Source organism: Rhinoderma darwinii, chromosome 9 (assembly GCF_050947455.1).
Source record: "Rhinoderma darwinii isolate aRhiDar2 chromosome 9, aRhiDar2.hap1, whole genome shotgun sequence".
Taxonomy (NCBI): domain Eukaryota; kingdom Metazoa; phylum Chordata; class Amphibia; order Anura; family Rhinodermatidae; genus Rhinoderma; species Rhinoderma darwinii.
In genome coordinates, this window is record NC_134695.1 from 48,557,511 (window position 1) to 48,701,689 (window position 144,179).

Below are 144,179 nucleotides of genomic sequence, written 5' to 3' on the forward strand. Positions count from 1 at the left end.
GTGTGACCCTGTCTGCTGGACCCTGTATCTAAGCCTACCACATGGTAGGCTTAGATACAGGGCCCCAGCAGACATAATCTTACACTTACCCTCCTCTTCGACTACGAGCGCAGTGCAGGTCCTGACACCATTCAGCGTCACAACATTGTGCGCGGAGCACATATCATTGCGATGTCATGACGCTGAAAGACTTCTGGAGCAACGGTGCGCTTCGGAACAAAGAGGGTAAGTATACTGTTACTATAGTAACAGGGGCCCGTGTAGTTGATTACATAGGTCCCAGTTATTATAGCATACCTCCCAACTTTTGAATCTGGAAAAGAGGGACACCACTGCCAAATTTTAAGCCAAGAGCGTATTCTCACTGCGGATCTCTAGACTTACAAAAAAAGTCTACAAACTACAAGCCAGGAGGGGGTGTCTTCAAATTGTCTAGCACTGTACAGCGCCAATTTGTGAGTGACTGTACAATGGTAGGACATGGTCAAGGCAGCAGAAGATACAGGTCACACCAAAAGGTTGAGAATGATGAAAGTCAAGGGAGAGACCCTCTTTTATTTTTCATACTACAAAGTGTTTTTGTTTTGTTTTGCATGTTCCGCTGAACCATTTGGAATACGTCGTAGATTCGGTGGACTCCTGCGATGATGTACATTTTTTTAAAATAAAATGGTCAAAGGAATTTGTGGGGAATCTTTATTTCATAAAAAAAATATTTTCTTACGTGTCTGTTTTTTTAAATACTTTATTAGTGCCTTAGTAATGGCAGTTGTCTGTTTGACGACGTCCATTACTAAGGCAAGGCTTAATGTTAGCCAGTAAAAAGGCTGCAACTAACCCCCCATTATTACCTTGGGGTATCGGGAGGAGCCGGGTACGATCCAGTACCCGACCATCTGCAGCCACGGTCGGGTATTGATTTTTGTAAAATAAGAAACGACATGGCCCCCCCCCCATTTTTATAATCAGTCAGATACAATAAAGCCGCAGCAGCCTAGCACTACAAGGGTGGAAAGGGCCAAAAACTACCATCCAGCTACAGTATGTCGAGGTCGCCGTGCAGTCACTTTGGCTGCATGCACCAGACATTGTTAGTGGATATTCTTATAATGCAAAAAAGGCAACACAACATCAGGTACATGGTATAGCGTATAATATGGAGAAACATTTTCTAATGGCATATTGCTTTAAAGCATGCCTAACTTTACAGGTGACTTTCAAAATAAGCTGCCAGGTATGTGTACATGAAGAATTACATTATTCTTATTTTTTTTTAGCAGTTTTCCCTTCTTCAGGCAATATCTCTATTTCTCAGTTTTCTCTGAGCTAGTGGGTAGAGCTTAACCGCTATCATGTCTTCTATACACTGCACACATAGAAGAGGAGAGTCCTGGTCTCCTATCTCTATCTATTACACATGAAGAAGCTGCAGCAGCATGGAGGAGCTTATACAGCAGTAATGAGTAGTGTTGCTTAAAATCCAGCACTGGGGTAAGATATAACGCTTACCAGGAAGCTGCAGCAGCATGGTTGAGATTATACAGCAGTAAGGAGCAGTGTAGCTGAGAATCCAACACTGGGTTGACACATAAATCTTTTTTCATCTGTTCACTGGTTGTGGTGCTGTGTGTTGGTATCTGTTTCTGTGGCGCTGCGCCTGTGGGGTGTTTCATGGTCACCCACCAGGTATTGTAAATGGTTGCGTGTTTTACTCTCTCCCCCTTTTGTGTGTCCCTGTTGACTGTCTTCGTTGTTTGTATCGTCCGGTTTCTGTGTGTCTTCCCAGTGGGTAGGGTGAGACTTGGTTTTCCTAGCAACCAAGGTAATACATTAGTCCTGCACTACGGGGGTGTTCCCATTGAGCCTTGATTTGTGTGGCTCCTGTATAGGAAGAGGTGAGATAGAGAAGGGGGGAGTTCGAAAAAGGCGGGAAAGTGTGAGGTAATAACAGTGGAGGGAGTTAGAGTGACAATAGGGAGAGAGAAACTGCAAATATGAGTGTCTGGCCGAGTGTCTGGGAATCCAACACCACAACGTGTCATCAAGTCAGAGGTACCTGAGAATAAGGTCTGAATATTGGTTGAATAAATTATATCCAGAATATAATTATCAAGTAAAGTATGGTCGACCCTCCGCTCCTTGTGGTAATTTGAGTGAACAGTCATCTTTGAAGTAATATTTCCTGGCTATAAATATACAAATTACAAGCAAGGTATGTTTATGTTATAGCCGGAGCAAAAGCGGTCTTAAAGGGGCAGTAATCATCTTATTCAAGTGACTGATTTGCATGGACTTTAGACTATCTACTTACTTTACAATACCCCCTTAATTAGTTGTGTCTAAGGTACTCGGGCCATTGCCAGTTTACCACCAAGGGTGTCCGTGTGCGAAAGGTAGCGGTGACTCCGCAACAACCGATGTAAGTGTAGCAGGATTAGAAGGGCATCCTCTACAAAGGAATCGGGTGCAACCCGGTGACATAGGTGAATAAAGAGATCGGGATTAGCTGCGTGGTAGAGTGGCTTCTCTGTGACTCATGGCAGCACTATAGAAGGTGGGACCTGTGTGTCCACAGATTCCTATGACACAAACGGGCATGGTGTGAACTCCCGCAGAGGTAGAGTTCCCCGACCTCGGTTATTGACCGCTTTGTTGAAACTTATACGCTGCTGTTTAACCCCTTCCCGACATTTGACGTACATGTACGTCATGGAAAGCATTGACTTCCCGCAAAATGCCGTACATGTACGTCAAATGTTTGGCACCGGCTCAGAAGCTGAGTCGGTGCCATCATCGTCGGATCTCAGCTGTATCTTACAGCTGACATCCGGCTGTAACGGCGGGGACCGAAATTAGCTTCGATCCCCGCCATTAACCCCTTAAGTGCAGCGCTCAAACGCGATCGCTGCACTTAAGGTGTTTGCAACTCATCGGAGCCCCAGCAATGAAATTGCCGGGGTTCCGGTGGCTGCAATGGCCACCGGAGGCCTAATACTGGCCTCCCGGTCTGCCTAGCACCGAAGCTGGTCAAGATCCGTCCGGCGGCTGAGCCTGATCGGCTTCCGTAGCTGCCGGCAAGATGGCGCCGGGTCAGGAGCTGATCCGGCGTCATCAGCGGTGGAAGTCAGCTGTACTGTACAGCTGACATCCACCTGTAACGGCAGGAACCGGAGCTAGCTCCGATCCCTGCCATTAACCCCTTCGATGCAGCAATTGAAAGCGATTGCTGCATCGTAGCGGTTACTAGCAGATCGCCAGCCCTGAGAGGCAATCGGGACTGGCGACTGCTGTTATGGCAACAGGAGACACAATGGTCTCCTGCTCTGCCATTACGGAAGCCGATTTAGGCCCCGCCAGGAGGCGAAGCCTAATCGGCTTGCTGTCAGTGAATGACTGACAGATCTAATACATTGCACTACATAGGTAGTGCAATGTATTAGAAAAAAAAAATATCTGACCGTTGGACCTTCAAGTCCCCTAGTGGGTCTTGAAGAAAAGTGTAAAAAAAGTATAAAAAAGTGCAAAAAATAAAAGTTTGAAAACAATAAAAGTTTCAAGTAATCAAATAAAACACAATCCCCCTTTTACTCTTATCAAGTCCTTTATTATTGAAAAATAATAATAAACGATATGTATTTGGTATCGCCACGACCGTAACGACCGGAGGTATCAAAATATTATATCATTTATTGCACGCGGTGAACAGGGTAAAAAAAAAACTTAAAAAACTTTACCAGAGTTTCTGTTTTTTGGTCACTTTGCCCTAAAAATATTAGAATAAAAAGTGATCAAAAAGTCGCACGTATCCAAAATGGTACCTATAAAAACTATAGCTCGTCCCACAAAAAACAAGCCCTCATACACCTCCGTCGACAAAAAAATTAAAAAGTTATGGTTCTCACAACTTGGCGACAGACAGAAAAAATACATTCTTTTTACAAAAGTAATTTTATTGTGCAAAAAGTTGTAAAACATAAAAAAGTGCTATAAATTAGGTATCGCCAGAATCGTACTGACCCACAGAATAAAGTTAACATGTAATTTATAACGCATGGTGAACGCTGTATAAAAAAAACGAAAAAAGCTGTGCCAGAATTGCGTTTTTTTGTTTACCTGGCATCCCAAAAAATAGGATAAAAGGTGATCAAAAAGTCACATGTACCCCAAAATGGTACCAATAATAACTACAGCTCGTCCCGCAACAAACCAGCCCTCATACCGCTACGTCTATGAAAAATAAAATTAGTTATGGCTCCAATAAGTCAGGAAATAAAAAAATATGCAGTTGTGCCCGAGGGGAACATTTCTTCTGTTTCAAGAGGCGATTTATCAAGGACCTAAAATTAGGGAACCAGGAAGGGGAGGGCCCAAACATATCCGCTGGAAGCGACGGTGCCCGTATTATACCAGGACAACACTTTCCCAGCAAAATTCTCCAAACTACAAAAGGTGCGGAGTGTGGACCAAAAGGGGGATAAGAAATGACACCATTTATCAGTGCGACACTGGCCTGTGCGGAAAGGATTGCTTCACAGCGTAACACACATCTATGGATTATTATTATTTTTTTATACCACCTGACTATGCCCCTTATACACTCCGCCCCGCTTACATGTACCCCTACATTATAAAACACCAGCAATACTCAAACAAATATAGTACCAAGCAAAATCCGTTCTCCAAAAGCCAAATGGTGCTCCCTCGGCTCTGAACCCTACAGCGTGCCCAAACAGCAGTTTCCTTTAACATATATGGCATCGTCATACCCGGGAGAACCCTTTTAACAATTTTTGGGGTGTGTGTCTCCAGCGTCATAAGTTTGGCATGACATATTTGCCCCTGAATGGCATAGCTAGGGAAAAATATAAATTTTTAATTTGCACCATCCGCAGTGCATTCATTTATGGAAAAGACCTGTGGGGTTAAAATGCTCACTACACCCCTTAATAAATGCCTTGAGGGGTGCAGTTTCCATAATGGGGTCACTTCTCAGGGGTTTCTTTTTATTATTTCACATCTGAGCCTCTGCCGTTGTGAACCAATACTTTGTAAATCGCCAAATTAGGCCTCCACTCCGCATGGTACTCTTCACTCCTGAGCCCTGTCATATGTCCAGGCAAAAAATTAGGGTCACATGTAGGGTGTTTCTAAAACCGGGAAACACTGCATAATAATTAGAGGGCTGTCTTGTTATGGTGGCACAAGCCGGGCACCACATATTGGCATATCTATGGAAAAAAATCCCATTTTCACTCTGCAACATCGAGTGAACACTAATTTGTACAAAACACCTGCAGGGTTAAAATGCTTACTACACCCCTTGGTAAATGCATTGAGGGGTGTAGTTTCCAAAATGGGGTCACTTCTGGGGGGGGTTTCCACTGTTTTGGGCCCACAGGCGCCCAGAAACCAATCCAGCAACATCTGCACTCCAAATGGCGGTCCTTCCCTTCTGAGCCCTGCCGTTTGCCCAAACAGCAGTTTATGACCACATATGGGGTATTGCCGTACTCGGGAGAAATTGCTTTACAAATGTTGGGTTCTTTTTTTCCTTTATTTGTTGAGAAAATGAAAAATTTGCGCTAAAGCTACGTCTTATTGAAGAAAAAGGACTGTTTTTATTTTCACTGTCTAATTCTAATAAATTCTATGAAACATCTGTGGGGTCAAAATGCTCACTACACCCCTAGATGAATTCCTCAAGAGGTGTAGTTTCCTAAATGGAGTCCCTTTTTCGGCGTTTTCATTGTTTTGTCCCCTCAGGGGCTTTGCAAATGTGACATGGCCGCCGCAAACCATTCCTGCTCAATGTGATCTCAAAAAGCCAAATAGTGCTCTTTCCCTTCTAAGCCCTGCCGTGTGTCTAAACAGTCGTTTATTACCACATGTGGGGCATTGTTTTACTCGGGAGAAATTGCTTTACAAATTTTGTGGTGCTTTTCTCCTTCAGTCCTTGTGGAAATGAGAAAAAATTAGCTAAACCTAGATTTTTTTTGAAAAAATGTAGATTATTATTTTCAGGGCCTACTTCCAATAATTTCTGCAAGAAAACTGTGTGGTCAAATCGCTCACTATACTCCTAGATAATTTCCTCAATGGGTGTAGTCTCCAAAATGGGGTCACTTGTGGGGGGTTTCCACTGTTTTGTCCCCTCAGGGGCTTTGTAAATGTGACATGGCCTCTCAAACCATTCCTGCTAAATTTGAGCTCCAAAAGCCAAATGGCGCTCTTTCCCTTCTAAGCCCTGCCGTGTGTCCAAATATCCATTTATTACCACATGTGGGGTATTGTTTTACTCGGGAGAAATTGCTTTACAAATTTTGTGGTGCTTTTTCTCCTTTAGTCCTTGTGGAAATGAGAAAAAAAATCGCTAAACCTACATTTTCTTTGAAGAAATGTTGATTTTAATTTTCACGGCCTACTTCCAATAATTTCTGTAAAAAACCTGTGCAGTCAAAATGCTCACTACACCCCTAGATAATTTCCTTGAGGTGTCTAGTTTCCCAGATGGGGTCACTTTTGGGGGATTTTTACTGTTTTGTCACTGCAAGAGCCCTTCAAACCTGACATGGTGCCTAAAATATATTCTAACAAAAATAAGGCCCCAAAATCCACTAGGTGTTCCTTTGCTTCTGAGGCCGGTGCTTCAGTCCAGTAGCACGCTACGACCACATGTGGGATATTTCCTAAAACTGCAGAAACTGGGCAACAAATATTGAGTTGCATTTCTCTGGTAAAACCTTCTGTGTTATAAAAAAAATTGTACTAAAAATTTATTTCTGCAAAAAAATATGAAATTTGTAAATTTCACCTCTACATTGCTTTAATTCCTGTGACATGTGTAAAGGGTTAAGACATTTTCTAAATGCTGTTTTGAATACTTTGAAGGGTGAAGTTTTTAAAATGGGGTGACTTTTTGGGGGTTTCTAATATATAAGGCCCTCAAAGCCACTTCACAACTGAACTGGCCCCTGTAAAAATGGCCTTTTGAAATTTTCTTGAAAATGTGAGAAATTGCTGCTAAAGTTCTAAGCCTTGTAACGTCATAGAAAAATAAAAGGATGTTCAAAAAACGATGCCAATCTAAAGTAGACATATGGGGGATGTTAATTAGCAACATTTTTGTGTGGTATAACTGCCTGTCTTACAAGCAGATACATTTAAATTGAGAAAAATTCTAATTTTTGCAATTTTTCGCTAATTTTTGGTGTTTTTCACAATTAAATACTGAACATATCGAGCAAATTTTGCCAGTATCTTAAAGTGCAATGTGTCACGAGAAAACATTCTCAGAATCGCTTGGATAGGTGAAAGCATTCCGGAGTTATTACCACATAAAGTGACACATGTCAGATTTGAAAAATGAGGCTCTGTCAGGAAGGTCAAAAGTGGCTAAAGAGGGAAGGGGTTAACAAAGAAGTTGTTTGGTTGTTAGTCTGCCTACAGTGTAAATAAATAAATAAAACCATGTTACAACTGGGGTAACATATAAATCTTTTTTGATCTGTTCACTGGTTGTGGTGCTGTGTGGTGGTTTTTGTTTCTGTGGTGCTGCGCCTGTGGGGAAGATGTGGCCCAGAGCCAAGGTGGCTTGGCCTGGCAGCAGGGTTGTTGTTAGGCCTCTGGGTTGCCCCCTCTGCAGGTACAGTGTCGCAGTGGAAGTAGAAGCCATGTGGCACTGCATTTAATGGAGTAGGGACCCAATTTCCAGAGGTCGCCGTGAAGTGGCAACTGGGCTTATACAATTTGATCAAAATGTTAACAAAGAACTTCATGTTAATGTTTATAAATTTTGCTGATAAGTTATAGGTCAATGTGTATATATATAGTGGACATGCAGTCCGTCTTTTTCTACAGTAATGACACATTACAGGCAGGGAGACGCCTAGGGGCCGTAACTTCACACAGATTTTGCATGAATTGTAACTAAATTTTAACAGTAAGCCCCCTGCACACGACCGTGCCCATAATCACTGTCTGTGACTACGGGAAGTGACGGCCGCAGCAGCCATCCGCATTTGCGGACCGTGCTCTCATATAAAATATAGGAGCACGGTCCGTAAAAAGATACAAATAGAACATGTTCTATCTTTTGCGGAGCCTTTCTACGGCACGGACACCTTCCCGAAAATATACGGGAAGGTGTCCGTGGGCAATAGAAGTGAATGTGTCCGTAATTACAATCCGTAATTACGGACAAAATCTACGGTCGTGTGCATGGGGCCTAAGTAAATTAGAAAGTTGATATATCCAGTATATTATTAGATTAGCAGACATTGTTTCAAATGTTAGGCCCCATGCACACGACCGTGCCCGCAATCGCGGCCCGCAATTGCGGGCACGGCCGGCCGCTGACTGACAGCCGCATTTTCATTTCCACGGCACTGACACCCTTCCGTGGGTTATTTCTTTGTCACATGGACCACGTGGATCGCAGGCTCACCACACCAATGGGTAAGATCTGAGACATTAACTTCTGGTTGATTCCAGATTGGAAGTGCCTTTCACCTTTGGGTACATTCAGGCCATATTCCCTCTGGATATATGGCACCGGGGTTCTCTCTCGGAATACACGTGTTTGCAGATCGCTAATTAAGATGCTTAGCATATGCGGTACATGATATTTTGGTTATGTTACATATTGGACAGCAGTTGATATGGATTATGCACTATTAGTATTTACTTGCTGACCTCATGACCTTGCATTTGTTATCTTGGTTTACCGCAGCTATGTCCCTGTGTTAAGGTGTATGTGTATACTATACCCTGTGATTTGGTGGTGCATTTGTACCATTCCTGCGATTCTACAGCAGTTTTGGAGTGGTCCATATATAACTTTCTTCTTTTTAGAAACCTCGCTTTGTTTTATTACGTATGTTATATGTTTATATATTTATCTCTAATAAAATTTATTTTCTACAATATGTGTAGCCCTGTGACTCTTGGTTCTCAATTTCTTTATCTGGAAAGGTGTCAGTGTTCAATGAAAGTGAATGGCTCCGTTTTTGCAGACCGCAATTGCGGTCCGCAAAAACGGAGGTTTTTTGCTGTCGTGTGCATGGGGCCTTAGTGTCCATTTAAAGAGGCTCTGTCACCACATTATAAGTGGCCTATCTTGTACATAATAATAATAATAATAATCTTTATTTATATAGCGCCAACATATTACGCAGCACTTTACAATTTAGAGGGGACATGAAACAAACAATATCAGACATTACATAGTGACAAAGTTCATTTACAATTCAAACCTGGGGAGTGAGGACCCTGCTCGCAAGAGCTTACAATCTATGAGGACATAAGGGAGACACAAAGTGCAATAGTGTTTGTTCTGTACAATGGTCCGGCCATTTTTATACACATGCGGTGGTAACATAAAGCTGCATGAGCCGGTCACCAGCCAGTATCCGTGTATGACGGTCATGAAGAGAAGGAGTGTGAGGGAATCTTATTCTGATGACTAATCTAAAAGGAGGGCCATGGAAAGGAGTCCGATTAGGGAATGTTATAGGCCTGTCTAAATAGATGTGTTTTCAGGGCACGTTTAAAACTGTGGATATTGGGAATTAATCGGATTGTCTGGGGTAGCGCATTCCACATAATGTGATCGGCGCTGTAATGTAGGTAACAGCAGTGTTTTTTATTTAGAAAAACTATCTCTTTTCACCAAGTTATGACCTATTTTAGCTTTATGCTAATAACCTTCTTAATAGACCACTGGGCGTGTTTTACTTTTGACCAAGTGGGCGTTGTGGAGAGAAGTGTATGACGCTGACCAATCAGCATAATACACTTCTCCCCATTCATTTACTCTGCACATAGTGATCCTGTGTTGTTCACTATGTGCAGCCACATACACACACATAAACGTTACTGAAGTGTCTTGACAGTAAATAGACATCGCGTCCAACCAGGACGGGATGTCTATTCACAATCCCGACACTCGGTAACGTTTGTGTGTGACTTACTCAGACAGCACATCGAGATCAAGCTGTGCTGTCATTTACAGTGAGATCTCGCGAGATTACGCTTGCTGTGCTGTAAGTCACACACAAACGTTACCGAAGTGTCGGGATTGTGAATAGACATCCCGTCCATCGTTAATGTGTGTGTGTATGTGACTGCACATAGTGAACAACGCAGGATCAGTATGTGCAGAGAAAATGAGTGGAGAGAAGTGTGTGACGCTGATTGGTCAGCGTCATACACTTCTCTCCACAACGCCCACTTGCTCAAAAATTAAAAACGTGCCCAGTTGTCTATTAAGACTGTCATTAGCATAAATCTAAAATAGGTCATAACTTGGTGAAAATAGATTGTTTTTCTAAATAAAAAACACTGCTGTAATCTACACTACAGCGCCGATCACATCATGTACAAGATAGGCCACTTATAATGTGGTGACAGAGCCTCTTTAAGCATTATCAGTAGTGTGGCCTGCATTCACTAGAATTAAGATTTATTTTAAATAACTTGTGTATTTGTTAAGGAATGTTTATTGAATAACCTTTACTTTTACAATTCTAGGAAGCTGAAAGGAAAGAAGCATTGTCTACATTTCTACGCTACCATAGTTTTATTGCAATCTGAAGTGTAAATTTGGTCTAAATGAACTTTTGGTATCTCCGTTTCAGATTTTTTTTAATTATACTCATTATAACATTATCAAACAAAGACTTTGCTCTCCAGTACATAGTAGAAGTCTGATGTTTATTGTTCATGTCCTGTCCATGATGGAGATCATCAGATTAGCGGTATTTAACTACAGATGGCCATACACATTAGATTAAAGCCAAAACCCAACAATCTAGCATCTAGTCTGTAAAAAACAAGGATCGGCATGTTAGATTTCAACATGTCTAATCTTTTGTTTGCCCAGGAGATAAGCCGCTGCCAGATATTACCAAAATAGGTTGTAAAGTTGTTCTCTTAAATAGCAATATTAACCCCTTCCTGACATTTGTCGTAAGTATATGTCATGGAAAGCCAGTGCTTCCCGCAAAATGTCATATACTTACGACAAATGGATGGCACCGGAACAGCAGCTGAGTCAGTGCCATCATCCCCGGATATCAGCTGTATCTTACAGCTGACACCCTGCTGTAATGGCGGGGACCGGAGTTAGCTTCGATCCCCGCCATTAACCCCTTAATATAAAACACAATCGCCCTTTTTGCCCTTATCAAGTCCTTTATTATTTTAAAAAAAAATAAACCATACATATTTGGTATCGCCGTGACCGTAACGGTCTAAACTATAAAAATATTATGTTTTTTATTCCACGCGGTGAACAGTGTAAAAAACAATGCCAGAATTTCAGTTTTCTGGTCACTTTGCCCAACAAATATTGGAATAAAAAGTGATCAAAAAGTCACATGTATCTAAAAATGGTACCTATAAAAACTATAGCTCGTCTCGCAAAAAACAAGCCCTCATACAGCTCCGTCGACGGAAAAAATTAAAAAGTTATTACAACATCGCGACAGAAAAAATACATTATTTTTACAAAAGTAATTTTATTGTGCAAAAAGTTGTAAAAAAAAAAGTGCTATCAATTAGGTATCGCCGGAATTGTGCTGTCCCGCAGAATAAAGTTAACATGTAATTCATAACGCATGGTGAACGCTGTATAAAAAAAACCTAAAAAAAAAACTATGCCAGAATTGCTGTTTTTTGGTCACCTTGCCTCCCAAAAAATAGGATAGAAAGTGATCAACAAGTCGCATGTACACCAAAACGGTACCAATAATAACTACAGCTCGTCCCACAAAAAAACAGCCCTCATACCACTACGTCTATGAAAAAATAAAACTAGTTAAGGCTCCAATAAGTCAGGAAATAAAAATATGCGGTTGTGCAGGCCCGAGGGGAACATTTCTTTTGTTTCAAAAGGCGATTTATCGGGGCCCTAAAATTAGGGAACCAGGAAGGAGAGGCCCAAACATATCTGCTGGAAGCGAGGGTGCCCATATTATACCAGGACAACAATTCCCAGCAAAATTCCCCAAAATGCAAAGGTGCGGAGTGTGGACCAAAAGGGGGATAAGAAAGAACCATTTATCAGTGCGACACCGGCCTGTGCAGAAAGGATTGCTTCACAGCGTAACACACATCTATGGATTTTTTAATTGTTTTTTTTACCCCATTGTTATACCACCTGACTATGCCCCTGATATACTCTGCCCAGCTTATATATGCCCCCACATTATAAACTGAAATACCATAATTATTGTGCTGTCTGTGTTTGCGGTGGAGAGAGGAGAGGGGGGCCGTTAAATTACAAACCCCTCCTCCTCTCTCCACCGCAAACTGCAAAATACAATGCATTACAAACTGTGGGTCACTCACCGAGGTCCCAGTTCCATTCAATGCTGAAGCACGGAGTCGGCTTCTTGCTCCAATATTCACTGTGCGCTGAGCCATGAGCGGCTCAACGCAGACAGGCGCGATGAAGTGAGGTCATCAGTCTGCGTCGATTCACTCATAGCACAGACCAAAGGAGGAGAAGGATCTCTTCCACCCGGCGTGGGAATAGAGATAGGTAAGAATTTTAATATTTTTCTATTATGCACCATACGGAGGCATTATACTGTATGGGGGGCTGATATGGCGGGGGGGGGGTATTAAACTGTATGGGGAGGCTGATATTCGGGGGGCATTATACTGTATGGGGGGCTGATATGGGGGGACATTATACTGTATGGGTTGCTGATATGGGGGGCATTATACTGTATGGTCAGCTGATATGGGGGGAATTATAATGTATGTGGAGCTGATATGGGGAGCATTATACTGTATGGGGGCATTATACTGTATGGGGTGTTGATATGGGGGGGGCATTATATTGTATTTGGAGCTGATATGGGGAGGTATTATACTGTATGGGGCAGCTATGGCAGAGGCGTAGCTAGGTTCTCCAGCACCCGGGGCAAAGATTCAGTTTGGTGCCCCCCCAACCTCTTTCCCGACATCTCCTTCCCCCTCGCCATGTTTTTCTTTCTCTACCAATCAATGACATGTTATTTTTTTTTCCATATTTTTTTTTATGTAACTCAAGCATAAAAACATTTGTACATTTTACAAGCAATATAGTTCTATATACAGCACCAGAACAAAGCTCAGTACATAAATACAGCATCAGAACCAAGCTCAGTACATAAATACAGCTCCAGTACCAAGCTCTGTACATATATACAGCACCAGAACAAAGCTCATTACATATATACAGCACCAGAACCCAGCTCATTACATATATACAGTGCCAGAACAAAGCTCAGTACATATATATATATATAGTACCAGAACCAAGCTCAGTACATATATACAACACCAGCACAAATACAGATAAATTTAGTGCAACCCCTGCCGTATAGTTTTGCACTAAATTGTTTCCAGCTCCCAGATCATACAGTGACTACAGTACTGATTAGAGGCAGAATAAACATTTACATTAAGTCACTCACCGGTGACGTCTCAGATTCTAGTTCTTTTTCTCCATCCGGTCCAGACCTCTATGATGACTTCTACCGGTCACAGCCCATTTCTGCAGTTTGCTGCCCAGATGTCTTCAGCTTCTCACTTTTCAAACATTTCTACACCTATAAACAAAGGTAAAGTTCTCATTATACCACACACTACTCCCCTAAATATAAAAGCACCATACACTGCACCTCTAATTATAATAGCACCATACACTGTGTCCCACACACACACCGTGCCCCCTGCAGATAGTGCCTGCCATAGAGCCCCCTGTAGATAGTGCCCTACATATATCTCACCTTATAAATAGTGCTCCACATATAGCCCACCCCTGTATATAGGGCCTCACATATAGCTCCCCCTATAGTGCTCCATATATAGCCCACCCCTGTATATAGTGCCTCACATATAGTTCCCCCTATAGTGCTCCACAGATAGCCCACCCCTGTATATAGCCCCACTGTATATATAGCCCACCCCTGTATATAGTGCTCCACATATAGCCCACCCCTGTATATAGTGCTCCACAGATAGCCCACCCCTGTATATAGCCACCCTGTAGATATAGCCCACCCCTGTATATAGTGCTCCACATATAGCCCACCCCCGTATATAGTGCTCCACATATAGCCCACCCCAGTATACAGGCCCCCTGTAGATAGAGCCCCCCATAGATAAAGTCCCCCCTGTAGATAAAGCCTCCCCCCGTAGATAAAGCCCCCTCCTGTAGATAATGCCACAACTTTTTTATTAGGATAAAAAACAAACTATGCAAACTCACCTTAATCTTGTTCCCGCGCCTTCCGGCGGGTTGAACGACGCAAGCAGCGCGATGACGTGATCGCGCCACTTGCGTCTATGAAAGGCGCTGATTGGCAGCGCAGAATGACTTTCCCTGTCAATCAGCGTCTTTCAAAGACGCAAGCGGCGCAAAGTATCGCGCCGCAAAGTATCGCACTGCTTCTCTCGTAGAAATGCGCTGAATAGCCAGGCACGGAACGTACCTGGCCATTCATTGCTTCTAATTGCACCTATGTCCTATAGACGCAGGTACAATTATAGTGAAGGAGGGGGTGGCGGCGGCTGGTTTCAGTGGCGCCGCCGACCCCTCAGAGAAGCAGCAGGCCGTGGTCATGGACGGTGTGACCCTGGCGCCACCCTCTAATTTGCGCCCGGGGCACATACCCCGTCTGCTTCCCCCTAGGTACGCCCCTGGCTATAGGGAGCATTAACTGTGTGCGGGGGCAACTATGGGAGCATTATACTGTGGGGGTCAGCTATGGGGAGCATTATCCTATGGGGGGAAGCTATGGGGAGCATTATACTGTGGGGGCAGCTATGGGGAGCATTATACCGTGAGGTGCAGCTATGGGGAGCATTATACTGTGTGTGGGCAGCTATGGGGAGCATTATACTGTATGGGGCAGCTATGGGGGGCATTATACTGTGTGGGGGCCATTATGCCGTGGAGGCAGCTATGGGGGCATTATACTGTGTGGGGCAGCTATGGGGGGCATTATACTGTATGGGGGGCCATTATACTGTGGAGGCAGCTATGGGGGCATTATACTGTGGGGGCAACCGGGGGGGCTGTTGAGCTAGGTGGCTGGGCATAGGCGCGCGCAGAGGTCTGGTGGTGTTGTGTATAGGTAGGGGGCCCCAAGCTGAATTCATGCACGAGGGCACATGAAACTTTAGCTACACCCCTGGCTACAGATGGTAAAATTGATTCACCATGATCAAAATAAGTTTGCATTTTGGAGAATCAATTGAGAATAATATAAAATTGTTCTGCAGGAAAAGGCTGTAAGTCCTTTTGTTCCCCAGCAGATGGAGATCTACTTCCAAGAATGAACATTTTTATTTAATAGCATCAGTGTAATCAAAAATAATGTCATTGTTTCTAGACTGTAAAAGTCCTCTTACACGGGCCAGGGGCAACGGGCGCCGAACATCAGGACAGCTCATTGAACGGCGCTCGTTTGCTCCTGTCATAAGGAGCTATGTATGGGGACGAGCGGTTGTTACTCTGATAGCTCGTCCCTATACATTATTATTATGTCAGCAGTGCGTCTCCCTGTTTACAGAGCAATTATAGGGAATGAGCGTTCTAGGAACGCTTGTTTGCCTGATAATTGGCCCGTGTAAACGGGCCTTAAGTTGTATACTGTTTGTAATCTGGAGGATTCTGTGATATACATTATAATAGGTTCAATGACTCATATAAAACATATATAACTTTTATTACATATATAGACATAGTAGAAAAAATCTGCCTCAAAATTCCTTCAGGAATTTGACGGGTTTTTTTTTTAGTTACTTTTTAAGCCGTTGAAGCTAATGCAAAAGCCACATGCAAGAAAAAAACTCTCCAAACGAGCGCCACAGGTATTTTCTGCCTCCTATTTATTTCAATTGGAAGTCAGAGGTGGACACCACTTGAAGACCATCAGCCCCCACTCACAGTAAAATAACCATCAGTCCACCACTCACAGTAAAATGACCATCAGCCTGCTACTCACAGATTCCCCCTGTAGATAGTGCCACACAGCCCCTTATAGGTAGTGCCACACAGCCCCTTGTTGGTAGTGCTACAAAAACCCCTGTAGGCAGTGCCACACAGCCCATTTGTAGGTAGTGCCACACAGCCCCCTTGTAGGTAGTGCCACCCAGTCCCCTTGTAGGTAGTGCCACGCAGCCCCCTTGTAGGTAATGCCACACAGCCTCCGTGTAGGTAGTGCCAGACAACCCTTGTAGGTAGTGCCACACAGCTCCCTTGTAGATAGCCTCTCCCTTCCTATATATAGCGCCACTGTAGCTCCCTGAAGGAGCGAAATCCCCCTTGTGGACAGTGATCCCCAATTATGGACAGTGACGTCAGGGGCTTCTCCTGGAGTGTAATCCCCGGTCATAGCGTCGGGGATTCCAATCCAGGAGAAGCCCCTGACGTCTCTGTCCATTTATGGACAGTGACGTCAAGGGCTTCTCATCGGGTGGAATCCACGGTCACATTGTCGGCAACGAGGTGGACAAGGATTCCATTTCAGGAGTTGCCCCGGATATCACAATCCATATATAAACAGAGACATCAAGCGCTCCGTCCATGAGCGGAATCCACTACGCCACTGAGAGAAGAAGCGCCCGGTCGGAGAGGCAGCTCCTGAGTCGCCGGGCACGGGCGCTTCTGAAACAAGCAGGGGAAGGGAGTCAGCGCAGCGCCCCCTTCCACCTGCTGTAGTGATGCGCCCTAAACTATCACATCTAACTTAGATGCGCAACCGAAGTGGCGTTATGAATATCGGGCAATAAGTATATAATGCATATTTAGAGACAGTCTCTATGAGGAAGACTCAGATGAGACCCTCCCAAACTATTCCAAATCCGGTGCCACTGGACCCGGATTCCAAGTTGACCCTACTTCAGAACCTCAAGCATCAAGATCAAGAGGGTGCAAGCTTGGCCGTGGAGATGAGGACACCAGGGTCATGATTGACACCCAGGTGCTGGCCCATCTAACAAGTCGTCAAGAGGAGAGCCTGGAGGACACATTCGCTCTCACAGTGGCCACACATTTGAACCATAGAGTCCCTAACTAATAACTAAAACCAGGAACAACTAACTAGCTATGAAAAGAAACAGTCCAGAACCAACACAGGAAAGCCAACTGTACACATGAAACTGTCTCCTGCCGTGGATTGAATCCATATGCCAAGGAACTACCCCAGCAGAGGACAGGAAGTAGTCTGCATAGAATTCCCGGATCGACAGTCAAACTGCTCCAGGTCTTCCATGCAGGGTGTTGTCCAGAGTGATGGTGGAAGTCTCAACAAACCGCTTCAGGTCACTGTCAAGCGCAGACTCATGATTCCGGCAGAAGTTATGTATAATGACAATGGCTTGGATAACTTGGATCGTGTGAAGAAAAAAAAATAGTACTGCAAGCAGTAACAGGGTGGCAGGACGGCAATAGACACAGGGACAAGTACGGTTATACTATCTGTAGCAGGGTGACATGGCGGCAATGGGTAAAGGGGACATTATGTGTTATTACCTGAGGGTGACGATGAGCCATTCCTCCGCAGAGATGCACCGCTGCATGTTGGAGTCCTGGAAGGTGATTCCGGGAAAGAGGTCCGACAGCAGACGGTCAAAGCCGGAGATCGACATGCAGCAGAAGTTCTGAAAATTGTCCATGTGCTACCACAGGTCAGCGTAGAGAATGTACAAATGCCCCTTCCTGGGCCGTTAGGAGATAATGGGGTGAACCCAGTACCACCTCTTCCTCTTTGGTTCTTCTTCCAGGCATAGTTTGCTGTCCAAATCGAGAGGCGAGCCAGTCCAGAAGAGCATGATACACACGTGTGTAGGGCATCCTTGCAGCGAAAGAAACTCCAGAAACCAAAGGTAGATCAGCCGAGGAATCCAACAGAGCTCTCACAAAGCACCAATGCCAGAGAAAATGACCCCAGAGTGATCATCTGACCTTTTCAAAGGGTTGGGACATATTGGTGACATTATTTGTAGCCTCTTTTTTTTTTAGTGGATCTGTAAATGCGGATGCACTACGGACCGTAATTACGGATACCATCCCGTATATGCAGATGACTTGCGGATGACTACAGATCCGTATTTGCAGACAGTAAAAATCATTACGGTCGTGTGTAAGGGGACTTAAAGGTTAAAAAAAAATGCAGTACCCACTATGACCACCAGAGGGTGATTCGAAGGCTGTAGAAATGACAAGAGGATTGTTCAACCTATAGTTCAGCCACATGTGACAGCCACCGGAGTGCCATATGTTAGTTGTTTTATATGGATACTATATATGTATGGAAAAAGGGAATGCAGCATCATACTATACTGTATGCAGTAGTAATTCTCGTACTTGTACCTGACTATGTCACAAACATCCTGGTCTGGGATCTAGTAAATAACGTAAGATAGAAAGATAGAAAGAAACATTAAAATGTTCACCATGTTCCATATCTGCACAGTGTTTCTTCACTCTGGGACTGTTTCAGGATATACAAAAAATGTTGTGATCTGGCATCCAAGATTGACATCCTTGTATATAGGACAGAGAGGGTAGATTAATTGTTCTATGCATTATGTCCAGGGCTGGACTGGGACTTGAAATCCGCCATGGCATTTTTAAGCATACAGGCCCACCGTGGGCCATACGTAGCCACCAGTGTTGGGCTGGAGTACACGGGACCACCTTTCAGCTATACAAGACTTCGGGAGACTTATTAAAACAGTTTAAATGAAAAGAGGAACAGTCCTGATAGCTCCAAATCCAGCAAATCCACTGCTTTTCCATGAGAATAATGAGCATACTCATTATTCTAGAGGATTTTTTTTTTGCGGAGCGGAAAAAAATTCAAGTACACTTATTTCCGTTGCATGTGAATGGGGTTTAAAATAGCCCATTCACTTGTAATGGATTGAGAATGTTAGAGGATTTGAAAAGGATTTAGGTGTTGAATCAGGGACTTTGTTCTAATCAAATCATGATTGCGTGATCATGGCCTAATACTGACATATAAAGATTGCAAATTACACCAGTATACAATGCTAAAATATCACCATACTGTAACTAAATAGTATGATTTCAATTTTATATTCAGCCATATACACACACACTCACATACCGGACACATGACACAGATGCAACCCACAAGCTGGACACATGCGCACGCACACCACTCTAACCTAGGACAGATGAGCACGCACACCACTCACACCTAGGACACATGAGCACGCACACCACTCACACCTAAGGACACATGTGCAGGCACGCCACTAGAAATCATCCCCCACTCACACCTAGGACATATGCCGCACATGCACCACTCACACATAGAACACATGTGCACGCACACCACTTACACCTAGGATATATCCTCCACTCTCGCCACTCACACCTAAGACATATGCCGCACGTTGTCTATTCACACCAAGGAAACATGTTGAACACGCAATACACACACCTGGCACAGATGCTGCACACACCACTCACATACTAGACACATACCACTCACCCACTAGGCACGTACCACAAGCTAGACACATACCACACACACTACTTACACTAGACACATACCGCACACACCACACAAATGCTAAACACATACCTCACATAACACTTACACACTAGACCTATACCACACATACCACTCACACTCACATTGAAAACAACACACACACAAATGCCACTAATACATTAGAGGAAGACACAAAACTCACACAAATTGCATATTTCACTCAGACAATTGACATACAGGCTGGGTTCACACGACCTATTTTCAGACGTAAACAAGGCATATTATGCCTCGTTTTACGTCTGAAAATAGGGCTACAATACGTCGGCAAACATCTGCCCATTCATTTGAATGGGTTTGCCGACGTACTGTGCAGGCGACCTGTCATTTATGCGTCGTCGTTTGACAGCTGTCAAACGACGACGCGTAAAATGACTGCCACGGCAAAGAAGTGCAGGGCACTTCTTTGCAACGTAATTTGAGCCGTTCTTCATTGAAGTCAATGAAGAGCAGCTCAAGATTTACGAGCGTCAAAGACGCCTCGCATAATGCGAGGAGGAGCTTTTACATCTGAAACGACGCAGCTGTTTTCTCCTGAAAACAGTCTGTCTTTTCAGACGTAAAAGACAGTTCTCGTGTGCACATACCCACACTGTTAACACTACATCAACCAGTCACACTCCAAAAATCAATCCAACACTTCACTCACATTGATATATTTACCTGCTTTCTTTTGTAAACAAATCAGGAGGCGGCTTGATACTCAAGAACTTAAACAGGGTACTTGCACTTGCTCCTTGAACTTGTAGGTAGAACTAGTCACTGGTTCCCTGTGTGCCCCAACACTCCACTCACTCTACATGTCTGGAGGATTAGGCCCCTTAGCAGGTCTCAAGTCAGCAAGTATCTCTCTTTCTTCTGTTGTTGTAGAATAAGCGCAGCAGGTCCCTGTAACACTACACACAGTCTCTGACCCACTCTGGCTCTCTTCCATGTGCCACCTCCAACTAGGGACCTCTCCTAGGGTTTTGCTTCATATTTCTGGGATTAACTAATACTCAGGCTAGGAGCAGGCTCCCATGGCACTACACGTGGCTTCCATGCCACACACTGCCCTCCCCTTCACTCTCTCAGGCTATATATGGGGGTGGCCCCCTCCTCCACGTCCCCGTTTAGTTTGTACTATACTCCTCTCCTACAAGTCAGGGAAATGTCTTGCTTCCCCCTCCATTCATCAACCCTATGGCACACGGCACTAGCATATGACGATGCTAACGCAGTGCTCCCTGCCTGCTTGGGAGCTATACTCCCTCATCGCCACTCTAACCAACGCTCTCTATACTGTGGCGCTACAGACAGTGAAGGCACAGCCACAGAACACACGGGAACTGCACAGACGGACAGGGAAGGTGAAGAGGCAGACAGACAACAAGAGGAGCACTAGACAGGTAAATTGGAAACACACACAATGTGAGAAAAACTTATACAAAAAGGCACTGCACAAATTAAAGCAACAATACTATTTAAAGGGGCAAGATAAAGTTAAAAGTAAAAAAGTTTTTTTTAATAAACAGAAAATATATATGTATTAAAAGGTTTTTTGTTTTTTTTTTAAACTTTGCCCTTTTTCCCTTAAGCACAATGCAAAAAAATAAAACATTTACATAACTGGTATCGACGCATCCGTAAAAGTCTGAACTATTACAATATATCATTATTTAGTCCGCATGGTGAACGCTGTAAAAAATAAAAAACACCAGATTCGCTGTTTTTTGGTTACTTCATCTCCCACAAAAAAATGAAATAAAAAGTCATCAAAAAGTTCCATGTACCCCAAAATGGTACCAATAGAAACTACAACTCGCCTCGCAAAAAATAAGCCCTCATACCGCTCAAACAACAGAAAAATAAAAAAGTTATGGCTCTCAGAATATGGGGACAAAACTCAAATTTTATTTTTAACAATCAGCTTTCTCCTTGTAAAAGTAGTAAAACATAAAAAAAACTATATCAATTTGGTATCGCTGTAATCGCATTGACCCGCAAAATAAAGTTAACATGCCGTTTTTACCACACAGTGAACGCAGTAAATACAAAGCCCCCCAAAAGATTGAGGAATCCCTGTTTTTTTCCTATCCCACAAATATTTTTTTTGTCCAGTTTCCCACTACATTATATGGTACAATAAATAGTGCCGTGAAAATAGGCAATTTTACTATGTCGCCCAGGAGCCAGCCCTGATCTTGTGCCTATCACTTTGGCTACTCTTTACCCTATGTGAGCTCCATGTAAAGATAAAACATTGCCCTTATTTACTGCTATGCAGAGACAAACCAATTCACAGGAAGACAAGACGATCCTCTAGTGGTTTTTAGGCCCTGACACACAAAAAAAAAAAAAGGCTTAGCCACAACGGAGCCCACGAGGTTTATCATAGACAACCTCATTTGCAGAAAACTTGCTACCAGGGTTTAACACTTTTTTCTATTTCAGAAATTAATCTGATATTTATTTATGTTGCGTATGTAGTGCCAACATATTTCATGGCACTGTACAAAATGTGTCATCAGTCCCTGTCCCTAGTAGTTGTTGAGAAAAAAAACACCAGAGCTTACCATGCAATGGATATAGTGGAGTACAAAAAAAAATTAAATAAAAAAAAAATATATATATATGTGTATATATATATATATATATATATACACACACACAAACTCCTCAACATTGGAATTGCAACACCAAGAAGGACAAGCCGCAAGGATATGCAAATCGAGGAAGTAGCAGGCGTCGCTAAGATCCGCAAATGATCAAATTTTCGAGCACCTAGCTCCAATCTGTGGCATCTGGGAGGAGCATAAAAGACAGATTAAAAGCCACATGAAACCTCAGAAGTCAGATCAAGTGGTGCGGGATGATTGTGCGATGCCTCCTGTTCGTCGACGTCCCAGTTATCACCACTTGTTGCAAACTGAGAGGGACAGAATCCTTGTTCTGGGAGACCTTGGTTTATCACTCCAGCAGATCACTGCGCGCCTAGGCTGAGATGTCAGCACTGTTCAACGTTGTGTGTCCCGGAGGTTGGGAGAACAACAACAAACGGGAATGACAGCAAAAGGTGCACGGAGGCGACCCTCTGCACGGATGGATCGTCTGATTGGAAGAATAACACGTAGTGAGTCATTCTGTACTGCAAGTGAAATTGGACATCACATCCCAAGCCTAGGGCGGCAACTAGTGTAGACACAAACCATCATAAGGCGTTTGCCCGATATTGGGCTACAAGCCAGACATCCAGCTACAGGCGTTCCATTGACCACACGCCACTGCTTTCAAAGGCTATCATGGTGCACAGCAAGACGACAATGGAGGCTGGAATGGAGGTCTATCCTCTTCTGAAATGAGTCCCGCTTAAGTCTCGGAAAGCAATGATAGCCAGGGATTGGTCTGGAGACCACGTGGGCAATGCCATGAAGCGTCCTTCACAAGGGATCGGTCCTACTCCCAGGATTATGGTGTTGGGTGGCATATTTTACGGTAGCCTCTAGTCTTCATTTCAGGTACACTAAAAGCTCGGCGTTACATTGATTTGGTCGTGGAACCAGTGGTACAACAATTTCTCCAAAATATCCCAGAAGCCGTTTTGCAACAGGACAAGGCCAGGCTGCATGTTGCTCATGCTACTGTGAGCAGCCTGCGTGACCTAAATGTACTACCATGGCCTGCAGCGTCTTCTGACTTTTCTCCCAGGCACATCTGGGACGTCATTGGTCGGCAATTACTCAGGGAGCTGCCAGCAGCCAATCTTGATGATTTGCATACCCGAGTGCATTCAGCGTGGCAAAACATTCTTCAGATAACCATTAATAACCTCATTGATAGCATGCCAAGATGTGTAAGTGCTTGTATTTCTGTGCGTGGTGCTCATACTCGACACTGAATAAGGGCCTGTTCACATCAGCGTTCGGGTTCTGTTTATCTGTTACGTTCAACCTTTCCATTAGAGGAACAGATGAACGGAAAAAACTAACAAAAATTATCGCTTCTGTTTGCATTATAAAAGAGTATCCGGCACACCAATTTTGAAACAAAGGTATTTTTATTTTGTTTTTAATGCCAGTGGCAGAGTGCGACGTATCAGTCTTACCGACCTTCATCAGGCACTAAGCCGTGCTGGAAAACTGCATGGACGAGCACTAGTGGTGCTGATGGCAGCTGGCCGCTGAGTCTGTTTGCATTATGTCACGACTGTGGGATATGTGAACCAACTAGGCCTCTCGGGAGTAGCAGCCGGTCAAACAGAGAGTCTATGACAGACACTAGGGCGAGAGTACCTGGGCAGCTGGCTTGTACCGGACTAGCGGAAGCAGGCTTGTGCCGGACTATCGGAAGCTGGCTTGTACTGAACTATCGGCTCGTGCAGGATAATCGTACTTGAACACTGAAGTCATCTCAGACACTTGACTTGACATGGACACTTGAGATTTGAACACTGAAGTCGTCTCGGACCCTTGACTTGACATGGACATGGATAGTGCAGTCGTCTTAGACACTGGAGTTGGCTCGGACACTGGACATGTATAGTGCAGTCGTCCCGGACACTGGGAATGGCAAGGACACCAGAGACGGATAGTGTAGTCGTCTCAGACACTTGACTTGGCTCGGACACCGGACACATATAGTGCCGTCATCTCAGACACTTGACTTGGCTTGGACACCGGAAACGGATACTGGATATGGGATGCAGAATATAGCTGGGGAACCTTTGCAGACAAACACTGGGTTAGGCACAACATTGCTCAGGCAATGACGGAGTGTGCAGAGTTCCTTTTAAAGTCCAGGGTGTGCTGGGATAGGTTGGGGGTCAATAGTCCTGGTGTGCGCACTGGCCCTTTAAGAACGGGGTGAGCGCCCACACACCCTAATAGCACAGAGTAGTGGAGTGAGCAGAGTGACAACGAGGCTGGTGGCTTCTGGGGTGAGTGAGACCAGCGGCTGCTGGTGCTACACATTACCATTGATTGTAACATACAGCTGATGCTTGCTGGGTAAGAAGCAGGCACAGCCTGTGAGCCAGCTCCATACTCCCCCTTCCTAGCCATGATGCACAATTACAACAATTGCTGAGAGCGGGTTAAATATCATAACTCACCCAATAATTTTATCTCTGAGTTTTATTTTTAATTTCCAAATTACAATCTTATATGTGTCAGGAACATCAACGGTTCAGCTAGTCATTAGCGGGATCCTCTGATAATCTGTGTATGGGGCCTGCTGAATTGTTGGTTTTCAATATGCCTGATCCTTTGTTCACCCTGTTGATAAGTGATACCAGAGGTGTTAGACAGCCTCTCATCTCCTGATATTTATGGGGAATCAGGGGGGCAGCAGTTATAGCTGTCTCCAGCTATCCTATGCGTATGACCTACTATTGTAAATTGACACACTTGGGAATATTGGATCAGTCTCAAAATAACTGCAGCACGCACGCCTTATTGTCTTGAACTGTCTTTGCACCAGTGAACTAATTCCAGGTTAATCTGAAAGGATGTGGGTTTTTTTAATCCTCTCCTGGTTTACCAAATATTCTGCATGATTTGGACACAGCTGATTCTGCAGGTACCTGCTTTATCTCCAATTCATTGATAGAAGAAAGAGAATAATACTATGCTTCCCTTTATTAGGTTACTCTTCCGGGAACATCTCCAATATTTATAACACACACATCATAGGGGCATACTGAGGCGATAATAGGCTTTCTGCTACCTGAGGAGAAAAGTGAATTACCTTCCTGAATTAGAGATGGGAAACAGGTACATGTGGGGTGCGCAGCTTGCCATGCCAAAGTGTTTTCAGCCCTACCTTGAATATACTTGTTAAACTTTTAAAACCATATCTGGCCATACCTTAAAGTGAGTGTCCACTTTTCATTACTACGTTGTTATTTGGGTTTAACATTCTGTGCCGATTAATTTCATAATGTATCTTTGTAGCAGTCAGTTTTTCCTGATACAAACTCCAAATACCCTGCATAGACAAAGAACTAAGTTACAACATTCTAGCAGCATGCAGACTCCACTAGGGGGAGCTTAGCAGCTAACTGCACACTGATATGGAATTTGACGTATAAACAATAAGCACCTAAGCTCCCCCTCGTGGTGGCTGCAAGCAGTCAGAATTGTATAATTTAAGACTATGTCTATGACAGGTTATCTAGTGCTCTGCATTACAAAAATTGAGCTCTGACTGCTATTCACATATATTGAGAAATTCATCAGCACAGAATTTTGCATCTATTTAGAGGAAGAAGAAAAAATTGTTGTCAAGGGTGAACTTCCACTTTAAGACATTGCACAGTATAAGTCAGTATTTATAGGAGAGCCCACAGTGGTAGACACAATCTAGTGCCCATAGTGTAGTGCCCTAGTTTCACACTAAATCACAAAATACTTGTCCCACGCGCACCTTGCTCCCTCCTCTGCTATCTGCAGGAACATGGCACGTTCCAAATGCAGGAAAGATGCTTCTGTAAATGCTTGAGAAATAAGGTACAAAACCCATTATATAAGGGGGTTCAGTTTTATGTAAAAAAAAAAAAAAGTAAATAATGAAGTGTTTTCTATTTTTCTACAAACACAACTTTGTAATATACCTTGTGTCTCAACTGGTCACCAAAATTTCAGCCAAATGTCAATCAAAGTCAGCCTCCCGCTGGTGATCATACAGGAATAGCTGCATCTAACTGTATGGCATGGTGCATGAAAGCATTGCAGACCATGATGAACAGTCAGGTTTAGTACTACCCCCCCCCCCCCCCCCCACCAGCACCACCGTGACTCCCAGATTTCTTCTAGATTGTCCGTGATATCATATACCACTGTGCACGTATGTCATAAGAAATTAAAGTTATTGTAGATTTATTATTGGAGTTGGGGTCGCCGCCTAATGTTTTTGCCCTTGGGCCCCCACCAACAATGACCCAGTTCTGCATGAAAACTGAAAATGGCCCTTTAAATTGTTTTTTGTTTTTTTTTTTAAAAAAAAAATAATTTTTATAGAAATACAAACTAGACTATAAATGAATACTTTTTTTTTTTTTCGGCAACTATGATATGAACAGAAACATAGCGTGTTATAAAATGTTTAGTTCCCTTGGTATAAAGAAGTAGCTGAGCTGATAAATATTGAATGAAACACTGGTTGCTGTATGTGTGCAGCTCATGTAAATGATGTAGAGTACAAGGCAACAGATTCTAAATATGAGTCCAGCAGTGTGAAAGTACAAACTTTTCAAGATCTACAACTCCACTTCTGCACCTCGAATCTCAGGGAAAGCTGAAGATGTAAATAGAGCCAAGATCCATGAAATGTATATCCTCGAGGGATGGAAACTAGCTTTATTTGAAACCCTCCAGTAAGCAGAGAGTTAAAATTAAAGTTGCAGAGAAGGATCAGTGTTGCTTTTCAAGTCCAAAGAATTCAGAAGAAATAAGGCTCCAGGCAGTGACACCTTCAACAGCTAGGGGTTGTCTTGTTTAAAGAACTAATTTTTAATCCCTTGAGGCCCCATGCACACGACCGTAGAATACATCCGTAATTACGGACCCATTCACTTCTATTGCCCACGGACACCTTCCCGTGTATTTACAGGAAGGTGTCCATGCCGTATGAAAGGCTCCGCAAAAGAGCTTTTTGCTTTTTACGGACCATGCTCCCATACTTTACGGACAGTGATTACGGGCGCGGTCATGTGCAGGGGGCCTTATTCAAGAATTCAGAGATAATAGAGGGGAAGTTCCCCCATTCGGGACCCTCATTTATTAGCTAGAACAGAGAATAGCTACAAAGTCCATTGATTTCAATGGGCACTGTGTGGGAATGTGGGAATGTGCACTCCATTTTACCTGTGGTGGCCCAAGGTCACTATCAGTATAGTACAGGTGGTACTGCTGTCAAGGGCCCAGACTAAAAATGGGCCCATCCTCTTCTGCTACTTAGTAGTCACCCCACAGGACCAGCACAAAAAGCCCTGCATTAAACAGCCAAACCCTATTCCATAGGCAATAATGTTCATACCAAAAGTACTCAATGAAGAGTAGTGTAATGGTCAAATATTTTTTGGTACTAGTGTTGAGGCTCTACTTTGAGCTTTAGGCACATTACTTTTAGTACATGTTGGTAAAATGGGCAGTAATTGGTATAATCTAGAATTGTATTTCTGCATATGATTGGCCCTTTGCATATACATCATTTTTGCCCATACTGCTTCATGGTATAATTGGTTTCAGAATGTGCCCCAGAAATGACAGAGGGACAAAATTCCTGAGCACCAACATACACTATATGGACAAAAGCATTGGGACACACTTCTGAAGAATTGAATTCAGGTGTTTCATTCAGTCTCATTGCCACAGGTGTATTTAATTCAGCACCTAGCCATGCAGTTGCCTTTACACACATTTGTGAAAGAATTAATCATTCTAAAGAGGCCACTGAATTCCAGCGCGGTACTGTAATAGGATGCCACCCTTGAAACAAGTCAGTTTGTGAAATATCTTCCCTCCTAGATATTCCATGATCAACTGTGAGTGGTATTATTGCAAAGTAGAAGCATTTAAGAACCACAGCAACTCAGCCACAAAGTGTCAGACCACAAAAGAGTTCCAAACCTCCTCTTGCATTAACATCAGCACAAAAACTGTGCGCCAGGAGCTTTATGGCATGGGTTTCCATGGCCGAGCAGCTGCATTCAAGCATTATATCACCAAGAACAATGCCAAATGTCAGGTGGAGTGGTGTAACGCACACCACCACTGGACTGGAGAAGTGGAAACGTGTTCTGTGGAGTGATGAATCACGCTTCTCTATATGAGAGTCTGGGCTTGGCGAATGCCAGAAGAACGTTACCTGCCTGACTGCATTGTGCCAACGGTAAACTTCGATGAAGAAGGGATAATACTATGGGGTTCTTTTTAAGGGGTTGGCCAAGGACCTTAGTCCCAGTGAAGAGAAATCTTAATGCTTCAGCATATGAAGACATTTTGGACAATTGTAGCTTCCAACTTTGTGGGAATAGTTTGGGGTTCGGCCCTTTTCTGTTCCAGCATGACTGCCCCCCAGTGCACAAAACAAGGTCCATAAAGGCATTGTTGGGTAAATTTGGTGTGATAGAACTTGTCTTGCCCGTATGGAGTCCTGACCTCAACCCCATCCAACGCCTTTGGGATGAACTAGAACAGAGATTGTGAGCCAGGCCCTCTCCTCCAACATCAGTATCTGACCTCACAAATGCTCTTCTGGATGAATGGGCAAAAATTCCCACTGATACATTTTCAAAATCTTGTAGAAACCGTCACAGAAGAGTGGAAGATGTTTAAACTGCGAAGGGAAGGACCGACTATTATATTAATGACTATGGCTCTAGAATGGGATGTCATAAAATCTCCTGTAGGTGTAATGTGAAGGTTTCCCAATACTTTTGTCCATATAATGTAATTTGTTGTGTATTCTATAGACTGATAATGAATGCTAATATTTGCTCTAACATGTTCTGCATATCATGATCTAATAAAAATGAGTTCCTTCCATCCTTGCATATTCTATATATGGTTTTACTTAGTAGCAGTTGGCTGTTAACCTCTCGGCTTTAATGGTACTTGATCAGTTAATCGTCGGATGGTTTGAGCACATTTCCTATATGCACACCAACTACTGAGTGACCCTGTCTGAGTTTTACACCATTACTGAAATCTATTTATCGTTCCTTTTGTAAGGTTCTGAAAATCATTCATTATCTCCATTATCTAAAGGTACTATTACACAGCCCCACGTGGGCCGTGTAAACGAGCGCCGATCAGCGAGACAGCTCGTTGATTGGCGCTCATTTGCTCCTTTCACAAGGAGCTAGTATGGGGACGAGCGGTCGTTATTCCGATCTCTCGTCCTCATGCATTTCTATCATGTCGGCAGCACGTCTCCATGTTTACACAGGGAGATGTGCTGACGACAATAGTTTTGGCATTTAACCCCTTCCCACTTTGGGCATTTTTGACCATCCTGACAGCCTAATTTTTCAAATCTGACATGTTTCCCTTTATTTGGTAATAACTTCGGAATGCTTTCACGTATCCAAGTGATTCTGAGACTGTTTTCTCGTGACACATTGGACTTTATGTTACTGGCAATATTTGCTCGATACATTCAGTATTTAATTGTGAAAAACACCCAAATTTTGTGAAAAATTGTAAAAATTAGCATTTTTCTAAATTTAAATGTATCTGCTTGTAAGACAGGCAGTTATACCACACAAAATAGTTGCTAATTAACATCCCCCATATGTCTACTTTAGATCGGCATTGTTTTTTGAATTTCGTTTTATTTTTGTAGGACGTTACAAGGCTTAGAACTTTAGCTGATATTTCTCACATTTTCAAGAAAATTTCAAAAGGCTATTTTTACAGGGGAAAGTTCAGTTGTGAATTGGCTTTGAGGGCCTTATATATTAGAAACCCCCAATAAGTCACCCCATTTTAAAAACTTCATCCCTCAGAGTATTAAAAACAACATTTAGAAAGTTTCTTAACCATTTAGACGTTTCACAAGAATTAAAGCAAAATAGAGGTGAAATTTACAAATTTAACTTTTTTTTGCAGAAATTCATTTTTAATCAATTTTTTTGTAACACAGTAGGTTTTACCAGAGAAATCCAACTCAATATTTATTGCCCAGAGTCTGAAGTTTTTAGAAATATCCCACATGTGGCCCTAGTGTGCTAATGGACTGAAGCACCGGCCTCAGAAACAAAGGTGCACCTAATGGATTTTGGGCTCTCCTGTTTATTAGAAAATATTTTAGGCACCATGTCAGATTTGAAGGGCTCTTGCAGTGCCAAAACGGTAGAAAACCTCCAAAGGTGACACCATTTTGGAAACTAGACCCCTCAAGGAAATTATCTGGGGGTATATGGAGCATTTTGACCCCACAGGTTTATTGCAGAAATTATTGGGAGTAGGCCATGGAAATTAAAATCTACATTCTTTAAAATAAAATGTAGGTTTAGCTATTTTTTTCTCATTTCCACAAGGACTAAAGGAGAAAAAGCACCAACACATTTGTAAAGCAATTTCTCCCGATTAAAACAATACCCCACATGTAGTCCTAAATGGCTGTTTGGACACAAAGCAGGCCTTAGAAGGGAAAGAGCGCCATTTGGCTTTTGGAGCTCAAATTTAGCAGGAATGGTTTGTGGAGGCCATGTAGCATTTGCCAAGCTCTCGAAGGGACAAAACAGTGGAAACCTCACACAAGTGACCCCATTTTGGAAACTACACCCCTTGAGGAATTCATCTACGGGTGTAGTGAGCATTTTGACCCCACAGGGGTTTTATAGATTTTATTAGAATTGGGCAGTAAAAATAAAAACAATCCTTTTTCTTAGTGAGCATTTTCACACCACAAGTCTTTTCCATAAATGATTGCGCTGCGGATGGTGCAAAGTAAAAATTTAAATTTTTCCTCAGATATGCTATTTCAGTGGCAAATATGTCGTGCCACGCTTATGCTACTGGAGACACACACCCAAAAAATTGTTAAAAGGATTCTCCCGGGTATGGCGATGCCATATATATGGAAGTAAACTGCTGTTTGGGAACACTGTAGGGCTCAGAGGGGAGGGAGCACCATTTGGCTTTTGGAGAGTGGATTTTGCTTGGTAGTAGTTTTGTTTGGAATTTTACTGTTATTTCAGTTTATAATGTGAGACATATGTGAGCTGGGCAGAGTACATCAGGGGCATAGTCAGGTGGTATAATAATGGGGTAAACAATAAAATAATTCATAAATATTTGTTACGCTGTGAAGCAATCCTTTATGCGCAGGCCAGTGTCGCACTGATAAATGTCCTTTCTTATCCCCATTTTGGTCCACACTCTGCACCTTTGCAGTTTGGGGAAATTAGCTGGGAAGTGTTGTCCTGGTATAATATGGGCGCCCTCGCTTCCAGCAGATATATTTGGCCCCTACCCTTCCTGGTTCCCTAATTTTAGGGCCTTGATAAATCTCCACTTGAAACAGAAGAAATGTTCCCCTCGGGGCTGCACAACCGCATATTTTTCTTTCCTGACTTATTGGAACCTTAACTTTTTTTTTTTTTCATAGACATAGTGGTATGAGGGCTGTTTTTTTGCAGGACGAGATGTAGTTTTTATTGGTAGCATTTTGGGGTACATGCGACTTTTTGATCCTTTGTTATCCTTTTTTTACGGAGGCAAGATGATCAAAAAACAGCAATTCTGGCAAAGTTTCTTTTATACAGCGTTCACCACACATCATAAATTACATGTTACCTTTATTCTGCGGGTCAGTCCGATTCTGGTGATACCTAATTTATAGCACTTTTTTCTGTTTTCCAACTTTTTGCACAATAAAATTACTTTTGTACAAAGAATGTATTTTTTCATAACTTTTAAAAAAAATTCGGCGATGGAGCTGTATGAGGGCTTGTATTTTGCGAGACGAGTTATAGTTTTTATAAATACCATTTTTGGATACATGCGACTTTTTGATCACTTTATTTCAGTTTTTGGAAGACAAAGTGACCAAAAAAACAGCAATTCTGGCATTATTTTTTAGTTTTTTTTTTACGGCGTTCACTGTGCAGGACAAATAGCATCATATTTTTATAGTTCAGGACGTTACGGACGCGGAGATACCAAATATGTATGGTTTTTATTATTTTTTTCAATATTAAATGACTTGATAAGGGAAAAAGGGCGATCATGTTTTATGATATTACTTGAAACTTTTTTTTTTTTACAACTTTTATTGTTACTTTTTTTACACTTTTCACTAGGGGACTTGAAGGTGCAACTGTTTGATTGATGTTCTAATACTACCTATGTAGTGCAATGTATTAGAACTGTCAGTTGTTCACTGATAGCAAGCCGATCAGGCTCCGGCTTCGGTTGGGGCCTAATCGGCTTCCGTAATGGCAGACAGGAGGCCATTGTTAGGCCTCCTGTTGCCATAGTAGCAGTCAGCAGCCTTGCCATCTTATGGCAGGCTGTCGATTTGCTACAAACAACTAAGATGCAGCGATCGCATTGGATCACTACAGCGAAGGGGTTAATGGCAGGAATCGGAGCCAGCTCCGGTTCCTGCCGATACGGCGGGGTGTCCGCTGTAACATACAGCGGACACCCACTGCTGATGACACCGGCGCCATCTTGCCAATGGTACCGGAAGCCTTTTAGGTCCCGCCGGCGAGCAGGGCATAGGAGGCTTCCGTTGCTGGCTGACCGGGAGGGCAGTATTAGGCCTCCGGTTGACGCCGCAGCCACCGGCAACCCAGCGATCACGTTGCTGGGGTGCCGGTGGGTAAGAACTCCTCACATGCTGCGATTTCTATTTAACACAGCATCTGAGGGGTTAATCGGCCGGATCGGATGCTAGCTCGGGTCCTAGCCGTTACCTCAGGGTGCCAGCTGATACAGCTCGCACCCGGCGATAATGGTGCGGGCTCAGCTCCTGAGCCCGCACTATCACCACGACGTAATAGTACTGTGCTTTGCGGGAAGTCCTGCCCAACAGCGCCGTATATATACGGCGGATGTTGGGAATTAGTTAAAGCTATACAATCAGCCGATGAACGAGCGTTGTTTTACAAAGCTCTACTATGTTTTACATGCTGGTGATTTATGCAATTCCATTCCTTAGTCATAGCTAAGAGACGACTATCGAGGGCTATTAGGTTCCATGTTTCACAGAGCACTTACCAGCACTTCACATCACTTATACAGGCAGTTTAATGAGTTATAACATTAAGAAGAACCTTTCATGACTATGTTGTGACCTATATTTATGGAGTAATAATTAGGTCATATATTATGTGAGTTTTTATTTGGGTAATTTCAATACATCAGCAAAAGAGTTGATATAACAGTAATTGTTCTGCTGCTGAAGCCTTTAACCCCTTAAGGACAAGGCCTAGTGTTTTTGCTTTACGTTTTTTTATCACCGTATTACGAAAGGCATAACTATTCTTATTTTACTATCGATGTGGTCGTATGAGGGCTTGTTTTTTTTTTATTTCATTTAGTTTTACGTAAGACATTTTCTAAGAGAAAAAATTGGGTTTTTGGTTTTTTACATAGATTTTTTTTCTGTAATGTAGCTTTTTTTTAAAAAAATTTTTTAGTTCCACTATAGAACTTGTAAATGCAATTAGGCTCATGTACATGGCAGACCTTCGCTCTTTTTTTAGGCCACCAGCTATCGGCTCTCAGAAACCATTGGGGCAGATTTATTATTGTCTTTTCGCGTTGGTTCAGATGTTTCATACGCCTATTTTCTTGGTGCATATATAGTTGGCCAAATGTATCAATCGGTGCGCCAGAAAGTGCCAGGTTGGACCTGTTTGCGCTAGTTTTGTGGTTTCAAAATACTGGTCTAAAGTATACCACCCAATAGGTGGTGCAAAGAAGGGAAATTAGTTTAAAATGCGCCAAGATACACCAAATCTATTAAACAACGTGTGCGTCAGTGAAAAATTTGGCACATCTTCAGCCTAACACCTTTAGCTTTAGGCTGCCTATTTTATGCAACCCATTGGCACCCTGCGATCGCGTTGTAGGGGCACCAGTTTTCTTACAGAGTTGAATGGCCAGAATCAGAGCTAGTTCTGACACTGGACGTTGCAGCTATATATTACAGCTGACACCCAACGTGAATGGCGCAGGCACAGGTCCTGAAACCGGGTCATCCCCACACTGTACATTTACAGCGCTGTGTGGGAAGGGGTTAAAGCGGTTGTCCCACAAATATTACATTTCTCTGTTAGATCAGACATAACAATTTTTTAATTGGAATAATTTTAACCTTTCACTGTCAAGGACGTATGTAATACGTCATGCCTATAAATGTGACTTTAATATAAGGACTAGAGGTGAGATCTTGGTACCATATTAAAGCCCAGAAACTTAGCTTTCATATGATACCTATCTGAAGGCGACATATAGTGACAGAGACCCTGGTTCTATTCTAGATATGCGAGGCATATAGAGGTACAGTAGGGTCCCATAGATTTTATTTTATGACTGTATTACATACTTTTCAATGATGAGTAATTTTTGTAAGATTGACTTTATGTCCTGCAACCTGTATTGATAATCTGCATCTAGCCCTGCCCACCCGCTGATGATTGACAGCTTTCTCCCGATACTGGGCATTAAACGACTGTTTACGGAAAAGTAAGTAATACAGCGATGGAATCAGGGTCTCTATCACTACTTCATGTTACCTTCAGATAGGGCAGCAAAGACCTGATGACAGATTCCCTTTAGACCACCTTCACACGGCAGTATTTAGGTCAGTATTTTTTATCAGAAGCCAAAACCAGAAGTGGATCCAAAACACAGAAGACTTGCAAGCCTTTCCATTATAATTTTTCTCAAAACTCCTGATTTTGGCTTCCAAATACTAATGCAAAATGCTGACCAAAATATGAAATATATAAAATGTGAAAGTGGCCTAAAAAAGGAAAATAATTTTGGAAAATATCTTAAATATAAAATGATAGTCACATTTTAACCACTTTAGATCACCAGGGATGTATCCATTAACCTCTTTCCTGCCTTAGACCACCACAGATAATACCACAGATAATACCACACTCTGCTGGCAGAGCGCTCAGTTGCTTCCGTCACTCCCATAGTGTTTAAATGAAGCCGGATCGTGCATGCTCGATCGCTGCTCCATTCAAACACCTCCTTCATACAGAATATGACAGAAACCTCCATGCACCTCGTATGAAAGGCATGCGAGGCATATAGAGGTACAGTAGGGTCCCATAGAAGCTTATGGATGCCATATTAAGTCTCTATACGAGGTTGTACGGCCATGTGAATTAAGCATTAATATGTCTATAATTTGTAATACAATTTGGGGAAAAAATATTCTATCATCCTGAAAGCTCAGCATCGCAATTCACAAGAAAAATAGTCCAAGAAAAGATCTGCGGTGCCTTTATTACACTGTGTGGATTGCTGTTTGTACTTGTCTATTAGCTAATGCTCAGAACATCTGATAGATATCTAGATATTTGTGATTTACTATTGTTCTGAGATACATCTGCCCACTCATTTCTTTCTATCCAAGCAGCTGACAGAGATGGCTCGAAATGACTGCGCAGTATATCTTCTTCTAAGGTTTCGAGAAGGAAATGTGGTTAGTAATTACTGAAAAAGCGAAACCATCACTAAAATACATTTTCAGACATCAGTAAGGAAAAGTAATGGTAAGCAAAAACAATAAAAAATGTTATGGGGCACCATAACAAAACACAAAAAAGTCACAAAAAAAACGATTTACAAGCTTGCTCTTTATTTCTTCAATTTAAAGTGGATCTGTATGCTCAATATACTGCCCTATATATTACAGCTACAAGTCTATACTCCTGGTAGCCAAAACAGCACAAAAAATGTTTGTGCCGTTTGGCTAATAGAAGCACCGAAAAAATACAGAAGACTGCGGTAATGGGGGGAGAACTTTCTTCGTCTCTCTCCACCTCCCCCGACCTTCGGGCGTTTTTTTGACAGGCTTCTATGTATACACTACAGAGAGGAACGGGGAGAGGTTAAATAATGTTTCAAATTTATAGTACGGATCGTGACACCAATTACGTGTCGTTTTTAAATTTGTATTTTTCCTGTAATAAAACATTTTGTAAGGGTAAAAAAAGACTTGCCCGCACCATCACTATGCCGTAATAGTACAGTGGTTCACAGGAATAGCGGGAACGACCCGCTTAGCGCAGTATACTATTACTCCGCAGGATGGGAAGGGTTTAAGTTGGCACTGCGCACGCACTCATTTATGACATGGACAGTGCAAACAAGAGGTCTCCGACCCAGCTGCATCATGTAGAGGGCGGAGGACGCAAGGAAGACAGAGAGGGCAGAGATTATTTAATCTTCCAGTCATCTCTCCCACAGCCTTAGCCAATCAGTGTGCTCCCTACACAGCCTTTCCTGCTACCAGCCTGTAAGTAAACAGTATGAGGGTCTGAGCCCCTGTTCCTCCACACTGCACGACTGCAGTTAAGAGAAGCGCCAATGGAGTAGCGGTCGAGCATGCACCATGCCGCTCCATTCAATGTTTTATGGAGCTGATGGAAACAGCCAAATACTGTACTCAGCTGTCTTTGTCTACCCCATAAACATTAAATGGAACGGCACTGTGCATGTTCGACCGCCGCTCCATTCAAACTCCTCCTCACTGCAGTCGTGCACTTTAACCCCTTCCCGCTTTGGCCATTTTTGACCTTCCGGACAGAGCCTCATTTTTCAAATCAAATCGGAATGCTTTTACCTATACAAGCGATTCTGAAATTGTTTTCTTGTGACACATTGGACTTTATGTTACTGCCAAAATTTGCTCGATACATTCAGTATTTAATTGTGAAAAACACCAAAATTTTGTGAAAGATTGCAAAAATTTGCATTTTTCTAAACTTAAATGTATCTGCTTATAAGACAGGCAGTTATACCACACTAAATTGTTAATTATGTTTAACATCCCCATATGTTTACTTTAGACTGGCATAGTTTTTTTAACATCCTTTTGTTTTTCTAGGACATTACAAGGCTTAGAACTTTAGCAGCAATTTCTCACAAAAAAAATCGAAAGGCTATTTTTTCAGGGGCCAGTTCAGTTGTGAAGTGGCTTTTAGGGCCTTATATATTAGAAACCACCAATAAGTCACCCCATTTTAAAAACTTCACCCCTCAAAGTATTCAAAACAGCACTTAGAAAGTTTCTTAACCCTTTAGATGTTTCAGAGGAATTCAAGCAAAGTAGAGGTGGAATTTACAAATTTCTTTTTTTTTTTTTTTGCAGAAATGCATTTTTAATACTTTTATTTTTTTTTTTTGCAACAAAGAAAGTTTTACCAGAGAAACGCATCTCAATATTTATTGCCCAGGTTCTGCAGTTTTAGGAAATATCCCACATGTGGCCCTTCTGTGGTAATGTACTGAAGCACAGGCCTCATAAGCAAAGAAGCATCTAGAGAATTTTGGGGCCTTCTTTTTATTAGATTATATTGTAGGCACCATGTCAGGTTTGAAGGGCTCTTGCTGTGCCAAAATAGTGGAAATCCCCCAAAAGTGACCCCATTTGGGAAACTACACCCCTCAAGGAAATTATCTAGGGATATATAGTGAGCATTTTAACAGACACAGGTTTATTGAAGAAATTATTGGAAGAAGGATGTGAATATTAAAATCAACATTTTTTCAAAGAAAATGTAGGTTTAGCTAATTTTTTCTCATTTCCACAAGGACTAATGGAGAAAAAGCACCGCCACATTTGTAAAGCAATTTCTCCGGAGTAAAACAATCCCCCACATGTGGTAATAAATGGCTGTTTGGACACACAGCAGGGCTTCGAAGGGAAAGAGCGCCATTTGGCTTTTGGAGCTCAAACTTAGCAGGAATGGTTTGCGGAGGCCATGTCGCATTTGCAAAGACCTTGAGGGGACAAAACATTGGAAACCCCACCACAAGTGACCCTATTTTGGATACAACACCCCTTGATGAAATTATCTAGGGGTCTGCTGAGCATTTTGACACGTGTTTCATAGATTTAATTATAATTGGGCAGTGAAAAGAAAAACAATCCCTTTTCTTCAATAAGACGTAGCTTTAGCTAAACATTTTTATTCTCTCAACAAATAAAGGAAAAAAAGAACCCAACATTTCTAAAGCAATTTTTTCAGAGTACGGCAACACCCCATAAAAACAGCCGGATGCAGGACTTAATAGGAGCACAAAGATGGCAGACCTGGGGGCCTTCATTAGGCCCCAGGCTGCCATAGCAACCATCGCCACCCTGCTATTGCATTGCGGGGGGCGCAATGAGCTGATAGAGGGGGTCGCCCCACTCTTTCTAACTATTTAAGACCACAGCATTTAATGGGTTAAACTAGCGAGATTGCACTCGAGCGCTATCCTGCTAGTTGCTGTGAAGTGTCGGCCAGGGGCGTAACTAGGAAAGACTGGGCCCCATAGCAAACTTTTGACTGGGGCCCCCCCTCCCCTGGGTATCACTCAACCCCCCCTTGTAGATAGTGCCTCCCTATAGATTCCGCCACACAGCACCCCCTATAGATAGCACCATACAGCCCCCTGTAGATAACATCATACAGCCCCCCTGTAGATAACGTCATACAGCCCCCCCATGTAGATAACGCCATACAGCCCTCCCCCTGTAGATAACGCCATACAGCCCCCTGTAGAGAACGCCATACAGCCCCCCTGTAGATAACGCCATACATCCCCCTGCAGAGAACGCCATACAGCCCCCTCTGTAGATAACGCCATACAGCCCCCCTGTAGATAACGCCATACACCCCCCTGTAGATAACGCCAGACAGCCCCCTGTAGATAACGCCATACAGCCCTCCCCCTGTAGATAACGCCAGACAGCCCCCCCTGTACATAACGCCAGACAGCCCCCCCTGTAGATAATAGCCAGACAGCTCCCCCTGTAGATAATGCCAGACAGCCCCCCTGTAGATAACGCCAGACAGCCTTCCCTGTAGATAACGCCATACACCCCCTGTAGATAACGCCAGACATCCCTAAACCCCCCCTGTAGGTAACGCCATGCAGCCCCCAACAAAAAACGGCCTATAGTTTGTCCTACAAAAGACACGCATCCCCTATCCACAGGATAGGGGATTCATGTGTGAGATCACTGGCAGCGATAAGGAGAACAGGAACCGAAAGTCCCCCGAAGTTCTCCATGACAAACCTTGGACTTCCGGCGTCTGTGCAGTTCAATAAAAATGAAAGGCGCGCTGGTCACGCATGTGCACAAGCACGATCTGTGCGCAAGTCATTTCTACAGAGCTGCTGACACAGACCCCGGAAGTCCGAGGTTTGTCATGGAGAACTTCGGGGGACTTTCGGTCCCCCCTTCTCCTTATCGCTGTCAGCGATTACACATTTATCCCCTATCCTGTGGATAGGGGATGCATGTCTTTTGTAGGAACAACCCCTTCAGTGGAATCGCGCTGTAGCAGTCATAGCCGCTGCTAGCGGAGCCTCTGGCCATAGGAGGGGGGGCTGTGCCGGCGGGCGAATCTGGCCCCCTCATGCTGCGGGCCCCAGTAGCAGCCGCTACGGCTGCTACTGCGGTAGTTACGCCACTGGTTTCGGCTGTAATAGCCAACACCCGCATTGTATGGAGCAGGCTCAGCCCGTAAGCCTGCTCCATACTGCCCCTATCTGGCTATGACGTATGGATATGTCAAATGTCGGGAAGGGGTTAAACTAGTTAGAGGCTATAAAGTTCTTCCACCGTACATTCTCTGAACTGCTATAATGATTGATGACATCAGTTATGAATAATTTCTAACTTTTGGTTGCCGCAGGTTAGATTTAAAGAGACACTACACTGTTGGTATACTTTGATATTAGTCAACGGCAGTCCTGATGCATGCAACAGGTGACGGTGCTGCGACTGCCAGGGAAGCTGTACGCTAGTTTGGGTTGTCCAATTTACAGACAGTTGTAACGCACTATAAGGAATCCTTCAGATGGCGCATTGTACCGGTGTTTAACAATCTGTATTTGGCATGTCACATCCGGACTCTACATGGTTCTACTGAATCGAACTATACAGCCCTATTGAAGTCTAAGGAATAGAGACATTTATATGTGGGTACAATCTGCCCATCAGAACAAGATCTGAGGCCTATTTCAAATGCCTGGAACATTGACTCTGAAAAGCTGCCGTATTATTCCCATATGAAATGAGCCTAAGGCTAAGTTTCCATCTTGCATTGCGCTATGGGTAACATGTGGTTTTGTCAGTTGCAACCGTTTTTTGTCATAGCAGCCATTTTTTAAAAGATTTCTATTGAAAGCCTTTTTACAATAATTTTTATGAAATATTATTCTGCAACATCTGTATTCTGCAGTTTTTCCAAAAACCCAACAGGAAGACAGTGTAGGGCTTAATAGCATAATAGGCATATGTGGCATAGAGAAGTGGCAAGTTATTACCAGTGGCATCCGTTTAATGTCAAAAAAGGTTCATTTCGTACTCGCAAAACGGATGCCATAATAGCCTATGAGTGACGGATGACACTTCAAGGCATCTGTCATAGCCTCCGTTTAACGTGTACGTTGGGAGCTTTTCCCGGCATATACACTAAAATGTGATATGCATGGGCCGTATCCATCAATGTGTCATAAGAGGGTATTGAAAGCTGTATGTTACTAGTGCTATACTTATCAAACAGCTGTGAGACTGCTAAAGCTGGCCATGGACATAAGACTTGATCAAACTTGTAACTATGATAATCAGCAGATCGTCCCCCAAATCTGTCATTGGATTTATTCCAAACATATCAGATTATTTCCCTCCAAGAGGTGCCGGAGGTGTCTAGTGTTTCTGGATTGTCCGGGGATTGTCAGACAACAGTTTTCTCATGTATATGGCCAGTTTAAGACACTTTGGCGTGACCAAAATGTTACGGGAGTGTAGCTTGTTTGTCACAGCCGTGCAACATAGTTATCAATGTCTAAAGGCAGAGTTTTGTCTAGTTTAGCACGTGTGCGCCTTAGATGAAGCTACGGGAACATGCTTTATACATACTTAATAATACAATGTCACAATACAAAAAACTAGAAATTGCACAGTGTTGTCTAATTTGATAATCCATGTCCAAATGCACTATTAGAACTCCCTCTATTAGCCGGAGTGAAGAGTCGCTCATTAAAGTGGAACTCACTTTGGAGGACTCAGCATGACCATGTATTAAGTTTATACCTATTCATTTGAATGCAAGGGCTTCGTCATAACTCCTTTAACCCTTTCACGACCAGACTAATTTTCATTTTTATGCTTTTGTTTTTTCATCCCCTCATTAAAAAAATAAAAACTTTTTTATTTTTTCATTGACACAGCCATATGAGGGCGTCATTTGTATGAGACAAATTGTACTTTCTGATGGTGCTATTTAATATTATGTGCGATGTACTGGGAAGCTGGAAAAAAAATTCACAATGGGGTGGAATTGGAAAAAAACAGCAGTTCCACCATTTTCTTATGGGTTTCGTTTTATCGTATTCACTGTACGGTGAAAATGACACATTACCTTTATTCTGCGGGTCAGTACGATCATGGTGATACCAAATTTATATAGTTTTTTGTTATGTTTTAGTACCTTTAAAAAATTGTACAAGTTTGAAAGAAACAAAAAATGTTTTTGCATCGCCATATTGTGACCCCCGTAACGTTCTTGTATTTCTGTGTACAGAGCTGTGTAAAGCATCTTTTTGTACATGGAAATATGCAGTTTTTATTAATAGCATCCTGGGAAATGTCTGGCATTTTGATCACTTTTTATTACATTTTTGAGGGACGAAGTTGCAGGAAAACTGCAATTCAGCCCTTTTGACCTTTTTCCCCGCTATGGCGTTCAGCGTATTGGAAAAATATTTTTATAGATCAGGCATTTCGGACGCAGGAGTACCTAATGTGTTTATGTTTATTGTTGTTTATTTTTAAATGTGATCTAGGAAAAGAGGGTGATTTTAATTTCTATATATTTTTATATTTTTTAAAACTTTTTACATTTTTTTAACCCCCTTAGAGGGCTTGAACCTGCGATTATAAGGGTATGTTCACACGAGGTCATTACGTCCGTAATTGACGGACGTATTTCGGCCGCAAGTCCCGGACCGAACACACTGCAGGGAGCCGGGCTCCTAGCATCATAGTTATGTACGACGCTAGGAGTCCCTGCCCCGCTGCCGGACAAATGTCCCGTACTGAAAACATGATTACAGTACAGGACAGTAGTTCCACGGAGAGGCAAGGACTCCTAGCGTTGTACATAACTTTGATGCTAGGAGCCCGGCTCCCTGCACTGTGTTCGGTCCGGGACTTGCAGCCGAAATACGTCCGTCAATTACGGACGTAATGACCTCGTGTGAACATACCCTTAGATCGCTTATGCCATAGAATGCAATATCACAATATTGCAGTCTATGGCAAAATTAGTGCATTGTAATTGAGACCTGTCACAGGCAGGTCTCAGGAGCAATCTTCCTATTGCAGGGCTGGGAGCGTTCACAAGGCTGGAAAGGGCAGTAAAAATCCCTGAGGTGCCGATGGTCACATTGGACACTGGCAGCTGATGGGTTAAATGCTTGCGATCAGACATGTTTCTGATCGCAAGCATTGCCGCTGCGTCCCTGCTGTGTAACAAACGCAGCAGAGACTCTGCGGCTTTGGCGTTAATCTACAGATTACCGAGGGGAAAGGGTTAAGATAAAAGCATAATGCCTTTGTATATAGAAAAAATAGGGTCAAAAAGAACCTGTTCTCCTGGAATAGAGAAATATGTTCAAAGCAGATTGCTGCCTCCCGGGAATGCTGCTTGCTCCTCTTCAGAGACACACTGAGAAGTTTCTGCCTAGGATTGCACATAATGGATTGTCCACTATATATGTAGAAAGGAAGACCTGTGGCATTTTTCTATATATACAGTACAAATCAAACTAAATAGGGTAGGAAGCTTCTGACAGGTCTCCTTGGAAGCAGCAATAAAGATTTATGCCCTTGCTAAAAGAGAACACCTACACATTAGAAGCATAATCTGAAGGTCACAATAGATCTCATTAGTGTCTTACTATAAGACCACATACGTAGCTATTCAATATCTCGAGAAGTGCACGTCTGCTTTACAAGCCAGCAAGATTCCTTGTAATCTCATTGGAACATATTTCACTGCTTTTTGTGAATATAAATTCTGTTTAGAACAATTTATTAGTATATATATTTTATGTTTTTCATATATATACTGTATATATATATATATATATATATATATATATATATATATATATATATATATATATACACAGTCCAATGGTAGATGAACACAGCACTCCAATGGTTTCCAAAAAATCAGGCCATGTGCTCGTTACCTGGGGGTGAATCAATTCCCCAAGAGAATAGAGAGAAACAAAGACCACAGCAACGGCACCAGGACTTCAGAGTAGATGAAAGCAAAAAGTGGATTTATTCACCTCAATAAAGCAACGTTTCGGTTCAACAGGAACCTTTCTCAAGCCATGGCTTGAGAAAGGTTCCTGTTGAACCGAAACGTTGCTTTATTGAGGTGAATAAATCCACTTTTTGCTTTCATCTACTCTGAAGTCCTGGTGCCGTTGCTGTGGTCTTTGTTTCTCTCTATATATATATATATATATATATATATATATATATATACTAATAAATTGTTATAAACATAAACATAATTTATATACCCTTGTGAGTTCTTGATAAGTCCTGGATAGTTTTTCGTTTTATAGTCTTTTCTGCCAGGATGGCACCGTGTGGCATTTTTTTTGCTGCATTTTTCTGGGTCATTGAATATGTAATTATCCTTTTTCTTCTTTTTGTGAATAAGCTTCAGTCTGGAAAACATGTAATGTATACATGTTTGTAAAATAGGTTTTATTCACTTATAAAAAAACAGTAAAAGATTTTCTTCATCATCCTCATATCATGCGAAAAAACGTGACCAAAAATTGTCATGATTGAAAACACTAATGAATGAAATTTACAGTATATATTTGAGTCATAATCTCCCAGATGTTCCAAAAATACAACGCCAGCAAGGCCTAGGCAAGGGGTAGGTAAAGTAGACTTCCTAGGGTGCCATTTGGGGGAGTGCAGTTTATGGATTTATAGTGATGACCAAGGACCTAGGGTGATGGGCCACATTTTGAAACCTCTCTGCATATTTTCCAAATCTGTTTCTGTAACTACCATTCATTTCTATGGGAGTTATGAAAATAGTGCAGCTCAGCGAGCTACGCAGTTTTCAGTATTTCTGACTATGCAATCAGGAAGTGGCCCAGGAGGCAGCGGGAATGAGAAAGGTAGAACGGGGTTTAGAGAGCCCCGTTCTAGAGATAGGTGCAGGTCTCAGAGATGGGACCCGCATTTATCTGACATTTATGGCATATCCTGTGGATGGGCAAACCCCTTTAAGAGTCCCTGGTTTCAGATTGAGGGTGTCGTGTTGGCTATAGTACTTGTTATGTGAGCATCAGATTGTGTGTTTCAGTCTAGTGTTGCCTTCCAGCTTTGTCTAAGTATTTTCTTAGTTCATGTTTGTGATAGATAGAGCAGGTAAGGGTTAGGTTGTTATCATCTATCATCATTTGTTTGGTATCAACCGTCTGACTGTGGTCATCATCGTTCATCCGTGGTTACCATTACCCGACGTCATCCATTTGTTCCCATTATCCGCCTGAAATCTTCATCTTGTTCCATCCCTGTCTTTAATTGGTGGTTCCCTGTTTCTTATATTTTTGTTGCCTGTCAGTATTGTGATACTTGTTCCATAAATCCCTTCACTTTGACTGTCTGTTTGGTTCAAAACTTGGCTCTACTTTAGTCCTGGCATCTTGTAGTAAACCATAGTATTTACATTAGTTATATTTCTATTTGACAGGTCCCTGTCCATAAATCCTATTAGGGCATTTGGACGTCAGAAGGGGCTCCCCCATTCAGGACCCCCTCTATGAGTCAGAACCGGTATACTCAACCTTTTCATGTATTACTGTCACGGTGCGAGCTGTGGACCCACTGAGCCGTACCGCGTAGCGGGATTTCAGCTGGCCAAACAGGTATATATGCAATGTCTATAGTTCTGAAAGTGTACCTGAGGCAATGTAGACAGTAGCGATGGTTTCAGGCTATGAGGCTCCGGCAGTAGACAGACACCCGACGGGGTGTGGCACAGTAGAGGGCACCACATGACTCTAACTCTTGAAGGCACGGTAGCACAGGATACAGGGTACAGGCGGCAGGAACAATGCTCAGGCAATGATTGAGAGGGCAGAGCTCCTTTTATAGTCCAGAGGAATTCTGGGCTAATTGCTACTATTCTGCAAATGTGCGCGTACTGGACCTTTAAGGCCGAGCACGCGCGGGCGTGCTCACCCTGCGGGAGACAGTGTCTGAACCAGGAAGGGAGTGCCGACGTCTCCCCAGAGGGAGAGATGCCGCCGGGAACTCGCTCGTCATGGCTGCGGCCGTCAGAGGGTGTCAGGACGATGTTCCGCGGCCATAGACGTTACAATTACATAGACAGCCATTCGTTTGAATAGCCACTATGTAATGCTACATTTCCCCAGCCATATGGGGCTTTCCTGGCAATAACCGCTGATGACCAGGGGTTAGAGAAGCCGCTCATCTATCATGTTTAGTGTGTACATCGGGAGCATTCCTGCTGCTCAACGTAGCAAAAAAAAAAAAAACATGATGTGAATAAGAACTAGGCCCAAAAGTTTGTCAGTTATTCCATTTGTCAGCATTAAAATGCAGTACTAAAGCCTAATCTGTGGCAAAAATAAAAACTTCCCAATTTTTCTAATTATCATATCCAGAGTCAATGAACTGCTAAATTGGGACACCACCAGGGGCGTAACTAGGAAAGACTGGGCCCCATAGAAAACCCTTGACTGGGCCCCCCAGGTGCCACAACCAGCCCCCCTTATATATAGTGCTCCTCGTAGAATGTGCCATACAGCCCCCTATAGACAGTGCTATACAGCCTGCCTATAGACAGTGTCACACCCCACTTGTAGATAGCGCCCCCGACCTCCCCCTTGTAGATAGTGCTATACAGCCCCCTGTAGATATCGCCATAAAGCCACCCCTGTATATAGCGCTATACAGCTCCCACTGTATATACTGCCACACAGCCCCCCTCCCTTTTATATAGTGCCACACAGCCACCCCCCATTAGTAGATAATGCCACACACAGACACCTGTAGATTGCTCCACACACAGCCCTCTGTAGATAGAGCCACAGCCCTCCCCCTTGTAAATAGTGCCATACAGCCGCCATAGTAGATAGTGCCACACAGCCCCCCCTTAGTAGTGCCATACAGCCCCCTGTAGATATCGCCATAAAGCCACCCCTGTTTATAGCGCTATACAGCTCCCACTGTGTATAGTGCCACACAGCCCCCTCCCTTTTATATAGTGTCACACAGCCCCCTTAGTAGATAGTGCCACACAGCCCCACCCTTAGTAGATAGTGCCACACACAGACCCCTGTAGATTGTGCCACACAGCCCCCTGTAGATAGAGCCACAGCCCTCCCCCTTGTAAATAGTGCCATACAGCCCCCCTAGTAGATAGTGCCACACAACCCCCCCCCTAGCAGTGCCACACAGCCCCTTGTATATAGTGCCACACAGCTCCCCCTTATGTATAGTAACACACAGCTCCCCCTTGTGTATAGTGCCACACAGCTCCCCCTTGTGTATAGTGCCACACAGCCCACCTTCTGTATAGTGCCACAAGGCAATGGCATATCCGAGAAAGTTGTGTCAGCCAGGGGACGTCAATGAAACATGGAAAGTTGGGTTTGGAGGCAGGACTGTGTGACTTTTCAGTATAGCGGCACCGCCCCTGACCCTTTAATGAGTAATTAGCATATAGTGAGTGCCGTTTTTAACAGTGGATTTTAAAGATTTTGCTGCATCTGAAAAAAACATACATTTGGAAATAATGTCAGGTCATGTATTACCACATGGTGGCGGTTCAAGGGGTTAAAACTACCAGACAGGTTCCCATGAAATATACAATGAATTGACAACAATTCCATCTGCCCTGCAATTTTGTTATTTTAAATATATTCTATATAATTACATCTCCAGAACCAAACTCTGACATATACGGCTCCCGAACCAAGCTCAATACAATTATACATCCCCAGAACCAAGCTCAGTACATATATACAATACTAGAACCAACCTCAGTACATAAATGCAGCACTAGAACCAAGCTTAATATATAAATGCAGCCCCAAAACATAGCTCATTATATAAATACAGCCCCAGAACCAAGCTCAGTACATAAATACAGCACCAGAACAAAGCTCAGTACATATATACATCCCCAGAACAAAGCTCAGTACATAAATACAGCACTAGAACCAAGCTCAGTACATATATACAATAGCAGAAGAAAGATCAGTACATAAATAAAGCCCGAGAACCAAGCTCAGTACATAAATACAGCAACAGAACAAAGCTTAGTACATATATACATCCCCAGAACCAAGCTCAGTACATATATACAGAGCCAGAACAAAGCTCAGTACATATATACATCCCCAGAACAAAGCTCAGTACATATATACAGCACCAGAACAAAGCTCATACATATATGCAGCACCAGAACAAAGCTCAGTACTTAAATACAGCATCAGAACCAAGCTCAGTACATATATAAAGCCCCAGAATCAAGCTCAGTACATATATACAACACCAGAACAAATACAGCTCAATTTAGTGCAACCCTTGCTATATACGTTTATACGGCATAAAACTACAGCTCCCAGCATGGCCCGAACAATAGTAAGGATATGCTGGGAGATGCACAAAAAAAGTCATACCACCCATCATCTCGCTGCAGATCATACAGTGACTACAGTGCTGATTAGAGGCAGAATAAACATTTACATTAAGTGACTCACCGGTGACATCTCAGATTCTAGTTCTTTTCTTGTCCCCCCGGTTCAGACCTCTATGATGGATTTCTTCCGGCCACGACCCATTTCTGCGGTTTTCTGCTTAGATGTCTTCACTTCTCACTTTTAAAACATTTCTGAACCTATAAACGACGTTAAAATTCTGAATACCTCTAAATATAATAAAGCACCATACACTGCACCATCAACTATAATAGCGCTATACACTGTGTCCCTGATTATAATAGTACCATACACTGCACCTCTAATTATAGCGCCATACAGTGTCCCTGATTATAATAGTACCATACAATGTGTCCCACACACACACCGTGTCCCCTGTAGATAGTGCCCCCATAGCCCCCTGTAGATAGTGACCCCCATAGCCTCTGTAGATAGTGCCGTACATAGAAGCCCCAGTAGAAAGTGCCCCACATACAGCCCTCTGTAGATAGTGCCCACATATGGACTCCAGAGCTGTAAAGCAATAGTGCTAACCACTGAGCCACCGTGCTGCCCTACATATAGCTTCCCCTATAAATAGTTCTCCACATATAGCCCACCCCTGTAGATAGTGCCTCACATATAGCCCACCCCTTTAGACTGTGCCCCACATATAGCCCCCTGTAAATAGTGCCCCACAGGTAACTTACCTCTGTATATAGTGTCCCACATATGGCCCACACCTGTAGATAGTGTCCTACAAATAGCTCCCCCTATAGATAGTGCTCTACATATAGCCAACCTCTATAGATAGTACCTCACATATAGCTCCCCCGTATATAGTGTCCCATATATAGCCCACCCCTATAGACAGTGCCCTACATATAGCCCCCAGTAGCTAGTGCCCCACAGGTAGCCCACCCCTGTATATAGTGTCCCACCTATAGCCCACCCGTATAGATAGTGCCCTACAAATAGCTCCCCTATAGATAGTGCTCTACATATAGCCTAACCCTGTATATAGTGTCCCACACATAGCTCCCCCTGTATATAGTGCCCCACATCCCCACATATAGACCCCCCTGTAGATAGTGCCCCACATCCACACTTATAGAACCCCCTGTATATAGTGCCCCACATATAGAACACCTGTATATAGTGCCCTACATCCCCACATATAGACCCTCCCTGTATATAGTGCCCCACATATAGACACCCCCGTATATAGTGCCCCACATCCTCACATATAGACCCCCCTGTAGATAGTGCCCCACATCCCCACATATAGACCCCCAGTTTTATTAGAAAAAAACAAGAAACGTTGCATACTCACATGATCCCGTTCCCGCGCCGTCCGGTGGCAATGCAGATCTGCTCTCTTCTGAGCAGGTCTGCCGGAGCTGAACGACGCGTCTTTGAAAGGAGCTGATTGGCGGTGCAAGTCATTTTTCCCCACCAATCAGCGTCATTGTAAAGCGTTGAATGGTCGGGCATTCAGCGCTAATGCATGTATTTGTACCTGGGTGCTGTAGACGAAGGTACAATTACTGCAAGAGGGGCTGGCTGTCACTAGCACTGGGGCCCCCTCCGGTACTAGCGGTGCCCCCGGGCATGAGGGGGCATGAGGGGGCCCGTGTCGCCCGGCCCATAAATGTTAGAGGCTCGGCGGCGTGTGCCCCGTAATAGCGTTGCTACAGCTCTAGCAGCCATAACGGCTGTTAGCGGCGCCACCGGACATATGGGGGGCCTGTCGGTTAGCGGCACGGGCCCCCTCAAGCTGCGGGCCCCGTTGCTGCCACTAAGGTTGCTTCCGCAGTAGTTACGCCACTGGCTTTATAAAGTAATGGATCACAGGTCACGAAACAGCTTTAATCACTTTTAGTATACACCCTGAGTCACATATCCTCATATTATAGTCACTGGAATTCTGCTTTAATGTTATAATAAACATATACAGTGAAACCTCTTTGAGCCGACCACCCAAAATTGCACAGAAAATTGTTCTTTTATGAGGGTGTTCCTCTTAATGAAAAAAGTACACAGAATGCAGGTTAAAGTGTGTAATGCAGTCAGCAAACATGTACAGCACACAAATAAGCAGCCCTTTCATTCCTAGTGCCCAGCAGCATGGCTCCCCTTTTAATCCTGCTCCCCAGCATAGCTCCCCCTCTCATTTCTGGTCCCCAGCATGGCTCCCCCTCTAATTCTTAGTCCCCAGCATGGCTTCTTCTCTCATTCTTAGTCCCCTCTGAATATTGTTTCCCTCTTGGTCCCCGGCATGGCTCCCCTCATTCTTAGCCCTCAGTCAGGCTCTGTTCTCCATATCCTCCTTTACTGCTAACCTTGACACCAGTGGCAGTCTTAAGGTTTCCCTGCTCAGCAATGCCCCTTTTTTCACAGTCTCCGTCCTCCTTCTCCCTCCTCTATGATGCTATGGGTTGCTGAAAATGCTCCTCCTCCTGCTCTTTCTGCCCCAATGATGCGGTACAATGCTGGCAGCCTCTCTCCCCTGATGCGTCATGCAAGTCTCCTCTTTCTGCTCTTGCTAGTCCAGTGATGTGGCGTGGCGAGGACCCGCCTTTAGGTGATGGTCTGCATATAGAGGGGCAACTTCCATGGACTATAATGGTGGGGAAAATCGGTCTAAGAAAAATTCCATCTGGATGGGGGGTCTTCTCAAAGAGCTGTTCTTCTGGGGAGGTTTCACTGTAGTTGACCTTTGAAATGGGACACAAATGTAACAGCGTTAGGCTTTGTTCACATCTGCGCTAGGGCTCCGTTCCGTCTGAGCTTTCTGTCACAACGGAGCCCTGACAGACACAAACGGAAACCATATGTTTCCGTTTCCATCACCATTGATTTCAATGGTGACGGATCCGGTGCTAATGGTTTCCGTTTGTCTCCGTTGTGCAAGGGTTCCGTCATTTTGATGGTCGACTACACTATTCATTTCGTCCAAACGACGGAACTCTTGCGCAACGGAGAGAAATGGAAACCATTGCCACCGGATCCATCACCATTGAAATCAATGGTGATGGAAACGGAAACTTATGGTTTCCGTTTGTGTCTGCCAGGGCTTCATTCCAACGGAAAGCTCAGATGGAAAGTCGGAACGGAGCCCTAGCGCAGATGTGAACGAAGCCGTACAGGTACAATATCAAAATAAAAGTTTTGAAATGAAGTGTCCTACTTAGCAGCTCAATTATTTCTGCTAATGAAATGTAGTAGTCCCAAGTCTACAGTATTTCTTTTATCTCTAGTGCTAATCACATTATTCTAGTCAACGCCTGAATAATTGAAAGCACACATAATTAAAACATGCCCCTGTGTTGCCAACTTTCCATTTGTATAAGTACAGTAGCTCATTCCCCCCCCCCCCTCCCCCCATTGCAGATAATTTGTGCTTTCTGGTAGTTTGTGACAATGTATCCCTTGTCAATTGTTTTATTCCTGGAATCTGACATACTGTATGTGTACTTTTTGTTTAGATCTCTTCTAAGCTAAGCAGTAGGGATTTACCAGAAATAATGAATATTGTGGAGAGTTATATCATCACAAAGTGCAAATAAGTATTGGATCCATAGTAACAATCGACAATGAGTTTAACTATAAAAGCAGAAGGCTAAACTGGAATCATTTTAGTCTAAACCGGTTTATAGGCATTAGATGGAAACAGTCCTTCAGATGGACGATGGATGAGAGGTCCGTCATTGCTCTTAGCCGATAACATTACAAACGTATACAAATCATGCACAAAGATTGTCAGATGCAACTAAGAAAGAAGTTGTCACTTTTGCATAACCCTCCTCCTATGAAAAGCTGATCACACTGCAGGATCAAAACCTCAAGAATGAATTAAAACTAATTCTGTCTTAAAAAAAAATAAGGAAGCTGTGTCATAATAGGGCATATAAACGTCATAAACGGGGATTCCCGCTCGGAATACTTCTCTGAGTCAGCGGGATAAGCTGCTAACAAAGAATGTATGGTCAGATGTCGCTTTTCCAGCAATAGTAGCCGATTGCCAGGGGTTTCTAAAGCCAGACCGCAAATCAGGTGATTGTCTTCATGAGCCAACCCCTTTAAAGGAGTATGCCCATCTTACCCACTTATGGCATTTCCACAGAATAATAAATGGAAATCAATGAGATGGCCGTGCTAGGCTCTTCCTGCACCTCTAATAGACTTCCCCTGACTGCCAGATTGAATTGGCCAACGCGTCACGGTACCCCCTTTCACCCAGTAGGTGAAGGTCCTGAAGGTGGGACCTGCACCTATAGGACATTTATGCCATAAATAAGTAAGATGGGAATACCCCTTTAATGGGTAAGTAAATGTTCAACAAACTTCTGGGGGTCCAAGCACTGAAACCCCCACCAATCACTAAATCGAAGCGGCAAAAGAGCTTGTGTGAGCGCTCAGCCGCTTAGTTTCTGTACGGCTTTTTCCGGAAATCAATGTAGCGGAGTACGGGCTCAATAGAAAGTCTATGAACCTGTACTCCGATACATCGGTTTTTGGGAAAAAGCCGAACAGAAACTAAGTGGCTGGGAGCTCACACGAGCACTTCTGCCGCTTCCTTTTAGCGATTGGTGGGAGTCTCAGTGACCCCCACCAATTAAAACTTCTGACATGTCACTATGACATGTCAGAAGTTTTTTTAATGTTTAGCTACACTTTAAGTCTCAACCAATCACAGTGCAGCTCTCATTTTTCAAGAGCAGTTTAAGAAATAAAAGTTGAGCGCTGATTGGTTGTTATGCGCAGCAAAGACATTTCTTCTTTTGTTACCTTTGATAAATGTGTCCCTTTGTGTTCCTTTGTTTTAGCCACATCTGGTGCCGTTTTTTATTACTATGTAGTTTATATCAGCCTCATTAGGTAGTCCTGGAGAATACCTATAATGAGCCAGAGTTTGAGATTAGGACCAGATGACAGATGGGATCTACACCAATAATTAACTAAATAAGATCAATATTAAAAAAGTGAATTACATTTTCCCTGAGAAACAGTGTGATTAAAAGTTTGGATATACAGTAGGGAGATTCACAATCACCAGCAATAACATTTCTTTTATATGTGTCTGTGAGGGGATCTGGCGCTCTGCTACGCTGTTTCCTTAGTTTGCGTTTATTTACACGCTTGGCTGTTTATGGAAAACCCAGCTATCCTGTCAGCCATTTGCTGGAGGCCAGCGACAGAATATAGGAAGGGGGGTTAGAGGGTCCCATTCTGGAGATAGGTGAGGGTCTGAGATCTCATTTTTATTTTGTTTTTATGCTTTTGAATTCAGACAGCCATATATTTTTTTTCATAGCTGAATAGGGCATGTGTTTTTGCAGGACATGTAGAGTTTTTAGTCATCATTTTGTGGTACATATAACTTAGCATTTAATTTATATTCGTTTTTTCAATGAATAATGCATAGAAAAGCAATTTATCCCTTTTTTTTTACCCTTTTATTAATAACTAGCTTTTATACCCGGCGTTGCTCGGGAGGTTGATTTACGGTATAGATAGGGTAAAAGCTCACTATTTAAATACCCAATTATCTGCTGTAAGGCCCCATGCAAACGACCGTAGAATTCACTTCTATTGCCCATGGACACCTTCCTGTATATTTACAGGAAGGTGTCCATGCCGTAGAAAGGCTCCGCAAAAGATAGGACAAGTCTATAGGACTTTATATGGGAGCACGACCCGCATAATAATTAGAGAGTATTAAAAGTTAACTGACCTGCTTCTTCCTCCAGTCCGGCCTCCCGGGATGACGTTTCATCCCATGTGACCTTTTCAGCCAATCACAGACCAATCACAGGCTGCAGCGGTCACATAGACTGCCGCGTCATCCAGGGAGGTCGGACTGGATGTCAAGAGGGACGCGTCACCAAGACAACGGTACGTATGAACTTCTTTTACTTTCAACGGTAGATATGAACTTCTTTTACTTACTCATTGCTTCTCCATGCATTTTAGTCCCTCGATTATACGAGACAGGACAACTGTCCTGCCTCTGTGTAAACCCGCTGTGGCCAACATCGCAGTGCTGCTGTGTTAGGCAATGCAGCGAGGAATTATGTACGTTGCAGCCAATTATGGGCTGCCACGTCATCAATAGGGGCGGAGCCTATTCCATGATTTTAAACCAATGAAAAATCAGGCTTCAAACAAACTTTCGAAAATATATATAAGATAAGACATAATATTTATAGTATGGATTGCTATGGTTACAAGGAGGTAATAAATGGGTATATCTTTCAATTTCTTTGATTGAATCCTTGAAAAAAACAGGGACGGGAGAGGGGAAGTAAAGGGGATGGGTAAAAAAAAAACAGAACAGGCGCTGCTCTAAGGTGATATTGTTTGGACAGTTTGTAATACAATTGTTAAAAAACAGTTCATCCCCGTGAGTGAGTACAACTAGTGAATTGTTTACTCACCCTTTGAGTTTGTGCGGACTCATCGGCAGAACTCAACATTTGAACTTCGTATCGTACGGTGTGTTAGCCCTTGGAGTCAGCACTGACGGCAGGGAAACACCAAATCCTCCGGTGAAAGGTGATATCTAATGGATTATGCAAAACAAATACTCCTTCTCGTGGCGCTCCTGTATCTGCTTTATGTGGTTCTTGGTTCCCCATCCGTTCGGTAAGGAACGATCCACTCTCTTTTCCATTTAGGTAAAACTTGAAATTGATTACATGTTAGAATAAAAACGAATAAAACAGTACTGGCATGCAATTTGTTTGATTGTGATGTTTATTTAATAAAAAGTATTCATTACAAAATTTGTTTGTGTTGTCTTTAACATTTGCAGCCTTGTTTTTATATTTCTGTTATTTTTATTTAACTTTTCTTAGTCTCCCTATGGGACTTGGCTTGATCATTTATTTTGAACTGTAATGTATTGGAATATCTGTATCTTCAAATACATTACTGCCTATGCATATAAAATACACAGGTATACACCTAAGGTATGTGTTACTATCTATGCTCTATAATGCTGTTAATAGCTGTGCTAAAGTAATTTGCAGTGTTTCTCACATATAAAAGTACTTTTCTCATCTTTTTTTGCTTCCCTGTGTCTCCATGGTGCTGCTGCTAATCTGTGGTGCTGGGGGCGGTCTCTGAGCAGAATCAGTCTCTATAGTCCCTTCTTAGGGCATGGCCACACGTGGCGGATTTCCTCTGCAACTGTCCGCATCAATGCCGCACCTAATCCGGGTTGCGGATTACGGCTGCGGATCTGCCCAAAATGTGCAGAAAATTGATGCGGACTAGCTGCTGCGGACTGCGGGAAAAGTGCTTCCCTTCTCCCTATCAGTGCAGGATAGAGAGAAGGGACAGCACTTTCCCTAGTGAAAGTAAACGAATTTCATACTTACCGGCCGTTGTCTTGGTGACGCGTCCCTCTTTCGGCATCCAGCCCGACCTCCCTGGATGACGCGCCAGTCCATGTGACCGCTGCAGCCTGTGCTTGGCCTGTGATTGGCTGCAGCCGTCACTTAGACTGAAACGTCATCCTGGGAGGCCGGGCTGGAGACAGAAGCAGGGAGTTCTCGGTAAGTATGAACTTCTATTTTTTTACAGGTTGCTGTATATTGGGATCGGTAGTCACTGTCCCGGGTGCAGAAACAGTTACTGCCGATCGCTTAACTCTTTCAGCACCCTGGACAGTGACTATTTACGGACGTCTCCTAGCAACGCTCCCGTCATTACGGGAGCCCCATTGACTTCCTCAGTCTGGCTGTAGACCTAGAAATACATAGGTCCAGCCAGAATGAAGAAATGTCAAGTTAAAAAAGCAAGACGCATCCGCAGCACACATAACATGTGCATGACAGCTGCGGACTTCATTGCGGAAATTAGAATCTCCATTGAAGTCAATGGAGAAATTCCGCCATGAGTCCGCCACTGCTCCGCAACAGACAGAGCATGCTGCGGACACCAAATTCCGCTCCGCAGCGGAATTTTACACATCGTCTAAACGAACACTGCTAAATTAAAGTGGGAGTCAATGGACAAACGGCTCCGCTGCGGATTAACGCTGCGGAGTGTCCGCAGCGGAATTTAAGTGAAATTCCGCCACGTGTGAACCCAGCCTTACTCTTCCTGCAGAGCAGTAACCTGGGATCCAGAAAAGTGAAGATATATATTGTGCACTGTGTGACATCTACAGTATGCACTCCATAAGAAACCAACGAAAATATAATGAAAGAAAAAAAATGAATGACCATGTTCATATCAGCTTCATATCAGCTGTCAGGATGTAGAGCTTTAGGGTATGTGCACACGGCAGCGTCCGATACGGCTGAAATTACGGAGCTGTTTTCAGGAGAAAACAGCTCCGTAATTTCAGACGTAATTGCTCGTCCTCGCATTTTGCGAGGCGTCATTGACGGCCATAATTTAGAGCTGTTCTTCATTGAATTCAATGAAAAACGGTTCAAATTACGTCCAAAAAAGTGTCCTGCACCTCTTTGACGAGGCAGTCATTTTACGCGTCGTCGTTTGACAGCTGTCAAACGACGACGCGTAAGTTACAGGTCGTTGGCACAGTACGTCGGTAAACCCATTCAAATGAATGAGCAGATGTTTGCCGACGTATTGGAGCCGTATTTTCAGGCGTAAATCGAGCCATAATACACCTCGTTTACGCCTGAAAATAGGTCGTGTGAACCCAGCCTTACAGTCCTAACCAGCTAAGAAGTAGGTAGCATCCTCAGCTATACTGCAATGCTACTGCAAGGGCTCTGCTCCTTCCCTGACAAGCAGGGAAGAAAGTTATTTCTATTGGCTACTATGCATTGAACAGAGGATCACTATGCAGAAACCTGGCTGTGGGGAGAATGACTGAGCATGCGTCTCCACCACCACTCTCCTCATTGGGTGGATATGCACTGGATATAAATGGCAAAGATTGTTAATTTTTTTATCATTTATACAATGAATATGATATTTAATGCTGGAACAACCACTTTAACGCATCCCCACCTCTAATTTGTAATAAACTTACTAATGTCTATGTCCACTCCATATTTTCCTTGCTACTTCTACCTCAGTCAAGCCACGTTCCACTGCAGTTCCTCCGCTGCTCTAAGGCTGGATTCACACAAGCACATTACGCCCGTAATGGACGGAACGTATTTCGGCTGCATGTCCCGGACCGAACACACTGCAGGGAGCTGGGCTCCTAGCATCATAGTTATGTACGATGCTAGGAGTCCGTGCCTCGCTGCAGGACAACTGTCCCGTACTGTAATCATGTTTTCAGTACGGGACAGTAGTTCCACGCAGAGGCAGGGACTCCTAGCGTCGTACATAACTATGATGCTAGGAGCCCGGCTCCCTGCAGTGTGTTCGGTCCAGGACTTGCGGCCGAAATATGTTCCGTCCATTACGGACGTAACATGCTCGTGTGAATCCAGCCTAATTCCCTGCAGCCAAGTATATCAGTGTGCAAAAATGTCACCTGACCTCTGCAACAGACTTCAACCCTAGGTTTTTTTGAGAAGTTTAGCCTAGCCATTATTCCTTAACTTGGAAATTTTTGAATGAATTATTTTGAAAACTACTTGTCAGGGATAAGACAAGCTCTCTTTGTGCCCAAGGCAGGGGTTTCAGAATGTGAGCCTCCCCCCATCCTCATTCTCTGAAGTTCAGATTAGATGTCAGATAGTTATTAATTTATTGCCTGTGTGTCCCCACCCCTCCCCACCAAACACTAGCATTTTAATTTATCATTTTAATTATTCCTCATTTGCCTCCACTCCGCTCATTCACACTTCCTTATATAGTAACCATAATAATTCTGTTTTTCATTGAAAAAAACTGAGCCAATACATTTAAATGGTTTTAGTCACATTTCCATTTTCATTAAGGCTATGTAAACATTTGAAAGGCAAACATTTTTTTTTTTATATATAAAAAAGTGTATCAGTGTGTTTTGTGTAACTTTATAAATACTTTTTGTTAAAAATAATTTTTACTTTTTTAGACACAGCTGCTCTGTATTCTCTATACAGAGCAGCTGTATCTAGCGCTAAGACCTGAATACGTCAGGTCCGCGGGACTGACGGCTTCAGTGACAGAGGGTCGACACATGAATTATGAACTTAGATGTGATAGATTACAGGTGGATCCTGCATGTCAGAGACACGCAGGACCAGCCGACACTGTCAAAATACGGCCCGTAAAATGATGGCTTGTCAAAAGAAGTGCAGGACACTTCTTGGGACGTTTTTGGAGGCGTTTTCTCATAGACTCTATTGAAAAAAGCTCCAAAAACGGCCGTAAAAAACGCTGCGAAAAACGTACCCTTAGGGTATGTTCACACGATTAACAAAATACGTCTGAAAATACGGGAAAACAGCTCCTGATTTTCAGAAGTTTTTTGAGCAACTCGCGTTTTTCGCTGCATTTTTTACGGCCGTTTTTGGAGCTGTTTTCAATAGAGTCTATGAGAAAACGGCTCAAAAAACGTCCTAAGAAGTGACCTGCACTTCTTTTGACGAGCCATATTTTGACAGCGCCGCGTAAAATGACAGCTCGTCTGCACAGAACATCGTAAGACCCATTGCAAGTAATGGGCAGATGTTTGCTGACGTATTGGAGCCGTCTTTTCAGGCGTAATTCGAGGCGTAAAACGCCTCCATTATGTCTGAAAAGAGGTCGTGTGCACATACCCTTACTAAGAAAATATAGCATAGATATAGCAGCCATTCAGGTCATTTCAGAACCTGGAAAACAAATACTACAATCTGCTTTTTCTGTGCACTAGTTCTCATAAATATGCCAAATGTATTACGTGTTTAAGGCTGGATTCACACACAGCGTTTTGCTGCGTTTTTCATGGTGCTTTTAATGGCATTTTTTGTGGCATTTTTTTCATGCAGCTTTAAGCGCGGCCAGATGTTAGATTAAAGTCTATAGTAAAATATCAAATGCACTACACACAACTGCGTTTTGGTTTGTGGCGTTTTTTTAGGCAATTTTGTGGTCATAGACGTTTTTTCCAAACGTAGCATGCTCTGGGTATGGCGTTTTTTCAGGCGTTTTTCCCATAGTCCTCTTTTTAGGACTTTAAAAACGCCAGAAAATAAGCATCTACAAAATGACACCAAATGAAAAACGACGATTTGTAAAGTGCCATAAATTTTTTTAAGACATTCTCTATTGTTTGACGCAAAATATTGGTGTAAACATATATGTCAGCCAACAGGTGGCATAAAGAAATATTTTTAACACGTCCAGCCATTTGCACCAAATATATTATGCAGCACGCGCAATTTGGGAAAGTGCAATTTGCGTCATTTTCACAGACAACCAATTATCTGGCACAAGGCCTGAAGCTAACCAAGGACCACCCATAGTATGCCGTCTGCTGTCCTCCAGGCTACAGTAGAGCCTGAAATAACTGGCGACACAGCTGGATCTCATGTGATACGTAGTCATATGGGGTGAGCAAAATTCATCTTTCTGCCTGACTCTCAGGTGGAGAAGAAGTTCTGGATGGCCCTGTTAACCCTTTTTAGTCTTTTAGGAAGAGCAGGATAAAGAGAAAAAATTAAAAAATAGTATGGGGATCCAGCTTTTGGCTGTGCAATATAAGGATGAACTTGTGAATTTGTCTCTATTAAAATGGGTTGTCCAGGATTGGATAAGAGGGTTTGTTTTCTTTTGTTTTAAGAAAAAAAAACAAAAAACAGCGCCACTCTTGTGTGTAGGCTGTGTCTGGTATTGCAGCGCTTTTCTGTTCAAGTGAATAAAGGTGAGCTGCAATACCAGACACAACCATTGGACAAGAGTAGCGCTGTATTTGGAAGAAGAAAAGAGTTAAACCATTTTTCTTATCCTGGACAACCCCTCTAACTATGGATCGTTGTTTCTCTGGCAGAATGGCATTGTAAGCATCAGGGCTGGGGCACACATGGCACTACCAGTTCTTGCTTTTTGCACTAGTTTGTATAAATCTCCCATATTTTCTGATTTTGCGATCAACCACATATAAATGCAATGCCACTGTTTTATTAACCCTTCTCAATCACATGTAGATCCATTCAGATTCTACACATCATTATTATTTTACATCATCCCTCATTCTCCATGCACACTCCATATAAATGATGGTTTTATGTCCAAAGTACACAATACTGCATCCTGCTTCAGCTCTTAGCATCACTGCAAACCACAAAGGCTCTTCTCATCCACTCAGAACCTACCATCTAATCAAATGGGGGAATATTTTGTCATGTCATTTAAACTTAAACTCAATTAAGCCCTTTATTAATTTTAACCCCCAGCACTTAAGTTGGAATCAATTTTTAAATTTCAGAGTTCACCGCTTTCAATAATACTGCACAGATTACAACCTATTTAAAAAGGCAACATATTCTGGTCCACCCCGTTTACGGAATGGTTTATCCCGCAAGGTGTGCGCGCGTTGGCGTGGAGATGGACGCCGGGTGCAACCTACCCCTATGCGGTCCCGTTAACCTGGGCATCTGATTGGGCGGCATCCACATCGCAGACGTTTCATTGGATAGAGCGTGCCAGTGTTTAGAGTGGTCCCGTTTCATGCTTGGTTGCTCTGCAGCGGTGATGCTCTGTAGAGGAGACAGAGAAAGAAGGAGAGAGACAGCAGGAGAGCAAAGAGACAGCCTGGGGCTGAGGCTTGAAGGGAAATCTACTTGACAGGCGTGAGACGAGAAGAGCTCAGGACGAGTCAATTCAGTTATCTGACAAGAAGCTACCCTGACGGGAATAAAGAGACAGCTGCCAATGAGTGAAGAGAGAATGCAAAGAAAAATAGACAGTCGGTAGTAGGAATAAAGAGACTTCCCGGTATTAAGAAGACCTGTGGAATGAGAAGGACTCCTGCAGTGCAAAGTAATCATGTGAACAGCGCAAAAAGACGCGTGAAGGACACCCAGACAGTGATTGACCATCCCCGGGAGATCTCGGTGAGAGGAGGGGGTGACCTTAGACTGGGCCTGGTGAGCAGAGTAATAATGCATCACATGAGTGACAGTGAGGATGATAGAGAAGCATGTGAGTGCTGGGATCACAGGTCTATTTGCCTCTGAGCATAGACTGGCACTGGAGGGTGTCAGTGCCGCGGCATGTCTCCTGCTAGGAGGAGGAGGAGGAGAGCGGCACCTCACTGGTGTCTGGATAGTGTCACAGACAGACTGATGACTGGCTGGGTGTAGATGGGGGCTTATTGTTACTATATATGACTGTGTTTGCATTTGCTGCCCAATATAATTTTGTATTTTATTTTTTAGAAAAATGATACAATATATTTTCTGATGAGCCCAGGATTCTTGCAAATACAAATGTTTCATTGTAACTACGACTGTGCCTTCTCACAATTCGGCCAATAAACTTTTCCTAATGGCTGATCACATCCAGTTGTTTTGGTGGCACTCATTACCGATCACATTGTATGATCTCTCAATGCCAGCTCTATAATGATACTAGTATTTTCTAAAATCCTGTGGATATAATATTGATTGAAGATTAGCACTTAAGAGTCTCGCTATAGTGGGACCCACATAGGTCTCGATGCCATGCTTGCCCGAAGACAGACCTCTAGCTTGGTCATCGAGCTTGTAGAAATGAGTGCAACAAGTGCCATGGAAAGAAGGGATGTGTCGTGTGGGTGCCACATGTAGGTCTATGTATTCTTTCTTTATGCTGTGTGGATTACGTTGTTTGTTTATGTATTTTATGTTGTATTTTATGTTGGGTAAATATTTGTATAGAAATGATACATGTTCTTGTGATGCCACCTGACTATTTCTCCACTAATATTGACAGACTGCCCCCTTTGGCTTGATGTGCTCAGTAAGTGTGTGAGGGAGGCCAGCCCGCGGCCCCTCCGCTGCGCCTGGTGATGGTGCCGTCAGGATGCCTTGGTTGCCAGTGAAGAAGATCCGTAGGCAATTTAAACTGCTGCTCTTGTTGGTGCTACTAACCTCCGCTGTCTGGGTCACCTACCTACATATCAGTCTCGCAAGGCAGGGCAAAACCCTTCGGCTGCCCTTCGTGTACAGTAGAGGTAAATGTCTTTGAATATTCTTATTTGTCACTCTTTACCTAAATTATAACTTCGTGCTACTCAGATAATATATTTTGCAACAAAGGAGCAGTTGCTTGTTATAAACATGCATGTATGTGCAGATGTAGCTGAGCCGAATGTGTTATTTATAAGGACCTCATATGCTGCCCTTTGTAAACCGCACAGCTAACACTCAGCTCTGCTACATCTGTAATATGTATTCCTTTTTTATTTGTATAGTGCCGACATACTTTCCAGCACTACAGACAGTTTGAATGATCCCGTACATAGCAGGCATCTGTTTCTTGAGAAAATCTTCACTCACAAAAATGAAAGATTGGGATTTCTGTTCCTTTTGGCAGAGGTCTTGATGGGAGGAGCCCTGTAATTAGGGATCTCAGTGGCTTGTTATTACATTAACTCTCGGGATTGACTTGGCGAGCCCCTTCGTTCCCCTCCCTTAGCTGTTACTATGACTCAAGCATGATACTTCCAGCTGGCAGGAGAAAAGGGGCAGGGAGGAGGTGAAGTTGTGGGATCCCCTCACTGACATGGGTGTGAGCGTGCCCAGGAGAGACCCGCGGCACTGTACACATATCTGGCTGAGAGACTATTGTGGCACTGGGAGTCGTGATCTGGTCCTTCATTAAAGTGATGATGATTTTGTAGATCCCATTAGTTACAGGAGACCTAATCCTTATGACCTGTACACCGTGCTCTTCATCCAGAGATAAGCGTAGTCATCGTGTTCTGTATATGTTCATCAGCTTCTATATGATTCCCATCTTGACCTGCTGCGACTTGTATTTTAACAAACATGAAATTCCCTGTGTGCTCTTGTGTGCAGTCTTTTAATATTCTTTCCAGCTATTTCTGAGACATGTTGGTCTCCTTTACAAGTAAAATGCTGCCACTAATGTCAGCCATTCCAATGCCCATACAGGTTGTCACCCACCTTTCCACAGCCCTTGGCACATATGTCACCCACCTGTCCACAGCCCATGGCACATATGTCACCCACCTGTCCACAGCCCTTGGCACATATGTCACCCACCTGTCCACAGCCCTTGGCACATATGTCACCCACCTGTCCACAGCCCATGGCACATATGTCACCCACCTGTCCACAGCAATGGCGCATACATTTTCTTAGCTATGCAGAATTTTATTCCCCCTACTCCATGTCTCCTTTAAGGGACATTTTCACTTTAGTGCTGACGTTCTGTTCGTGAACTGGGAAGATCAGGATGAACAGTGCTAAAGGGTCTGCTCAGATAGGGGTTTCTGTTCTGCAGTACATGTATTTGTAGGCAATAAAATAGTTTGTAGCAAATGTGTGACTATCATCAGCAAGCGCTACTGCATCCATGCCTGCGGTGTATGGGGGCACCAGGGTTAACTCTTTAAAGGAGTTTTTCCCCTTTAAGGAGTTTTTTTTCTTTTGGCGCTATTGCTTACAAAGGCAGCAGCCACGGGGAACTAAATCAGGACTTGGAGGTATCATTGGAAGATTAAATGATTTCATTGTATAACTGGTGAATATTCCAGACCAAGATACTTCTTGATGAACGGCTCCAGCGCAAAGCTTTAATTTCCTAATATAGACTGTTGTTATTGAGGGAACATGTACGTAGAAGAACCCTGTGAACAAGATCATTACTTGTGGACTTTTTGAAAAGTAGAATAAAAGGCCAACTCTATAAAGAAGCAAAACATTCAATTTTACAGCACTGCAGAAGGATGTGAGTTACACTCCGGGCAGATTAGACTTCGAGGTGTTAAATTTGGATTTACTCTGCAAGTAGTAACTTGTTTTACTTTAGAACAAAGGAAAAAGATCTAGGTCTATGTATACTTGGTGTTGGGAGACGTTCAGTGACTTGTTACTCCTCTTTTAGAAGTCATTGGTTTCATGGTTTCTGGTTTAGGTTTTCAAACTGGGACTGGAGGAGTTTTCGATGAAAGACTTCCATTCAGAGCAGTCTCTATTTAGTCTGGGCACGCTCACAGTCTCTCAGAGTGCCAGGAAGAGCCCGCCTATGTGTTTAGGATGCTTCATTAACTACCTCTTTGCTGAACTATTTTGTATACTGTGTATTTTGTTTGAAGTATATAATGTGTCCTACCTAACATGTAACTTAGTAGCCAGTCATAAAACCTACAGGTACCCTACAAATGGTTCTCCCACTGTGTGAGACACATATTGTTAATGAATAACCCAGAATTGGACAACTTTATTTGTAGTTTGAGTCATTTTAGATATTTAATGGGTCTTCTTGATGAACGGCTCCAGCGCAAAGCTTTAATTTCCTAATATAGACTGTTGTAATTACGTTATTGAGGGAACATGTACGTAGAAGAACCCTGTGAACAAGATCTTTCCTTGTGGGCTAATATTGTATTCTAGGAAATTAGACAAAGACCAGGGATGATTGTTTTCAGTGCAGGATAGAATTTCTTTTCAGAATAAATTTCTTCTTACATAACTAATGTTATTTAACCCTTTAAGGAGAGCCCACTGTCTTTTTGACAGCCAGCGGCGCAGTTCTTCAGTCTGCAGCGATGTGTTTTGGCGTACCTGCTTTAAAGGGTGCCCATGGGTCAGAGACAATCGGGGACCCCGAGGAGAAACTAGAAGCTGTTTATAATGTCAACTGTCTTCTGTTTTCCAGCCTACATAGCTCTCAAAAGACCCAGCATGGACCAGATCAGCGCTTCCCATGATTAGTGTTAAGGCAGGGGGGTTCCTATGGTTGCCCCAGTTACAGTAGAAAACAAGAAAAATGATAGTGTGAATGTCCCCCAGAGGTCTTTTGACCTCGCGGGGGTCATATTATGTAACAAAAATCGATACATAAAAAAAAAATTAATATAAAATAAAGTACAAATAAAGGAAGAAAAAACATACACATTGCCCAGGCCAACTCAAACCGGTGTTATAGCCGCCCCCGTTCACCAGGGAACATATTTTAATACAACGGTCCTGCCCAAAAGTTTTGACACTGACACAAATTTTGTTTTTCACAAAGTTTGCTGCTTTAGTATTTTTAGATCTTTTAGTTAGAGGTTTCTGTGGTTACTGAAGTACAATTCTAAGCATTTCATAAGTTTTTAAACTTTTATTAACAAACACATCAAGTTTATTCAAAGACTAAATATTTACAGTGTTGACCCTTCTTTTTCATGACTTCTGCACTTCGCCCTGGCATGCTGGATATCAGCTTCGGGGCCAAATCCTGACTTATGGCAGCCCATTCTTACCTAATCAGTGCTAGGAGGTTATCACAATTTCTGTGTTTTTGTTTGTCCACCTGCTTTTTGAGGAATGACCACAGGTTCTCAATGGGATTGAGATCTGGGGAGTTTCCCAGCCATGATCCAAAATATCAATGTTTTGTTCACCGAGCCACTTAGGGCCTGTTCAGTTGACTGCGCTATTGATGCCGTCAAAAACAACGGAACCCTGTCACAACGGTGACAAATGGAAACCTTTAGCAAAGTTTCAGTCACCATTGAGATCAATGGTGAAGCAAACGGAAGCTAAGGTTTTCGTTGGCCTTTCCGTTGAGGGGTTAACCCGACGGAAACCTCAGACGGAACCCCTCAATGTAAGGGCAACGTTGATGTGAACACAGCCTTAGTTATCACTTTTGCCTTGTGACATGGTGCTTCATCGTGCTGGAAAATCCGAATTACTCCTGGATCGTTGGAAGAAGTTGCTCTTGGAGGATTTTCTTTATTCATGGAAGTGTTCTTAGCAAAATTGTGAGTGAGCCCACTCCCTTGGATAAAAAGCAACTCCACACAAGGATGTTTTACTGTTGGAATGACACAGGACTCATGGTAACGCTCAGCTTTTCTTCTCCAGACAATCATTCTTCCAGATGTCCCAAACAGTCTGTAGGGGGCTTCATCAGAGAAAAGAACTTTACCCCTGTCCTCTGCAGTCAAATCCCTGTACTTTCTGCAAAATGTCAGTCGGTCCTTGATGTTTTTCTTGGAGAGAAGTGGCTTCTTTGCTGTCCTTCATAACACCAGACCTTTTCCTCACTGTACGTGCAGATACACTGACACCTGCTGCCATTCCTGAGCATGCTCTGTACTGCTGTTGAACCGATCCCGTAGCTATATCCCCTTTAGGAGACGGTCCTGGAACTTTCTGGAGTTTCTTGGGCACCCTAAAGCCTTCTTTACAGCAATTGAACCTTCTTGAAGTTCTTAATGATCCGATAAATGGTTGATTTAGGGGCAATTTTACAAGCAGCAATGTCCTTGCCAGTAAAGCCCTTTTGATGCAAAGCAATGACTGCACGTGTCTCCTTGGAGGTAACCATGGTTAACAGAGGACTATGATTTCAAGCACCATCCCCCATTTAAAGCAACCAGTTTGCTCTTCTAATTCAATCTGCATGACAGAGTAATATCAGCCGCCTTGTCCTCGTTAACGCTTTCTCCTGAGTTATCAAGAAGATCACAGAAATGATGTTAGAAGGTCATTATGTGGCAGGGCTGAAATGCAGTGGAAATGGGGTTTTGGTGATTCCGTTAATTTTGATGCCAAGTAATGACTTTGCAACTCTTTTACCATTCATCTCATCACTCTTCATAACAATCTAGAGGTAATGCAAATTGCCAGTAAAAAAAATGAAACTGAAAACCCAAATTTGTGTCAGTCTCAAAACTTTTTGCCAGGACTGTTTTAATGCTAATTTGCAAATGTAAAGAATAAAGAACTAGAAATTGGGAAAAAAAAAAAAGTTGTTTTTTACTTTTTGTACACTTTACCCCTAATAAAAAAAATATTTATCTAAAAAACGATATTAATAAACGCCCTATTGGTAGTACTGTAATAATAGGACATTTGAAGTAATAAAATACTGTATTGACCCCTGCTTTGACGTCTGTAATATTTACAATGTAAGGAGCTGAATGTGGACTGTATTTCAGCATGGTGATTGACAGCTCTGGTCTTAGGTGCTGCTGCATAATCCTGTGCTGGCAGATCAGTGAATACTATACTTTCACCATCTTGCGCTGCTATGTTTGCATATATCTCTAAACTTAGTAACACAAGATACTCACAAGTAAGGAGTTAAAGTAGGATCAAGCTTATCCCCCTCTGTCAACGGACAGCATACCTCCCAACTTTCTAGTATCCCAAAGAGGGACAACCGATGACGGCGATTTTTATTTTAAGACACACCAATAATCCCACCCGATCCCCGCCCATACTCACCCAGTTCAGCCCACAAAGTATCATGCTATGATAGTGCCTCCCACACAGTATAATGCCCCCTTAGGTGCCACCATACATAGATGCACCCATACATCATAAAGCTCACACAGATACCCCATACAGTATAATGATCACACCGATTCCCCCATGCAGTATAAATAAGGTGCTGTGCCTGGGGAGTCCTCAGCCTGCGGAGGAGCTCACTCTGCCCCTCCGCTCTGAACTAATGCTGAAGCAGGGAGCTGACTGTTCCCTGCTTCAGCATTGGATTCAACTGTATCTGCGTCCTGAGGACGCAAATACAGTTGATAGCGGGACGCCATCCAGAATCCGGTATTGTCCTGCTGAATCCGGGACGGTTGGGAGGTATGGGACAGCCATGGACATTTCATATGGTTACTAAACATAAATAACATTTGCATTTCCTGAAGCGGCTCTAGAGTGTGGAAACCATGCAGATTTGAAACACATTGGCGCATATTTACTAATAGCGGCGCACCACCAAGCAATATGCATTGCCATATTCCTAAATGCCCCATGCACACGGACGTGCTTTTGCAGCCGCAATTCCCCCGAAAATCCATGGGAGAACTGCGGTCACATTCATTCCTATGGGGCCATGCACACGACCGTGGTTTCCACGGTCCGTGCATGGCCCAGGAGCCCGGACCGCAGAAAGAACGGGGCATGTCTTTATTACGGCCGTGTTCTGCGGTCCAGGCTCATAGGAAATAATGGACGCGGCCATATGCACGACCCGTGATTTGCGGGCGGCTTGCGGGTGACACTCCGCTGCCGGCACACCCGAAAATCACGGCCATGCACATGGCTACGGTCGTGTGCATGAGGCGACACACGGAGCATGCCAATCAAATAATATGCAACAGCTACTGAGCTTACATGTAGAAAAGTGATGTAAATGGTAGTAAATAACTTACATAGTTTGAGATATTCCCCCATTTTCTAGACCCTTACAGAAAATTCATACGTATCAGAAAAAGCGTCATTGGAGGGTTTGATAAATATGGCGCTTACCAGGAGTCTTTAGAAAGTTTTTGTTTTTAACTCTAGGATTGCTAATGTTCATGGTACTAACAATTTGCAATATATATTTTTTTCTGTCTGGTTTCCATGAGAGATTTCCATGGACAGAGAGAGCAGTCTATAGATCGCTTGCTTTACCCTTTCTGACTCTTCATTGTCTGCTTGTGCTGTGTGTATTTAGGTTTGTGTCTTTATGATGCTGTGTTAGATGACTGCATACAGCCTTTTCAGACGCACATGTCCATCTATATGTGTATGTCTGTGAAAATGGTGTGTTAGCCAGGATCACACACAGATTCTGCTGCAGTTTTTGGATGTGTTTTTAGTCAAAGTCAGAAGTGAATCCAAAAAGAGAGGAAGGTATAAAGAAAAGACTTTATGCATCTCCTTTCTTTTGTGTCCACTCCTGTGTTAGGCAAAAAAAAAAATAGAGGCAAAAACTGTGTGTGTGATTTCTGGCCTTTTATGCAGAATTGTGGCATAACCAGACTTATGTTGTATTCACACGTGTCGGTTTATATTTTGAGTGTTTTTTTTTTTTTTTTTAGCAAAACTCAACTTGAATTACAGTCCCACTGGCATTGAGTTGCTCAGTAATGTAAGGCTAGTAGAGCATGAATATGAAAAAATAAATAAAAAAATATAGATATATATATTAATAATATATATATATTTTTTTAAAGTGCAGAAATAGTTAAAGTAACTGTCCAGTCCCTCTTAGTAATGCTGCGATTGTGCTGGTTTTTAGGCTCCAATTTTACTGAAAAATAAAAACAAAGGCCAGGGCCTAAAAGTACTTTTAAGCCGCTGACATTTTATGTAATGTCACCCTCTGCCCAGATTGTCTGTCTATAATTGTTTAGTTTTTTTTAAAGGACGCTTCGGCCAAAACTGAACTTTCCCATGTGCTCCATTATGGTATTCCATGTGTCAGTCTCTCACCTGTTATTTTTTTTGCTGTTTCTATCTCTATGTATCAGACAGGGATGTTGCTTAGCAGCAGTGTAAATCGGGCTCGGTGACACGCTTTCTCTACTTAAGTCTATGGAGATCTACGGGTCACCCATCACAGGCTTCAGCAGTTCCTGTACCACACTAGTTTTGTACAGGGGGGGGGGGGGGGGGTGGCAGAAACTTCTATCATCAGCCAACACTGATACTTAGACGGATTCCTGTCACACAGGTATAATGTAGAAGAATATAGTGCAGCCTCCCTGTCTGTGTACTTATGGTTTCTTAGCTTATTTAAGAGAATATAGAGAGGATGCTAACCTCAGCATGCAGAAATAGTGTGGACTTTAGCTGGTCATGTGATTCTGTGCTGAAACATCATGGGATTGATAGCAAAGCAGAGAGGAAGAGAAAGCTGGGGAAATCTAATAATCAAAATGGAGGCTTTTTTAAAGCACAGACAAGGCTTCAGTTCAAAAAGTAAGTACAGTATACATAAAAGAAGTGTAAAGTGTGGTATACAGACAGGTGGGGAATGCAGGCATGGAAAATTGTGTGTCCACTGGTGGTCTTCTTTAAGCTGTACACCTATTAGACAATCTGCAATCTTCTACTTTGCATTACATACTTTTTTTTTGTAGAGAGTTGTTTTGTTGCATTAGGTTAACCTTGCTCTAACCTTTTATTGTATGGCCAGATGGCGAAAGACTTGAAGGAACCGATCCTGCCCGAAAGACAGGGAAAGTTCAGTCCTCTCCTCCTCGCTCACAAGCAGGGGATTCTAGTGAGGAACTTCCTACGGTAAGAAATAGTGTTGGTTTCTTTCAGGGGAATGTGATGTTTGTGAGTGGTCAAGATGTCTTCAGCATTTTCATTCATCTATACAGATGGATGCCCTCGGATGGAAGAGAAGCCACCGATTGCACCCTAACCTAGAACAGGTGAACCTTACTGACACTGCTGTGCCCTGGGATGAGAAGGTAAGTGGTTTCATGTAATTCTCTTGAGTTGATATGATCAGTGCCGTAAAATGAAGCTGCAATCTCTGTGTGACCTAGTTTAATTCCCTGTATCCTTCCTTATTAAGACGGTAGGGCACCTTAGTGCAGTCAGACAAGTAGAGCGTTATGCTTTCAAGAACATTCCACCTAAATTACAAGTAAATATTCTGTCAAATTGTTTTAGTCCAATCTGTATCTGGGAAAGCCGGCTGACAGCCAATATGCATGCCATCAAAGGTGTTTTCGCTCAGTTTTCCTAAACTCCTGCCAAGCTATGCCTTAAAGGATTGTCTCCGCATATACATTGGGTGGCATATCAACTGGATATGAAACCAATGTCCGATTAGCGTGAGTCCGATCGCTGAAACCCCACCCGATTGCAAAACTCAAGGAAGCAGCATCGCTAGGAGCACGTCGTGCCTTCTCATGTAACTGTACGTGATGGTGATAGAGCGTGCTCAGAGACTGAGCCCGCGCCATCACCAGCAGGTGTCAGCTGTATATTACAGTTGACATCCCGCTGTAACGGCCAGGACCGGAGCTAGGCTACTATCCTGCCGATTAACCCCTCAAATGCAGCGATCAAGTGATCGCTGCATCTAGGTGGTTTCTAGCCTTTTGGCATCCCTGCGTCACTGTCACGGGATGCCGGTGCTTGCAACGGCAACCGAGGCCTAGCAATGGCCTCTTGTATGCCAAGCACGGAAGTATTTTAGGCCCTGCCCGGAGGCTTACATGGCTTAAAAGGCTTTCTATCAGGGCCAAAAAGATGGCGCAGGCTCAGAAGCTGAGCCTGCGCCATCATCCCCGGATGTCAGCTGTTCGTTACATATGGGGTCACTTATTTGGGGTTTCTACTGTACTCTGGTTCCCTTAGGGGCTTTGCAAACGCGGCATGGCACCTGTACACCAATACAGCAAAATCTGCACTCTAAAAGCCAAATGGCGCTCCTTCTATTTTAAGCTCTGCCATGTGCCAAACAGCAGTTTAGGGCCACACATGGGGTATTGCCGTACTGGGGAGAAATTGAGTAACAAATTGTGTGGTGTTTTTTTTCCTTTTACCTCTCGTGAAATTAAAAAAAATTGGGAGCTAATTCTACAAATTTTTGCCTAATTCTAATAAAATGTATGAAACACCTGTGGTGTCAAAATGCTCACTACACCCCTAGAAGAATGCCCTGAGAGGTGTAGTTTCCAAAATAGAGTCCCTTCTCAGGGGTTTTTACTGTACTGTTACCTCAGGGGCTCTGCAAAAGCGACATTGCGGCTAAAAACCAATCAAGCAAAGTTTGCATGCCAAGTAGCACTCCTGCCATTCTGAGCTCTGCCGTGTGTCCAAACAGAAGTTTATGACAACATATGAGGTATTGCCGTACTCGGAAGAAATTGCTTTAGAAATGTTGGGATGCTTTTTCTCCTTTATTCCTTGTGAAAATTGTACGTTTTTAAGACAAAAAGTAGATTTTCATCCTCACAGACTAATTACAATAAATTCAACAAAAAACCTGTGGGGTAAAAATGCTAACTATACCCCTAGAAAAATTTCCTGAGGGGCGTCGTTTCCAAAATGGGGTCACTTTTGGGGGTTTCCTGTGTTTTGGCACTACAAGACCTCTTCAAACCTGACATGGTGCCTAAAATATATTCTAAAAAAAGGAGGCCCCAAAATTCACTAGGTGCTCCTTTGCTTCTGAGGCCTGTGTTTCAGTCCATTACCACACTAGAGCCACATGTGAGATATTTCCAAAAACTGTAGAATCTGGGCAATAAATATTGAGTTGCATTTCTCTGGTAAATCTCTCTGTGTTACAGATTTTTTTTTTTATTACAAATAAATTTCAGCGAAAAAAATGAAATTTGTAAATTTCACCTCTACTTTGCTGTAATTCCTGTGAAACATCTGAAGGGTTAAAACACTTTCGGAATACTGTTTTGAACTGAACTGGTCCCTGAAAAAAAAAAACTTTGAAAATGTGAGAAATTGCTGCTAAAGTTCTAAGCCTTGTAACATCCTAGAAAAATAAAAGGACGTTCAAAAGACGATGCAAACATAAAGTGGACATATGGGAAATGTTAACTAGTAACTATTTTGGATGGTATTATTTTTGCAAATTCTCTCAAATTTTGGCGTTTTTCACAAATAAATACAGAATTTATCGACCACATTTTTTCACTAACATAAATTACAATATGTCACGAGAAAAAAATCTTGGAATCGCTTGGATTGGTAAAAGCATTCCAAAGTTATTACCACATAAAGTGACACATCACATCCTGGGGACTGTAACAATGGATAGAGAAATAGACTAAGGGCCCTTTTACACCGGCCGGCACGAGGCCAGTGCACCGAGCGCCGATCAACGAGACATCGTTGATCGGCGCTCCCTTGCTCCTGTCACACGGAGCTATGGATAGGGACGAGCGGTTGTTACTACGATCGCTCGTCCCCTACATTATTATCATATCGGCAGCGCGTCTCCTTGTTTACACGATAATCTTTTACTTTTTTTAAAACGATACGACCAGCAGATGATCGAGCGTTTCCTCATTCATCTTCTGATCGCTGCCCTTTTTACACACGGCAATTATCGGCAATGAGCGTTCTATTAACGCTCGTCTGCCCGTTAACCGTCATGTGTAAAACCCCCTTAACTCCCATTCCTTTCAGCTGCCATAAAGCGAGCACAGACAGTACAGGAAGGAAGTGTGTGCTTCCAATATAGCCACCCCAGGAAAGTTTTTAAAAATAAAAAATGAATAGCTACATTTCAAAAATTGAAAAAAAACGACACACTTTAATTCTAATCTACAGACTAAAATCTAACAATGTAAGCTAAAATTAACTACATGAGACATCTCTTTAACGAAATTCTTTTTCTCTTTAAGTACAAGGGCAAAGTCAATCTTCATGTATTTGAGGACTGGTGTGGTGGATCAGTGCTGCACCTCAAAACAAACCTACATTTTCCCCTGTATCCGCACGTAAGTATTTTCACTTTTATTTTTTTAAACATTACTTCTCTTCTCACCTTCCTTTCTTTTAGCACTTGGTGTTTTTTCTCTCTTCTAGACTCGCACCACAGTCACTAAACTAGCTGTGTCACCCAAGTGGAAGAATTACGGACTAAGGATATTTGGGTACATACACCCTTATAAGGATGGTGGGTGTACCCTATGATATATTTCCATTAGCCTTCACAGTTATATCACCTCTTCTCTTACACATTGCACAATGGTATTGTTTTCTGGGATCTTTACTTTGGTGCTGTATTTGACACAATTGACATAACCTGCCTCTTATCTATATGCCTCTGACACTGTCCTATCAGCATGAAGCTGCTTCACACCGTGTGAGAGACTGAGCCTGGAGGGAAGGGGATCACTTCAAACAGCCATATCTCTGGCTGTGGACCATCTAGAGCAGCGATTCTGATGGCATTTGAAAGTTGAGATTCTAATCTTTCATATAACATCATGATTGCAGTTCTAGAAGCTGTACACTATATGATCACGCTGTGTTGCTGGGCAGGGAAGGGGAATAAACTATGCTGATTGGACAGCGTCATACAGAAAACATTACACCGCCCAGAGTAAAAAGAAAGAGTCACCTCCTATTTGGCTATTATAGCCACATTAGCATATTTAGAAAAATTCTCATAACTTTGCAAATAATAAACGTTTTTGAAAACAAATCACACTGTAGCATAGCGCCTATTAGATTAGTTAGGAGATAGGGAGTTAATAAACTGGTGACAGATCCTCTTTAAAGGAGACCCTCCAAAAGGACAATATTGAAAGCCCGATCAGAGTGTTCTCCACATAGGATACCGGAATCCTGATATATCCTTAGTACTTCGGTCATTTTCTACAAATCTAGGCCACAATAGTCCTGTGGGTCTCATGACAGCAATTTCAGTTTTCAGCTCTTAGTTGGCTGAATTTGCATGGATTAAAATTTTGATCTATTTTATTATCCACAGTCTAACCGCCCCGACAGCAGTAATATTATGGACATTGATGGATTGGGATTTTGATCTACATCATTAAACCCTATAATAGTGCAGCCCGTCAGCCCCTGGGGGATCCAAAAGTTTTGACAGATGGCAGTGGTAATTGTATAGCAGGATCTTCTTGGGGCACAAATTGATTAAAAGGAGAAAAACTGCAGTTAGTGAACACTATGGGCTTCATATAGCCCCTTTAGAAGGTTTTCTGGGAATATAGAGCATGTGCAGTGCTGCAAATAATAGATTTTCTGTCCAGTCAATCAGGACCATGACGCAAGAGAGGCATTGTTTCCTTAGGCCGGGTTCATACGTAGCGTAAACACTGCAGATTTTACGCAACGGATTTCATTGTGAAAAATCGACAGCGTAATACAGTAGCAGCAAATCTCATCTACACACTACGTAAAAAAATGCAGAAAATACGTTCATAAATTGACCTGCGGTGTGTGGTGTTTTTTTTTAGTCCGCAGCATGTCAATTTATGTAGTGGAATCGCTGTTATTTTGTTGCGGGTTTTCAATGAGGAGGTGAAACCCACAACAAAGAGCAGACGCTGCGATTTTTGCAGCAGAACAGCTGCGATCCACGTCGAAAATCGCAATTCATAGAAAATTGCATCCAGCCTGACCTCCATGGATGATGTTTCGTCCCACGTGACTTCTGCAGCCAATCACGGGCTACAGCGGTCACATGGGAGGAAACTTCATCCCCAGGAGACCAGGCTGCAGGACGTCAGAGGGACACGTCGACATGATTACCAGTAAGAATTTATTTATTTTTTTCTACCTGCTTTTTTCCCCAACGGACATTCCGGCAGAAAAACTGCACCACAATTTGGTGCGTTTTTCGGACGGAATTCCTTGTGGCGTCCGGGGCGGATACGCGGTGTACTTTTACGCAGTGTATCCGCCCTGTGTGAACATACCATACTGTGTGAATGTCCCTGCATTGCCTATGTCTGTTCTACACAGATGGGATTTGTTAAGGACTCTAAAATGATTCATCCAGGCTTTCCATGTGATTCTGCTGTAAGCACATGTAAGCATTGCCTCCCCTCAGCAGGGGAGCTGAATATATACAGAAGGTTTTATCGGTAAGTTGCAGGATATTCTCCGTAATATAATCCTGGGTTGGACTCTCATACAGACACGGTCATATTCCACTTTGTACACATCCGTTGTTCTTGTCTCAGTTACTTCTTTTGTCTTCTGCAGGAGACTTTCAGTTTGCTGTAGCCTCAGAAGATAACTCTGAGTTTTGGCTGGGCACAGAGGAGAGCCCGTCCAGTGCCCAATTGATCGCTTATGTAGGGAGGGTGAGTGCTATATTCTATATTATCAAACCCCAAGCAAATATTTATTTAACAAATGTTCCTTACAAGTAAGCTGCCCAGTAAAGAATATTGCATTTATAACCCATTTAGGCCTCATGCACACGACCGTGCAGTATTTTCTGTCAGTAATTCCTGCACGGACGGGTCGGGGGGTGTCACCCGCATTTGCAGACCGTGCTCACATTAAAAAGTATAGGCGCGCGGTCCGTAAATGCAAAAAGAGAACATGTCATTTTTTGCGGGTTATTTCTACGTCCCAGACACGCCTTCCCCCTGTAAATATATGGTAAGGTGTCTGTTGCTGATAGAAATCAGTATTTTATCAGTAATTTCAGATAAAAATTACGGTTGTGTGCATGAGGCCTTATACAATTCTAAAACATCTAGTCAGATAAAATGGCTGCTCCTTTTACTTAATCTTCTGCTTTTCTACCTAACAATACTGTACTGTATGTAGATTTGCTATCGGTGGTTGGAAAAGTAGCAGCGATTCTTTAAAGGAACACTCCAGACAAAACGTACACTGTGAAGTTCTCCCACCGTGCGGCAGTAAAAGTAAATCTCCTCCACTGTGTTATACCTAGTGGGTGGGGCATGACACAGTGATCAGGTCGTCGCTCATGCACTGCCCTCTCTGGGCTCTAACTGGACATAGCCCAGGGTATATATTTTGAGTGTTCTATATGTTGCCTTTTAACGTTATGTTAGTTGCTGCAAAATATGTTGTACTTATACAGTATATACCCTGATGTAAAAGTCTCATGTTATATTTTCCACCAGTTTAGAAAGGGGTATATCTGATTAAAGTTTCTATTTAAGCTGTAACCCCTTCCTGCACAATGTTGTAAATGTATGGCTCTATGAGTAGCATGTGTCAGCTGTAATATACCATGGCAGCCTGGCCTTCATGCATGCCATTGGCTACGCCTAGTAGGTCCTGCCTAAGGGAGGACTTAATAGGCTGCATGTCAGTGTAAGGCCAGGATCACACACGCAGTTTTTGGTGCTTTTTTTTTAACCAAACACAGGAGTGGACACAAAATAAAGAAGATGCATTTTTTCTTTATACCTTTCCTTCTATCTGGATCCAGTTCTGAAGTTGGTTTGGAAAAAAACACCAAAAAACTGCATCAAAATTGCATGTGTAATCCTGGCCTAACCCTGACAGGCATAATTTACTGCGATTCAGGAGTATTTCAATGTATTATAGTAGGGATAGGAAATAGTAAAATTGATGTCCCCTAGTGCGTAGCGACCCGTACAATAAAATAAGCAGGTTATTTATACTGCAGGGTGAATAATGTAACGTAAAAAAAACTCAAATTGCTGGTTTATGTTTATTCCCCCTTTCCCAGGGATAAAATTGATAAAAGCTAATAAGTTCTATGTACCCTAAAATGATGCCAATGAAAACTACAGCTTATTCAGCCCTCGTAAAGCTACGCTGACGGAAAAATGTGGCGAAATACAATCAAATTATTAAAAGGAAATGCTTTTTGTGAGCAATAAAACGATACAAATTTGACATTGCTGTAATTGTAATGACCTGTAAAATAAAGTAACACGTCCGTTATAGCACACGGCAAACAGCATAAAAAAATAGATTAAATGGAATTTGTTTTTTTTCCATCACCACCCCAAAAAAAAAAGTTATTCAATACATACAAAAGGTGCCATTAAAAATTGCTTGACTGAGAAAAAAAGTATGTTAAAAATGTTCTTCCCCCTCCCCTATATCACCCTGTCACCAGTTGTGAGGCTAAAAACTGCTGACAGGTTCCCTTTAACACTGGAGTAATCCGTCATTGTATATGTAGCTGTAATTGGTGTAGGACATGGCAGGGATTTATCCAGAGAGTTCATATGATTGCATTTCATAGAGTAAGCCAATGAATATCTTATGAAATGGGATTCCTCACAACAGGCTTGCTGTGCTTTTTGCTATAGCCTTTCGCTGGAACAACACAATTAATTTTAATGAAGAAATGCATTTTGTAAACCTGTGACTTCACAGCCGGCCTTGCTCATGCTAATAATGTTGCCACGTGATTAAGCATAGTATGCCTTCGCATTGCACTTGTAGACAAAGAACAGTTTGTCTGCCGTCTCCGAGAATCTTAATGTGACTCTTTCTTGCATACCTCAGGTTGGCTCTGAATGGACAGCTCCGGGGGAATTTACAAAATTTAGCTCTCAGGTTTCTAAACCTTTCAGGTAAGGGATAATCCCACATCTATTCACATTGTTCTACTCGAATGATCCAGCTGTATAACAAATTGATATAAATGAGAATGTTTGTTGTATTTGCCTTTGCTGAACCTTATCTATTGCATTTTATAAAATTGTATTGCCTTAATGTTTGAATTTATGACCATGGAAGGTTTCTATAAATCAGAATTATGTCACAAACGTTGAATGTGTATCGGGCTTTTAGGATCAGACCTATACAAGGCCAAGACTAAAAATGTATTCGCCAGCAGCAACACATTTTAGGGCGGGGAAATACAACCTGTCCATGCATCTGAATGGCCATCATGTAATGCTGCATTTACCATGCAGTGGCCTCTGAAAGGGAAAAGAGCAGCCAGATCCTTCAGTGGTAAAGTCAGCTGTTTGCCAGGGTCTCGGGTTCACAGGAGGCCTCCTCCCCGCACAATACTCACAGCAGGCCTCCTCCCCCCACACTGGTCACAGCAGGCCCCCTCCGCGCACACTGGTCACAGCAGGCCCCCTCCGCGCACACTGGTCACAGCAGGCCCCCTCCGCGCACACTGGTCACAGCAGGCCCCCTCCGCGCACACTGGTCACAGCAGGCCCCCTCCCCGCACACTGGTCACAGCAGGCCCCCTCCGCGCACACTGGTCACAGCAGGCCCCCTCCGCGCACACTGGTCACAGCAGGCCCCCTCCGCGCACACTGGTCACAGCAGGCCCCCTCCGCGCACACTGGTCACAGCAGGCCCCCTCCGCGCACACTGGTCACAGCAGTCCTCCTCCCCGCACACTGGTCACAGCAGGCCCCCTCCGCGCACACTGGTCACAGCAGGCCCCCTCCGCGCACACTGGTCACAGCAGGCCCCCTCCGCGCACACTGGTCACAGCAGGCCCCCTCCGCGCACACTGGTCACAGCAGTCCTCCTCCCCACACAAGTCCGTTTCCCTCTCCCTTCAGTAGTAGATATAGCAGCCCTAACCCCCTCTCTTCAGTAGCCGTCACAGCAAAAGTAAGTCGTCCCCCCTGCAGTAGTAGTCAAAAGAGAATCTCCTCTCCTTTTTTATTTTATTTTGTATTTTTTCTAAAATACTAAAGTCACAGTAGATATTTCCCAACCCCATTGACTCCCCTCCAGCACGCTCTTGTGCTTTGATCTGCAGGAGCCAGTGCTGACTTCTGCAGGGAAGGATGGAGCTGAATGCTGTTGATACCCATTCAGCCCAGATTTATTATACTGTTCTGACATCTTTAACTCTGTGTCCCCTGATGAGTTCTGCAAAAAACACTTGGATGGAAGCGTAGAAGAGACATTCCAGGGTATCATTAGGGTAAGGGCAGGTTCCGGATCGGGTCACCCTTATAGGGGTGGTAGCTCGTTATAGACATCTGGGACACCATCATCACCTCATTAGGGCATAGCAGGGACAGTGGATGCATCCTCACACCACGTGGATTACCATTAGGAGTTACCTGAGCCCTTTGCTGGATTACCAGTAGGAGTCACCTGAGCCCTTTGCTGGATTACCAGTAGGAGTTATTTTAGCCCTTGCTGGGTTGTACATAGTGGGAGAACGTTTGGTAGGGCCATACCATTTTTTATATACCTGCATGTTACGGGTCTGATGTCACATTATGGGTCCAGTATTATTATTGACTTGAGATATATTATTGGTTTTGTTCTTCTCTTTTGAAAGAGATTCTTTGTGGATTATTATATCTACTCTTTTGTTCTTTCACATGTGCCACATATTAGAAAAGGATTAGTAAAAGTTATGTTTTAATATTGGTCACCTTTGCTGTTAGAAATTAGATTTTTTGGGTTATTGCAGTTAATTTATACCTCATTATTTGGGATATACTGCATCATTTGCTGCTATCTCGGGCTGTCAACCGGGTTTTTGCCAGCTTTGTTTATGAATTATAGCATCTAACACTGTACAATCTAGTCAAGGATCTTGTCCAATTCCATGTATTAGTTTCCATCTCCTAACTATTAGACTAAGGCCAGACATAGAGTTTTCTGCTGCAGATTTCACCCTTTCCATTGCGATGAAAATCTGCAGCATTTCTGCAACAGAATGGACATGCTGCAGATCTGAAGATCTTCTACATATCCGCGATGTCTGAGCATACCCTTAACATCCAGGCTTTTTCCTGAAATGTCATGAAATGAGTGTCTTGAAAGTGTATGTACTGGGTCTATAGTCTGTACTGGGATTATGTATGAACATTGTTATTTCTTGGTATCTATAACGTAGTTTTTAAAATGTTATAATAAACTAGAGGAAAAACTATAAAAAAGGTCCAGGCTTATATACGTATACCTGGGAGCAAGTGAATTGTGTAGTAGTGTCTTGATACATATGTTGCAATAAAGCAACTGGCTAGTCATGTCCTTTTATAGGGGTTTTCCCATAATCCATATTTATCACCTATCTACAGAATAGGTGATAAATATATGATCGGTGCGGTATGACCGCTGTGACCCCCACTGATCAGTAGCGGTAGTGTGCATGCACGGCCACCTCTTCATTCATTTCTATGGGGCTGCAGAAGATGGCGCTCGGCAGCCCCATATAAATAAATTGAAGTGATGGTCGAGCATGCGCACTAACGCTCTATTCCTATGGGGCTCCCAGGAACAGCAAGGTAAGCTTGTGATCGGTGGAGGTCCCAGTGGTCATACCCCACCGTTCAGATATTTATCACCTATCCTGTGGATAGGTGGTAAATATTGAACATGGGAAAACCCTTTTAAGGGTAGGAACACACAACATAAACACTGCGGATTTTCCGCAACTGATTAATTGCGGAAAATCTGCAGCGTATTACAGTAGCAGCAGTGTGGTTGAGATTTCAACAAATTTCGTACCCACACTGTGGTAAATATCCGCCGAAATGTCCGCACATAAATTGACCTGTGGTGCGGTTACTCCAACAGCAGCATGTCAATTAATTCTGCGGATACGCAACTCTTCTACTGCAGGTTTACCCATTGAATTCAATGGGGTGCCTAAACCCGCAACAAAGCAGTGTGTGTCGCGATATTTGTGACGGAATCACAGCGATTGTTCCGCAAAAATCGCAAGTACATTAAAAAAAATATATACTTACCCAGAGTTCCCTCCTTCTTCTACAGTCCGGCCTCCCTGGATGATGTTGCGGGCTATGTGACCCCCACGACCAGATATATCCTGAGGATAGGCCATCAATTTTACATTACCGAATAACCTGGTAAATGGGAAACTCTGTCACAATTTTCAGTTATTGTTGTGCCGTTCTGTATACTTTGATGTATACGTTGATGCACATTAAAGCAGAGCTAGACAAATTGGCTTCCTTGGTGGCCAGGCAAGTAAAACTTAGACCTTAGGGGTGCACAACCTGTTCTCAGTCAACTCTGCAGTAGAGGTGCCGCAAAAGGTCCACACCTTGAATAATCTTTCATCAATCTATCTCTATTACAATTATATGGTACTGTTATTAGATTACTTGATGTAATCACTGTATTTTGGTATTATTTCAGCACGGTATGATGGTATTCGCTTGTGTGGCACTGCTACCTAGTCACTGTAAAGTATATTATTTTTGCACTGTACAGCATTGTTAAACAACTATATTGAAGTGTCATTTGGCCAACATAGGGCACTGTTATTTGGGCACCATCCTTTATAGCACTTACAATTAGACATTTGTTAATCTGGTTTATTGTACACTGTATGATACACCAATAGAAGGTAACGAACAGGGCACCGTCCAACCTAAGGCCGCCCCATGGCTCCACATTTCTAAGGTTAAATGGCTACCTAGCGAGATAGCTGGTTGGCTCTGGAGAAATCGGCGGCGATGTGTCTTTGATAATAAAGGAGGACTTTGTCTTTTATAGCCACAGACACACATACTAAACAAGAATATAGTTGTTTTAACTACTCCTCATTTCTAAATAGGCGACACATTAGAAAATAAGGGCATCTCTTGTCAATTGAATTTATTGCTGCTAATATATGTCATAACAATTATTGAATTTATATATATTTTATGTTGTCAGTTCCGCAATAAGAATCTATTCAGCAAATGTTTGTGCATTCTCAATATCTGTTTAACCAGCTAAGTGTAATTCTATGATAATCTGCATTGGCATAATACTGTTCAGTCCTGTGTAGACCAGCTGCCAGTGTTTAGGTTTCCTCTTCGGTTTTCTTCGCCCAGATATGCTGTTGTTGCCCCTCTCTGCCCAGGCGCTCCTCTAGCAGCAGGACGCGCTCTGCTAAGGCATAATGTCGGAGATGTGAATGGCATGCCGACTGAATGACATTTCCACATCATTGAGCAGCATTTCTGCCTCTTGACTGCGTGGTGTAAACTTTTCGAGTTTCTTGTCTAGTGCTGTCAGGGCTTCCCCCAGGGCATATAGCCGGTCCTCTAATGGATGCCAGCGTTCTCTAACCCCTTCCGGGGTTATGGAATCAACATTCACATATTCTGCAGATGTTGTAGTAAGCGACATGGAATTCATGCTCCATGTCTCAAAATCGCTGGGCTGTATTGGCACCATTCGTGTGAAAGGGTTTATATCTATTGTGCCAAATGACACCATGGGGATTACACTAATGCCGACTGTACCTAGTGTTAGAGAAGCAACATTCACTGCCCCCGTTTCCAGGCATTTGACTGGCAGAGACGCCACGTGCCAGTCAAATCCTGTGATACTAAAGTTTATTGAATGGAAAGCTGTAGATCCTGCGCCAATTTCATTCAGCGTCTGTGAGTTGCTCCTTACCGAAGAGACACGTAGCAATTCCATGGGCACCAGACCAAAGTCTTCTGTCCCTATATCATTTGTTCTCATGAACTCTATGTCTGAAGAGGGAGCATCGCGTGACAGCGGGTATTTTCCATCCGTGTCCACCTCAGGCTCTATCCCCTCTGCATCCAATATGAAAGAATCGCTGTTTCTCAAGCTGTGGCTAGAAGTTTCCGTATCTGTAGACGCTGCTCTTAATGTGGATAAATCACTGTAATTTCTTTTACTGCTGATCTTGACGTAATCTTCCTCTGTATTGCTGTCATATGTCATTTGCTCCCATGATTCTTCACTCTGTGTTAAATCACTTAGTTCCCGGTCAATGCTGTCAGTGTCTTCCTCTCTGGAGGACTGTTGAGATTTGGCAGCTTGATTTAAAAAGTCACTAGAAACTAATGTTGCACCAGAATCATCCTGCGTTCCGCACTCTGCATCCAGTATGAAGGTCTTACAAGTTTCTTGGTTAAAAACAGCTGCAGCCCTTTGTTCAGTGTCAATGTGATCACTGTTCACTATTAGGGAGTCATTTTGTTCCAAAATATTTCTTGCTATGCCCAGCTCAATCCGGTTTTCTTCACGTTTCCAAAATTCATGGTCCACACCAATCTTCTTGTTGATGTCGTCTTCTATAATATCCATCTCTTTTTCCCCACATCCTTCACGTAGAACTAGCGAGTTGCTGCAGAGGTTTAACACTTCCATTGCCTTGTCCGTCCCGGTGTATGCAGCGGTGGTCAGGCCATCCAACTCCATAAATGATGAGACAATAGCCTCGATGCCAATCGCCAAGCAGTCTGCGCCCTCTGCCACAGAAAGGCAAGCTATGCAGTACCTCTGTGATGCCTGGCCCCCTCCCTGCACTTCTTAATATCCCCATGACTCTTCCAGACGGTCTCCATTGTCCTTGTCCAGGTATTACTTTCAATCAGAAAATCCTCTTAGCTTTATGTGAGTCATACAGATAGTGTCTGAGGGTGACACATGTATAAACGTATTCTTAAGTCCTGTAAGACACTATCCGGGCTTCCCTAAATGATGTACGTACTAAATTATGAACATATGTTTTTATCCATGTTTGTGATTTTATACAGAATACCCAAACTATTTTGAGCTTTTTATAAGCTGTGTTGTGGTGAAGTCTTTTATTAGGATCCAAAGTCATTATATTGCAAATTCTTTTGTAAAACTTCGTAACGTCTTCACAAGGCAGATGGAGGATGAAGTTAGTGTAAGGAGTTATCTTCAGATCCGAGGGCCTTTTTCAGGCTTCTGAAATAAGAATTTAAAGGGGTTTTCCATCTGATAAAAATTGATGGCCTATCCTCAGGAGGTCATCAATAGCTGATGGGTCGGGGCACGACTCCCGGGACCCACACCGATCAGCTGTTTTGAAGGGGCCAAAGCGCTCGGAGCGAGTGCTGCTTCCCCTTCATTTGTTCTTGCTCACTGTGAATGTTTGACATATATTTAGTGGCGATTCACAGGGTTTTAGTGAATATCTCAATTCCACGTAAAACAACACATCTGGAGCAATGTAGTAATACATTTATAACTGGGTGTTACTATTCCCCTTGTCAATGGGGTGTGTCCCTGCGCACCCGGACACTGTTTAATCAGCAATGACCGTGTGAGGCGGTAATGACACACCCTATTGAGAAGTGGATTGGTGACACACAGTTGTCTATTTATTCATACATTTACAGGAGGAATAACAAAGGAACGGCACAATGCAAAACAGATATTTCTGTAAAGCTGACAGGTTCAAGCTTTCTATTATTTCTTTAAAGGCTGTGTAAACTTTTGAAGTAAATCTTCTATGTATCCTGTATACATAGAAGCTGTATCTCAAAAAGTAAAAAAGCTTTTTCCAATAAAAACCAATGCAAAAGTAATCTAAAATGAAATATAACTGTAATGGCCGGAAGGAGGTGAAGGGAAGTGAGCCCTAATCTACCCACCGCCCTGTCCCTGCCTACTTGCAACGACTCGCCCTAGGCGACGAAGTACAACTGGGCGGCGGTCCCTACGCTGTCTAAGTGCACAGGAAAACAAACAGGGAACATGCAAGGGAAGGGGCAGTAGCCACGGAACGCCACGAGGAAACGGAGCGGCGAACGGACAGTCAGGACCAGGACGAAGAGAGTACACCCAAGCGGGCAAGGAGACAGAAGCAAGCCAGGGGCAAAGCAAAGCAGGTCAAGCAGAACTGCAGCAAGGCAGAAGCACGGCAGAAGCAGGCTGGAGCAAGCAGCAGTGGGACCAGGAATCCAAAAGAATTACAAGCACTGAGGGAGAGAACAGGGCAGGTAATAAAGGACAGGGGGCGGAGCTAACTCCGACAGACCAGGCCGCGATAGGCTCTCCCACTCCTGAGCCTGCCACCCTGGTTGGTGGGAGATGGTGTCAGTCGAACAGGTCTGGCCTCAGGTGTGGATTGATTAATCCCAGGAGTATACCTAGATGAAGTACCTGGCAGATCCCTAACAATAACATTGATTTATTTTAAAAGAAATTGCCTTCAAAAGTGTACATAGCCTTTAAAGTAAACCCCCCCCCCCCCCCAAAAAAAACAAACTACTGGTTATAACTAGTAATTGCAGTTAATTAAACCATTAAACCTAGAAATGTATGATAAAGGTAAACAATAGATGTATCCCCCCCACACACACACTGTTTGCCAGTCTGCAGGATTTTATGCATATTCCTGAAACAAATAATCTTGTTACTCCGGGGTTAATCTCTTGCTGATCTGTTTCATTTTCGACTTCGGATCGGCTGGGGGGGGGCTTAACGATTTATTTGTCCTACTGCAGACTGGGCACGGAGGGAGGCTCCTACTGCAGCCAGTTGTCTTACAACCAGACACAGGGTTGTGAGGTGGGGGAGGGAGGACATATTTTGAGCTTCTGGGACACAAAGCGATTTCTTTATATATTTACCAGTTTTAATTGCAATATGAGACACAATAGGATCAATAAAAAGAGGAGATTAAGGCTATGTTCACACGGAGTATTTTGGGGGAGGAATATCTGCCTCAAAGCTCCAAACGGAATTTTGAGGCAGATATTCCTCCCCCAAAATACTCCGTGTGAATAGCAATTATCGCGCCGTTTTTTGCCCGCGGCCATTGAGCGCCGCGGGCATAAAACACGCTTTCTCCTGCCTCCCATTGAAGTCAATGGGAGGTCGGACGCGGAAGCGCCCGAAGATAGGGCATGTCGCTTCTTTTTCCCGCGAGGCAGTTTTACTGCTCGCGGGAAAAAGACGCCGACGCCTCCCATTGAAATCAATGGGAGGCGTTCTCGGGCCGTTTCTGCCGAGTTTTGCGACGCGGTTTCCGCGTCAAAAAACTCGGCAAAAGACCCCGTGTGAACATAGCCTAAGAGAGGAGTTACTGGGATATTGTTTTGTGTGTGAATTTTCTATGTTTAGTATTCCTTTACTAACAAATTGTTATTTATAAATCGGATTTGTTATCATACTTTGCTCTCCTGTAAGGACGGTACTGTATGGGGAAAGGTCCGCTGCACTATTACCTCAAAAGACACAAAAAAACATTTCTGCCGTTTTGCACATAGCAGCTAACCAAGAATACTGCAGACTCAAAGTTATAAGTCCGCTGTGTTCATGAGGGGAGCGCTCTTCACCAGGGTTATTGATGGCTACCATCGTATGATGACAGATCCACATTATGGACAAAAATGTGTTATTATCAGTACCTTTTCTTCACTTTAAGGAAATTCATCGTTCATCGGCCAATTTTATAGTTTACGCTGCAAGAAATATTATTGTTGGCAGGACATCTCCCTGTGTAAACCGGGAGACGTGCTTCCGACATGATGGTAATGCATGGGGACAAGTGATGGTAGTAACAAATTCTCATGCCCATACATAGCTCCTTGTGGAAGGATCAAATGAGCGCCGATCAACAAACTATCTCGTTGATCGGTGCTCGTTTACACGGCCCATGTCGGGCCATGTAAGAGGTCCTTAATGTGTATGGTCAGCTTTAAGATCCAGCAGGGTCTGGAAATACTGTTTTGGCACAATTTGATACAAAATGACATAATTTAAATGCTTTCTGTAGTAGCAGCGACCAGTCAAAATAAATAATGTCGCGTTGTCCCGGGAGATAAGACCTTATTCGTTAAATTCCAATCCCACCCTTATCTCTACCACTCCATTCCATTGTCAGATGGTGTTTGGAATGGAGATGGATTGGTTTTCTAATAGACAGGGCTAAAGAAAAACTTCCACTGCTGTTCACATTTAATTTGCTGAAAGGGTTCATTCACAACTCGAGAACTCAATAACTTTTATTCTAAAGAGAATTTATTGGCTTCATTATATTCTTTATTGCAAGTTTTATGTGTGTTTCAGTAATTACATCATTATACAGCTTTATCTTTCTTGCCATAGAGTTTTGCCACAGAGGTACATCCCAGATATAAGTGCATCTTTTGCTCAGAACTGTTTCTACCCATGAGCTACAAAAAAAATATTTTAAGGTTTGGACTATAGTTAGTTTAAGCAATATATTTAGTAAAAAAAATGAATGGGAAAAAAGGTCTCCATAGAATCTTCTAGTTCAGGGGAACTTAACTATTTTTAGTGAAGGTCGATTTATCTGGGTCTGCTATCAGGTGAAGGTCCGAGCTGAACACCAACATACGGGTTGGATTTGCCATATGTATGAACACAATTCATATGGGTTGGATTTGCCATAGGCAATTCCGACCCATGGATATGTAGCCGAAGTCCGAGGCTTATCTGCCACAATGCCTTTTGTAGAGAGTGCCACCCACACAGTTCCCCCTGTAGATAGTGCCACACATAGTGCTACTTGTAGACAGTGCCACACAATGCCCCCTGTACATAGTGTCCCCATTAAGACATAGTGCCCCTAAACAAATAAAAAAAACTTGTACTCACATAGCCTGCAGCCCATGAGACGCCGAGATGGGACCTTTTCCGTAGTCCAGCGTGATGCAGTGACGTTATTACTCAGGGATCCTGTTCCAGCGTCTTATATGCTGCAGGACTAACGTGGCCTGTATTCTAGTAAATAGTTGAGAACGGAGCTGATAGCTCCCTGCTCCGCCATTGTATTCAATTGTATCTGCGTGCTGAGGAACCTGATACAGTTGAATGTGGCAGTCACCCGGGGATCCGCCCCGCAACTCCACTGGTCTGGACAACTGCCATCCGTGGTTCGGGTTCAGACCGCAGTCCACCAGTTAAGGAACCCTGTTCTAGTTTATTAACTTAAGGATACTTACACAGCCAGAGTAGAAGAAAATAGGGAACTGGGAGGAAGAATGTATAGTAACGCTATAATCAAAATGTATATGGATTTTTGGAGAGTTTGGTGGCAACCACAGTGAGCAATGTAATGGCTACCATTAGTGGTTATCAATCAGCCTATGTCACCTGGGTAGCAGACCAACATAATTATAAACCTTTTTATTCAACTGTTTTTTAATGTGATTAAATAGTTACTGTTCCTGTAATAGTATTATGTAGGAGAGTTAATACACTCAATCTCCTTTTTATCAGATTGATGAGTTCTCGTCGATATTACTTTGAGCTTCTTCACAAGCAAGATGATCGAGGCTCTGACCATGTGGAAGTAGCTGTAAGTATCGAAATCTATTCCCACAACAAGTTGAGAAAGTTTTGAGGTCTACACCAAATTTAAGGTTTCTATAATGTAATAGGCGGTTTTTCTTCCCGAAGTTAAAGGAGTTTTATAAAGACAACCCCTGTCTGTATGTCTTGTTCGAGCATATTGACATAATGGAGGGAGGGCCTCGTTTTTGAACTAGTGGCTCCTGTTCTGGTGGACTCCAGCCATCATTGCAAAGACAGCCAGTCATCTGAATGGCTTCTTTGTAATACTATAATTTCCTGCAGGAAAAATGCCTAGCTTGCTGTGGCCACCCCCTGGCTAAATCAGCTGTTTGCCCAGAGTGGTATTCGGGGTGGTCTGCTAATCACGCCAGGGGCCGCCAACTGATGGGGATTGTCTCTGATTAGAATGCTCCTTTAAGCACAACCTTCTACCCCCCTTTTCCCAAGTCATACTTATAGTCTCCTAAAAGCCTATGTATATGGGGTGCTCTTCTGTGGGGTTCTCATTTTAATATATCGATATATATATATATATATATATATATATATATATATATATATATATTTATATTTTTTTTTTTAATCTGTATTTTTAGTGGCGCCTTTCTCTCCCAGGGATGAGGTTTGAAATTGTGGACTCTCAATACTTGTCTTTATATGCAGGTAAGTCAATGATGTATATAATCTGCTATTACAGAATTTCTGATGTGCTTTGGATCTTCCTCAGCAAGTTTTTCTCTTATAGATGAGACGGCTTATAAAATGAATGAGATCTCCCACATCCCACAAACATTTTCCAGTGTGATTGACCATCGCTTGGCCAGAGAGGAACCCACTGTTGATATCTTGAGACCAGATCATCGAGACACTTTTTATATGAGTAAGTGTTACATAATGTAGTGTTTTACAGGTAGGTCAAAGTGCACTGAAATCCGCAAAATCAATAGAGGGATTTTTAAAATTGTGGTGCAAATACTATTTGTTCTAATGTTACAGTCCAAAGTGTAAACAGATATACTTAAAGAGGAGCTGTCTGCTCTCCGGACATGTTTCTTGTAGTAAATAAGTGCTAAGAAAAGATGCTCCAGCAGTGTTATTTTATGGAGAATGCAAGTTTTTACTATGAAATGTCTCTTGAGAATAAGGTGATCACAGTGTCCCGCCTGCTGGGATCCCCAGCAATCCTCTGTAATCCATGGGGAAAATGGCAGTAAGTGATCCATATGTCTGCAGCGCCACCAAAGGAGAAATTAACCAATACACAGTGCCCATTCATATCAATGTCTTGTCAGTGTGATACAGGACAAGTCCTCCAGAGCGAGAGTCTCTTTTTGTAGACGCTCACCACTCTAGCCAACTAAGAATTCCATAATTGGGTATATGAAAATGGGTTTTATAAACTGGATAAGCCCTTTTAAAAGGATTGTTTTAATATAAATATTCTGTTTCTAGTTCTCCTATTAAGGGAATTTTGGGGTACGGAGCCCACCCTCTTTTGGCCGAAGCAAAGAGCCTCTGCAAACAAGGGCTTTCACTCAAAAAGTCCACAGTGGAGAACCACGATTTTTAATGGTCACAGTGTAATACTTAAAAGGGTTATCCGTGACTTCTCAAAATTGGCAGCAGGGCAGGGGATGGCATCACATAATAGACAGATACCTACCCCCCAAGTGCCTCCAGCTCTAAGGTCCTGTTCTCTGCCACTTCAGTCCCGACCAAGCGCTTACCTCAGTGGCATGTGACTGAAAGGCTTGTGACCACTGCAGGATCCTCTGGGACCGGAGCAGAGGCTAATTGAACCTCAGCGCTGGAGCGGTGCGCCCTTCAGGATGTAGGTATCTGCTACTTTATTATGTAATGCCATCCCCTGCCCTGCTTCGAATTTTCAAAAGTCCCAAATAACCCCTTCAATACCTAAATTTCCTTGCAGTTTTAGTGACTCTCCCAAAACTGGGAGTCCCAGGAGGCTCAGCTTCTCCACAAGGCACCTGTCCCGTATGAACGGACAAATTAATTTATTAATAAAATATCTCTTACCATTACACTTTTTTTCAAAGTATCTAAATGACCTGCGTCTTAAGTAACATTAGGCTATATTCATATCTGAATTCGGTATTCTGGTGTTCTTCTCTGTCCGAGGAGCAGAACAAGGGAATAACCGGAAGCGCCGGTTCTGTTGCACCACGGACACCATTGGGGGCCGATGAAACTTATTGACTTTAATGGGTTCCATCAGTTTTCCCTCGGGACGACTGGTTTTAATAAAATCTGAATCAATGGAATCTATTTCTTCTGATGTTTTCGCCAGAATCTGCAACGGATGCCCCTAATGGAGATGTAGATGTGAACTAGACCTTAGTCATTTGTTACATTGCTTCTATTTATTTATAAGTGGCATTAATTCCAGGGTCCTGAACATATAAAATATAGAGGGCTTTAATACATAACATTTAAGCACAATACACATGAGTTTTCTGATCGACCGACTAGTACAGGAGGAGTGAGGGCCCAGCTGACAAGGCAAGGAGACAGTAGGTGAGGTCAATGGAGGACAGGTTGTAGACTACCCTGTATGTCCTGATTCGTATTTTGAACTGAATTTATTGGGCAATGGGTATCCAGTGAAGGGACTGGCACAGAGGAGAAGCAGTAGAGGAACAAGAGGACCGGTAAATAAACTGGGCAGCGGCTTTGAGGATGGATTGAAGAGGAGCAGAAGAGTTAGATAGGAGGCCACAGAGGAGGATGTTGCTGTTTTCTAGACGGGACATGATGAGGGCATGTACAAGCAGGTTCATTTGAGTGTCATCAGCGAAAAAGTATTTAAAGCTATTGGATTTTATGAGCTGTACTAGACTAAATATATAGGGGGAATTCAAAAAATTGTATACGCTAGAAATTTGCGGTAACAATTGCGAGTTTTGTGCCATTTGCGCTGCTCGTGCCACTTTTCATAAAAAGTGAATGGGGCTTTGTGGAAGAGGCGGAGTCAGAAACTGGCGCAAGACTTCACATTCTGGTGCGCTAGCGGCCAGAGATGCGCTTAACTACTTAACAGACGCGCGCCTTTTAATAAATTAGGCACATTTTACTCCAAATTGCTTTATATTAAGACTATCGTATGAAACGCCAATCTTAATAAATTCCCCCTTGAGGAGAGCAAGGGCCCCAGGACAGAGCCTTGTGGGACACCCACAGAAAGAGGGTGAGATTAGGACGTGGTGTGTGAGTGGGAAACAGTAAATTAACGAACGGTTGATGAGGCAAATCCATTAAAATGAAGTTGTTTCACATTTTTATTTTACTAGAAATTATTAGAGCAAAAATCTCTACCTAGCCGCTTGTATAACATTCTTCTGTATGTGGAGTATAACACCTAACATCTCTCTGCAGTCCCTATGATTGAACAATCCAAAGTGGAGAATGTGCTGGTTCCCTGTGCATACAACCCCACTTATGTGGTAAAGGATTTTCCCATAGCCCGTTACCAAGGCCTGCAGTTTGTAAGTGAACGCTGAATAACTTTCACTGCATATACATAGTTACATAGTTACATAGTTAGTACGGCTGAAAAAAGACACATGTCCATCAAGTTCAACCAAGGGAAGGGAAAAGGGAAGGAAAAATTTCTACACATAGGAGCTAATATTTTTTTGTTCTAGGAAATTATCTAACCCTTTTTTAAAGCCATCTACTGTCCCTGCTGTGACCAGCTCCTGCGGTAGACTATTCCATAAATTCACCGTTCTTACTGTAAAGAAGCCTTGTCGCCTCTGCAGCTTGAACCTTTTTTTCTCCAGACGGAGGGAGTGCCCCCTTGTTTTTTGAGCGGGTTTTACAAGGAACAGGATATCACCATATTTTTTGTATGTGCCATTAATATATTTATATAAGTTAATCATGTCCCCCCTTAGTCGTCTTTTTTCAAGGCTAAATAGGTTTAATTCTTTCAATCTTTCCTCATAACTTAAATTCTCCATGCCCCTTATTAGCTTCGTTGCTCTTCTTTGTATTTTTTCCAACTCCAGGGCATCCTTTCTATGAACTGGAGCCCAGAACTGAACTGCATATTCTAGATGGGGCCTCACTAATGCTTTGTAAAGTGGCATTATTACATCCCTGTCCCGTGAGTCCATGCCTCTTTTAATACACGACAGTATCCTGCTGGCCTTTGAAGCAGCCGATTGACACTGCATGCTGTTATTGAGTTTATGATTTACAAGTACACCCAGATCCTTCTCAACAAGTGAATCCGCCAGTGTAGCGCCCCCTAGGACATATGATGCATGCAGGTTGTTGGTACCCAGATGCATAACTTTACATTTATCTACATTAAACTTCATTTGCCAAGTGGACGCCCAAACACTTAGTTTGTTTAAATCTGCCTGTAATTCATGAACATCTTCCATAGTCTGAACTATATTACATAGCTTGGTGTCATCTTCAAAAATAGAAATAGTGCTATTAATCCCATCCTCTATATCATTAATAAATAAGTTGAATAATAGTGGTCCCAGCACTGAACCCTGGGGTACACCACTTATAACCGGGGACCATTCAGAGTAGGAGTCATTGACCACAACTCTCTGGATACGGTCCTTGAGCCAATTCTCAATCCAATTACAAACTATATTTTCTAAACCTATAGTCCTTAATTTACCCATTAGGCGTCTATGGGGGACAGTGTCAAATGCCTTTGCAAAGTCCAAAAACACTAAATCCACAGCGGCCCCTCTGTCTAGACTTCTGCTCACCTCTTCATAAAAACAGATTAGGTTAGTTTGACAACTTCTGTCCTTAGTAAAACCGTGCTGGCTGTCACTTATAATGCTATTTATTGTCACATAATCCTGTATATAGTCCCTCAATAGCCCCTCAAACATTTTCCCCACGATGGATGTTAAGCTTACTGGTCTATAATTACCCGGGGAAGACCTAGAGCCCTTTTTGAAAATAGGCACCACATTTGCCCTGCGCCAGTCCCTTGGCACTATACCAGTCACTAGAGATTCTCTGAATATTATGAAAAGGGGGACAGAAATAACTGAACTAAGCTCTTTAAGAATTCTAGGGTGTAACCCATCTGGTCCTGGGGCCTTGTGCACATTTATTTTATTTAATTTAGCTTGGACCATCTCTACATTCATCCAATTCAGTATATCAACTGATATATTAACAGCACTGGCACCGGCTACATCAGCTGCTCCTTCTTCTGTTGTATATACAGAGCTAAAGAACCCATTTAGTAACTCTGCCTTCTCTTGATCCCCTGTGATCAACTCCCCATTACCATTATCTAGGGGTCCTACATGTTCAGACCTTGGCTTTTTTGCATTTATATGCTTGAAGAATTTTTTAGGATTTGTTTTACTATCCTTGGCCACCTGCCTTTCGTTTTGTATTTTTGCTAATTTTATTACATTTTTACGGATTTTATTAAGCTCTTTATATTTTACAAAGGCTACAGCTGTACCCTCAGATTTGTATTTTTTAAATGCCCTTTTTTTGTCATGTATTGCCCCTTTCACAGAAGGTGTAAGCACTCTTCTTTTTTTTTTTTTCTTTTTTATTATATATTTTATCCCATTTCATTGCTGTATTGCTGTTTTTATATATATATATTTTTTTTTTTTTAGGTTTACCTCACTTTCGTCTACCCAAATGATTTTACACGCCTTACCCATATGGAAACAGAAAACAGATGCTTCTACCGAGAGTCCCCAGTGTACTTGGAGAAGTAAGTTCTTTGTGGCTTGTACTGACCTGTCTCTTGGCTCTGATACACTACATATATTCTTTCCTCCTTCCCAAAAATGACCATGTTTCAAAGCCACAGTCCTGCTTCCTTTATAGTCACTGTCACTGTAGTCACGCATATAGTACAACAGAATATAATTTTATGTTTTTGTTCCCTAAGGTTTGGATTCTATAAGTATATGAAAATGGATGACGATGATTCTCCCCAAATGCCATTTCTCTTCTTCAATCGTCAGCGTATGTACAGAATGTTACTAATATACCCTGTTTTCCACTCTTCACGGGCATTTGAGAAATCATGACTCGTGCCCTTTTCGAAGTGTTCCTTGCCATTTTATTCTTTGCCACTGCTGTACCATTAATTTATAGCTGAAGAGTGTCAGATTTGATAGTATTGCAATATACCGTACGAAGTGAGTATGTGAAAAGCACTTTTAATCCAGACATTCTATCCTCTTAGCCTAGACTCACCTGTCATATATTTGTTCTAGTGTCTTTGGGATATTTTAACTGTAGGATTTTTAAAAGTGATCGCCTATCGATGGTATAAGTAATCAATATTCGATTGGTGGGGGTCTGACTCTCGGCACCCCTGCCGATCAACTGTTTGAACAGTTCGTGGCAGTACTTTGAGCGCCGCAACCTCTTTATTGTTTACATGATTTCCTTCTTGTTTGTACTTGAACGCGCTGTTACATTTGTAAGTGGCTGTGCATGGTATTGCACCACTATCCAAGTTACTTGAATAGGACAGTGGTGTAATACCTTTGAATGTAACGGCACGTGCAAGTACGAACCGTAAGGAAAACTAAATAAACAATGAAGAGGGTGCAGAGAGTCGGACCCCCACCGATCTATTATTGATGGCCTATCCTAATATCCTTAATTTAAAATACCTGGGTAATCCCTTTAAAACTTGAAGTGTACCTCTAGTTTCACTGGCGCTGGCGGCCGTTCTGCACACAGGTGCTATTGAGATGAGCAGGACGCTCTGTCTCCTACTGCAGTTATGAGCCGCTGGCAGCACGGACTATAGACAGTCCGTGCTGTAGTTAGAAGCCAAAACGGTAATACAAGTTATTTAGAAAAACGATTATTGTGAACACTCCTGCACTATAATCATTTTTCTATATATTGTCAGTGAAACTGGAGGATCTCTTTAAGTCTTACTAGGTGGAATTTCTTTGACTTTAATTACTACTGATATTGAGATATTTTGCCCTCTGGCGGCAGTATAATCAGACGCTGTGATTTATAATATGGACATTGGAAAGATCTTTTATACACTGTATTGCTGTTTGTTTTGGTTAATCCATAAACCGTAAAATTCTATTAATCCGGCACCCAGCGATCCTGAATTTTTGGTAATCCGTCATGCAATAAATATAGTTTCCTGGCGGATTACTGGGGAAAATCACCCAGGTGGGTAATTGTGTCGTGGAAATCTATTAACCAGCAGGAGGTTGGGGGTAATTGTGCTATGTAAATTATCCTGCATATACACATGTAAAATGTATGTGGTTTAAAGTATTCCAATAGTTCTCACTTTCTAATAATCTAGTACCTCATCAGTCCTGAGGATTCTGGATCATGGGACTTTTAATGTACTTATTTTTGTGTATAACTTTTTTTCTCCCATTTTGATATAGGTTTAACTGCAGTAGTAAATTTAAAAAATAAATACAGGAGGACTTATCTGTACTGACCAGTATTTATAGATGTAAAGATCAAAAGCTTTCAAATTACTATGCAAAAGAAGTACGAGGTTTTGCTCTTACATGCCTTAATATTCATTATATTATAAAGAGCAGATTTTTTTTTTAGCCTTTAATTCAGATTTGGCTTTTTAATCCGTGAAATAAATCAGTGAAAAATTACATCAACATGCAATGATCTCCAACAGGAACAGATGTCTGGTCAGACAGGCTGGCGGTCTGTGGAAAGAACAGGGGAGGGGTTTGTGATGTGCTGGCTTTTGCCACCCTATAGAGCAGTGATGCCCAATTGGCCACCCTGGTGTTCCTGCTGTGCATCGCAAGCCCCGGGTTAAGGCCGCTTCTGTAGGGTAATGATCAGACTGGGGCGCTCCTGTATTCCAAGTACTCTGTCCAGTCATAAAGAAAAGAAGAGTTGTTCATCCCTATGTTCTGCAGTGTGCCGTCTTTCCGATTTCCACAAGTGTGTGTGTATATGTACGTGCATATGTACTGTATGTTTATATATGGGCTTGTGTATATATGGGTATATTTACAGTCTATGTTTACTCCATTTGTTTTGCGAAAAACAAGAATAGATCACAGAAAATCAGTTTTGCTAAGTTTTTTTTTTTTTCCTCAAAGTCCAAACCTGTTTTTTTGCAACAACAAAAAAAAGTATATCACGAGCACTGCTGTGTGCCTGAGTTGTATGTGTTTTTAGGCTTAAGGTGGCCATACACATTTAGAAGAATATTGTCCGAACCCGCCGATCATCGGCTGTTTATGGCAGAGTCCTGACTGGGGGAAGATCAGGATTGGGCTGCTGGATCTCTGCATGCCCAATCCTTTTGTTTGTAAGAAGATAAGCTGCTGCCAGAGGTGTCTGTCAGCGACTTCTTCCTATTGAGAACACAACGGCCAAGCTGAGCATTCATGTGTATGGGGAAGTTTGGAGGAATAGCGAACGTTCGTCCGACAGCTTTCTAAAGTGTATGGCCAACTTTAGAATTGTCCCAGGGCTGGCTAAATGTGAAGTAAAGCCCTCTGATGGCTTAAAAGGGCCACATTTCAGGCCCCCAATATGTATTGGTTGACCACCACTGTTCTAGAGCTTCCCATAGACAGTCTTTTTGGTTTTTATGCCATATAATGGATAAACATCAGATCTTTGCAATGCTTGTACAATTTATCATTCATGTTTTAAAATATTCCTGGGTCATCGTTTAAGGGGTTTTCCAGTGACAAGAAATTGTTGGCCTATCCTCAAAATAGGCCAATCCGCTGTTTTGAAGGTGAGAAGTCTGTTTTCAAGTGAATGGGAGAAGGCTGTAACACTGTGAACCGCCACTACAGGTGTGTGGGTGAGTCGCAGTACAAAGCAGGAAATAAATGAAGAGGATGCAGTGCTCACATGTGCGCCGCGACTCCATAAAAACAGCAGATCGGGGGTGCCACGATCCTACGATCAGATACTGTCATAAGTATTAGTATTCGTTCGTGTGTGTGCCATTTTCAGTACACAATTGTGTATATATGTATATGATTGTTCAGGAAACAATGAAATTGTCATAAATCATCAGTGCATTTGATATATACATTTTCCTGAAATGGATTGCATGCTGCTGAAAAAAAATATTGTATTGTGTAGGATGATGTTGAAAAACATCCCGCACCTATCTCTAGAACAGGGCCCCCTAATCCCCTTTCTAGCTTTTTGTGCTCACGCGGACTCCCGTCACTTTCTGATGGTCGTGAATTGCGGAAACAGCGTAACTCGCTGAGCTGCGTGGTTTCCGTAACTCCCATAGTAGTAAATGGCAGTTACGGAAGCAGTGACGCATGCGAGCTACACTGTTTCCATAACTACTATTCAGTTCTATGGGAGTTACGGAAACAGCGTAGCACATGAAGCTAGAACAAGGTTTAGGAGACCATGTTCTAGAGAAAGGTGCAAGTCCCAGGGGTGGAACCTGCATCTATCTGACGTTTATGACATATCCTTTGGATCTGTCCTAAATGTCTCTGATGGGAAAACCCCTTCAATGTCTTAATATGTCTTTATAGCAGTCGGAGCTAAGTTTTTCTGAAACAGTGCTCCAAATCCCCTGCTCAGATATAGCTTTAAAAGATAGCCTGTTGTCCGCTTGCAGCAGGGAAGCTTAGGATTTAATACTGGTTTAACGTATGATATTATGCACTAAGCTCCCCTGGCGGTGGCAACAATCGGTCAACATGTTCTCTTTTAAAGCTATGTCAGTGGAGGGGATTTAGAGCTCTGTAACCAAAAAACTGCGCTCTGACTGCTTTAAAGATATATGAAGATGTTAATCAACACAAAACTTTGAACCAATTTAGATTAACAAGAATTGTATTAAAGGATGGACATTCATTTTAAAATATGATTTGCCAGTCTGTGGAGAGGCATGGCATTGCCGCAGTAAATTCTGCTGCTTGTCGGTGATCTGAAACTAGCAAGCTCAGGTAGCCGCTAATAGAGCTTTACATCTCACATGACCGATTCCAAGTAAATGTAAGTTTATAATGGTAAATCATGGGTAAGGGTCAGTTTTGGGTGAAGATGTATTATATAGAGGCAGTCTGTTTTTAATCTGCTGTCTGAGCATGAACAAATTAAATGCATTCTAATTCCAGACTTTTAGATCCCGTCTTCTAAGTATTTCATTGTAATCTGAATCTTATATAAGATAGATCGTTAGCCAGTGTGAAATTCTTAGGGCTCATTCACACGCACGTGAATCTCGTCCGTGTGACGGCCGTTAAAACAACGGCCGTCACACGGACCCATGTATTTCAATGGGGCTGTTCACACAACCGTTGTTTCAACGGAGCGTGTGAACGGTCCGTTGAAGAATAGGACTGTATCGCGCATCCCTCCATAGACTGTAGTCTGTGGGGGACACCTCTGACATGGAGAACTGTAGTTTTTCACCTCTGAGGTGGGCTACGTTTGTGTGAATATAGCCTTAAAGTGGTATTCCCAAAATCATAAATTATCATGTTCTAATCGCTGGGGGCCCCACCGCGAGGACCCCCACCAATCATGTGAATGAGGATCCCAATCCCCAGATCCTCCTCACTGCTCGACCGCAGTTGAGGAGGACATTGAATGGGACCGCTTGACTGCACTCCATTTAAAGTTAATGGGAATGATGAGTACAGCGCTCAGCTCTTTCCGTCATTCTCATAGACCGTAAATGGAGCGGCTGGGAGCATGCTCGACCTCCGCTCCATTCAAGCTCCTCCTCTCTGCAGGGGGTGCAGTGAGGAGGACATGGGGTTTCGGGATCCCCATTCTCACGATTGGTGGGGGTCCTAGCACTTGGGCCCCCAGTGATCAGAAAATGATAATTTATCCTGTGGATAAGTGATAATTTATGATTTTGTGAATACCCCTTTTTAATGTGGCATTTAGTGAATATTAGAGAAAAGTTGTTAAATTGATATGTAACTGATTACAAATATTTATGCATGATAAAATGTATTTTGGTTGCATTTTTTTCTTCATCTACACTTTCTATCAAATCTTGCCTCAGTTTATAATTTTACTTTCTCAGACTTCATGGATGAAGATGAGGATGACTCACTGTTGCCTGGCATCTCACTGAAGAAAAATGTTAAGGAAGAGATGACAACTGATGCCATGTCACCCTCCCCTGTGGTTTCTCAGCACACCAACATCCGTTATAATGATTCTCTAGAATCTATGCCTATAATAAATTATAGCACAAGGTCCTCTCTCAGATCTCTCTTGTGGGCACCTAGGGAAAGTCCACCTTCTGCTCGCCGGGGAAGTAGGAAACGCTTAATGCCGTTGCTTGGTGGACAAGGAATTGGAGATGATCCAGAACCAACTGGAGGAAAATCTGTTCTAAGAACAAGAGAAGGAAATTATATTGATCATAGGACAAAGGGAAAAAATACAGGCAGTAGAGCAAGAGTCAGAGGAAAGTCAGAGGCTCGAAAGCGAGGCGAGAAAACAGAGGTGAGAGATAAACGTGTGAAATTACAAGAAGTTACAGAAAAACACGGCGATGTAAAAGTAAGGCCTAGTGACGAAAGCAAAATAGAGGTCGCCACCAAGGCAGAGAATGTAAAACAAAGCTCAAAGAACTCAAATAAACAAGAATCTGATAAAGTATATGTGACTCGTCTCCTCTCTGGAGTTAGAAAGTCTCGAGGTCAAGTCTTCCCTGGGATGTTGTTACCTAAACCTAAACCACGAAGAGCCTCTAGAGTTCATGAGCGCCATCATCTCCCTACACCCCCAAAACTGTCTCATGGGGGAAGACGATCTAGACCTTGGACTCCCCCTGATACCTCAGAACTTGGACTTTTCAGTTGGGAAGGTCAAACTGAAGTCCCTGGAATTTCCCTCCCTACCTCACCTAGTCTTCATGGCGGCCCTCCCTCACTTAGCTTGTCTTCAGAAGCCCCAGCAGAAGAATTACAGGACTATAGCTATGAGGAAGCAGAGCCTCGGCAAACCTGGCCAGAAGATGCCATTAATTGGCAACGTACATTTAGTGTAGGAAATGTCGATTTTGAAATGTTAAGGTCAGATTGGAATGATCTTCGTTGCAATGTGAGCGGTAACCTGCAGCTTTCTGAAGCGGAAACTGTGGATGTGGTGGCTCAGTACATGGAAAAACTCAATGAGAGGAACGGAGGGTGAGAGAACCATATTATTTTTGTCTTTATTCATTTGCGTATCTGTTTCCATGGTATCACCTGGATTTCTCGCTTGAACCAGTCCCTTATTTTTTACGTACATGTTAATTTTTTTATCATTTTCTTATCAATCCCCTCTTCTAGCATTTACACTTTACTTCGCATAATCAATGTGGAGAAGCGTCGTGACTCTGCAAGGGGCAACAGATACCTCATAGAACTCGAGCTGGAGGAGCAAGGACGTAAAAAAGTGAGACTGGCAGAGTACGTTTATCTTCTACTACACCGTGGTGCTGGTGGGGAAAGTGATGAAAGCCCTCCTGCAGAACCACCTGAAGTTTCTCCCAGTCCTTCCATTTACACTAAACCAATCTTGTGCCGCCCAGTCAGTTTGAACTGGAATCCTCGTGCCACAGTGCACTTTGTAGTGCCTGGTGAGTTGGTATTTCCTTGCGAGACTTTATTATAATTTGAATTTTTATTACATTTTAAATTGTTTATTAAAAAAATAATATATATATATATATATATATATAAAAAAAAAATTTAAACACAAAGCTTCGTAGGCTGCACGTAGAAATTGCCATCAGATGATGATAAAGTGTCATGTTGCACAAGTACTGCAGAAAAGAAAAGTAGCAGCACTAAATATAGTAAATTCTTTTTAGGGTAAACGCCTTGCAAGACTTGATACAGGGGGTCCCTCGCAAGACGATATATAGAAGCCAAGGCAGCACTTCCATAGAAAATGACCTTTTATTCACCCGTGCGATGTTTCAGCTCAAATGAGCCTTTCTTATGGTTATGCTTGGGAAAGACTTATTTGAGCTGAAACGTTGCATGGATGAATAAAGGTCATTTTCTTTGGAAGTGCTGCCATGGTTTCTGGGGATCATGTTGCAGAAGTAGTCAAGACCACAACAGTTTAGTTGTTCTACTGAGAATTCTATATTGTATATTGTAATATAGTATATATAGTTAATGGTATTGACTGAATGTATTGGAACAGTCTGGAGAATACAGTGTAATGCTGTGTCTTCAGATCACAGCCAAATATCACATTTCTGCTGTTCTATTTCTGTGTTTCTAAGCAGTGAGTTGCTGTTAGATCATAAAATGGGTCAGTAGGGGGGAGGCACAGTGCAGAGTTTGCTGTATTCTTTGTTCCAGCTATGTGTCTCACAAATAGAAAATCCTACTTTATGGAAGGCGAGTTTCCATGTACATAGTCTGTTTGTGGAACAAAAATGTATCCATTGCTTTGATTAAAGGGATTCTCCACATTTTATAGCCGTTTTTTATATTGCAAGTACCCTTTTAAGAAGCTAATCTCATTGAGTTGCAAGAAGAGGGTGGATGGGGGGTGTTGGTCTTAGGCTCTTGGAAGATCTTAAATATTGGTTTAGTGGAACATAATTGCATCCTAAGAACTTGCAATGTCTAAAATGAAAGGCCAAACACACTTTATCTGGTTACAGCTATGAACACCTTTGCATCAATATTTTTTTACTGTTCATTTGCTTCCTAAATGCAAAATTGAGCAACTTTCTAAATACTCTTCTTTTAAAATGTCCTACCATTTTGCTGCTGTAGAGTATGTGCAACTCCAGTACATAGCTGGCTGTGCTGCTGCTTCTGATATAGATCCTGCACTACTGCTCCTAGCTACTGTCACTCAGGGCTGATGTCATCTGCTCTCTCTGCCTCCCCTCTCCTCTCAGTGTAAGAGATACCAGCAGGGAGGAGAGGAGAATGTACTGTAGTAGAGGAGAGCACACTGAGTCTGCAGGAGGAGAGCTCACACAGGCAGCATCAGTGAAGAGAGAGGAAAGAACCCACCACAGGATCTTCAGTTGAAAGGGGGAGAGATTATTAACACAGTTTGTATCAGTGTATAGAGAGAGAGAAGACAATGGCAAAATCTTGAGGCTGAGAGATCACACTCACACACACACACACACACACACACACACACACAGCATCAGCGTCTGTGTCAGCGCGTGAGAGTACATCACTCATGGGCTGTAGAAGGAGTACGAGAATGAAGCTGTGCTGACATACGTAAGAGCTAGTGACTACAGCAGTATCCTGGTCTCACAAACCGCACATCCAGCATGTATTACCGGGAGGGATAAGATCACGTGAGAAAAGTTTGAAACCAGGAGCAGGTTGCAAACTGCATATCCGGGGCCTTAAATGAAGGAATGAAGATTGCAGCCTTAAAAATGTTGCACTAAATTTAACTCCAGTTAACTACTAAAATTCTCAACATGGAAGAAAGTAATCCTGCAGTAAACTATAGACAACCAAATTGTTCATGTTCGTTTTTGAGAATGTTCCATGAGTTTTTGAAGTCTTGTACAAACAATTTCTAGTAAAGTCAAGAACATCTGGGTATTGTAAGCTTTGCAGTTTTTAGTAATAAATGCAAATGCATCAGTGGTGTTAAAGCATGCTTAGTTTGGGTATGTTCTACTTTCTCTTTATGTTTTGATATTGGCCCTATTTTTTCATCTTTTTCTGTTTTGCCTTTCTATGTTGTGGCAGTTAAGAACCAGGCACGTTGGGTCCAACAGCTGATCGATGATCTGGAGTTTCTGTACCTCCAGACGCACGATGACCAGTTCAATCTCATCCTAGTGGATTATGACAGCGAGGACATGGATGTTGAACAGGCTTTGCGTCGTGCTAAACTGCCAAGGTATTGGCTACTGGTTACTCTGTAAATGATTAGTTTCCTAACAAGCATATATTTACTTTCTACTCATTTATTCTTGTGTCTAAATTTGGATATTGGTAGAATTTTAAAGTGCACCCCCAGTTGTGAGACTACGAATTAGATTTGTGGGCAATTGGCAGTTTTTCAAGGTTTAATAGATCTCCAGATCCATATTCACATCACCTCCATGACTCGCACTCCCCCTCATCCCTTCCCCTCTAATAAGATTTTCTGCAGTATCTGTCAGGCTCCTTTGATTAATGTTTGTCATTCCTGTTCTCACTGTTTCCAGGAGAGGTCTTTTTGACTCATCCATGGATATGTGCAGGACATGTTTGTAGTGATTGTCCAATTGCAGGAGTACAGAACTTTGTAACCTTTCTTTCAGCTGTCTTTGTGAAGGCAGGGCATTTAGAGGTGCAGTAAATGTGTCAGCACTTTATGGTAATGTGAAAAAACAACTTTGTATATGGTACGTGTAGACTAGGAGCAGTGCAACATGACTCCTGGTATGAAATTAGACAAGTCTGTGAGGAACAGGAACAGTGTGACAGTACTGTGCTCAGAACCAGCTCAAAGGGGTTGGGAAAAAAACAATTAAAAATAAATAAATAAATATATATATATATATATAATGTGTGTATGTGTTTGTATACACACACACACACACACACACACACACACACACACACACACACACACACACACCGTTTAGCCATAAAATAAAACCACTGCCTAATATTGGGTAGGTCCCACTATTGCCACCAAAACTGCTCTGACCCATCGATTCAATGGACTCACATAAAACCTGTGAAGGTTCCTGTGGTATCAGGCACCTAGAAATTAGCAGCAGATCCTTTAAGTCCTGTAAGTTGCAAGGTGAGACCTCCAAAGATCGGACTTGTTTTTCCAGCACATTCTACAGATACTCGATCGGATTGAGATCTAGGGAAATTGGATGCCAAGTAAACGCCTCGAATTCTTTGTCATTTTCCTCAAAACATTCCGAAAGTATTTTTGTAGCGTGGCAGGGCGCATTATCCTGCTGAAAGAGACCATGGCTGTTAGGGAATACCGTTGCCATGAAGGGGAGTGCTTGGTCTGTGATGATTAGGTAGGTGGTACGTGTCAAAGTAATATCCACATAAAGGTCAGGACCTAAGGTTTCCCAGAACATCACACTACCTCCGCCGTCTTCCCTTCTTCCTATAGTGCATCCTGGTGATCTGTCTTCCCCAGGTAAGCGACACATATGTATCCGGATGTCCGCATATTAAAGAAAATGGGATTCATCAGACCGAGCCGCCTTCTTCGATTGCTTCATGGGCCAGTTCTGCACATGCTCATGTGCCCATAATAGGCATTTTCAGTGGTGACTGGTCGGTATGGACGCTCTGACCATACGCAGCATGCTGTGATGGGCTGTTCTGACCGCTGCATACTGGGATCACCCCTCAAGACTCGTCGTTTTGGAGATGCTCTAAACCTAGCCTTATACCCATCACAATTTGGCCCTTGTCAAAGTTGCTCAGCTCCTTGCGCTTGCTGATTTTATTTCTTTTTAAATTATTATTATTTTTTTTTCCTGCTTCCAAAGCATCCACTTCAAGAACTGGCTGACCACTTGCCTAATATATCCCACCTCTTGTCAGGCGCCTTTGTAACAAGATAATCAATGTTCTACACTTCACCTGTCTGTGGTTTTAATGTTATGGCTGAACGGTGTAAATTATTTTCTTCAAGGTGCTACACAAATCAGCAGCAACTTTACATACACATATATGTAGACACTAGTCCTCCGGTTGTCTTCAAATTAGAGCTGCCTTTATAATTTCGTGAGACTTCAAGCGAAGCAGAAAACCTATTAGCGACCGCCTATTACAAGACTCCGATGATTAAAATACAAAGTAATAATATACTTCGTGTTGGGATTTTTATTATTTGGAGTTGCATGCTGATTTTCATTTTGCTCTGTCTTCCTGGAGAATCTCTACCAATTAAAGTAATTTTTATTTGCTTCCTGATGTCTGAGCTTAGCTGTAATGGTCTGGCCCATTTCCCACTGAATTGAAGATCTGTTGTTATTGTGTATACAATATTTTATTTTTTGTTTTTTTTAACTTTAAAACAATTCTTTATATTATGCACTGGGGGGTGGGGGGGCTGTTTTTTCATTATTGTTTAAGCGCAGCAATCCTTAAAAGTGCTGATAAGATCGTTGGCAATACTTACACAGATGCTATAGATTTTATTTTCAAAAAGTTTTGCAATCGATAACAATCAAATTAGGTTCGTTATGGTTTTATGCATTTTTAATACTGTGCGAGCCAATATCTGGCAGCAGATTTGCTTGTTCATCACTTTCCATAAACATTTCTTGCTTTTAAGACTAGCAATTGTAAAAAGCTTTTCTTGTATTTTATTCATTTTTTTTTTAATACAAAGTTAGTTGAAACAATCATTGTTTGCAAATACAAATTATAGAAATGATCTGACTGAATGTTATGGGCATTGCAGACACATGATGTATGCACTAGTATTTATTTATGACGTTCATTGTGTAGTATTTCAGTCCATGAGAGCAGATCTTGGCTCTGGTATGCATGTAAAGGGGCTGTCTATCATTGACTAACCCATTCTGTGAGGCATCTCAGGAGAAAAGTAGTATTACATGGCTCCCTTTATCAATGCTTTAAAGTGGTGGTCCACGACCGGACAACTGATGACCTATCCACAGGATAGGTCATCGGTGCGTGTCTGACACCTGGGTCATCAGTGGTCTGGTCATGGACAACCCCTGTAAGTCTGGAAGATTGAGTCTTTGCCCCGGCTAATACTAGTGGATCTCTCACCTTCTGTGATGTCTATATGGCCAATATCCCATATCCTGAATGTACATCCCCTTTTTAAATGGTTTGTGTAGCTGCTGTTTCCCATTATTTGCTCTCAAGGACCGAAATGTTTTACAAACCTTGTGCACATGCAATTCTCTTTTCTATTAAATTTGGTTACCAAAACAATAATATCACCACACATCCCAATATTCTTTATAATTTATAGTAGAGGCTAAATGATACTTTTTAACAGCTGCTGCAAACCCCATTTTTGAAATAAAGGGACTTTCCTGTCTACCATTCATGAAACTCCCTCATTCTTTTCAAGAAGCATCATCTGCAGCCTCTAAGGTGCATATTAAGGTTTTTTTGCACACTGCAGCTGCTGAAGAACTTATTTTTTTTGTTTAATGAGTGAGGGAGCTTTAGGGTATGTGCACACGATAACTGGCTTTTACGTCTGAAATTACAGACTGTTTTCAGGAGAAAACAGCTCCGTCATTTCAGACGTAAATGCTCCTCCTCGCATTTTGCGAGGCGTCATTGACACCCGTAATCTTGAGCTGTTCTTCATTGAATTCAAGTTCATTGAGTCGTTTGACAGCGACGCGTAAATTACAGGTCGTCTGCACAATACGTCGGCAAATCCATTCAAATGAATGGGCAGATGTTAGCCGACGTATTGTAGCCCTATTTTCAGACGTAAAACGAGGCATAATACGCCTCGTTTACGTCTGAAAATAGGTCGTGTGAACCCAGCCTAACATGGCAATCAAATAGTTTTTGCACAGGAGAAGGATTGTCTGCAATCTGTAACAAACTACTTCTGCAGGAAGATAATGAGTGCCTATGTAGCGCCACTCAATACTGTATAACTGTCCGATCCTGGCGTGTGATGTCTATACAAATCCTATTTATAGACATGTCAATTAAACATTTCCAATGATGTATTGTATGCAAATAACATATTAGGGCTCCTGCAAAAAAAAATAAAAAAATTATCTTTAGTAACCAAATCTGATTTATTATTTGACTTTTAAACCTGCGATTTGTGTGCTGTCTATGGGCAACACTGATTTTTTTTGCATAAGGGCCAATATGTAACTGTTAAGGTCCTCTTACATGGCTGATATGGGCCGTGAAAACAAGCGCCGATGAACGAGGCAGCTCGTTGATCGGCGCTCGTTTGCACCTTTTAAGAGGAGCAATGATCAGTAATGTATGGGGACGAGCGATTGTTACTACGATTGCTCGTCCCTATACATTTCTATTATGTCGGCAGCATGTCTCCCTGTTTACACAAGGAGATGTGTTTGCCGACAACGATAATATTTAATGCTGCACAAGGCAATGATCGGAAGCAAGCTTTTATATTAACGGTATCCCTTCCTATGAATAGACTTCATACTGACATTTTATTTTGTTTCAGTTATCAGTATCTGAAGAGAAGCGGAAATTTTGAGAGGTCAGCAGGACTACAGGCAGGAGTTGATACTATACAGGTTAGAAATGACTGCTGCTCGGAGCTCTTTAGTGATAATGATTCTTTTTATGTAGATGGCGCTATTCATCACTTCATCGGTGTGTTTCTGCAGGACAATCATAGCATTGTGTTCCTGTGTGACCTGCACATACACTTCCCTCTTTCAGTACTGGACAGTGTGAGAAAGCATTGTGTGGAGGGCAGGTTGGCTTTTGCCCCTATTGTAATGAGACTGAGCTGTGGAAGCTCCCCCCTGCACCCCAGAGGTAAGAACATAATAACAATAGGACTGTACCATTTTAGGGCTGGACACTTTCCACTGGCTTGTGATCTATGGGGTTTACCCTTCATCTTCAGACTGTAAAGTTTTGCTTTTAGAGATTGACTAAGGCTGGCTTCACATGCAGCGTGTTTTTTTTTTTTTATTTGTTTTTTTTTTTCTTTAAAACGCCACATTTTTTTGTGGCGTTTTTAATGGAACTTTCTGCAGCAAAATACACTGTGGTCAGATGTTAGTTGGAAGTCAATGGGGAAATATAGAACACACTACAAACATTGGGGGAGATTTATCAAGACCGGTGCAAAGGAGAATTGGAGTAGTTGCCCATAGCAACCAATTAGGTTCAAGCTTTCATTTTTCAGAGGCCCTTTTGAAAATGAAAAAAGCAATCTGACTGGTAGCTATGGGCAACTACCCCAGAAAACTAGTGTGAATGTGTTTTTAACTTTTATATGGTATTTATAATGGCGTTTTTTCTAGAATAGATTGTGTTGTAAGGAGGTATCTATGCAACACATGATTTATGAATCATATAATTTTCAATGGGAGAATGGCATCTAAATAAAACGCAGGTACAAAAGCATGCTGTTTACAAAAAACGCCACAAAAATCACATGCACCATTTTCCAAAAACACTTGAGTTTTTTTTTAGATGTATTGTTCTGGCCGAGAAAACGCCACAAAAAATGTGTGAAGAAAGCCTAAAGAATATATCCGGAAACTGCAGCCATCGCAGTTCCTGGATATATATTTTTGTTAGCATGGAATTCTGATTTAGTTCGGATCGGTTCACACCTGCGTCGCTGCTTTCCGTTGTTCTGCTCTCTCAGAGGAGCAGAACAAGGGAAAACCAGAAGCGACAGTTCTGTGACATCACCGGAAGCCGACTGAACCTGTTGACTTTAAGAAGTTCCGTCAAGCTGTCCGTGGTTTTACTGGAAATTATTGTTGTGCTATTTTCTTCAGTAATCTCGGATAGATCTGCGACGGATACCCCTAATGCAGCCTCCCAATGCATATGTGAACGAGGCCTTATACAGTCGTGATGTTGTCTGCGGATGGGCGAACCTGCAGCATATTTTTATATGCTCCAATAAATTCATAATATGTTCATTAAAAACAATTCCAAATATGTGCTTAAGGCCTCATGCACACGACCGTAAAAACTCCCGTTATTACGGGTCGTAATTACGACCCGTAATAACGGGCTCATAGACTTCTATTGGCGACGGGTGCCTTCCCGTTTTCTCACGGGAAGGTGCCCGTGCCGTTGAAAAAGATAGAACATGTCCTATTTCAGGCCGTAATAACGGCACGGACAGTCCATAGAAGTCTATGGTGCTCCCGTAATGACGGGTGGCTACATGTGTGCACCCGTCATTACGGCAGCGTTGCTAAGCGACGTCAGTAAATAGTCACTGTCCAGGGAGCTGAAAGAGTTAACTGATCGGCAGTAACTCAGCACCCTGGACAGTGACTACCGATCAGTATAAACCTGTAAAAAATAAAAGACGTTCATACTTACCGAGAACTTCCTCCAGTCCGGTCTCCCGCCCGTTGCCTTGGTGACGCGTCCCTCTCGACATCCGGCCCGACGTCCTGGATGACGTTTCAGGCCATGTGACCGCTGCAGCCAATCACAGGTCAATCACAGGCTGCAGCGGTCACATGGACTGCCGCGTCATCCAGGGATGTCGGGCTGGATGTGAAGAGAGGGACGCGTCACCAAGACAACGGCCGGGTAAGTATGAATTTCTTTAACTTTTTTTACAGAAAAGGCTGTCCCTTCTCTCTATCCTGCACTGATAGAGAGAAGGGGCTGCCGATTAGTGCAGTGCTATTTTGCCGCCAAAAACGTGCCCGTAAATACGGGTGGAATACGGGTGACACCGGACCCATATTTACGGGCACGGGTTCGTAAATACTGGTGCAAAACGGGTGGAATACGTGTGACACCGGACCCGTATTTACGGGTGGGAAAAAATACGGTCGTGTGCATGAGGCCTTAGGCCAGAATCACACACTCCGTTTTGATCTAGTTTTTGGCTCCGTTTTTTGATGGCCTATCAATCTTTAGAGACTGGGAAAACCCCTTTAAAGAAACACACACTGCGGGCACGGCCAGACGTGGCGGAATTGCTGTGGAATTCTGCTGCGGACAGTCCGCAGTGGAATTCTCCAGCTGCCGTTTTTTATCGTTGTTTCAATACATTTTTAGGCAAGTTAGTTCAGACGTTGCGGAAAACTTCGCTGCGGACCTTAGGCTGTGGTGCGGAATTTTCCCTCAGCAGAATGCACTGTCTGTTGCGGAGAAGAAGCGGAATTTCACTGCGTATTTCAGCCTTTGCAATGCAAAAACTGAAATCTGTGGCAAGTCCGCTGTCTTTTCTGCAACGTCTGAATTACCTGTCAAATATGCAAATGTTGGTGCAGATTCATTGCGTAATTGCCCCAAATCTGCACCAACATTTGCAGCGGAAAAACTCTGCCACGTCTGACCGTGCCCTTACCTTGCTTATCCACGATCCAGCATTGAATCCCGCCCGCCATCATCCTCTTTCTAAGGGTATGTTCACACGATGAGAGGCATTTACATGTGAAAAGACAGACTGTTAACAGCTCCCTCGTTTCACACGTAAATGCTCCTCCTCGCATATTGCGAGCCGTCTGAGACGCTCGTAAATCTTGAGCTGTGCTTCATTGAGTTCAATGAAGAACAGCTCAAATTACGTGGCAAAGAAGTGCCCTGCACTTCTTTACCGAGGCAGTCCACTTACGAGTCGTCGTTTGATAGCTGTCAAACGACGACGCGTAAATTACAGGTCGTCTGCACAATACGTCGGCAAACCCATTCAAATGAATGGGCAGATGTTTGCCGACGTATTGTAGCCCTATTTTCAGGCGTAAAACGAGGCATAATACGCCTCGTTTACGCCTGAAAATAGGTCGTGTGAACCCAGCCTAAGGGCAGATACAGACGGACGTCGCGTTTTTGCGCGCACAAACAACGCAGCGTTTTTCGCGCGCAAAAACCATTTGACAGCTGCGTGTGTCATCCGTGTATGATGCGCGGCTGCGTGATTTTCGCGCAGCCGCCATCATAGAGATGAGGCTAGTCGACGCCCGTCACTGTCCAAGGTGCTGAAAGAGCTAACTCTTTCAGCACCCTCGACAGTGAATGCCAAACACAATATCGAAAAACCTGTTGAAAAAAAAAGAAAAAGTTCGTACTTACCGAGAACTTCCCGGCCATTGCCTTGGTGACGCGTCCTTGGTGACGCGCCTCTCGACATCGGGCCCCACCTCCCTGGATGACGCGCCAGTCCATGTGACCGCTGCAGCCTGTGCTTGGCCTGTGATTGGCTGGAGCTGTCACTTGGACTGAATTGTCATCCCGGGAGGTCAGACTGGAGGAAGAAGCCGGGAGTTATCGGTAAGTCAGAACTTCGTTTTTTTTTCTACAGGTTCATGTATATTGGGATCGGTAGTCACTGTCCATGGTGCTGAAACAGTTTAACTCTTTCAGCACCATGGACAGTGACTATCTACTGACGTCGCGTACCGATAATTTTTTTGCAGAGTTCGGCCGAACCCGGTGAAGTTCGGTTCGCTTGTCCGGCTTCGCTCATCGCAAAGACACTCCGTTTGGATGTTCGGAAACAGAAAAGCACGTGGTGCTTTTCTGTTTACATTCATCCTTTTGACAGCTGGTGCGCTGTTTCAGTCGGTTCGCACGGAAGTGCTTCCGTGCAACCTGCGTGGTTTTCACGCACCCATTGACTTCAATGGGTGCGTGATGCGCGAAATACGCAGAGTTATTGAACCTGTCGCGCTTTTTGCGCAGCAGACAAAGGCTGTGCAAAAAGCACGGACTGTCTGTACTGCCCCATAGACTTGTATTGGTCCATGCGTGCCGCGTGAAAACCACGCGGCCCGCACGGACCGAATACACGCTCGTGTGAATCCCCCCTAAGAGTTTGGACTACAACTCTGGACATGCATGCTGGTGTTGTAACCTGCAGACTACATCTTCCATTACTAGAAAGTAACTCACACAAATTAGCAAAATTATTCATTAGGGATTCTAACCGACACCCTAATGAATAGTTACAATGTGAACCCCATTTTTGTTTACTACGAATTTCCCCTTTTAAAGGGATTGTTCAGGACTTTTCATGGGCCATCCTTAGAATAGATTATTAATGTATTAGCAGAATGGAGGGGCTGCAGTATTCTCTGTAGTTCCTGGTACCCTTTTCACACCATATGTTTTTTTCTCTACGCTTTTTTGAGCCTTTTATTTTTTTTGTCATCCTAAAAAACTTGGGCACCTCTGAACCTTAAGGAATGCATTCCCATTGGCGAACGAATTACTATTGAAGCGCTGTGCGGGAACAGACTACATATTTATAATGTACTTTTTTGGGGGAAAAAGATTCCAGCAAGTGGCGAAAAAACGGGGCGTGAAGTGACAGACAAATGATTGATGTATACACCTCTAACAAATCTCCGCTCTGTTCTACATGTTTGCTATTTGTGACATTTTCTTTTTCATCTTTCTCTGCTCTTTTTCGTTTGTGTAGGCTACTGGGAAGTTAACGGTTTTGGTCTGTTTGGGATTTACAAGTCAGATTTTGATCGCATTGGCGGAATGAATACAGAGGAATTTAAGGACCGCTGGGGAGGAGAGGACTGGGAGCTTCTAGACAGGTATTATTATTATTATTATTGTCTCCTATACGGAACAGATCCACTGTAGATTACATTATTTTTAGTATATGTAATAAACTGGATAAACCTTGACGTCCACTGATTGTATTATTAGCCCCTTGGAGAAACAGACAATTTTTCGTTTTTCCATCGCCCCATTATAAGAGCGATCACTTTTTTTATTTTTTCGGCAACATAGCTATATGAGGGCTTGTTTTTTGCGACTTGAGTTGTAGTTTTCAATGGAACATTTATTGTACCATATAATGTACTGAGAAAGTAAAAAAAAAATATTTGTGGGGCGGAATGGGAAAAATACAGCGATTCAGCTATTGTTTTGTTTTTACGGCATCCTTCGTGTGATAAAAACAACATGTTAACTTTATTCTGAGGGTCAATACATTTACGGCTATACCAAATCTATATAGGTTTTTTTTTTTTTTATGTTTTACTACTTGTACAAAGAAAAAAAGTAAATGTTAAAAAAAAATAATTGTTTTCTGTCTCCATATTCTAGGGGTATGTTCACACAGAGTTTTTTTAAGGTAGATTTTGATCTGCCTGCACGCCCTGAAGCGTCATAACTTTATTTTTCTGTCGAGCGATCTGAGGGCTTCTTCTTTTGCGGGGCGAGATGTAGTTTTTATTGGTACCATTTTGGGGTATATGCGACTACTATCACATTTTTTTTTTCCATTTTTGGAGGGAAGTTAGGTGACTAAAAAACAACAATGCATTGCTTTTTTTTTTTTTTTTTTTTTAAGGCCCTTTAGGGGACTGAAACATGTGATGTATAGATCACTCATACAATACACTACAATACAGTATTGCCTTTATTTGTGCTTCTGGCAAGGTTTAATCACTAAAGGCACACCTGTAAGCTTTCAATAGGCCTCCTTCTGTCATGACAAACGATGGGCACCCCCACAATTTTAGCTGGGAAGGGCAATTGAGGGACAGAGGGAGACCCCTCTTTTTGTCGAACAATCAGATGCCATGGTCACTATTGACCGCGCCATCTGAGGGGTAAAACGTCTGGAATCAGAGTTATCTCCAATCTCGGTAATTGCAGGTGGGTGTCAACTGTTTAAAAATAGCTGGCACAAGCAGCATTTGGTTCGGGCTCAGATCCTGATGATATAATGTAATGGTGTAATAGCACGTTGGATGTTGCGAAGGGATTAAAGGGGTGATTCAGTTTATACTTTGTAGTGAATGTAATGTCATGTATGGACAGTGACGTCAGGGGCTTCCTCCCAGGGCCGGGGATTCCACTCCTTGAGGAGCCCCTGAAATCAATGTCCGTATATGTCGGCAACGCTTTGGCCAGGCATTCCGCGACTAGAGGGAGCTTCAGTGGCGGGGGTGGCGTGCTATCTACAGGGCGGGAATGTGGCGCTATCTACAGGGGAGGGTGTATTCTGGTATCTCAAAGCCCCAAATGTCACTGTCCATAAATGGACTGTGACGTCAAGGGCTTTCCCCAGACATTAGTCCCCTGCCAGTGCGCTTGCCATTCTCTGGCCGGAGACTGCATTGGGATGAGAGCCAGCAGACCGGAAAGTGCAGCACTGCTTCAGTGTGTGCAGCGCTGTACTTCTAAGCCCATAACCGTAATCAAACATATGAACTAAGGGGGAGAGTTGTCAGCACTTGTGGAGAGAGCAGGCAGATGGGAAAGTGCAGCGCTGCTCACACTGAAGCAGCACTGCACACCTTAAACCCCGTTCCAGGCTGCCAACGTTATTATATGTGACAACTGCGCGGCGCATCGGCAGTTGGAATTTATATCGCCATATGGCTGTCGTGAAGGGGTTAAAAGGGGAAAAGTGGATCAAATATACAACCTCATGATGAGGCTTTTACCCTAGTGTTAAATGCCAGTTTTATGGTTTTGACCCTGGTGCCGATTTCTGGTAATGCTGTGACATCATTGGCTCCTCTAATGCACAATAGTATCTGTAGCTGCCAACAGGAGAGGAGCTGCATGCAGTGGGTTGCAAGAGCCACATGTGGATGCCAAGACACTGGTTGGGGAACACGAGCATTTATGCCCATTATTCTGAAACAATCAAAGCTAAGAATCCGCAGATGCTAAGCGACCAGGGAAGAGTTCTGGCTCAATATAAATGACTCCTAGAAGTTATGCAGTAATATTTACTAGTAATGAAGCCAAATAAAACTCACTGGCAAAGCAAGACTATGCATTTTACATGAACATAGGAAGATGTAAGGAAAATAAATCCTGTGACTAGTATTCATGGCCATCTAGCTTGTGAATTGTGGATGAACTAGGGGCTTTAGAATCTGGGAACCTCTATGAAATCAAGAGTTAGATTAGGCGGAACTAATATGTGCAACTACTCTATAGGTCCCCCAGTTTTGGGAGCGATGCCCTGCTTTTTCCTTTCTTATGATTTTGACAGCCAGGTATCACCGTGTAAGGCCAAGTTCACACAGCGTTTTTTGACACGGAAATTGTGTCCGAATTTGCGCCAAAAAAACGTCCGAAATCGCCTTCCATTGATTTCAATGGGAAGCAGAGGGGGATAAAGCGGCATGTCCTTTTTTTGCCATGGTTCCGCCTCTGACCTCCCATTGAAATCAATGGGAGGCAGAAAAAGTGTTTTTGCCCGCGGTGCTCAATGGCCACGGACGAGAAACGCGGCAAAAAAGTGCAGGCAGGTCAAAATCTGCCTCAAAATTCCTGTGAACTAGGCTTAATATATTTTCTGCCTGTCTATGGATTTTGGTAAATCTGTATCATCATGAGTACTCGTAGTGATTCTGGTTTGGGTGGCTAAAACGAAGCGGCAGAAGCACTCGTGTGAGCGCCCAGCCACTTTGTTTCTGTTCGGCTTTTTCCGGAAAGCCGATGTAGCGGATTACAGTCTCATTGACTTTCTATGGAGTCCGTACACCGCTGCATTGATCTCCGGAAACAGCTGAACAAAAATGTAGCGTCTGAGCGCTCAGGCAAGCACTTCTGCCGCTTTGTTTTAGCGATGGGTGGGGGTCTCTGTACTCGGACCCTCACCAATCAAAACTTCTGACATGTCACTATGACTTTTCAGAAGTTTGTTGAACATTTAGTTACCCTTTAAGGACTTTCCCTTGAGGACACTTAAAGATTATAGAACAGCTGTACAAGAGTGTACTGAAGCCTTCCTTCTATATCCTTGACATCATTTGGCAGAAACCACTTTCTTGGAACAGTGTCGGTTTTATACTTGGATGGTGCGAGGTTCTGAACAGTACAGGCCCAGTTCTGCTAAGTGTTTCCACAATCCTTATTTGGGGGCATGTGTAAATGCTTACTTTGGCTGCATAGGCTTCCTTGCAGCTAGTAATTTCAGGAAAGCACAATGTGTCTTTGCACTTATGTTATTTCTTTGATGTGAGCTTCTTCTTTGAATTGGTTTGCTTCTACATTTAGACATGTTTCCATAAAAATGATGAAAGCAGGATTTGCCAATTTATCTTTAAGGGTATGTTCACACACAAACACAAAATACATCTGAAAATACGGAGCTGTTTTCAGGCGAAAATAGCACCTGAATTTCATACGTTTATGCAAGTACTCGCGTTTTTCGCGGCGTCCATTATGGACGTAATTGGAGCTGTTTTTTTCAATGGAGTCAATGAATAACGGCTCCAAAAACGTCCAAAGAAGTGACATGCACTTCTATGACGCGGGCGTCTTTTTACGCGCCGTCTTTTGACAGCGACGCGTAAAATTACACCTCATCTGAACAAAACATTGTAAAACCCATTGCAAGCAATGGGCAGATGTTTGTAGGCGTAATGGAACGTCGTTTTCAGGCGTAATTCGAGGTAAAACGACCTAATTACGTCTGAAAATAGGCCGTGTGAACATACCCTAATCCTCCAGAATAACTATGATTTTGTATCATCATTGTTACTTATTCTGATGATTTACGGTCTTTTTCTTAAAGGGGTTGGCCAGGATTAGAAAAAGGTCTGCTTTTTCTTCCAGAAACCGCGCCACTCTTGCGCATGGGCTGTTTCTGGCATTGTAGCTTAACCACACTCAGTTGAATGGGGCTAAGCTGCAATACCAGACACAGTCCATGGAAAAGAGGGGCACTATTTAATTTTTCTGATCCTGTCCAACACCTTTATGAAAAAGAATTCTCTATAATGGTTGTTAACCCTATGTGTGTGCATGTATGTGTTAACTTTGTGTGTGTGTGTGTGTATATATATATATATATATATATATATATATATATATATATAATCTCATGGACACATCCCTTCAAATTGTTTCCGCTCAAATTGGTCATCCACAAGAATACACATTCACTACATCCTTTACCTGTAAGTAGCATTACATTGTTTAGCGAGAGAATAATCACATTTTAAGGATTGGTGGTATTAATAAGATTAATGTGTCCCAGACCTATTTTTTTTTTCCTTTTCCAATATTTTTATTGCTATTCATTAGATTATAACTCTTTACGAAATATATTTTTAGTAAAGTAATATAACTATTATAAGACGTTTCAAGTGACTCTTAAAGAGGCTCTGTCACCAGATTTTGCAGCCCCTATCTGCTATTGCATCAGATCGGTGCTGCAATGTAGATTACAGTAACGTTTTTATTTTTTAAAAACGAGCATTTTTGGCCAAGTTATGACCATTTTTGTATTTATGCAAATGAGGCTTGCAAAAGTACAACTGGGCGTGTTTAAAGTAAAAGTACAAGTGGGCGTGTATTATGTGCGTACATCGGGGCGTTTTTACTACTTTTACTAGCTGGGCGTTCTGACGAGAAGTATCATCCACTTCTCTTCAGAACGCCCAGCTTCTGGCAGTGCAGACACACAGCGTGTTCTCGAGAGATCACGCTGTGACGTCACTCACAGGTCCTGCATCGTGTCGGACGAGCGAGGACACATCGGCACCAGAGGCTACAGTTGATTCTGCAGCAGCATCGGCGTTTGCAGGTAAGTCGATGTAGCTACTTCCCTGCAAACGCTGATGCTGCTGCAGAATCATCTGTAGCCTCTGGTGCCGATGTGTCCGACACGATGCAGGACCTGTGAGTGACGTCACAGCGTGATCTCTCGAGAGCACGGCTGTGTCTGCACTGCCAGAAGCTGGGCGTTGTGAAGAGAAGTGGATGATACTTCTCGTCAGAACGCCCAGCTAGTAAAAGTAGTAAACACGCCCCGATGTACGCACATAATACACGCCCAGTTGGACTTTTACTTTAAACACGCCCAGTTGGACTTTAGAAAGCCTCATTTGCATAAATACAAAAATGGTCATAACTTGGCCAAAAATGCTCGTTTTTTAAAAATAAAAACGTTACTGTAATCTACATTGCAGCGCCTATCTGCTGCAATAGCAGATAGGGGTTGCAAAATCTGGTGACAGAGCCTCGTTAACAATAGGACATCAATCCTCAAGACACACTTAGTATAAAAATGATTGTTTATTACAACTAGAAAAAAAACTAAAATATGAGGATTTTTGTGACTTTTTTGACTTCCACTGCAGTTTATGGAAACTTTAATTTTACTTTGGCAGAGAAAAATATGAAGTCTTTCCAACTTCTTTACTTGCTTTATTTTTGAGGTTAAATTAGGATTCCCTGTGCGGAGTCTGTCTTATTACACTGAACATTTTGGGGTGAGTGTTTGGTTATGTGAACACTGCTGTATTGATAAAGGGATTGTCAGTATTAAAAAAAACCACTTAAGTATAATAACCTGTTTAGGTTCTCACCTATTAGTCAGAGTGGAGAGCGGCTACAAAGAGTGTTTCCCGCTCTAGAGGACTCTGCATGTCTGTGCATTACATAAACTGCCCATTTATGACATTGGGCACTTTGTAATGCTTAATTTCACCTCAGTTGGCACTGCTGGGAAATTGAACCCTCACGTGTAAACTGGGCAACAGACCGTGAGGATGCCACCAGGAAGTCCTGTACAATCTTCTTTATAGAGGAACAACACTCGTGGTCTGTAATGGGAAAGCTGCAGAGGGGCGAAAGTTGAGGTTGGGGACCTCAACCCTGCAAGAGTTCTGTCTGATCAGAAGCAGTACAGCACCTGACATGCTCGGCTTTCACCAAAGCGGGCATGTGTGGGTCACAGTGGAGCCGCCACTACCTCATACAATACCGACCACACGCGAGCGCCTCTTGCACAGCAGTACTATGCTCCTGTCTCTTTTTTTATCACTGCTGGGCGAATCCTAGTGGTTGGCCGCTACCTTACCCCCTATTATGACCCCTCAGAGGCTGTGTACTTACTGTAGCGTGCAATGACCTACTAATATTAGTAGTGTTGCGTTGTTTAAAGGGGTTGTATCAGGAAAAAAATATCACTTTCTGATCACTTGTGGGCCCCAGCATGGGAATCCCCACCAATTGTTAGAACAAGCGTCCAGAACCCCCTGTTCCTCCTCACTGATCGACTGCAGTGAGGAGGACATCGAATGAGGCGGCGGATGCAAGCTGCCACTTCATTCAAAGTCTATGGGAATGACTGAAACAGCAGAATACAGCGCTCGACTGTCTCCGTCGTTCTGATAGACATTGAATGAAGCGGCGGGTGCCTGCTTGACTGCTGCTTCTATCAAGCTCCTCCTCACTGCACCCTTGTGATCGGTGGGGTCCCATCGGTGGGCCCTTAGCGATCAGAAAGTGATTACCTATCCTATGGATAGGTTGAATTGTCTATTCTGTGAATAACCCTCTTAAATGATAAATTATAGGTGCTGTGATAAATTGCAATCTGTCAGAGTCTGGGTATGTGCACACACACTAATTACATCTGTAATTGACGGACGTATTTCGGCCGCAAGTACCGGACCGAACACAGTGCATGGAGCCGGGCTCCTAGCGTCATACTTACGTACGATGCTAGGAGTCCCTTCCTCGCTGCCGGACAACTGTCCCGTACTAAAAACATGTTTACAGTACGGGACAGTTGTCCTGCAGCGAGGCAGGGACTCCAAGCATCGTACATAACTATGATGCTAGGAGCCCGGCTCCCTGCACTGTGTTCGGTCCGGTACTTGCGGCCGAAATACGTCCGTCAATTACGGATGTAATTAGTGTGTGTGCACATACCCTCTTTGTGAACTGAAATTCCCTGCACCCTTTGGGTTCTTATCAGAACTGTAAAAGAGGTAAATGTATAGTTTTCGTTAATATTAGGCAGCAAAGCGGTCAGCACTGCAGAACTGGGGTCCTGAGTCCTTAGTTTCTTTATGCACTGTGAGAATATAATGCAGAAATTCCAAACTTGTGTTATGCCTAGTGCAGGACCTGAGGGGGCAGTGCATGACACCGGGATTAACATAAAAGAGATGACCGCTGTGTCCTGCACCGCCCCCTCATGCCCTGTACTAGGTATTACACAGTCTGAAATAAAATGTATTTGATCATAAGGACACTAAATGATTATGAGAAACTTGAAGCTATGTTACGCAGCACAGTCCTACTGAAAAATATACATGCTATTTCACCCTTTTCATTATTTAACTACAAATTTGGAAATTCTTGCAGGGTCCTGCAAAACGGGCTGGAGGTCGAGAGGCTGCGTCTCAGAAACTTCTTCCATTACTATCACTCCAAGAGAGGCATGTGGAATATTCAGAGCCAGGAAAACGCTGCCAAGGATTGAAATGGCGCTGAGTTGACTTTCTGAGCCTAGTCCACTATGGAAACTTCCCTCCCTTGGTTTGTGGTTTGCACAGAGAGGCTGGCTGTTTCTGCCTAATAAATATGGTACTCCCAGAGTAACCTGCAGAGTCTGTCCTTGCACATTTCACCCACTGCAGGCTACTCTGGTCGTGTTCTGAGGAGGCTGCGATACTCTGCAGAAGATGACTGATGACATCATACATCCAATTTTTACTACTTTATAGGAGGGTAACTATGTAGTGCACAGGCAGATCTACTTGTAGTAACATGGCGTTCTACTGTACACAACAGCTGATTAATAGGAAAATAGCACTCAGGGTTCTGCTGCCAAAAGATTTTACTGTTCGTGTTTATTCACTCACATGTATTTAAGTTATTGTACAAACAGTTTTCTTCATGCATTTAACACAGGTAAGAACAGAAATTCTGTTTGTCTAGTGTACACAGACGTGTACTTGAATGAAATGACAGTGGTAGGAATATTTCCTGCACTGTACATACTGACCACTAGGTGGCGCACAGTGACACCTTGCTCATTGAATATGTCAGGTATTCCCAAGCGAATATTGACCACGAGGGGTCACTACAGATTTTTAGGATGTATGTTTTAATGCAGGAAGTAATAGAAGGGAAAATATTCCAATTTCTGCAAGCCATTTTATATATTGTGGGGCTATATTTGTGTTTTAGAATGTCAGCCCTCGACGTACTTCAATTTACAATGGTCGGTGTAAAGTCTGCACGGTAAATCACGTTTACAGTAATAATGTCATTTTATGCCCTAGGAGATTATGAATCGGCTGATGATACAATAACTTGGGTCATGTTTGAATGCAGCTCTTGATTTTGCACTGAGTAGCATTATTTATTAAGAGGCCTAATGCCAAATCTAAAGGCATAATTATATATATTATATAATGTTTCGCCAGAATTTGGAAATATGCCCAGCAGTTTCTTGAGAAAGCAAGACTTGGTGTAGGAGTGCTTGTCTTAATATAATATATTATCCTTGACTTTGGCGCCAGCCTGCGCGATGGTATTAGAGAAAGGTAAAAATGTTCTAGAAAGTACCAGTAAACCTGCTGTTGTCATCTTCTGCAGAAAACCAGCTGTTCTCAGCATTTACAATGATTTCTGTGAAATTAAAATGTAGCAAGAGGTTTTTAGAAGTTTTGAATATTTTTTTTTTTTTTCATTTTAAACTAAAATAAAACCATTTTGAGTTTGGCTTTTATGGTTGTCTCTTGGTGATTTTAATTCCGACCAGACCCACCAGAAGGAATAAAAACACAATATTTTTTTTATTTTTGCATAGTAACAATTTTTTTTTTTTTTTTTAGTACCTCTCCTCTATGCTGAAATTACAGGGCCATAGCATCCGGCTGTACTACTGAGACATTCTCATGTCAACATTTATAATTCTTATTTTTGTACAAATCACCATCCACAAATGTACACACCCTAAGGCTGGATTCACACGAACGTGGCGTTTTTGCGGACGCAAAAACGCGGCGTTTTGCGCGCGCAAAAATTACTTGCCAGCTCCGTGTGTCATCCGTGTATGATGCGCGGCTGCGTGATTTTCGCACAGCCGCCATCATAGAGATGAGGCTAGCCGACGTCAGTCACTGTCCAAGGTGCTGAAAGAGTTAACTGATCGGCAGTAACTCTTTCAGCACCCTCGCCAGTGAATTCCGATCACCATATCTAGCAACCTGTTAAAAAAAAAAAAGAGGTTCGTACTTACCGAGAACTTCCCAGCCGTTGCCTTGGTGACGCGTCCTTGGTGACGCGTCCTTGGTGACGCGCCTCTCTTGACATCTGGCCTCACCTCCCTGGATGACGCGGCAGTCCATGTGACCGCCTGTGCTTGGCCTGTGATTGGCTGCAGCTGTCACTTGGACAGAATTGTCATCCCGGGAGGTCAGACTGGAGGAAGAAGCCGAGGAGTTAGCGGTAAGTTAGAACTTTTTTTTTTTTTTTACTCGTTCATGTATATTGGGATCGGAAGTCACTGTCCATGGTGCTGAAACAGTTTAACTCTTTCTGCACCCTGGACAGTGACTATATCCGAACGTCGCGTACCGGAAATTTTTTTGCCGGGTTCGGCCAAAACGAGTTCGGCCGAACCCGGTGAAGTTCGGTTCGGTTGTCCGGGTTCGCTCTTCTCAAAGACACTCCGTTTTTCTGTTTACATTCATCCTTTTGACAGCTCTTGCGCGAATCACGCAGTTCGCATGGAAGTGCTTCCGTGCGGCATGCGTGGTTTTCACGCACCCATTGACTTCAATGGGTGCGTGATGCGTGCAAAACGGCCAAAGAACGGACATGTCGTGACTTTTTTTTAGCGGACTCACGCTGAGCAAAAATCACGGACATGTCTGCACGGCCCCATAGACACATATAGGTCCGTGCAACGCGCGTGCAAATCACGCGCGTTGCACCGACGTTTTTCACGTTCGTCTGAATAAAGCCTAAGGGTCAATGCACACAATGCGTATTACGTGGGTTTTGCCACTCAAATTTGTGAGCGGCAAAACCACAGTGTAATAAAGTACCAGCATAGGCAATGAGATTCCAGGGCAGCTCATGTACACGCTGTGGTAATTTCCCGCACGTAAATTGACCCGCCGTTCGTATTTTCAGAACTGCAGCATGTCAATTTATCTAGTTATTCCACTTGCGAATTCTATCCCCTAGTTCTACAGAAATACGCAGCAAAACCCGCAGCTTGAAAAGGCTGTGATTTACCCAGCAAAACTGAAAAAGGTGCGTTTTTTTTTCCTGCAAATTTCTTGCCGATTCCTGCTGTTTTGCGTATTTTCTGCAGCAAAATACGCAGCTTGTGCATGTAGCCTAAGGCCTTGTTCACACAGTGCAGATTTTGCATGGATTTTTTTTGAGCCAAAACCAGGAAAGGAACCTAAACCAAAAAATATATATAAAGGAAGGACTTCTAGGTCTGCTCTCCTGGATCCAATTCTGGTTTTGGCTTAAATAATGCAATCAAATCTGCACTACGTGAACACGGTCTTACTGGCTTAAATAGCGGCTGTTGAGTGTATGTGTAGACATTGATGTGGATGTTTTTGGTTCCACGCTGTCTCTATGCTATCACTGAACTTGAGAGAAATCTAAACTGGAAATGGTGTCATTAAATGACCACAGCACAGCAGCCTCAGGCTTTTGGGCCTGTGCCTTTAAGCACTAATACATTAGCATAGAAGCTGTCAATGGAGTTCACTGGAATCCTATCTCATTTTGCAAAAGACTTTGTTTTGCAATTTGGTTTTGAGATCTGTTGGCTTACATTCTGCACCTGACACTACACCTGCCATTCAGCTCCTTTACTCATATGGGAGTTAATAGACTTACTAGAATAACATTTAAAGAGGGCCATTTAATGTACATAAAAATGTGAAAACCGTTTTTTATATCTTACTGTTGTGATGATACATGAACACTTGCATTTCTAGGCCCAAATCCTGTGTGGTAAAACTCTCAGGTTCTGATGACATTTCCTGACATCATTTTTAGTCAAGTTCAATGATGTCATGGAGATGCCACTTTCAGGGCCTGTAACTTCAAGTCACCATATGTCAGCAAAGTAAGATGTTATGAAATGTTTTTCACATCTTTAATGTATATTAGGCTGGGTTCACACAGACTTTTTTGCAGGCGGAAATTCTGCCTCAAAATGTGGTATGTGTGAACTTCTTATATCTTAGCTTTTTGTAGTCCATTTTATTTGCATGAGGGGTCTGCTTTGGTATGAATTTTAGACACAAATTTGAATTTTCCTGGAATTCTTTTGCTTATAATCACTGTTTTATGAAAAATAAGTTGTGTGAAGGTGGCTGTGTGTACATATGATTAAATTGTGTTTTTTACACAGTATGCAGTTCGCACTCAAAACATTTAGATTTTGGTAGCATAGTGTAAAGGATCTGCCAGGCACAGCTTCTGTGTCGATGCCCGTGGTTAGTCAGTCTGCACCTGCTCCTGCTGATCAGACCCCCTGAGGAAGCTGATACAGCGAAACGCGCGTTGGGGTGGCCTTTCACTGCTTGTGGATCACGACTTTCATCTTCTCTACCATGGGTGAGTGCACTCTTTCTGGCTCCACCGGGTGACTCCGGAGTAGTAGCCGTGCATACCTTGCACACTTTGCACACCTTGCGTACAGAGTACAGTTATCTCTGGATTGGATGGCACTATGTACTACTATGTATTACTATTGGGGATCCTGTGTACGGCACAGTTATTGTTGACACTAAGGTCTTATGTTGTTCTCCCCCCTGAACATCAGCAGTGCTGTTCAAACTACTAGGTGTGCATTTGAGTAAGTAGGTATTTTTCTTGGATGGCCTATCCTCCCTTCCTGGGATGATATAGATACAGTAGTGTGAGCTGCAAATTTGACAGATAGCAAGTTGTTTCCTTACAAATAATTTCCATTGTATTATACTTCTGTATGCTCCTCTGCCATTCATACCTTGTTACATTTATGTCCCCATGGTTACATACCTTCTGAGTGTGACCCACATGCATATTTCTTCTTTTTAGCAACCTCGCCATTTTTTTAATCTAATGATTCATGTAAATTATATGTAATAAAATTTATTTTTTGTATTGTATACATAGCATATGGACTCTCTTTTCTCAATATATGCCATGCACCTGCTCCTAAGTCTGATAGAGTGACTCATTCTACCACTCAGGCTGGGAGGCTGAGGAGTGGGAGAGCCTATCACAGCCTGGCCAGACGGAGCTAGCTCCCGCCCTCTGTCTATTTATACCTTCATTTCCTCCTTCTCCTTTGCCTGTGATTCTGCTTGTTTCCTGGCTCTGCTGCTGCTTGTACTATTTGTACTCTGCTTCATATTGACCCTGGCTTTATTGACTACTCTCCTGCTCTACGTTTGGTACCCCGTACACTCCTGGTTTGACTCGGCTCGTTCACTACTCTAGTAGCTCACGGTGTTGCCGTGGGCATCAGCCCCATTTCGCTTTGCTTCTATTTACCCTTGTCTGTTTGTCTGTCGTGCACATAGTGAGAGTAGGGACCGTCGCCCAGTTGTACGCCGTCGCCTAGGACGGGCCATTGCAAGTAGGCAGGGACTGAGTGGCGGGTAGATTAGTGCTCACCTGTCTGTCTCCCTACCCCGTCTTTACACATAGTAGCTGTTTACTAGTATATAATTGTGGATGATTGACAAGTATTGCATGGCCTCTGTTTCAGTGTTTTTGAGAGCACATTGATGTAGGCGTTTGTGGTATATATAATCTTTGCACACCTTGATCTATTTTTACATTGTTTTTGCGTTTAAACCTCTGCTTGTATGTGAGTTTTAGGCACAAATGTAAGTTTATTTATTTCATTTTTTTAATTATTCCTGTTTTGATCCAAAGTTAAAGGGGTTGTCCGGGAATACATTTTATTTAAATTATTTATTTATTTTAATTAGTCATATTTAATAACATTTCTAATATAGTGTCTACTTACCTGTGCCAGCGTTCTCCTGTTCTGATCTGCCGTCACGTGACCACACCCAGGGTACATTTTTTATTTCCTGTGAGGTACCGTGTCTTTGCTCAGCCAGCACTTCCGGCTGAGAAAGGCACGGCGCGTCATCAACTACATTTCCAGGCAGTGGGCCGGGCGGATGTTTCATGAGCTCTTCAGAGCTCCGCCTCCTCTGGTCCCGCCGCCTGAAGATGTGGTTGATGACGCGCCGTGTCTTTACACAGCAGGAAGTGCTGGCTGAGCAAAGACACGGAGCGTCATCAATCATAGTACACGCCTCCTCCTCCTGTCTCGTCGTCCACGCCTCCTCCTCCTTCTTTACTCTTGGAGCTCCCGCACTGAAGTGCATGTGAGGAGGAGGTCTGGAATCCCTAATCCGTGGCCAGGGATTACGCTCCAGGAGAAGTCCCTGACTTTTCCTGGATATCGGTCCCCTACTACTGAAACTGAACCCCCGGACACAGCGGCCGACGATTCCGTTCCAGGAGAAGTCCCTGCCTTCACTGTCCATATATGGAAACAGTGACGTCAGGGACCTCTGAAGCGAAATCCCCACCACTGTGGCCGGGGATTCCGATCCAGGAGAATTCCCTCGCTTCACTATCCATATATGGACAGTGAAGTGAGGGACTTCTCCTGGAGCCGTCCCCTACAGGAAGGGGGGTGTCTATGTACAACGGGGCGGTGTGACATTACCTACAGGGGGGAGCCGTGCGGCATTACCTACAGGGGGGGGCCATGTGGGACTACCTACAGGGGGGCCGTGCAGCACTACCTACAGGGGGTGTGTGGCATAACCTAGAGGGGGGGCTGTGTGGCATTGCTTACAGGGGAACTGTGTGGCACTACCTACAAAGGGGGCTGTGTGGCGTTACCTACAAAGGGGGCTGTGGCAGTATCTACAGAGGGCAGTGTGGCAGTATCTACAGAGGGCAGTGTGTGGCAGAAAATGTACAAATTAAATTGAAACGGGTGCAAAACGGCCGAGAAAAACGGACCAAAACTGCAGTTTTTATCGGCCTACAATTGGACCCTGTCGTGTGAATAGAGCCTAAAGTTAGTGGATGACGCATCGTGTCTCTACACAGTCTTAGCAAAGACATGGAGCGTCATCAATCATAGAGCACTCCCCCCTCCTCCTATCTCGCCGTCCACACCTCCTCCTCCTTCACTCTAGGATTTTCTGCGCTGCCTGGTCGCCTCGTCTCTCTTCTAACACACCCCCTCTTTTGCGCGCGTGTGTTTGTGTGTATACACACACACACACACACACACACCACTAACAGGATGTGGTTATATTGCTTGATCTGTATGTGTATGCATGTGTGTGTGTGTGTGTATATATATATATATATATATATATATATATATATATATATATAGTGAGGGACACTTACACACATTTATAGTAAACTATGTAAAAAAAAAAAAGTTTTACCATTGTTTGGAGTGGTGTTTGGTGTTTGCTTCACTGTAAGGCCCTGTTCTCACAGAGTTTTTTTCAGGCAGAAAATTCTGCCTAAAAATTCCATCTGGAATTTTGAGGCAGATTTTGATCTGCCTGCACGCCGTTTGCCACATTTTTCAAAGCGTTTTTTTGCCCGCGGCCATTGAGTGCCGTGGGGAAAAACGCTTTCTCTGCCTCCCATGTCAATGGGAGGTCAGAGGAGTAAACGGCCGAAGATAGGGCATCTCGCTTCTTTTTTTCCCCGCGAGCCAATTACCGCTCGCGGAAAAAAACGTGAGGCATGTTCGGACGGTTTTTTACACGTTTTGACGTGGAAATCTCATGGAAGAACGCGCCAAAAAAGGTCTGAAAACGCCTACTATTGATTTAAATGGGAGGAAAAAAGAAGCGACATGCCCCATCTTCGGGCGTTTACATCTCTGACGTCCCATTGACATCAATGGGAGGCAGAGAAATCGTTTTTCGCTGCGTTTTTGACTGCGGCGCTCAATGGCCGCGGACCAAAAATGTGGCAAGTGGCGTGCAGGCTGGTCAAAATCTGCCTCAAAATTCAAGACAGAATTTTGAGGCAGAATTTTCTGCCAGTAAAAAAACTCAGTGTGAACAGGGCCTAATACAGGATCTCTTGGAACAGATCCAGCAGCAGGTGAGGAAAATGTGCTGACTGGATTGTGTGTACCAAGATGTCTGACATAGGTGGAGTGGGCAGACTTACATTTATCAGGCTGTGAAAGGGGTGGGGGAGGGAGATGGGTGCCTGTACTTAGATCAAGGATAGATGGAGGCACAAAGGATAATGATGATTATTAGTGTGTAGGACAGCATGCAGGGAGGGAGCTACCTGGAATTAGAGCAGAGGAGGACCTGTGACCATAGAGGGGCGTGGCAGTATGCAAATAGCTGAGGTGCTTTGGAGGAAGGGAGGGTGCAACTGTCTCCTCAGATGTAGCAAGGGATCATGGGTATGGTGGGTTACAAGACAGGAAACAGACAGAGCAGCAGTGACGATGGAGATCAAACAGAAAGTGGTTAGAAGTTTAATAGGGGGTATTAGGGAAGGCAAACCAAGGCTAGGGGACACTTTTTAGAATTTTTTTTTCCCTGGAAAACCCCTTTAAGTGAGGGAGGACATGACTGCCAACAGTACGCCAAAGATGAAGCAATCATCAGATTGTTGTTTTTTTGTTTTTTACATTACCAGCTTAAAATCCTATTAAATTCTGGTAATTTTATGAAGATATGTTCATGTAGACAGGCATAAATGGTATGTATGAATTTTGCACTTATTGAACTTTTATTTTCAGGATGTCTGGTACGTCTATATTTCTGCTTGGACCACACTTATAACCACAAATATAAATTTTTGTGCATTTTTTTTTTTATTATTAAAAATTACACTATACACATAGGCACCGTCATGCAATTTTGTGTTAAAGTGCTGAGTGGCATTTTGACAATTGTCTACTTTAAGAAACTATACAGGTATGGGGGTTTAGTATGATTTTATATTTTGTAATCTTGTTTTTTATGTACATGTAAAAATTGTCCTGGCTACCAGAGGTGCAATATGTCCAAAAACCTCAGGCGGTTAAAGGGGTTGTCTAGTTTAGAAAATCCATTTTCATATACCCTCTTAAAGAATTCTAGAATAGAGGGGGCGTCCCTGTCTGGATCCTCTTCTATTAACCAGAGAGAATAACGTTTACAAAGAGCATCTCTCTCCCTTTGGCGGTCCTGTCCTGTCCTGTATTACAGAGAAAATGTATTGGTTTGAATGGGCACTGTGTAATTCTTAATCTCCCCTGTGGTGGCACTGCAGGGAAACTGCACACTTACTGCCTGTTTTCCCCACAGATTACAGCTGATCGGTGGGAGTCCGAGCAGGGGGACATTCTATCTGGCTATTGTCAAGGGAACCTTACCAAGTCAGGATTGCCCAAAGCTGACAACCACTTTACAATTCCTACTTTCACGATTACAATGCCATGTGATCGATTACCCCATTATGACTTTTATTTTACTCTCAATTTATTTTTGCTATATTTTCTTGAGCCCATATTTCAAAATAACCTCTCTGAATAGAAAACAAGTTAAAGTATGTTTTACAGTAAATAACATGACCACTTTTCCTTAGGAAAAAAGTATTTTAAACTGTAGCTGCAAATAACTTTTTATTATTTCTGAATTCAAGCCACTGGCTGATCTCGTAGGGAAAAACATCAGGCCTTCCAAACCAGAAAGTATAATCATTACATGGAGATGAGAAAGAAAACACATGTCGATGGAATGGGGATGAAGCTTTACCTTGGGAGCGGTCATAAAAATTATATTGGTGAATAACATAAATAACAACTACATAATACAACGTCATAATTGAAAACATTCCCCGGCTACAATTCGGAGCTGTTTGATAATAACATGAAGGGCTGCATAAATTTTACAGCCTGGAATTGCTATTGGAATAATCCCAAAACTATAGGAAGACATTCCATCAGTAACACTATGTGTACATGGGTTATTTGATCTGGTAATAAAATTGGCGTAAATTATTTGATCTAGTTTTGTAACCGATGTTTTCTCAGTAAAGGCCCTACTTGAACAAGTCCCACCAAGGTATTTATGCCATTAAAAGCCTCCATTTTTGTGGATCTTTTTTCTTTCATACACAGGATACATACCGTAAGTCATGTGGATCTTTTTATAACTCGCATAGACTTCCTCTCCACTAAACTCAATGGAGCATACAGTGGCCGGGAATTCCTCAGAGGTTGTAGCAACAGTATCCGGAATTATTCTGTGGATAGGCCATAATTTTGGAGTTATTTATTTTCATAAAACTATGTATTATGTGATTTTATGCAACTTTTAAATAGGTTTTTATTAAAAAATGGTTTTACTTTTTGAGATACAGCTTCTATGTATTCTGTATACATAGAAGCTGTGTCTTGCCGTCAAAGCTGAATCCGTCAGGTCAGCAGGGTTGACGGCTCAGCTAAAAGCTGGTCCTGCGTGTCTGCTACAGAATACATAGAATCTGTTTCTCAAAAAGTAACATTAAACTATTTAAAAGTTGCATAAACTCGTATAATACATAGATTTATTTATTTTTTAAATTTACTTAAAATGTTTAAGATCAGTTTACACTGATTTTGACGTGGAAACCTGCCAAAAAACATCCCAAATCGCCCCCATTTATTTCAATGGGGGGCAAAGCCTTTATATTTCACGGATGGCTTTTGGCCACTTGGGGGGAAAAAAAGCAACATGCTCTTCAAGCGGTTTTAGCCTCTGATCTCCCAATCAAATCACTGGGAGGCAGAAAAATCAGTGACGCTTGTTTTAAGCGTATTTTGCTGCATTTATTGCTCACGGTTTTTGTATTGGATTTGATGGCTGCGGGCAAAAAAATGTCACAAACAACGCAAATAAAAAGGCATATAAACAATGCTGGCAATTCAAAATCGAACTCAAAATTCCTTCAGGCAGTTTTTTTCTGTCTGCGCAAAACTGTGGGAACAGGGCCTTAGGCCTCATGCACGCGGCCGTGCCCGTAATCACGGCCTGCGATTGCGGGAATGGCCGGCTGCCGACGCCCCTGCGGGCCGCATTTTCGTGCCTTGCTGCCATACAAACATTTATTAACCCAAAAGTTTTAGACCACCATGGACATTATCATTAAACTCCGAGCCCTTTAGTAATATAAATTTTTAACTAAACCCCCAGCAACATTCGGTTAAATACAAGGCATTCACCTAATCCATGTTCTCTTTACTGCTTGGCTCCGTTTCCCGTACAGGTTACCTTCTGCAGCCGGGGGCTCTCCTAGAAATTTAAAGAGGTCCTATGATATGGTGTCAGGGGGCCCAGAAATTCTATGGATGGTCCTACTCATGGATGCTTTCAACAGCTTTGCAGCAAAAGACATCACATGTAAGCTCACATATATTTCTACTCAATAGAGCAACAAGGACGAATTTTGTTGCCAGGCCCAAAAAATATTCCCTCACCCATTTGGGATTAGGCGCTTTTATGTACTTGCTCTTCAGTCCTACAGAGCTAAAGCAATAGGTTTTGGTTCTTGTAAAAATCCAGTTTTCACTAGTTTTCTTTAGTAATTCAGTGGCTTCTGAACATTGGCTTGACTTGCAATTGTGACAATGACCCTTGTTTTGTCTCTTTATCTTAATTCTGTTCCTATGTTCTGTTCCTATGATCATGAACTTTCCTTACTATAAGGGCTTATTTACACGAACGTGTAATACGTCCGTGCAACGCGCGTGATATTCACGCGTGTCACACAGACCTATGTTAGTCTATGTGGCCGTGCAGGCAGTCAGTGATTTTTACACAGCGTTTTAATGCAGCGTAAAACGCACGACATGTCCTATATTTGTGCGTTTCTCGCGCATCACGCACCCATTGAAGTTAATGGGTGCGGGAAAACCACGCGCAGCACACGGAAGCACTTCCGTGTGACGCGCGTGATTTGCACAAGAGCAGTAAAAAGTATGAATGAAAACAGAAAAGCACCATGTGCTTTTCTGTTTACAAACATACAAACAGAGTGTCATAATGATGGCGGCTGCATATGATGATGACACACGGAGCTGTTAAGTACCTTTTGCGCGCGCAAAACGCACATGCTCGTGTGAATCCGGCCTAAGTTTGTTTTGTCTTGGTCTGTTTCTCCTCTCTGTAGGATGTTACATGCCATGAAGTCTAGTACTTGCAGTTCCTGGCAAAACCAGAAGCCATACAAAGTATGGGAACACGGCACATAAAATCTGAAAAGTAGGACATAATTCCCGGCACAGTTCTACGGAAAGGTGTCCGTGGCCAATAGAACCGGACGGGTCTGTATTACTGAGTTTTTTTACGGTCGTGTGCATGGGGCCTTAGGCTGTGTTCACATCGCAGTCTATGTTCCGCTGAGGGGTTCCGTCAGAGGTTTCCATTGGGTTAACCCCTTAGCGGAAAGGCAAACGGAGGCTCCCGACACAAAAATTTTACCGACATATCCAGAGTGTGAATAGGCATCCCGTCCTGGCTGGACGCAATGTCTATTCACTCTATAGACACTTCAGTAAAGTTAATATGGGTGTATGTGACAGCACAGCGTGATCAAATGGACATAAATGGAGAGAAGTGTATGATGCTGATTGGTCACTGATTGGTCAGCGTCATACACTCCTCTGCACAACGCCCACTTGGTAAAAAGGTAAAAAATGCCCAGTTGTCTAGTAAGAAACTAATTAGCATAATCTAAAATTGCTCATAACTTGCTCAAAAATGATCGTTTTTCAAAATAAAAACCACTGTTGTTATCTACGTTACAGCGCCGATCAGATTATGTAGGAGATAGGGCACTTATAATCTGGTGACAGAGCCTCTTTCATGCTTCTTAGCAGGGCCAAAGATACTTTAAGCAAACTGTTTTACCTTATGCTCCCCCTATATATGTACATGCCCCAAACCCATGGCATTAGATTTACAAATAGTTCATATAACCCCCTTCATCAGACCCCAAAATAAATACAGACCCCAGACTAAACCCCCAAAAGTATTACAGAACTCAGACCAGACCCCCTAAACAAATACAGACCCCAGATCAAGTCCCCTAAAGTAATAAAGAATTCATACCAGATTGCAGATCCTTGTTCCAGATCTTGTAATCCTTTTCACTCCTGGGTTCTGCCATAGACAATGTGACGACCGGAAGTGCAGAGGATTATAAGCTACAGTACCGAGGAGAGATGAGCCAGCCTGACGTAACTACCTCATGGATTGGCTACAGTTACGTCATGGTAATCGCGCGGGCACAAAAGATGTGCCTGAATGATTGTCGCAGTAGCACAGCGTTGAATGGCAGTCAGTAAATTTCGAAAAGTAAAATAAAGTTTTTACAGTAAAACATTTCTCTAAAAAGTAGTTTTATTTTATAAACGTGCAAAAAAAATAATAAATTACATACAGTATATGGTATTTAAACCGCAAGAATTGGCTCTATTGAGCAAGGTCAGGCCTGGGTCTGTATTTGTTTAGGGGTCTGGGCTATTTATGAAGGGGTCATATGCACTACTTTTAATTCAACATAGTTTAGCGGTGTACCCTATTTAAGTAGGACAGGAATTTTGCATTACACATTTCTTCTCAGAATCTACATGATGTCACTTCTCAAGAATAGGCAAGTATAGTTAAAGGGAATCTGTCTGCACGTTTATGTTGCCCTCTCAGGGCGGAATGAAGTACTGACAAACCCTGATTTCATAAGTGGGTCAGGTATGAATGCTTATGGTGTATTTTGTGTGAAACACAGTATATTAGTTGCAGCGCAATGCGAGCGCTGTGAACTAGGAGTGTGGCGCAGTTATGAGCTTCTTATTAATGGCCGCTGATTGATAGGGAGAAAGTTATCACTCTGCATAGAGAGTAGCAGTGACGGGAGAAAACCCGCAGCTCATGCATATACCGGACTCCGAGTTCACATTGCTGAAACTAATAGACTATAAGTTCCACCGAAGAATACACCATAGGCCTGTTCCACGGTCGTGTTCGGTCTGTGATATGCAGACCGTATGTCGGCAGTATTCCCCGGACCGAGCACAGTTCAGGGAAGCGGACTCCTAGCATTATAGTCATCCATGATGCTAGGAGTCCCTGCCTCCCCGCAGCAATACTGTCCCCTACTGTAGTCATGTTTTCAGTACGGGACAGTATTCCCGTTGGGAGGCAGGGACTCCTAGCATCATAGATAACTATAATGCTAGGAGTCCGCCTCCCTGAACGGTGCCGACGTACGATCTGTATATCACGGACCGAACACGGCCGTGTGAAACAGGTCACACGTAACTTACACACTGCTGAAATCCGAGAGGGCAGCATAAATTTGCTGACCGATTCCCTTTAAAAACCTTATCTAAATCGAAATAAAATGAGTGAGTTGACCTTTGATTAATGTGGAAGTAGATCGGATGTACGGACCACAACCTGTTTTGGCAAGTGCGGTTTTGTGTATGTAACTGCAAACTATTCGGAAACATGCCAGACATAAAACCTACAGATGTATCACCCCGTCCTGACATATGCTTCTATCCGCTGAGTGAACATTTTTTCCTTTCAGGGACGGCTCTAAGCCAGTGGGCTGAAGAACAATGACACTGTATATTCTGATATGAAATACAAGTTTTACACTGAGGTGCAGGTCCATGAATTATTGATATGGGTGATAAATATTTCATTAGCCCAGTCATTGTATTCTAAGAGCACTGTGCTATAAATGAGAGCTCTCATACCCGTGTATACTACATTGATTATACGGATTTGCCTTCGTGAGATTATAATGAAGGGAACTAAAGTGTGTTATTTCTTTACTAAAATAAATTCAATCAAAATGCCTTTAAGACTATAGCTAAACACTGCTGTGCCTATTAAAAGCAGAGCGAACGGACAGTGTGAGTACCCCCCTAAAGCGTGGCATGTACTCCCCAAGGCACCTGTACCACAGATAACCTAGGCGTTCTACCTTTTGCTCAATAGTCAAAACTTATTTCATAAATCATTTTGACTGGATTTCCCCTTTATCATGTTTGTTAGATGTATCTATGACATGTCTTTTTTTCAACTTTACTAACTATGTAACAATGTCAGAAGATTATTTTGACTGGATTTCTCCTCTGCCGATACCTTTTTTTGGTCTATTGCTGAGTGCTGTGACTTTAGCCTCAATGGGTTATGTTTTAAGCGGGTAATAATAATAATCTTTATTTATATAGCACCAACATATTTCGCAGTGACAAACTAAATAACAATTTAAACCAGAAGAGTGAGGACCCTGCTCGCAAGAGCTTACAATCTAAGGCCATGTTCAGACGTGGCGGAATTTTTCCGCTGCAAATGTTGGTGCAGATTTGGGGCAATTACACAACGAATCTGCAGCAACATTTGCATATTTGACAGGTAATTCAAACGTTGCAGAAAACACAGCGGACTTGCCACAGATTTCAGTTTTTTCATTGCAAAGGCTGAAATCCGCAGTGAAATTCCGCTTCTCCGCAACATAATGAGCATGCTGCGGAGGGAAAATTCTGCACCATTATTTTCCGCAACGTCTGAACTAAGTTTCCTAGAAATGTATAGAAACACATGTAAAAAAACGTCTTCTGCAGAATTGCATTGCGGACTGTCCACAGCAGAATTCAACAGCAATTCCGTCACGTCTGAATGTGCCCTAAGAGGAAATATGGAGTCCGATGGAGCATGCTGCAATTTATTTTACTGTCAGATACGTGTAAGAACCTACAGATTCCTCTATATGAAATTTAGAGACACCACATTTTGCATCGCCATATTCAGAGAGCCAGAACTTTTTTTGTTTTTTTCTCCCAACAGAGCTGTGTGAGGGCTTATTTGGTTGTGGGACTTTGAGGATAGGCTTCCTGTCCGTGTCACACTGACCGCTATAATACATTACACTACTTGGGTAGTTAAAGAAAGAATAGATCCGGAGTACTAAAATATAACTTTTACTGATGTAGGTAAAAATGAACAAACATGTAAAACAACATGAGGATCCTATCTGCCAATACTGCATGCAAATATATATTTGATTTCCATCAAAATATTGTCAAGATTTCCTGTTGACAGCAATGAACAGCAATAAATCAGTCCACCTTTTGTATGGTTTCCTAGTGTGAATGGTGCTTGATTCTTGGATCACATGTGGAAAGAGTGTAAAAAAACAACAATGGGGCAATTGCCCTCCTACCCCGTGTCTGGTTGGTAGTCTTCCACGTGAATGTGTCCAGAGTAAAATATTAAATCCTCTCTTTGGAAGGTGAAAAACGACAGGTAATTCTCCCAACGCGTTTCCTGCTGACCAGGCAATTCCTCAGGGGAGATAGGTCGCTGAAGCAGTGATGTCCAAAGTCAGGGCTTGCTGCTTAAAATGTAGCTGTCAATCTTGATAGAGAGGAATGCTCAATAACTTAGAGCATGTTAAATCAGAGCAGCAGTTATTTTCAATGTGCTGCTCAGCTGTCATTTCTTGCACAGGGAAAAACTCGATTAGAGCAAGTTTGCAGTGGCAAAAGGAATCCTTTAGATCAATCTTGCAGTGGCAACGATTATGTCCTTCCTGGTAGGAGGTAAACAAAGAACGCCTGTCCCTGGCGTGTGCCGTCAATGTACTGAGGGATTCCCTGCTTCTTATACTCGATTATTTCCCCTAGCCCATCCCACCTATCACACCCCCTTGTGACGTATCGAGGGAGGTGTGTGTTAGAGGTGACAGATCTCTCCTCCCCGCGGCTGAAACGCACGCCGGGCATGAAAATCATGCCACGGCTGTGTGAGCAGTCGCGCCGAGAATGAGTGCCACTTAGAACCCCCGGCAAACTTATCCAGATTAGTATACTGCAGATATAACTGCATATTCTGTCTGCGAATAAGTGCAGACAGGGTATGCATTAAGGTGACGTCCATTATGGTGACGTAGCAGCCAATGATTGGCTGTGACGTACCCAATGTATTTCTCGTGCATCAGGTCCGTGTGCCGATACAGGCATCATGGGTCTGTGTTAGAGAAAATAACATGGAAGATATCCATGCTTGGTGATAGGGAGCGTGGTCAGGGAATAACTGGTGGGATGATGAATAGGGAAGTGTCAGAACGGAACAAATGCCGTGTGCAAGGGACAGTGATGCCGACATAAACATGTCAGCACTCATTGAACCAGGGACACACCATTATATCTGAACATAATCAAAAAAGCTATGTTTAGTTTAGGGTAATCCATTTGTAAATAGTCATGTGACTAAAATTCTTTGAATATTTAAGTGGCAAACTGAGTTTGATATTTTTAAAGCTATTATCAGAGGTTGAGAAAATTCAAAATGTATTAAAGATACTTAGCAAAGATAGTCTTCAATATTTGAATATTGAAAATAAAGTGTATTTAAATGAAACAACCAAAGTCCAGTTGTTCATTTAAACCATTTGGTACCATAGTTCCTAGTTTGAAAATCCACTTGGATTCTCTTTGTAACAGAATTCTATCCAGATCTCCACCCCTTATGGATGGTCGTAATTGTTCTATTACCATAAATTTAAGGCAATTTGAATCTCCTTTGTGTTTCAAGTGTACATGACGGGAAACTGGTTTATCTCTCTTATGGCGCACGTCACCTATATGTTCTAAAATTCTCTTTCTGAATTCTCTTGTTGTTTTTCCAATGTAGTCCAAGGGGCATGAGCAGGTGATTTTATATACCACGTTATTGGAACTACAATTTGAGAAGCTTTTAATCGGGTAATAAATTCCTGTGTGTGCACTGTTGAACATTTTAGTAATTAGTATGAATGTGCACGCTTTACAGTGCCCACATTTGAAGGATCCATTTATTTTACGATCCAGCCAACAGCCTTCACTTTTTGTGGTTTCTAAATGGCTGTGCATTAGTTGGTCCCCGATACTTCTACCTTTTCGATAGGTAACTTGTGCTTTAGGTGTAACTATCCCCCTAAGATCTGTGTCCATCTGGAGAATTCTCCAATGCTTGTCTAATATACTCCTGATTGTATGGTTTGCCATATCAAATGTGCCTATTAGTCGTATAGGTTGTTGTATAGTTACTTTCTTTTTAGGTATAAGTAATTCCTCCCTTTTTGATGAGTGTGCATATTGATAAGATTCTTTCAAAATTTTTGATGGGTAACCTCTCTCCATGAATCTAGCCTTAAGGTCCCTGGCCTTTACTTTAAAATCATGCGGGTCAGAACAATTTCTTCTAAGACGAAGATATTGGCCCTTAGGTATACCTTTTTTAAGTGGTAGAGGATGGTAACTCTCCCACCGCAGGAGACTATTAGTGGCTGTGGGTTTCCTATAGATTGAGGTTTTTATTTTTCCCCCACCATCTATAAAAATATGCACATCCAAAAAGGGTAAGGAATTCTGACCAATTTCAAAAGTAAATCTCATTCCTATGTTGTTCTGATTTATGGATTGAACAAATTCTCTGAATATGTCATGTGGATCGGTCCATAAGACAAATATATCGTCTATATAACGCGCCCACATTGAAATCGGGAGGTTCTGTATACACCGTTCGTCAGTGAATATAATAGTTTCTTCCCACCAACCCAGGAACAAGTTGGCATATGTAGGAGCACATGAGTTGCCCATTGCAGTGCCCCTGAGTTGGTGGTACATTCGTCCGTTAAATAAGAAATAATTTTTAGTTAGAACAAACTCCAATAATTTCAATGTGAGCGCGTTATGGTCCCTATGATGTATTCCTCTAGTGTCCAGGAAGTGATGTACTGCTCTAAGTCCCATTTCGTGAGGGATAGATGAGTATAGAGCTTCTACATCTATACTACATAAAACAGTACCTGGTTCAGTTGGTAAACCATCAATTTTGGAAAGCAGGTCCATAGTATCCCTTGTGTAGGAGGGTAGTGTTTCCACAAATCCTCTCAAGACCCTATCCAAGTAGACCCCCACATTCTGTGTCAAACCCAAAATACCAGAGACTATAGGGCGCCCCTTCAAGGGATTAGTACCCTTGTGTATCTTGGGAAGAGCATAGAATGTGGGGGTCCTAGGCTTATCAATCATCATGAATTTGAATTCATGCTCACTGATGAGGTTGTTTTTCATTGCTTCATTTAATATTTTAAAGAGCTCTCTTTTATATTTGGATGTGGGATCTTCTGTTAAGATCTCGTAACTGATGGGATCATTCAAAATATTTTGGCACATTTCGATATATTTTCTTTTATCCAGTATTACCACATTACCCCCTTTATCTGATGACTTAATCACTATCTTATCATCCCTTGCTAAAGAAATTAATGCGTTGTTATCATTTCTGGTTAGATTAGTGAACTTTTTTTGTATATTGATCTTCATTAGGTCATTAATGACCAAATCCTGGAATACGTCAATAACTGACGTCTCTCCTATTGGGGGCATTTTCTGGCTTTTAAGTTTGCAATTGGTGAATGGACCTGTCCCTCTTTGTTTGTCATTGGAGGCCAATAAGTTAGCTAGGTCTCTTGCATGCGGTAATTCTTCGAGTGTAATCCCTAACTCGGAGCATTCTTTTTTGTCTTTTAAACTGAATAATTTGTGCCATTTCAATTTTCTCGTGAACAGATTGATGTCTTTCACCCAATTAAAGGTATCAAATCCTGTTGTTGGTACAAATGATAGTCCTTTAGTAAGAATAGAGGTCTCGATATCAGAAAGTTCTCTTTTGGATAAATTAATGACCGTGAGCTCTTTTTTGTTGTTTATTTGCGGTTGTTTGGTTTGTTTCGTAGTTGATAGGGAGTTCTCGCTTCCTCTCTGTCTAAAAAAGGAGAAATTTCTGCATTTGGTCCAAGGTTTTGACTTGCTCCTGCAAAGTTGGAGATACCCGAATTTTGCGCAAAGTCCCATCGTCTATGAGGGTTTCTATCTCTCTGGGAGTATCTGCTCCTTCCAAAACGGCTGGGATTCCTTCCTCTGTTGTTTTTTGACCAATTCTGATAGTTTGATTCCTGATCTGTATGGTCTGTGTCAGATGAGGATTGATCTGTTTCGATTCTGGATTTTCCTTTTTTTACTTCAAATGTATATATTTTGTTGTCCTTGAAATCTTGCAAATCCCGAACGAACTGGTTGTGTTTTCTTTCTGTGAGATTAAATTGAAATTTTTCAAAAGTATTTTGTAACATCAATTCTTTCGCAGTGTATTCTGGTTCGGATTTGAATTTAAGGACAACTTCGATCTGTTCTTTCAAGTTTTTTGTGGTAATGTCCAGAATGCGTTTTTCTTCATCCAATAAGATCTGAATTAGTCTCAAGGAGCTGTTAGTTGCTTCAGTTTCCCATTTGTGCATTAATTCAGGAGTCTGCAATCTAATGGCAGGTGTAAGCAAAATTCTCAAACCTCTTGGAACAATATTACTTTTCAGATAATTTTCAAATGATTGTACTTCCCACCAGGAGGTAGCTTGCTCTTTATAGCATTTTAACAATTCGGAAAATGCTGATTTCAAAGATGGTGTGAATTTTTTTTGGGAGAACTCTTTCTCTGAAAAAACATCCTTGGCCTGGTGTAGCCAAGCCTCTGTATTAATAGCGTTTGTGATAAAGTTTGCCATATCCTTATGTCAATTGAATAGATAATTCGTGGTGTAGTATATCCCCCACCTGGATTATTGTGAATTCACTTCTCCGTAGTATCGAAAATAAAGAAAGAATAGATCCGGAGTACTAAAATATAACTTTTACTGATGTAGGTAAAAATGAACAAACATGTAAAACAACATGAGGATCCTATCTGCCAATACTGCATGCAAATATATATTTGATTTCCATCAAAATATTGTCAAGATTTCCTGTTGACAGCAATGAACAGCAATAAATCAGTCCACCTTTTGTATGGTTTCCTAGTGTGAATGGTGCTTGATTCTTGGATCACATGTGGAAAGAGTGTAAAAAAACAACAATGGGGCAATTGCCCTCCTACCCCGTGTCTGGTTGGTAGTCTTCCACGTGAATGTGTCCAGAGTAAAATATTAAATCCTCTCTTTGGAAGGTGAAAAACGACAGGTAATTCTCCCAACGCGTTTCCTGCTGACCAGGCAATTCCTCAGGGGAGATAGGTCGCTGAAGCAGTGATGTCCAAAGTCAGGGCTTGCTGCTTAAAATGTAGCTGTCAATCTTGATAGAGAGGAATGCTCAATAACTTAGAGCATGTTAAATCAGAGCAGCAGTTATTTTCAATGTGCTGCTCAGCTGTCATTTCTTGCACAGGGAAAAACTCGATTAGAGCAAGTTTGCAGTGGCAAAAGGAATCCTTTAGATCAATCTTGCAGTGGCAACGATTATGTCCTTCCTGGTAGGAGGTAAACAAAGAACGCCTGTCCCTGGCGTGTGCCGTCAATGTACTGAGGGATTCCCTGCTTCTTATACTCGATTATTTCCCCTAGCCCATCCCACCTATCACACCCCCTTGTGACGTATCGAGGGAGGTGTGTGTTAGAGGTGACAGATCTCTCCTCCCCGCGGCTGAAACGCACGCCGGGCATGAAAATCATGCCACGGCTGTGTGAGCAGTCGCGCCGAGAATGAGTGCCACTTAGAACCCCCGGCAAACTTATCCAGATTAGTATACTGCAGATATAACTGCATATTCTGTCTGCGAATAAGTGCAGACAGGGTATGCATTAAGGTGACGTCCATTATGGTGACGTAGCAGCCAATGATTGGCTGTGACGTACCCAATGTATTTCTCGTGCATCAGGTCCGTGTGCCGATACAGGCATCATGGGTCTGTGTTAGAGAAAATAACATGGAAGATATCCATGCTTGGTGATAGGGAGCGTGGTCAGGGAATAACTGGTGGGATGATGAATAGGGAAGTGTCAGAACGGAACAAATGCCGTGTGCAAGGGACAGTGATGCCGACATAAACATGTCAGCACTCATTGAACCAGGGACACACCATTATATCTGAACATAATCAAAAAAGCTATGTTTAGTTTAGGGTAATCCATTTGTAAATAGTCATGTGACTAAAATTCTTTGAATATTTAAGTGGCAAACTGAGTTTGATATTTTTAAAGCTATTATCAGAGGTTGAGAAAATTCAAAATGTATTAAAGATACTTAGCAAAGATAGTCTTCAATATTTGAATATTGAAAATAAAGTGTATTTAAATGAAACAACCAAAGTCCAGTTGTTCATTTAAACCATTTGGTACCATAGTTCCTAGTTTGAAAATCCACTTGGATTCTCTTTGTAACAGAATTCTATCCAGATCTCCACCCCTTATGGATGGTCGTAATTGTTCTATTACCATAAATTTAAGGCAATTTGAATCTCCTTTGTGTTTCAAGTGTACATGACGGGAAACTGGTTTATCTCTCTTATGGCGCACGTCACCTATATGTTCTAAAATTCTCTTTCTGAATTCTCTTGTTGTTTTTCCAATGTAGTCCAAGGGGCATGAGCAGGTGATTTTATATACCACGTTATTGGAACTACAATTTGAGAAGCTTTTAATCGGGTAATAAATTCCTGTGTGTGCACTGTTGAACATTTTAGTAATTAGTATGAATGTGCACGCTTTACAGTGCCCACATTTGAAGGATCCATTTATTTTACGATCCAGCCAACAGCCTTCACTTTTTGTGGTTTCTAAATGGCTGTGCATTAGTTGGTCCCCGATACTTCTACCTTTTCGATAGGTAACTTGTGCTTTAGGTGTAACTATCCCCCTAAGATCTGTGTCCATCTGGAGAATTCTCCAATGCTTGTCTAATATACTCCTGATTGTATGGTTTGCCATATCAAATGTGCCTATTAGTCGTATAGGTTGTTGTATAGTTACTTTCTTTTTAGGTATAAGTAATTCCTCCCTTTTTGATGAGTGTGCATATTGATAAGATTCTTTCAAAATTTTTGATGGGTAACCTCTCTCCATGAATCTAGCCTTAAGGTCCCTGGCCTTTACTTTAAAATCATGCGGGTCAGAACAATTTCTTCTAAGACGAAGATATTGGCCCTTAGGTATACCTTTTTTAAGTGGTAGAGGATGGTAACTCTCCCACCGCAGGAGACTATTAGTGGCTGTGGGTTTCCTATAGATTGAGGTTTTTATTTTTCCCCCACCATCTATAAAAATATGCACATCCAAAAAGGGTAAGGAATTCTGACCAATTTCAAAAGTAAATCTCATTCCTATGTTGTTCTGATTTATGGATTGAACAAATTCTCTGAATATGTCATGTGGGTCGGTCCATAAGACAAATATATCGTCTATATAACGCGCCCACATTGAAATCGGGAGGTTCTGTATACACCGTTCGTCAGTGAATATAATAGTTTCTTCCCACCAACCCAGGAACAAGTTGGCATATGTAGGAGCACATGAGTTGCCCATTGCAGTGCCCCTGAGTTGGTGGTACATTCGTCCGTTAAATAAGAAATAATTTTTAGTTAGAACAAACTCCAATAATTTCAATGTGAGCGCGTTATGGTCCCTATGATGTATTCCTCTAGTGTCCAGGAAGTGATGTACTGCTCTAAGTCCCATTTCGTGAGGGATAGATGAGTATAGAGCTTCTACATCTATACTACATAAAACAGTACCTGGTTCAGTTGGTAAACCATCAATTTTGGAAAGCAGGTCCATAGTATCCCTTGTGTAGGAGGGTAGTGTTTCCACAAATCCTCTCAAGACCCTATCCAAGTAGTTGTAAGGCCTCCGGTTGCCGTGCCAACCATTGGCACCCCCTCGCGATGGCGTCGTGGGGGGTGGCGATCTGCTCCAAACCCCTTAAATATGGAGCTCACTACTATCGATCGCCGCATTTAAGGAGTTAATTGCCTAAATCGCCGGCGTTTCACCGCTGGCCAACAACAGGGGCGTGTCAGCTGTCGGTGACAGCTGATCTCCCGGTTCCCTGACGCTGTCCATTAGGACAGTGCTCACCGGGAATGGTTCAGTAACTGTATGTCCTGATGCGGGAAGTAACTCCTCGCCTGGACATACAGTTACGTTCTAGTGCGGCTTCTTTCCCTCGAGCATAATGAGGGGGCTTTTATGCTCTTGTATGACGGACGCAACAGCCGGAGTTAAAGTCCCAAAAATCCACGGGAGAATTGCCGCCCCATTAATTTCTATGGGCCCATGCACACGACCGTGGTTTCCATGGTCCGTGCAGGAGCCTGGACCGCAGAAAGAACAGACATGTCTTATTACGGCTTTGTTTTGCAGACCAGGCTCATAGAAAATAATGGACATGGCCATGTGCACTGCCCGCGGTCGTGTGCATGAGGCCTAAAGGCCCTTTTACACAGGCCAATGATCGTGAAAACTAGCATTCATATGAAGGCTCGTTCCCGAACATTTCCCTGTATAAGCAGGGCAACGATGAGCCGATGAACGAGTGTTTGCTTGTTCATCTGCTGATCGCCTCTTGTATACAGCTAAAAAAATTATTGCTACTCGGCAGCACTG

General features: G+C 42.7%; 1 protein-coding gene across 2 annotated transcripts; it reads left to right on the plus strand.

The window, feature by feature from the left end:
• Nucleotides 1-60,631: 60,631 nt before the first annotated feature.
• On the plus strand, nt 60,632-121,401 carry B4GALNT4 (beta-1,4-N-acetyl-galactosaminyltransferase 4). 2 transcript variants are annotated; one of them, XM_075837613.1, is made up of 21 exons: nt 60,632-61,026; nt 61,853-62,093; nt 70,022-70,125; nt 70,212-70,304; nt 73,215-73,310; nt 73,399-73,489; nt 75,550-75,650; nt 77,815-77,882; nt 88,243-88,321; nt 88,914-88,980; nt 89,063-89,197; nt 91,711-91,820; nt 93,954-94,054; nt 94,235-94,311; nt 99,347-100,460; nt 100,605-100,894; nt 103,008-103,161; nt 107,443-107,515; nt 107,609-107,762; nt 112,360-112,486; nt 120,030-121,401. In XM_075837613.1, exons 2-21 carry the CDS (start codon nt 61,943-61,945, stop codon nt 120,145-120,147), a joined length of 3,303 nt encoding a protein of 1,100 aa, XP_075693728.1. In that variant the 5' UTR covers nt 60,632-61,026; nt 61,853-61,942; the 3' UTR covers nt 120,148-121,401. The 2 variants fall into 2 exon arrangements, with proteins under 2 accessions (XP_075693728.1, XP_075693727.1); XM_075837612.1 differs by having other exon boundaries at nt 60,632-60,993.
• The last annotated feature ends 22,778 nt before the right edge of the window (nt 121,402-144,179 follow it).

Excerpts from the sequence above, each read along its gene's own strand:
- B4GALNT4 (XM_075837613.1), top strand. The coding sequence starts at position 61,943 with ATGCCTTGGTTGCCAGTGAAGAAGATCCGTAGGCAATTTAAACTGCTG. Across the intron at positions 91,821-93,953 it reads GTTACCAAGGCCTGCAGTTT|GTTTACCTCACTTTCGTCTA; the intron begins GTAAGTGAACGC and ends TTTTTTTTTTAG. Across the intron at positions 100,895-103,007 it reads AGTGCACTTTGTAGTGCCTG|TTAAGAACCAGGCACGTTGG; the intron begins GTGAGTTGGTAT and ends ATGTTGTGGCAG.